The sequence below is a fragment of the Tasmannia lanceolata genome, unplaced genomic scaffold, assembly GCF_043159265.1.
Source record: "Tasmannia lanceolata isolate RefF3 unplaced genomic scaffold, GAP_Taslan_0.1 ptg000002l, whole genome shotgun sequence".
NCBI lineage: Eukaryota > Viridiplantae > Streptophyta > Magnoliopsida > Canellales > Winteraceae > Tasmannia > Tasmannia lanceolata.
In genome coordinates this window covers 57,310,744-57,442,860 of record NW_027518679.1, presented here as the reverse complement: position 1 = coordinate 57,442,860, position 132,117 = coordinate 57,310,744, and the positions used below count along the sequence as shown (strand labels likewise).

Sequence of the window (132,117 nt, the reverse complement as noted above, 5' to 3'; positions counted from 1 at the left end):
GATATATTTTGGGGAGTGATAAATCGACCCCATATATCTTAAACATGGTTTTAAATTTTGACCGAAATCTGAAATTTCGGATTTCAGTGGAGACCGAGACTGAAATCACACTTAACCGAAACGGTATTTTATTTCGGCCGAAATTTCACCCAAAAAACCTGTTTTTTTTTTTAATTATTTTAATATTTAACTGAAATTTCGGCCGAAATTTTATATCAAATAAAATATTATTTTCCTTGTTTTGCCGAATTTTGGCCCAAATTTCGAAATTTCAATTTCCGAGAGGTCCGAAACCGATATCGAAACCGAAATTTAAAACCTTGATCTTAAATCGATCCCCTATGTGCCTCTCTCTGACCCAAAGGAGAGAGAAAGAGACATCTCTGACCCGAAGGAGAGAGAAAGAGACATAGGGGGTCAATTTTTCACTGCCCTATATTTTCCACCTTTTCTTCCCTGGGTTAGTCTAGTAGTGTAAAAAGCGTTGCCATAATAAATATACTAGAGGCGATGGCCCGGGAAGAAAAGGGGAACAATATATCTCCATAGAATGCTGATATCGGCACTACAATATTTAAATATTTATACAAACTAAGCTATCTTTTCCCTTTTAATGAGCTTATGAGAGCGTTTTTGGGATCTGTAATAACCTTTGGCAGCTGTTTACATAGTAAAAAAACAGGGTGAGTTAGTGTAATTATCAAAACTTAGCCGTACCAACATCAATAGCTACACTAAATATCAAAACAAGGTTGTGAAAGCCTTATGCGATGGTCTCTATCAAATCCCTAGTGAAAATATCAAAACAAAGGTTGTGCTGATATCATTTCCTTTTAATTAAGGGATTTGAGAAAAGCATGAGGGCTGTTTCGTAATTTCGAGATACGGAATTTATTAAATTAAATGAGAAAGGAACGACGTGGCAATTTGGGGTGCATCATCGTTATAGATAAATATCCCCAACGAAGAGGAGACGCCGCGGGCAAAGAGAAATATAATATTTTTATATTGGAGCTAATATATTGCCTCCTTTTCTTCCCTAGACCACCCCCTTCTTCCCTCGGGAAGAAAAGGGACCGAATATGTCACTCCCCTTTTTACATCAATTGAAAGATGAGTCATGACTCATGAGTAGATATTTTTCTCAGAAGCTCTCACACAAAGAGATCGCCGGAGTCCGGCCGGAATCTGACGTCATGACAACGGCGGGAACAAATTTCCGGTCGGCGCTGGACAAACCGGTCGGAGAGCTTACAGAAGAAGACATATTGCAACTCACACGAGAAGATTGCAGGAGATATCTCAAAGAAAAAGGTACGAGTTTTTTGGTCTAGACTCTAGACCTGAATAAAAAAGAGTTATAATCACTGACACGTGGCGTTTCTTACATCACCCGTACAGGTATGCGTCGTCCTTCTTGGAACAAATCCCAGGCAATACAGCAGGTTATCTCGCTCAAAACCCTCCTTGAAAGGCAGCCGGTTTCCGGCGACTCCGGTGCTGGAATCCGGCAGCGAGTTTCTATTCCCGTGCCGGAAAATCCACCGCACGTGAGTAAAATCTGGTTTATTTATTTTTATTAATTTATGCTGAGGATTTTCTGGAAAGCTTACGAAATTGCCTTTTTTTTTGTTCATTTATTATTATTTTTTGTAGATTGCTTTTTCTTCTCCTCATTTGCAAGTATCGACGAGCGAAAACGGTTCGGATCGGGGCCGAGATTCCGTTTTATTGTCTTTTTCTGGCGATGCCACGTGTCGTATTCCGGCGACCGGTGGCGAGAATATCTGCACCATTTCTCCCAGGTTTGGTAACATACGCCTCTCTCTGTATATTGCTAGCATGCGCCTCTCTCTGATTTTGCTAACATGCGCACTGTTGAGCGAGGTTCGATCTGGGGCAAACGATGAAATCCTTGCTCTCCCGGTGCATGTTAGATTTTCCGGATATCTTTTTAGGTCTCCCGTAAAATTGGATGTTTACAAATCAGCCAGGCATTAGCGGGTTTGTTCTATCGTGCGCTGGTCTCTGTGGGAAGATACCAAGTTGGGGAAATTAGAGTCCAGAGTGTAGACGTGCCTCGCTGACGCTTCCGGCGTAAGTTAGATTTTTCCTGACTATGGTGCGCCGTTGTGCTAATTTGAACCGTGACGATGGACCACTATGGCTCATCAATCCGTGCAAATGGATTGGGCTTCTATAGAAATATTAATTACTTATATATCTTTAAGCATTTAAGTGTAAAAATTATAATAACCTATGTTGCATCGGCATTGGCATCGGTTATGATGTTGGATTAGTACCTGGATTAGTATCGGATTCGGCAAACCCCGAAAAGAAAGATTTGTGGATTTGTCAAAGTATTTAATTTGTTCTTAAATTTTAATTCTTAACATAATAATATAATTAAAACATGAGTAAAGGGATTCTGCGCTCAGCGCAGATAGCTTATCTTGGCTCGAGTGCAGGAAACAAGACGGCCGCATTGTTGGGGTGATCCTAAGCATTCATTTGAAAGGCCCCATCATGGATAAGGTGTCCACCAAAAATCAGCTTCGTTGGATCATCATAGGGTTTTGGGGGTGAAAATGGACAGATACTATTTGTCCACTAATCTCCCCATTTTTCACCCCACAAATGGACACCTTAAGATGATCCAATGGAGCTGATTTTTGGTGGACACCCTAACCATGAAAGGGTCTTCCAAATGAATGCTTTGGATCCCCCCAACAATGTGGGCCCACCCCTGTTTTTGCACTCGAGCGCAGATAGGCCTTTACTCTTAAAACATATAATATATTGGGGAAGTGATATATCCTTCCCTTTTAATTACTTGGGACACCCAGAAGCAGTGGATCAATGACTGCAGACTGGCTTATGTACTTCACGTTAGAAGGATTCAATGGGGCTGATTGCCACGTTTACTGCCCCTGGGCTTGGGTGTCCCAAGTAATCAAAAGGGGCGGATATATCACTTCCCTTATATTGAAAATTTTAATTCGTTATGTAAATGTAATGTTTTATTTGTACATAAAAAGCTTACTATGAGCACATATAAAACTCAAGACATGCTGTAATTGAAAAGTTGTTGTAGTTGTATTAAAAAATAGATAGAAGATACCTAAGGGTATGGTTCTAAATTTCGGTTTCGGCATAAATTTTGGCCGAAATTACCGAAATTTCAACCCAAATTTTGGTAATTTCGACTTAAATTTTGTAACTAAATTAAAAAAATATATTTTTTTTGAAAATTTCAACAAAATAGCTGAAATTTCTGAAATTTTGATAATGAAATTTCGGTTTCGGTCTCTACGGAAATCCAAAATTTCGGTCCAATCCGAAATTTTGGATTTCGGTCGAACTAAAAGTGTCTCAAGGAATCATGAAGTATTGGAATCTGACACATGTCCAACATGGGTACTTCACCCGTTCGGAAGAATCCTTGTAACATGGAGAACAACACTTTCTATGTTAGAATTACGGATTTCCTATATAATAATTAGTAAGTAGCTTTATTTTTCTTTTAAGTGTTTCGTTTTTTTTTTTAATTTTAGTTTTTTTTTAAAATTTAAAATCAAGTTATAAATGGCTTTATTTTTCCATTCAAAAACAAAATTAATTGATTTATTTTTATTTGAAATATTTCCTTTTTTAAATTTAAAATCAATTTATTAATGGATTCAGGTTAATCCATGGTTGGATCGGTTTGGACCTAATTATGGCCTTTTCCAATTCGATTACAAATATGATTCATGCTACATTTTGATTGTCAAAATTAGGAATTGGAATTGGCATCCTGTTCTGATTCCCTTGTAAATGAAATGGAAAAATTAAAATAAAAACGTTGACTTAAAATTTTCCAATAAAAATTATATTCTGACAAGGTTGGAATCAAAATGCTGTGCTCCTACTGCTTGATGCAGGAAATATGTTCTCGCATTTTTCATTTAATTCTGTATAGGTGTCATTTTTGCCCCTGATTTTGTTCCTTTTTTTGAACCAAACATTGGAATCAGGTGGAATAAGAATAGGATGTCTACTCCAGGGCTTGATTCTGGTAATCCAAGTACACCATCACTGAAAGTCCATAAAAGGATGTGGGTTGGACCTAGCATTAACGAAAATTCATTGGACTGGAGCATTTGATTTCCATGCTTTCTAGCTATATCATACATGCGGCTATATCACATGCATCTTGGATGAATTTTATTCATTGCTTCTAATTTAGTGGGTTTTCTCTTCTTACAAAATGGAGTTTATCACAATAGTTTATATATGTATGTATGTATGTATGGTTGGTAAATAAGATAGAAAAACTAGTCAGAGAGCATTAGGGACGATGTGGACAAAAGTGTGTAGTGAGATGCCAACGGTAAGAGTTGTTTTGGTGTGAGAGGATCATTCAGTTACTTTGTTATTTTGTTGTACTTAATTTAAGGCGTCGTGGCTGGTATTGAAAAAATATTTAATGTCGTAAGATCAAAGGCGAAGAGGTTGCAAGCATAGTTTTAAATTTCTACCGAAACTGACATGAAATGTTTCCATTTCCATCCCCCACCAAAAAATGATTCCGAAACTGAAACGCATCTTAAAACCAAAAACTGTAAGTTCATAAGTGACATACTATATACGCACATGTTACACAATTATACTTATATGAATTGCATGTCAAATGTGGTGTATGTACTATGTATACATATTTATATGAATTACATGTAAAATGTGGTATGTACTGAATTATCAAACATGTGCGATAGCATATGCCACTAAGTGTTTGATGTTGTTAGCTAGACCATTATGGATGGTTGTCTTGCTTATGTGATGGCTTTTTTTTTTAATGGTAGCTTATGTGATGGTTTCTAAGTGTTTGTTTATGTTTATCCTAGCATTTTCTGAAGTTACATCTTAAAATTCTATCATTTGTCGTTTCCTTGATTCTACAAGATTTCCACCAAAATTTTCAATCGAAATGTTTTCGTTTCCATGGCGACCGAAACTGGAATTGAAATTTAAAACCTTGGTTGCAAGCAATATTTTCCTCCCAAGTCTTCTTGAAAGAAAAAGAAAGTGACCGTGTAAGAAGATGTGATGATGCATGGGGAGGAGAAATAAGCTCAATTTGAGACCTTGTTCTTATGCATATATAGGGATGCCGCGTAGATAACAATGCTAATGGAGATTGCAGTTTTTTTAAAAAAGGATGTCAATGGAGATTGCAGTTGTTTGGGAATTTCACACCCTTAAAATGGGATATTTTTCTCATTTTTCAATATTTATGTTATTTAAACTGTTGCATGTGTAGTTTTCAAAAACCTGAGGTTGTTGCACCTCCTTTGCTACTAAGTGTGTCTCCAATAACCCAGCCTATCACGTTTTTGTGAAAGGCTGAGATTAAAAAATCTGTTCTGGTGAGATTAATCTTAAACCTTCACAAAAACGTTAATGCCAGGCGACACTTTTAGTCTCAAATGAGGTGAAACAATATCTTTTAACTGTCCATGTTTATGGAAAAATACATTTTTTGGATGCTAAGACCGACAATTAGCATTATATATAGGCCATTGGAGATCCAAATCCAGGCTTATCAAGTGAACGATTCGTATCAACCAGAGGTGGGACCCATAATGCTGTAGCCATGGCTTTAAATTTCTACCAAAACCGACACGAAACAACCGGAATGCTTTCCGTTTCCATCCCCACCTAAATCGAAACTGAAACGACTGAAATGCTTAAACCAAAATTGTAAGTGTAATAATGGTATACTGTGTCAGTAAGTATTACATAATTATATTTATATGAATTGTATGTGAAATATGGTGCATGTGTTATGTATTTATATTTATATGAATTACATATGAAATTTGGTATGTACTAAATATTCAGACATGTGCAACAGTGCATTCACTAGGTGTTCGATGTTTTTAAACTATTATAGATGGTTGTCTTGCTTATGTGATGGTTTTTAATGTGCATTTGTAATTATTGTAGCGAATTCTATCATTTGCAACCATTAAAAAAAATTCTATCATTTGCATATGTTTCCGTGATTTTAGAGGATTTCCACTGAAATTTAATACCAAAACCAAACATTTCCATTTCCGTGGCGGCCAAAATCGAAATTTAAAACCTTAGCCATAGCGTCACAACTCACTGTATTAATCATTCCTTAAGGGTCCGTTCACTTGTTTTCTCGGGAAAGGAAAGGAAAGGAAAGGAAAGGAATCTGACGTGGCAGAAGGGAAAGGAAAGGAAAGGAAACTGTGCAGGAAAAGGAATCCTGTGCCTGTTCACTTGCGCAGGAAAATCTGAGAAATCCAGAGAAAAGGTTTCTTAAGCCTGTTCACTTGCCAAGTAAACTGTATTGGAAAAACTAAACAGAAAAGTCATACTAGTGCTTCTAACCATGGACCCACCTATGGATGATCTTAACTCTACATTAGTAGGCCCTACTTTGGGTCCACGAAATGTTGTTTGCGATTGCCCCTGGCAAATCCCATGTTAGAAATAACTTTTTGTTAATTTTCAGAAATGTGTAACTCATCAGAGGTACTGGGAGTCAATAAAAAATGATGTAACGGTTGATAAAGCTTAGTTCATGGCATGTATAAAATCCTAGCCGAGGTACTACCAAGAGCAAGAAGATTTATTAAAATAAAAACAAAGGATTACAAACGAATATATGGGACTCCCAAGGAGTCTTGGGTTACAATAGAGATGAGCTCAGCAGGGAGGTTTTCACAAGAATATTCTGAACCTTGACTGGACAATCAATTTTGGATAAGAAATCGGCAGCAGCATTAGCTTCTCTCCAAACATGAGAAATTTTCCATTTTTCCATCTTAGCGAGGAGATCTCTGATCATAGAAAGCATTGGAATTTGTCTCCAGTGGGTTCTGAATTTACCAGTTATAGCATTGACTGTGAGGAGCGAATCCGATTCAATCCCTAGATGCTGGCATTTCCGATCAATGGCCTTGGAGATTCCTTGCAGGATTGCATCCATCTCGAGTTCCAGGATGGATTTTGGAACAAGAAGTGCCAAGGAGGTGATGGAGAAGATTATATCAAAGTTTCAAATGGTTTTGTTAGTGGTATAAAATTCCTGAAGGAATTCTCATCATCAACATGTGATGCTAGCTTCATATAGACCTTGCATCCATCCTGTCATTTGACCCTTGAATGGATGATTAAATGACAAACAATCAATACATCCGGCAAGAGTTTGCCATCCATCCTGTTAAAATAAACCCTACTGGTAGCACTTTATACTGTAAACAAGAACAGAGAAAATGTCAGAAAACAAAATTCTGAGCAGAGTTAATGTCAGTAAACAAATTACATATGCATGATTTCCTGGAAAAAGAAAAGAAGCCTTTTTTCATTGTATTACAATACCCAAGTTCTGTATTGAACTTACAACATCAAATTATATATGTATGATTCCTTTACAGCATATACACCCAAAATTACAATTTTCTGCACTCAAAACATGGACAAGCCTGTACAAAATCGTCGCCCCACGGGCAAATGGTTTTAACTAATTCACAACAGCCAATGACCCCAGCACATTTCAGGTTGTAACTAATTCACTAGCAGTTGATCTCTAAAAAAGTAAAGAGAAAACCAAGTTGAATTTGTTCAAATAGAAATGACAGAGCTGAAAAGAACATCAACTAAAATCTATGCTGTATGAAAAGTCCCAGTTCCATCAGGACATGACCCACAATTCTTGGCAAAAGCCTCTTATGAGACCCATATTTGCAGTACAATCGGGACTGTTGATTTGGCAAGCCATCAAAGCAATGCACAATCAGTCGAATATGGGGAGTTACCATTTTCTGAGCAATATTTTCTTAACTGTCCATTCAGATGATAAATATGAACCTACATTACACAGCCTCTTAAACCTGCACAGATGAATCGAATGAAAGTGGCAACACAGAGCAATAAAATTTGAATTATTTTTCATGCACAATTGAACTCCATAACTCAGCATAAAAGCTCTGGACTTACAAGAGAACAAGATTATGATTGTTTTTACACATATGTCCAGCAATGTAAGTGACCCATCCAGGACCTCCTCTACACATTTATGATACCCATAGGAAAAGAAAAAAAAAAGGGACACCAAAGATAGGAAACAAAGTCAAACTTCTTTAGTACGATGGAAGAGGAACTACAATAAAACCTAATTGGAACCATAACTCGTCACAGAAGAGCTTGTTGAAGCTTGGGACGTAGGAATGTTGGTCTCTTCTTTCCTATCTTTGTTGGGCCCACTAATGGCATGTAAAAACACAGTAAGTTCAGCTTCTGCCTCCTCCCTACTCCCATACGAACGGAAGCACGCTCCACTAAACCCGTTAACTTGAAGATGACAGTATTGCCAACTGTCATATACGCCCACCTGCCTTCCCTTAAAAACCACATAAAACTTGTTTTTTGCCATTAACCTATAGAAATGCAAAAAAATAACAACATTAAATATTAAAAAGAAACAACATATACAAGTCCAAGAAAATAATTCCAAGACCCAAGAACTATAAACCAAGAACAATAAGTGGTTCAACAAAGTAAACAACATTACTATAAAGCCCAACAAATAAAACACATCAAAACAATTCCAACAACAACATAACAAGTCCAACAACAAAATAACAAGTCCAAACTAAAGATGCAGAAAACTAGCAAAGTCATAGTACGATCATATAATACGATCGTATGATTTCCAAAAAAGGTCCCCAAACCATAGCAACCTACGCCAAACGCGCCACAATATCGGCCATCACAGCCACTCGCTCTTCCTCGGAAAGGGAAAGGAAGACTTCAGCATCCTTGTGATTTTTGTGCAGGTACGTATAGGCCCTAAGCAGCTCCAACATGGTGAAACCAGAGCTACTCATCACAGCGGCTTTCAATTCAGCAAGGCTATGGACCTCACCAGTCGTAATGATGGCCTCAGCAACCATCCTAACACTATCTGACAAGTAAGTCATATCAGATGAAAGTTGTCCACCACTTGTTTGCCTCTTCCTCTTCCCCTTACTACCTGATGCTGGGGTTTTCAATGGCGATGAGTCACTAAAGCCCATGCTGGTGTCTCTAACTGGGGATGAATGACGTGATCTGGAAGCACGAGGAGCTGGGGGAGGAGTAAAAGCAGGGGTCGTACCGTCGAACATATCATCTAGCCCTACTGCCTGACTGGATGAGAAAAGCCCCTCCACATCCTGTGTGTCCTGAGAAGGGGCATGTCTGTCCCTAGCGAACTCTCCAGTGGCATAATCTTCCCCGAACACTTCTTTCATCTCCTCATATAGCTCCCAACGGTTATTAAAGAAGCGTAAATGTTCAGGATTCCTCTGAAAACAAAATGAGGCATTGTAAGGAATATGACCAAATTGTGTCTTCAAGTAATGAAGGAATTATGACGACTTATACTTACCGCCAAATAGTCATTCTTCACTTGGTCTTCAACAGATATTTTCTTTAGCTGTGGATCCCAGCCAAATCCGCTCAGGTTGACGATAGTGTTAACAAACCTATAGTTGGTTTTCATCGTCTTCAAACGGTTCTTGACGTGCTCCTTTGTGATCTGCCTTTTTAGGGCAGTAGTAAGCTCCTGCGCTGCGCCACTGTACGCAGCATCTTTAAACCCATTGGGGGCCTTCTGGCCCTCGGCAATCTGATACTGCATGGCTACTATGAGATGCCTATCCATATCGTCGTTCCATGAGTTATTTTTCTTCCTCTTCTCTATTGAAGTTGATTCCATTATATCTACAACATTGTGAAACAATATATCATCAAATAGAGTATCATTGAACATAGTAGAAAAATATCCAAATAATCACTCACAACAATATATCATCAAATAGAGTACGATGAAACAGATTACAACACAAAAAAATTCCAAATCCTAATAGAATCAAACAAAATATGATGAAACACAGTTGCAGAAGTCTAATCGAAATACTCATAAAATTATTACAACCCAAAAACATGTCATCCTAATGACGACCACTTCGTTGTGCTTGAAAATCATTCCACATATGATTCTTTATTCTTGTTCGAAGTAGACCGCCCGCTCTCACATCTTCAGCCCTAGTAAGAAAACGATCTTCTTCTTCTTCATCCTCCTCCTCCGCTACAGTTAGCCCCAACTCATTGTCTACAATTGGAATGTATGTATCGTTCGGCATCTCCCTCCTTATGTGATTGTGGACGCAACAACATGCTAACACTATGTCGACCTGTCGTTTGAATGGGTACATGGGTGGCGTATTAATTATGTTGAATCGCTTCTTCAACACACCGAAAGTCCGCTCGATTACATTCCTTGCTGATGAATGCCTTTGATTGTACAACTCATCTGCAGTTCGAGGTCTGCGCCCTCTAATGTCGTTTAGGTGGTAACCAATGCCTCGGATAGGAGTTATAAAATTTCTCAGACATGGGTACCCACCATCAGCAAGGTAAAACTTTCCTACAGACACACGAAGGGATATATATAAGTTTCATAACCGAGAACAACAACAGTGGTACGGAGTAAAAGACAAACTCAGTAGTACCTGGTAAACAAGGAATCCCATTCGGCTTTGATAAAGCAAATGCTAGGACCCTAGAGTCTGATGCCGACCCTTCCCACCCAGCTAAGACGTAAGTAAACTTCAGGTCGAAGTCACATACAGCTAGCACATTTTGAGAGGGCTATCCCTTACGACAAATAAATCTAGGTTTCATATCCTCGGTTACTGTTGCTTGAATGTGTGTCCCGTCAATTGCACCAATGCAATCCTACAATATGGACATTTAACATGTCACCCGTCAGTGCTGACATATGAGTAACTTGTTATGCAACTTACATGCTACTACAAGGTAATAAACGATACCTTAAAGTACGGCATAAAATTCGGGTTGTCAGCAATGTGCTGTGGTGTGTCCCTTGATGGAGGTAATATGAACAACTCTTGCAATTTGAGCACAGCACATAGAACCTTGTTAAAATACTTCGAAACAGTAGCCCCTGACCGTCTAATGGATGCTCTAATAGTACGGTTCCTCTGGCTGTGGGCAATTACTTGTAAGAAAATTGCCACTTGTTCCTCAACACAACAGTGTATTGTGTCTTCAAGTAGGACCGTGTTTCTAAATATCGCGACGAAGCTGCGGAAGCACCGAACATCCATTCGCAGAAGCGCAATACAATGATTCTCTGCATTCGTAACACGTGTAACAAATGTCCTACGAGTTTCGTACCCACTTTCGTAAGGGCCCCTTGTCATATTTTCTTCAACGTAACGTCTAACCCTAACCGTCGCTGTAGCTACAGCAGCCATTACTAGAGCTACAGCTCGAATAATCAGTGTCCTCCTATTTGGTAGTTCTCGAGGCATGATAATCAATGGTAGCCCTATATGACCAACACCAAACCACCAAGACATTATAACCGACCACACAAGAAAAGCAGAAAAAAACTAAAAAGCTCTACAAAACAACCTGGGGATTTTTATGAAAACGAAAACAAAATGTACAACACCCATCCACCCACATATCACCAACACCCATCCACCCACAGCCAAGTCATTATATCAGAACCCAACAACCAAGCCACCCATAGAAATGTACAACACCCATCCACCCACATATCACCAACACCCATCCACCCACAAGCAAGCCATTATATCATAACCCAACAACCAAGCCACCCAAAAAAATGTACAACACCCATCCACCCACATATCACCAACACCCATCCACCCACAAGCAAGCTATTATATCATAACCCAACAACCAAGCCACCAAAAAAAATGTACAACACCCATCCAAGAAATGAATCCAAAATCAGAGAATTAACCCCAAAATCTGCAACCCCATTGCAAATACCTCAAAAAATCCGAACCCAAATGTAGAAAAAAGACCAAAAAAAACTTCAAAATCAGTTAAATAAGATCAACACCCACAACTACCAATGGAACAAAACACCCACACCCACAACCACCTGAAAGAGGGTTTTTGCAAACAAGATCGAAAAGGGTTTTTGAAAAAAAAAAAAATCCGAAGATGGAGACCCATTTCAACAGTAATGGAGGCCCAACCACATATCATAAACACCCACAACCACATAGAAAAGATGAAATAGAAACCCAAAAACAGGAAAAAATGGAAAACCCACAGTCTCTTCAAATCCGACCAAATGAAAGGGAAAAACCCAAATCGGATTTTTTCGATATGAGATCTGAACCAAAAATGGTTCAAACCCAAACCCAAAACCCTACATTTTCAGATCTGCTAATTTTGAGATGAAAAAGAGTAAAAAAAAATACAGAGAGACAGAGAGAGGGAGAAGGGAGAGAGGGTTACCTAGCCGGAAAATGACACCTTTCCGTTCACAGACTTCGTCGGAGGCGAGACACAGATGGATCTAAAACCTAAAACAAAGCTACGAGTGTGTGTGTGTGTGAGAGAGAGAGAGAGAGAGAGAGAGAGAGAGAGAGAGGAGGGAGAGAGAGGTACCTTGCCGGACGGGAAGGAGGTTGCCGGAGTCTCTCTTCTCACCGGAGAAGATGAGAATGGCAGAGGGTTGGGTTTCTGCTTGTGAAAACGTTCTGCCCGATGTATTTTCCTCCGCGAGAAAGGAAATGAAATTGCGCCTATTTGGGAGGAAACGAAGTCTCGTGTTAGCGAGAAAATTGAAATTCCACGTATTTTTTTTCACATTACCACCTAGATAAATATGCTTTCTTGAGAGACCAAGTGAACATCCAATTGTAGGTTTCTCGAGAAAAATAACGCTATATTCCTTTCCTTTCTCACCGCGGGAGCGCAAGTGAACAGAGCCTAAGAGAGTGTGGTTACTAAAACATTGGAGTTTGAATATCTCTGTTTCTTCCTTCATCATATATCTATCATAACTTGAAAAACTTTACAGGAAAGCATATAGTGTAGCTAAGTTAGCTACACGAGTGTGAAGCTACACTTCTCTCTCTCTCTCTCTCTCTCTCTCTCTCTCTCTCTATATATATATATATATATATATATATATATAGAGAGAGAGAGAGAGAGAGAGAGAAGTGTAGCTTCACACTCGTGTAGCTAACTTAGCTACACCGCCGGCTTAAAATACAGTGGGCCCCACATTGTTTGCGTGATGCAAGCCATTCATTTGATGGGCCCTCACATAGATAGGGTGTGCCCAAAAAATCAGCTCCATAGGATCATCCCAACCCTACGATTTGTGGAGGCAAAAATGGACGTGTAAAAACCTTTACAAATTTGTCCATTTTTGCCTCCACAGTTTGAAGGGTTAGGATGATCCTATGGAGCTGATTTTTTTGGCACACCCTATCAATGTGAGGGCCTATCAAATGAATGGTTTGGATCACCCACACAATGTGGGCCCACTGTATTTTAAGCCGGTGGAGTGTGTAGCTTCACTTTCCTCATATATATATATATATATATATATATATATATATATATATATATATATATATATGAGAACGGTTTCTACACACAAGTGTAGATAAGTTATCTACACACTAGCTTAAAATACTGTGGGGGCCCACATTGTTTGGGTGATCCAAAGCATTCTTTTGATGGGCCCTCATGTAGATAGGGTGTGCCCAAAAAATCAGCTTCATAGAATCATCCTAACCCTTCGAACCATCGAGGCAAAAAATGGACAGATTTGTGAAGGTTTATACACGGCCATTTTACCTCCTCAAATCGTTTGGTTGGGATGATCCTATGGAGCTGATTTTTTGTGGACACCCTATCTATGTGAGGGCCAATCAAATGAATGGTTTGGATCAGTGTTTCAAAACTCGTTGACTCGGCTCGGAACTCGGCCGAGTCGACTCGGAATAGCGGCAGCCGCATTTTGGAGTCACAGACTCGGCGAGTCCGGGCCGAGTGAGCCGACTCTGGCGGGCGTAACAAGCTTTTTTTCCCATATTTAAAGATTAAAATAGATAAAAAGCAAGATCTGTTCAACTACCAAATACCTATAAATTTGGGTTGAGTTGTGGTTCTCCTTCATCGCCGTGAAAAGCTTGGTTGCTCGCACAAAGCCCTTCTGCAGCTGGATGCATCGCAGAAAATCCGTCGGCCAGGAAAAACGTCTTCTTATTTACCCAAAAGTAACTAAGTGTTGGTGATGGAAGATAATATATTTGCCCTTCTTTTACTTGGGACAGCACCCAGTAGTGTAAAAGAGTAGTCAAAGATATACAAGAGGTTGTCCCAAGTAAAAACAAGGAGTGAAGACATCACTTCCCTGTTTCCTTCCTCTATACGCTATTTATTCCTCAATAAATGTGATCCTTGTCTTCCTCTGTAAGCCTCAGTAGAGTAGGAAGAATAGGGTGAGCACACTTGGCATGTTTTGTCTCATCATATCCCTTACCTGCTATTTTTAACATCCATTAAATATTAAATAATGGGATGTGTGTATTTGTCCCCTTTTCTTTCCTGAGCCAGCCACTTTTAGAGTATTTATGACTATCCTTTTACACTACAAGGAGGTGGCCCGGAGAAGGAAAAGGGGAGAATATATCATTTCCCTAAAATTTTTATTAATTGTTTATTATTTTTGGCTTATGATATTTATAGCACAAGCTCACACATAATATTTTGTGGTTCAATGTACATCATTTCCAACATATGTTCATTGATAGAGGTAGGAAAGTGATATACTGGCCTCCTTTTCTTCCTTGGGACAGCGTTTTTAAACACCGGTTTGGATCACCCAAACAATATGCCCTCCCCTGTATTTTAAGCTAGTGTGTAGATAACTTATCTACACTTGTGTGTAGAAACCATTCTCTCTCTCTCTCTCTCTCTCTCTCTCTCTATATATATATATATATATATATATATATATATATATTTTTATTTATTTATTTATTTATTATTATTTTATTTTTTTTGCATATATTTATTTGTATTTTTTGTTCATTTGGTGCTTATAGTCAGCGAGACAAAGCTGGCACGAACGGACCGGTGGGTCAGATGACAATCTTCTATTGTGGAAATGTGAACGTCTATGAAGGCGTGTCGGCAGATAAGGTAACAAAGCATTCCTTTTTTTCGTCAGTTCCACCGCGAATGATGGATCCATTTTCTGATGTGTTTGCTTCTATAATTTGCAGGCGCGAGCTATTATGCAACTTGCTGGGAATCCCAACTCTTTGCCCAACGACCCGCCATGCATCGATTCTTTGGTTATCCCTCCCTTCCTTGCCTGCTCACCGATTGACTGCGTGAGACCCAACCCAGCATCTCCTCCTTTGACAGCGGTGATTTCTGCAACGGCACAAACCGGTGAGGCACAAATTATAGAGATGCAAATTACTTTATCTGGAAAGTTAAGGAAGTGTCCCACCTCTGTCCCCAGCCATTTTATTTTGATTATTTTTACTGCAGGGAAAATGCCTCAATATTCCAGGGAGAACTCCGAGGATTGGAAAATCTCGCGGGAAATTGAGTCAGGTGAGTCATGACTTGACTCCACTTACTGATTTGCAACTATCTTTGCTCTTTAATGTTTCAAAAAAAAACTATCTTTGCTCTTTAATGTTTCAATGCCCATTGGGGTATTTTGGTGTTTTTGGATATATTTGGTTTCTCTCATTCTCTTTATTCGGAGCAGAGGGTCCTACAAGCAGAAAAGCATCGCTGCAACGATACCTAGAGAAACGAAAAGACAGGTATAAATTGGTTTGTCTCTTAGTCAAGGCCCAACAGGCTGAGTGATAACTCATTACTATTACTTCAAAATCATAAAAATTGGGGATTGATATCTGCACTACCATATTTTGATAATGAGCTAATAGCTTGTTTTGTGCTTTTGTTAGAATTTAATATACTGTTACAATATAGATGATGCTATCAACATCCAATCGGAAGATTGTAAATGACATTATCAAATTAGATTGTGCTGATATCAGCTGTCTAAAAATTACCAAAATGTTGTAGGGAAAATTACTAAAGCATTCCCTTGGCTAAAGCTTCTCATCCAAAGTTTGCTTTAAAATTTTCCTCATTACTAAAATCACGTATTATGAATAGAAATTTGACTAATTAAATTCAAAAAGTTGCTGATATTATCGGTCATGTTCGCTTTTCAAATTATTGACGATTGAGGTTTGTTGTACGGGAAAAAAACACAAATATCTGTCCACCACTTCTCAAAAACTTTGACTTTTCACTTTTTCCAATACGATAGAGGGTTGTCATTCTCTCTCTCTCTCTCTCTCTCCCTTTTCCCCTTCCCTCTTCTCCCTCTTCTTCGTCTCTCCATTGTCTCCTTCCTCTTATTCTTCTTCCTCTTCATCCTCTTGCTTTTATTATTTCTTGTCTTCCTCCTCTTCCTCCTCTTCTTCTTCCTTTTATTCTTATTCTTCGTCCTTTTATCCTTCCTCCTCCTCATCGTCTTTCTTCCTCCTTGTCGCCTTTCTTTTTCTTATTCTTCTTCCTCCTCATCGTCTTTTTTCCTCCTCATCGTCTTCCTTCCTCCTCGTTGTCTTCCTTCTTCTTCCTCCCATTTGTCTGTCTTCCTCCTCTTCTATCTTTACTTTTCCAAAGCACAATGGCTGAATCATCATAGAGAAGATGTCTCTTAGTTCGTTAAAAAGGAAGTAACTATAAAATATCATCGATGATAGAGCATGTAGAAAAACAGAAACAAAACAGGAAAAACTTACATAGAATTATGTGAAAGAAGATGAAACATAAGAACAAAGAAGACCAGGAAGAGGACGAAGATACACTAAATAACAGATTTACCGCTCCTTTTAGTGCTCTTAAAAACTATAAATGTGTGCATCCGCTAAAGCGAATAAATTTATTGCTATGAATTGCATCTTTACTGCGCTAAACTTTTTACCGCTATTAAAAACCATGAATACGTATGTATGCTAAAAGAACAAATTTACCGCTTTTAATTGCCTTTTCACCGCTCTAACTTTTCTAGCGCTCTTTTTGCTCTTTTACCATGGAAGAAGAAGAAAAATATGAAAAATAGAAAAAATATATAACAAAAGAGAAATTCAAAGACAAAAAATGACAGAAAAATGGGAGTCTCCAAGGAATCGTTGGCGCCTTTTGACTCTCTTCCCCCTTGATTATCTTCTCCATTGTATTTTTATTTTGAGTTTTTGGTTTTGGTTTCTTCTTTGTATTGACCATCTCGGTCTCTTTTCCTTTAATAAATTTGGCTCCCCTTTTCAAAAAAAAGAAAGAAAGATTTGTGGGACTGTAATTTTTGTGGCGTTTGACCTATAGAGCAATTTATGCATTGTTTGGTGTTCTTGGGAGGTGACTGGACTACTCTTAAAAATATAATGTTTCTATCTAACCAAAGACCTCTCTTAACGGTGTACTATTTCTATCTAACCAGAGACACCAGATCATAGTTATAAATTCCGTTCCATTCCGGCCGGAATGGGCCGAAATTCCAGTTCCGGTTTCGGGCCGGAATCCAGAACGGAACGGCCATATATGCCGTTCTGGTCGGAATTCCGGTCGTTTCAGCCAGAATTCCGGACGAAACAGGCGAAATGTGCTGTTTTGTCCGAAATTCCACAATTCCTGTTTTTTTTTTTCTTCATCTCTTCCTGTTTCTTCTTCTCCCTATTTCTGCTTCTTGGTTCTATTTACATAAATGTCTTTACTCTTTTATTGTCCATTTACTTAAGATTTACATGTAAATAAGGGAATACCCCCCATTTAGATCTATTAAAAATACTTTTAAGACCCAAATCTAAAAGGATAAAAAGTCAACTTTCCAGTTTTAGTACAAAATGTGAAAAAATGGGTTGGGTCAAATCCGAACTTCCAAACGACGGGGTATTTTTCTAATTTTAAAAATTCATAAAATCTATCATGTCCAAACATTATTAAATCCCAAAAGTCTGGTAAAAAAAGTCTCATAATTTGGTCTCTAAATTTTTTTCATCTTATCAGGCACTGGTCAACGCACTGGTCAACACACTGGTCAACATGCTGGTCAACACAGGCATTTCAGCTGATAGTGATTTTCCTTTAAGTAAATGTTGGATCTTCTACATATTTTGTTCAATTAATTGTTTCTTCTATTTCTCTCACAATTTCTGTTTTTTTTTTTTGGATTTTTTTTCATATTTTTAACTATTAAAAAAAAATTCCCTCGTCGTAGCGGACTGAAAAGTTTCAAGCAAAACGCCGAATGAAATGGACGAAACACCGAAATGTTCTATTCCGGTAGCAAAAATGAAACGGCGAACGAAACAGAATTTGTAACTTAGCACTAGATGCTTGATACTTTACTCCATGAACTGTTTAATGCTCAATATATTAGATCTGTTTATAAACTGGGATGATAAATAGTTAAATGCTGAGTTCCAAACCTGGTGACAAGGGGACATCACTTGCCATTTTTGTTGCAACTCTTCTGTACTTTATCTTTAGTTTTAACTTCTCATTGGGTTGTTATAGTTCACAAGGGGCTTTAACAGCCCATTAATAGGCTCTAAAATAAAGAGATAAATATATTTAATGAATAAATTACCATTATCATGACACAAGCTTCATTGCCCTCTTTTGTTTTTTTATATATTTTTTTTGTCTCAGAGGAAGGTTCAAGGGAAAGAAAAAGATAGGGGGGTCATCCTCTAGCTTGGAGATGTACTTACCCCATCAGGTTAGTGGTCAGACCCCCAACGGGCATTCAAGCAGGAGTGGCACATGCTCACCAACCCAACCTAGACCCCCTCACACACCCACGCGATGCAGCTCTGTCGAAAACCAAGTCAAGAACCTCCATCTGTCTGTCGATCTCAATGATAGCGGTAAGATGTAGAATTCTCTTTCATCTTTCTCGTCCCCTTTTATTTGGACAATTATTACGACGTCCCTAATTATTGAAAATATTAGAAGTGAACTAACTTGGGAAAGTTATGGTGCCATTGCAAATGACACTTTTTTGGAGACTTATTCTCTTCTGGCTTAGATCTGTATGCTAGGTTTCAACTCCTGACCCGTGATTTTGTTGGCATTAAAAACACCTTGCAACCCCAGTTTTGGCGACATTCATCACCAAAAGCTTTTGAAATGAAGACATATGGCCACTGACCCCTTTGATTTCCTTATCCTTTAACATCGTAAAATATTTGCATCTTCTTTGACGGGACATAATCTTTTATATTTATTTATTGGAAAGGATACTATTGCAACCCCATCCTCTGACACAGCTGTTATTGGAGTCATTTGTGATCTAGTCCCATGTTTTGGACTGTTCTAGTCAGACCAACCTTGAAGATATCAGAACCCCAAAAAATTGCACGAATCAAATGGTTTTATACATTTGTTGGATGACTTTGAATGGGATCATTGTTCTTCACAATTTCCCTACTCCATTTGCAGGCTACTGGCCATTATGATCATCATACCACTGATTAACGGGAACAACATCTTTGCAGTTTAGGGCCTATTAAATGAATGTGGATAGTTATCAGAAGATTTCTAGTTGGGTGGAAAGCTGCTCATAAGTTGCACCCCACTGCAGGTTCTAAAAAATGAGCAGGACTTTACAGACACACCATATAAAATCAGTCAATCAAAAAAAAAAAAAAAAAAGCTCGCTGTATAAGTTAAAATTACATTGGCAAAAGAATCTGTGTAAATATTAGATTCCGACATGGGTGAAACCTGTTCAGAAGAATCTGTGTATCATGGCAAAATACCATTCCCAACAACACGAGAATTGAAAAGAAAAAAAAAATCAAATCTGCTTTTATTAAAAACATATGAACATCTAGTTGCAACAAGTCTAAATATTGGAACTAATTTCCTTCTCGTGGAAGGTACAAAAGTAACATTCAGCTAAAGATCTAACTTCAACTGAATCCTGAACTCTTATGGACTCCACAGCTACTTCTATGCCATTTCCTACATAGATGTTGACTTCATCTCTAGTTGGAACTCTCCAGCTTATGAATCCCTGTAAGGAATGAGACACGGGAATTGACGAACCAGTTTCAACCACCTAGAATACGAGGGGGCATCAAAAGGACTGGATTCAAAACACATTAGAACTAAGGGATTGCCAGTGGTTTTCTCTTTCTTTTCTAGCTAGGCCAGTTTCTTGCGGCATTCTTTCTTTTTGTGTCCTTTCATCTTGTTGAAGAAACACTTGAAGACATCTACCCTTCAATCTTAGGGCATTGATGTGTTGAACTTAGGCTTCTTTTTATGGATAAAATCCTTCCTGCCTTGCCCTTGGTACCCAATATTTGCACCCTCACCTCTTTCTCATTATATGTTTCCCCCTTACGCAGATGGAGATAAGTTCATTTAGCTCTTCTCCCTAGAGGCATTATATGCTACCTTTAATTGTCCAAACTAACGGGAGTGACTTGAGAGCTATATGAATGAGGAAAGTATTCAAGATAGCAACCTTCAGTATTCTAAGTTTAGAAACCATATTATCATTTGCAAGATGTTCTCATGTACGTTCCTGATTCCATCATATTTTGTATTGGTTAAAATATTCATCTGGGTTTCAGTTTTAGGCTTTTCGGACTCTATAGACCTCTATCCTACGGTATCTAGGAATTCTTTAGCACTGTCACACTTTGGAATGCCATTACAGATAGCCTCAGATATGGATATCTGCATGATTAATAAGCACATATGGTTATCTCTCATCCATGTGTCATGTTTGGATTTCTCTTCCTGAGAGCTGTCTTGGTTATGCTTATTAGGCTCATCTCTCTCTTAGTGCATTGTCAAAATCCATGATCCCAAGGACCATGAGGTTCAATCCCAGCTTACCTACCAAAAAAAGGTCTCCATGGACTAAAGCAGACTAATGACTGATGATGCATTCATAGCTATGGATTTCGTAAAAAATAAAATGACATGCTCAATATCATTATGGTCAATAGAATAAATCCTGCATATAATTAAACTTTTTTTTTTTGAAATGTTTGGATGTAGAGAATTAAACTTAGTTAGTAATATTCTATTTGGGAGTACTATTCACATCTTTGTAATATTTCCTTTGGGTAAAGAATAAAATGTGCAATGGTCCTCTACAAACTTTCTCACAATGCCAATCGATGAAAATATAATATGTAATGATCCTCGATTTACGGTGCAAATACTTTTTAAATATAGTTATGTTGTTTGTTCTCTCTTTTTCGGAGTGGAGGATCCCTTGTAGGGAACTCCCAAGCCCTATGTACCTCACACATTACCCAATGTTCCTGGGTATAGCCCTATGTAACTCCCATGCCCTGTGTCCACTTTAACGCGAGAGTCCCTATCACTTCCCCATGCCCATGTTGCTGGAATTATGCTCCTTCGTGCTCAAAATCCCAATCATTTCCATCAAGTGGCTCATCATGCGTGTCATGCGGTTTGACGGGTGGTGTACAAATTCTAGGGTCTCTAATGGTATCATTGGTCCCATTGATTCATGTGTGCGCCAATGGTTGAAAAAGTTGGCAACTAATTGTTGCAACATTTTCAACCCCTCTCAGTCTATGATTTTGGTGGAGTATTTCCTCCCACCATGACCCACGAAAACCACCATCCAAATAGGCTCTAATACCAACTAATGGAAAGAAGTATCAAAGAAGAAAAAGTACATAAAACAATAGATCCAAGATGATCAAGTAGAAGATAAATAGGGTAAACACTGTTATTATCAATAGAGATCAAACCAGTAGTCAAAAAGTCCCCCTTTCAATAGTCTCCCATTGCTTTTGCTTCCCATCAGCAATGCTTCTTAAAGCATTCCCCAAGAACTGATCCACTACCTCTATGTAGCCCATTTGTTTGTTGCTGGTAGGCAGCCAAGTCATAATTCCTTTACCTAATTTGTAATGCAATCGAGGGAGCGGAAAAAATGGTTGGACGTATGAAAGAGTTGCATGAGGAAGTCGTAAAAAAAATTGTAGGCATGAATGCAACATATAAAACCAAAGAGGATGTTCATCATCGCCGGTAGGTATTTGAAGAACGAAACATGATTATGTTGAAGGAATCCTCGGAGCACACACATCCTAGGTTGGGAGATCATCTCATGGGTCCATGTATGTTGTTGGACCGAATCAATGACAATACTTATTAGCTCCAACTACTTGAGCACTTGGATATTAACAACACATAAAAGACCTCTTTCTTTATCGAGATACTGTAAGGGGAGAAGATACCGGTGGTTTTCTATTTGCACTAATATTCATGTGCAGGGGTTTTTTGGCTATTGCTATGTTTTCCATTCAGAGTATTAGGGTTTAACCTATTTCCCTTCCACTTGAACTTATTCTTGGATCCATTGTTTGCTCGACACTAGTTCACACCAGTTTGGCAACTAGCCGATATGTCAACTTATATCGATAGTTCTACCTTATATAGCAGGGAAAAGACAAATTATCCTAAATTTTTTTCTTTTTCCCATCTGCCTCTGCCCTAACCGCAACAGTATCACATTTCTGAAACAATAAATTTTCCTTTCGACATTTAGTACAGAAATATCAGCTGTAGAAATTCTTTTGATTCTTCGAGGAATGGATGGTAGAAATTTAAATATACACCAAATCAAGTGATTGCTCGCTTATACAATTGATCATCTCCCTTCGCAGCATCTCTTTTTACGGTGTTTTTTCAAGGTCGTGTACTGTTGATCATAGCCAATCAAAACGTGCCGGGACCACCCTTTCAATAATCCAATGTGTCCATCTATTTGTTACCATGGGGGAGGGGTCATGAACTATAATCTCTTTTGTGTCTTAGAAGTGGACCATTGGCCTTTACTTTGTAGCCAATGATCCAGAGTCTTGGGAAAAACATCGATTTCGAAGTGTATTTTAATCATTTGATGCGTGAGATTTCTTGGAGCTGACAGTAACGAAAATTTTCATATTCGATGCTTTTTTTGCCATTTTCTTATAGAAATTTGTTTGGGAATTCATGTCATCATATTGGTGATTCAATTTATCCTGCATTGTCAAGAAAAAGTTAAAAATGTTTCTGTTCATTGATGTCTCTGTGTTTCAGATGTTCAAGAAGTTTGATTTTGGGCCAACTGTGAAGTACTGCCTCTGTGCTAGGTGAGTCATCTAAATCATCATCCTTGCTACCTTATCTGAAGGCCTGAAGGGATATCTGTGGCTTTGTGAAGGTCAATATCATTCATGGAAAAGACCCACAACTGAAAATTACAAGCAAAAGAGACCCAATTCCTGAAAAATGGCTGCCATTGATCCCCCCACCGTTTTTTCTTCACACCTTATTGTCTGCTCAGGGAGACCATCAGGGTGGCCTGATCCAAGATGTATAAGAAAACCCACTTGTTTTCTTCTTAGATATATTGGAAACAATGGCAGAAGAATCATTTTACTGTTTGCTGTAAAATGAATCGGAGGTCGAGAAAGGTGTAGGGAGGTCGGAGGAGATACCTCTGAGAGGACACGAATGAGTAGAGGGTGAGAAAGTGCTGAAGATGATGAAAATAAAAAATCAGTCATATTCTGCCTAGTTTTTTCTTTCCTTGTTTTTCAAGCATTTCTTAACCCCACAAGCTCTAACTCTGCCTACGCCTTTCTCAACACTTGGTAAGCTAATATTCCATGAAAAGAAATTCATGATTGCCAAACATGGCCTTGGTTAATCTAAAACATTCAACATCGAAGTAGATAAGCAGTACATCAAAAATCTTGTGCATCAGACAATTCTATTCTCTTGCTCACCCCGATTTTTAACCTATTCATTGTAAACTATTGATACCTGCACGACCATGTTTTGATAATGGGATGAACTCACCTTGTCTTACATGTTTTAACCAGCTTCTAAGCATCTTTTGGGAATTATAATAGAGGAGATTTTTGTCCGTGGTTTATCCAGGGTGAAAACCAGCACAATAGTCCCTCTCTTTCACCACCAAATGAAATCGTTTGGTTCATTACACAATAGTCCCCCTCGTAATCCGCTGTTTTTGCAAAAAGAAGTCTCCTAGTTAGCAAAAAGGGATTTGATCGTAATACCTGTAAACCCATCGCTCGGACATCCGATCGACGAAGATCCAGGGGCAGCAAATCGCAGGAGTAATGCAGACAAACTGATGTTGGAGATGTTGAGAGATAACGAACACGGTTAGGGTAGGGCTGAGAGCCCCTTCTCTTTTGGATAAGTCAGTAGAGGGGTACCACCGTTAGGGTAGGGCTGAGAGCCCCTTCTCCGGCCACATTTCCGGCCGGATTCCGGCCGTGCCGCCTCTTCCACCGCCCGTCCAATCGGATCTTGGCATCCCACCACCATCTTCTCCACCCTTTCCTCCATAAACCCATCGCAAACCCTCTTCTACACCTTTACCTCCATTAAACCCATCTCAAACCCTCTTCTCCACCCTTTCCTCCATTAAACCCATCTCAAAACCCTAACCCACCCACCCAGATCCGACCTCACCCCATCTTCTTCTCAGCCAAAAATCTGAGCAGAGAGGGTGGGTGGTATTTTCTGAGTGTGAAAGAGAGCTTGGAGGAGGAGGGAAATCCCATTTTCTTTAAGATCTAGTGAAGGAGTGGAGTTTGTTGACGAACTCGGTAAGGCTCACAAGCGTTCTTCTTCTAAAGTTGGGTCTCACCATGAGAAAAGAACATGAAGCATCAGTTCTGGGACCCCTTGAGGATTCGGATGATGAACCTGCACAAAAGAATTTTGGTAACTTGAAGATAAACTGGTCCCCGGGCATTCTGAGAAACCCCAAAGAATTTCTCGTTCAGGCATCTTCTGGATTGTTGGAAACTCTGGATTCCAGCTTACCTGAGCTGCTGGACGAAGAGCAACAGCCATTGACCTTCACTCAGTTCATCCAATACAAGCTAAGTAAAGTAGAATCCCTAAGTGAAAGACTTCTCAAAATCAAAGCCCTTGTTGACAATGAAAATATAGATAACTCCTTGACCTTGAAAGCCAAATTGGACATCCTAAAAGAGATTGATGCCGAGATTTTTCACTCTCCAGCACATTCTATCCTTTCTACTGAGTCCAGTTCCTCATCAAAAAAGAAGAGTAAGAACAAGAAGAGTAGAAAGAAGGCCAAAGCTCTTTTTCAGCAGCAAATTGAAGATGAGGAAGAAATCTTCTCTAGCTATGAAGATAGATTGAAAATCAGTCTGGCTGCTTCTCAAACTGGAAACCCTCCATTTGTTGAGGATTCTGCCATTGCTGTGGAAAAAACCTCCAGTCCAAACCAGGAATCCAACTTCACAATCCACTCCAATGGTTTGGACAAAACCAAATCCAGTTTCGTGCATTACCCTTTGGTTATTGCCCAAGATCCTGTTGGTGTTCTTCTTCAATCAGAGCTCCATCAGTCAAAGAATGACCCAACAATAATTGAGAAGCTTCAGGCATTAAATGGCAAAGACAGCTCTTGTACTACCCTCTTAAATGAAAAGGACTCTCCTAGCTCTTCTTCTTGGCTTTGTCCTGTGGATCCAACTTCAAACTTCGTTTTGGGTGATGAGAAGACACTTTTGTTGACAGCTAGTACTCTCCCCTTACACCCTTGCACTGATCCTAAGGCTGCTAGCTTACAACCTAGTACTGGAGCATTAAATTCAGCAGGAGGTACTGATGTAGCCATAACTGCCATGTCTGCTGGTCAAATGAAATCCTACACAGTGCAGAGTACTAGTGCGGTCATTACTGGTTCAGCTTTGAATTCAAAGACTTGCTTGTTAGGTGGACCCTTGGTGAAATCCACCAAAGCTAGTCTAGCTCATGATTCTCAAGGCTGTGCTGGAAAGGGAGGGGAATCAACCCATCTTTCTTCCAGTTTTGAAATCAGTGATAGCACTGCCGCTCTTTACCCGCATTCTTCATATCCCATTGAAAAGGACCTCCATGGTCTTCCTACCATTGCTAATCATGGATCTCCTGTGGATGGCTTTGTTCCCAATCCAGCCACTACCATCCTCGCCCCTGGTAATGATTATCCAGTGATCTCTTCCAACTTCGGTTCAAGCAGAGACCCTCTAGTTTCTCCTGTTATTTGCATTACTGCTCCAAATTCAGCTGGTGTTGGCCCTCTCAAGAACAATGGTGGTCTTTCTGATGCAAAGGCAATAGGGAAGGAGATTTCTTCAGCAAATATAGTTGATCTACTACCAGCTGTAAATCTCCCTTGGAAAAATCTGTTCAATGATCAGAATTCCACTCCTTGCACTGCAAGGCATCCTATCCCAACTAAACTCACAGAAATTTCACCAGCTGAGGAAGAAAAATCAAATCTGGAAATTCTTTTTCAAGATGAAGAGATCCAAAGGTATGAAAATCAGTGGGCAAATTGTCTGGTGGGGTATTTCCTTGGGAGACGGCCATTCTTCTCCACTCTTAAAGATACCCTTTCTAGGAAATGGAACCTTACTGGCCCTCTCCAAGTTGTTTCTCTGCAAAATGGATTCCTTTTGCTAAAGTTCTCTTGCTCTGAAGAATGTACTAGAGTCCTGGAAGGCAACAACCTCCATTATGGAGGAAAACCTCTTATATTGCAGAGGTGGGATTCTGATTCCTTACTTGAAAAGAAAAAATTGCCAGAAATCCCAATTTGGGTTCGTCTTCCTGGGCTTCACCTCAAATTCTGGAACCCTCACTGCTTGAGTAGAATTGGAAGCATGATCGGAAAGCCACTTTACATGGATACCCACACAGCTGAAACTTCAAGACTCCACTATGCAAGAATTTGCATCCAAATTTCAGCTGAGCAAGACCTCCCTGATTCTATAAAGCTTAAAACTTCCTCTGGGGAGATCATTCAAGAAATTGTTTATGATTGGAAGCCCAAGGCATGTTCTAGGTGCAAAGATTTCAGCCATTCTTTGGAGAATTGTACCTTAATTTCTTCTCATGTGGTCCCCAAAAAGGTTTGGAAACCTGTCCAAAAGAGTGTAGTCCCTGAGCAAGCTAAGTCTTCTCCCGAAAATCTTCTTCCTACCTGTAGGAGCTTGCCTCCTAATCAGAAACTTCTCTATAACAGATTTGATGCCCTCTGTGATCAAGGAAATATGGTATCCAAGGGAGAAACCATCACCCCGATTCCCCCTGACGCAATTGACAAAGGCAAAGCAACTGTGATAACAAATGTGATTAATAGTAGTAAGCCCCCATTAGATAGCCCATTATCTAATTCAGCTTCTATTCCCTCTTCTTCCAATGGAGAACCCTGGAATTTAGTCTCAAAAAAGAAAGGGAAGGTTTTACCTTTTGTTCCTCCCCTACCTGGGTTTCGAACTCCACCAGCTTTCAAAGGCCTTATCCCTGGAAGGTTCTGATCCTCAGTGGGCTGTAGCTACTTTTCTCCGGTCCTTGCTTGGTGGGTTGCTATTGTCCCCCCTGCAGTGTGGGAGCTTTGCCCATGTTTCGGGCTTGTCTTGTATCTTGGGGTTTCGCCCTGTTTTGTTGCTTTTGTTTGGCTTGTTGCTTCTTTGTTTTCCCCTTTATGTTAGGGATTGCTCTCTTGCTCCTTGTATATCTTTCGATTTCAATTAATATATCTGGTAGGGGTCCTGCCTAACCCCAGCTTACCCATCAAAAAAAAAAAAAAAAAAAAAATAGTCCCCCTCGTAGTAATTTATCAGCACTACTGTATTTTGATGAGGGCACTCCTCACTTTATTAAAAGTATGGTATGGCCCGCACCATAGGATGATCCAAACCGTCCATTAGATGGGCCACTGCCTAAATAGGTTGTGCCGCAAAACTTATTTCCATAGGTTGATCCCAACCCTCCGATCTATAGTGGGTTAGGATCAACCCTCTAACCCTCTAACATTCAGAGTTTCGAACCCACTCAACTCAAAACCCACACATTGGAGGGCCCAACATTTGACCTCATGTTTTGATTGGGTCCGGCCCGTTTTTTACACCCATGGATAGCATGGGCCAAGAAAGAATGCTAGAATATATAGAGATGATATTACACACCCTTGATTATAAACATATCATTGAGCAACTTTAGTATTTTTGTCTTTTTACAAGGTAATATTCAACGATTAGGATTGCTCGATCTTCAATCTTTTGCAATTATAGTGGGGCCTATTGGATGGATAGACTATGGGGGAAAACCCACACAAATTAATGATCCTATCCACTCGATCTGTATCCTGCAACTAGATGATTTAAAAGAATGGAGGGCTCACCTCACACCTGCAAGATGGCCAAGATTGAGTTTCTCACCATCCATTCAAGGTATTAATTAGAAGAAAAAGGGTAATTCAGTCATTTGCGCATAGATTATTCCAAAGAATTTAACGGCTAGAAAATTGACCATTTGAAAGGAGCATGTGCCTTTTTCAAGCACCATACCATGTCGGAACTGTCCTAATAAATAAATAAATAAAGGGAAGTGACATACTCCCCCTTTTTTCCCTGGACACCCCATTCGCTAGATTTATGACAACTCTTTTTACACTAAAGGGGTGTCAAGGGAAGAAACAGGTAAACAAATAAATAGAAATGATATACTCCCCCTTTTCTTCATTGGCCACCCATCTACTAATTTTTACTACTTTTTTTAAGGTTGCAACTTGGGCTGAAAATAACCTGAGTTGGGTTTAGAAATTATGGGTCTTGTGTTGGGGAGGGTTTTAGGTTGAAAAACCCGACACAATCTTGAGTCGGTTTTGGTTTAAAGGAAAAAAATCAGTTGGGGTCGGCTAATGAATCATTTAGAAAATTTTCATGGAGAAGGTGAAAAGATGTCCCGGCTCAAATTGATTAAGTCTACTCTTGACACTAGTTGGGTTCGTCTACATGGATTATTTTCTTCCATTCTATCCTATCTAAGGTCATGTTTGCTGTTATGTTCCTAGCCTTCAAGTCTTTCCTCACCGTTTCTACCAAAAACAACTTGGGTAGAAATAGTGAGGAAAGACTTGAGTACATTGATATAATTGTTTTCATTTGAATGATTATGTTTGTGATGTGAAAAAATAGTTTCCTTCTTTAATTTATCCACTTGTATGATATAACTTTAGAGATTTTGGGTGTGAAAATTTGTCGTTTTCCACAATCTTTGAAATTAGTCGTTAATCTACACTAAATAATAAAAACTCGACCCAACGAAACCAGCTCGAGAAACTATTTTGCGTAGGGTCCGCTTTACCAATCTAGAGTCTTCCCAAATAAAACCCGCGCCCGACCCGAGTGTCAACCCTACCCCTTTTTACATTACAAGGGGTGGGAACGGAAGAAAAGGGTGCAAATATCATTTCCCAATTCCCATAAATAAATTTATGGGAAATGATATATATATATATATATATATATATATATATATATATATATATATATATATATATAGAGGAAAGTTTTTCTAGTCGGCCGACTAGAGAAGCTTTTCTAGTCCGCCAACCAAAAAACACAGTATGTCCACATTATTTGGATAATCCAAAACATTCATTTGATAGGCCCTGGCATAGATCGGGTGTGCCCAAAAAATCAGCTACATAGGATCATCCTAAACCTTTGATTTGTGGAGGTGAAAAATAGACAGATTTGTGGAGTTTATACGCGTCCATTTTAACCTCCATAAATCAAAGGGTTAGGATGATCCTATGGAGATGATTTTTTAGGCACATCCTATCTATGTCAGGGTCCATCAAATTAATGCTTTGGATCATTAAAACAACGTGGGGTCACTGTATTTTTAATCTCCACTGTCCTTTTTTAACATCCACAAATCGAAAGGCTAGGATGATCCTATAGAGCAAATTTTTTGGGCACACCTTATCTATGATAGGGCCCATCAAATGAATGCTTTGGATCATCCAAACAACATGGGCCCACTGTGTTTTTGGTCGGCGGACTAGAGAAGCTTCTCTAATCGGCCGACTAGAAAATCTTTCCTCATATATATATATATATATATATATATATATATATATATATATATATATATATATATATATATATATATCCCCCCTTTTTTCACTAGGACATTCCCTTCAAGTGTAAAGGAGTAGTCATAAGTACAATAGAGGGGGCGGTCCCAAGTAAAATGGGGGCGCTGTATCACTTCTCATGTGTTTACTGAGATACAGCAGGGAGAAGACCTGTTTTATCTCTCTCTCCTCTCTTTTTTTTGAATCTTTGTTTTTTTGTTTTTGGAAAAATTGCTAATAGGGGACATCAAAATACGAGAATTGCAAACGGGGGACACACTTTTGAAAAACTGTTAGAGAGGGACGAAATGGGGTTATCAAGTCTCTAAAAGGGGGTTACCAACCCTCTAAATGGGGTTATCAAACTCTCAAAAGGGGGTTATCGACCCTCTGTAACAATTTTTCAAAAGTATGTCCCCCGTTGGCAATTCTCGTATTTTAATGTACTCCATTGGCAATTTTTCCTTTGTTTTTTCAGCACCAACAGTAGCTGAAACCTCACCTCTCGCTTTCTCTCACCAAAAGAGAAAGAAGAAAAAAAAGGTAATAAAGAAAAGAAAGAAAACTCCTCCTTTTTATGAGCAAAAGAAATCAGGCTCTGTAGATTTTACTGGAATCCTTCTCTTGGATCCTATCATTGACTGTTCTCTATGTGATTTGGGTTTCTTTAAAATTGATTGTTTTAGTGGATCCTACAAGGTTGGTGGGTCTCTCCTTCTCTTAATTTCTATCTTTGTTTTGGAAATTTCTTTAGATTTCTCTAGATTTCATGATTTTTCCAGTAGAGCTGTTGCTTAATTTTATTTTGGAGGCTGAGGATTTAGTTGATTTTGTAAAGATTTAGAGAGGGAAAAAGGGGATCTTTCTAGGGTTTTTTTAGAGAACTTTGATTTTAGGTATTTGGAGAGTCTTTTTTCCCTTTTTGGTTGAGATTCTACATACTAGGGAGGAATAGATTTTGTGACTGATTAGATTAGTATCTTTATTTTTCTCCTCCATTCCTCCAGCTATTTTCCCCCTCAATTTGTTGTTTTGAGTGTTCAAGTGAGACCCTTAAACATAGGTTGTGACTTGTGAGTGAAAAATCTTTTTTTTTTTTTTTTTTTTCTTGTACCCATTTTGTTGTGGTGATTGCTGGAAAGAAGCCCATTTAGAGATTGTGGAGATCTGGGATACTTGAAAACCTTAAAGGGTTAAGTTTGTGATGTGTGATTGAAAAAGTTTTTTTTTTTTCTATTTTTCTTGTACCCATTTTGTTGTGGTGATTGTTGGAAAGAAACCCTTTTAGAGATTGTGGAGATCTGGGATTTGTTCCATCTGTTATGCCCCATGAGAAATCTCTTCCTTTCTGACTCCTACAAAGAAACCCAACTCCATACTCTCAATCCACAGTCATGGCTTCAAGTTGAAAGAGACAAACTCCACAAATTCCCCTCACACTCCCCTTCATCCATGTAAGTCTCTCTCTCGAATTCTTCATATCTTACTCCTTCAGAATTTGAGATAAGGGCCTGGTCTTTTTTAATGATAATAAGGGTCTTGTCTGTTTTCTATATTTTCATGTAGTGAATCCCTCATCAAGTTTGCCGAGCCGCCTGTTCTCCCATTCCTTAAGCCTGTTGATTATGTAGAAGTTCTGGCTCAGATTCACGAAGAACTCGAGTTATGTTCTCCTTGTGAAAAGTCAGACCTTTACTTAGTACAATTTCAGGTTTTTATGGGTCTTGGAGAACTCAAATTGATGCGGCGGAGCCTCCATTCTGCTTGGCAAAAGGCAAGCACCGTTCACGAAAAACTCATATTTGGGGCATGGCTCCAGTACGAGAAGCAAGGAGAGGAACTCATCTCTGATTTACTCGCGTCCTGCGGGAAATGCACGCAGGAATTTGGTATATTGGACATTGCATCCGACCTCCCAATGAATTTTAATGAGACTGTTGAAACGGTCGACATGATCGAGACCCAAGATTCAAATTTAGGGTGTGTTTCTAATACCGTCTTATTCCGAGTTGGAGAAGAGAAGATATCTTGCGATAGGCAAAATATTGCAACTTTATCTACTCCATTCCACGCCATGCTTAACGGCTGTTTTGCAGAGTCATATCAAGAGGAGATAGATTTGTCTGAGAATGGTATATCGCCTTCAAGTATGAGGGCTATCAATGAGTTTAGTCAGACAAGTCATTTGGGTGATTTGGATTCAGATATTTTGTTGGAGATTCTAATATTTGCGAACAAGTTCTGCTGCGAAAAGCTTAAAGACGCTTGTGATCGGAAACTTGCAACTTCGGTTTGCTCAAGACAAGATGCAATTGTCCTCATGCAATATGCTCTCGAAGAAAATTCACCCGTCCTTGGGACTTCGTGCTTGCAGGTGTTTTTACATGGACTTCCTGGGTGCTTGAATGATGAGGAAGTTGTGAAAATCTTTTGCAATGCTAATAAACAGCAAAGATTAGTTATGGTTGGTCATGCCTCATTCTCACTATACTCTTTATTAAGTGAGGTTGCCATGAATAGTGATCCGTGCTCGGATGTAACGGCTTGTTTCTTGGAACATTTAGTAGAGTCCGCAACAAATAGTAGGCAAAAACAATTGGCCTTTCATCAGTTGGCATGTGTGAGACTTTTGAGAGAAGAGTATGATGAGGCAGAAGGCCTCTTTAAAGAGGCCTTTGCCGCAGGGCATGTCTATTCTGTGGCTGGTTTGGCGAGAGTGGGATTTATTAAAGGCGATAAGCTTTCATCATACAAAATGCTCACGTCTGTGATATCCTCATACAACCCACTTGGATGGATGTATCAAGAGAGATCACTCTACTGTGAAGGCGACAAGAAAATGGACGATCTTGAAAAGGCGACAGAATTGGACCCCACCTTGAATTACCCTTACATGTATCGGGCCGCATCTTTAATGAGGAAACAAGATGTACAAGCTGCCCTTGCGGAAATAAATCGGATTCTTGGTTTTAAGCTAGCCCTCGAATGCTTGGAACTCCGGTTTTGTTTCTATCTCGCACTTGAGGATTACAGAGCTGCATTATGTGATGTTCAGGCGATTCTTACGCTCTCCCCCGAGTACAGAATGCTTCAGGGGCGAGTAGCTGCGTCCCAACTGCGTACTCTTGTGAGGGAGCATGTTGAGCTTTGGACAACTCAAGATTGTTGGCTACAACTTTATGACAGGTGGTCTTCAGTTGACGACATTGGTTCACTTTCTGTTATTTACCAGATGCTTGAGGCCTCAGATGCAGCTAAAGGTGTGCTATACTTCAGACAGTCTTTGCTTCTCCTTAGGTAATATCACTATATCTTGTCTTTTTTATGATAGTAGTCAGTGTATTATAGTCTAATAGTCTATGTCACAAATATCGTTCTCGGGAATTTCTTGGCAAGGGAAATCTCAGGTTATATTAAAAAAATTTATTTTTTCGGGTTTATATCGGGAAAAATGATAAAAATAAAATTATTTAAAAATAAAAATAAATACAAATATAAAATTTAAGAAAAAATATAAAATAAAAATATCGGGCTAATATCGCGATATTTTTTGATAAAAGTGAAAATATTTCTATATTTTTAAAATCTCGGGATTATTTTGGGATTTTATCTTTTTATCAAATGTCGCGATAAAAACACGATATTTTGAAAATATTAGAGATATCTGTGACATAGATTATAGTTGGTTCATTTATGTTTTTGCCCGAATAAAACATTGTTGGTTTCGCACGATCAGGTTGAACTGTCCTGAAGCAGCAATGCACAGCTTACAGCTGGCACGGCAGCATGCAGCGACTGTACATGAAAGTCTGGTTTACGAGGGGTGGATTTTGTATGATACTGGTCATTATGAGGAAGGGCTTAGGAAAGCAGAGGAGTCAATTAGCCTTCAAAGATCTTTCGAGGCTTTCTTTCTTAAAGCCTATGCTTTGGCAGATTCTAGCCATGACCCTCCTTGCTCTATGGCTGTTGTGTCACTTCTCGAAGATGCCTTGAAGTGCCCTTCAGATAGGCTTCGCAAGGGCCAGGTATTTCTTGTTCTTTTCATCGCCTTCCTGGTATATCTTTTGGAACATGAGCACTGATCTTCCCTTGCTAATATTGATTTTAGAATTAAGTAGTTTTGGATTTCTATTTCCTTGTTTTGCTACTTCCTAAGCTTCACAGATTCATCTGCCGAAAAAGGTTTTTAATGTTACTGTCATCCCACTTTACATTTTACACTAGTTCTAGCATATAGTTAGGGGCTGTTTATCAAGTAATGTGTGCACTATAAGATATCTATACTGAAAATAGCTATTGTCTTGATAACTATAGCTTTGCTGGTATATCTGTCCCTGTTTTGAGTCATTAAGACTCCTGATGAGATTAAGATATCTTTAGGTCTGCCTTGATCAGTGTTGGAAGATTTGTTGATATTTTGAGTCATAAAATAAGAATTATTATGTAAGGATATTTTGAGGTCTGCCTTGGTTACTGTTCGGAGTTTTGTTTCTTTTTTGAGTCATAATAAGAATCCTGATGTGATTAGGATACGTTGTGGTCTCCCTTGATTGGTAAAGAGTTCTAAAAATAATTATTAGATGTAAGTAAGGGGCTGGATAATGTTTATATTTTATGAAAAAAGAGGGGGCAACCAGTTCCTTTTTTCTCAGTGGCTCGCTCTTTGAGAAGGCACATTAATGAAGAGCAGTTCTCTGCTATTTTCTCTTCAAAACAGCACAATATCCTGTTCTCTACGTTGTCTTCCATTATGTATGTGCTTTGGTTTTATTTTGGGCTTGAAATTAAGATTTGGGACTGCAGATTTTATTTTATTTTTAATTGGATTTCTGCATCAATTTGTGGGATTGTTAGACAGGGAGGGCTAAAAGGGCGATCCTTCTCCCAAACTGCCTTAAAAGGAGTTCTCACACCAAAAGGTATACCGAGATAATTGATCAATAAAGTCTCCACCTTGCACCCAAAAACCATTCTGACTTGGCCAACCTTCCATTTGAAACATTTAACACCCAGTAAGATGCTCTTCCCCGTGTCTATCTTCAATCCCAAGATTACTTTAAATGACAAAAATGTCCCTTAAATTCCTTACTGGAGAATCCGAATCACCAAACAAAAGGCCAACCGTCCCTACATGTCCGCTAAAAGTTTCTCCATCCAAAGTAAATAAAAAGAGCGAGTTTATCACCTTGCCTTAGACTCTAAAGCTCTAACAAACTGAGCAACCATACACCATGATGAAAAAATAGGGAGAGTTCATGCACTTCTTTAGTCATTTCTTTCAATACTTCAATGCCATTCTACCCATGGTACACAAAACTCCAATGGTCATAATCTTTCTACAAATCATTCTCACAAATGGTGCTGGCTTCACTAACCTTCTATGTGCACACCCTTATGATGTCTACATTTTCCTTCTTTTTATGTTTGAAATATTGAAGAGAAATATTTCATGTACTTATTTCATATCATGTAAGAGATATGATCTTTAGAATAGGATTTGCTTTCTTTTCAAAATTTAAATTGCGAATCTATAATAATTACAAAGGTTCCTCTCATCTCTATAGAAGGGAGAAGTGTGATGCTCAAGTGATAGCCTGGTTTGTACTTCAAGTTTCAAAGTTAGTTTTGGTGTAAAGTTTCTTATGGGATTTGTTTGGTCTGGCAGGAAAGGGCTTTTTGGACTTTCCTCAGAAAGCCTTAACCTTTCCTGAAAAGTATTGATTGTTTGGTTCAACAAATCTGAAAAGTACAACTTTCCTGAAAAGTATTTCTCCTATTTGGACGCTTGTTATGAGGAAAGGAAAATAAACACTTCACTTACACCCCGTGCTATAATATGGTCCACATCTAGACTAATGACATGAGTTGTATATTAATGGGGCCCACATAGAGGTCATAATAGCAAAACAATAATGCAACCCACCTTTATAAGAATCAGTGATCTACTAGTGGGACTAAGATGGAGGGCCAATGCCTTAAAACTGATGGGGCCCATCCCACATATAAATTAATGAGTTGTATACTGCTGGGGCCCACATAGAGGGCCTAATGACCGAAAAGACAATCGACCTCTCATGTATGCTAATCAATGATCTACTAGTGGGGCTAAAATGGAGACCAGCTGACTAGAAACTAATGGGGCCTACATTATAGTAATTAGTTATATACTGGTGGAGCCTAGAGAGGGCATAATAAACTCATTTTCGATGGAAATTTTTATCGAAAATAAAAAATTTACACTCTTTCAAGGAAAATTGCAAACCTACTAGACCCTGGAATTTTTCCCATAGAGTATTATTTTCCATGAATGCTTTTCTCATAATTTTTCCCTAGATCCAAACACACAAAGTATTCTCAGTGGAGTTGGAATGAAGAGGCCTTTCATTTCAAAGTCATACATTTCTGTTATTACTTTCATTTCTAGTTTATGCATGCGGGCTTTCTTTTATCATGCTTTATCTTAACCATCCAGAGCCTTTATTTCATGTACCTTTGCCTCAGTTTTTGTATGTTCCTGAAAGGCAGTTAGTCTCCTCTTAAGAAGAAGGGCTGCATAGAGGAGTTCAAATCCTAGGGTTATACACACCCTTCTGATGTCTACTTGCTGTAAATCTTTCTGTTCAAGTCCTAGGGGTACATACGCTTCTGATGTCTACGTCTTCCTTTTTCCAATGTTAAGTAATGAATATAAATATTTCCACCACTTTTCATGCTATCAAACATAATCAATGACCTCAAGGCGTGAGGAACAGATATTGTGTGAAACTCTTAACTTTGTAATATAAACTTTTTTAAACATCAGTTTTGTTGGATGGGTTATATGAACTTCAGAATTGGACAGTACTCTCCACTTCAGTCATATTTGATAAGTAATTTATTAATTGAGCAGAGCTACAATTGGTTAGTTATTGGTGCATGCAAATTCTGTGATGCATATTGTGTCTTGTTGCTATTTCACAAGTTCTTTTATCTTTCTGTAATTCTTTTGACTGGTATCATTTCTTTTTTATTTATTACTGATTAGATCTAGGCTTACTCGAACTGGGCGCAATTAGTTTGTTTTCGAGTATTCAAATGATCTTTAAAAGAGAATTCAGTGTGGCCATTTCATATGTCATTGACTCATTGTTATACCCCAATTTCTTTGTTTATTCTTTTTCGTTGCGATTGAAGCATATGATGTTTTATTATTACTAATCGGTATCTAGATTTGGTCAAATATTTCCAATTTTGGTAGCTTTTTTCTTTAAGTTCTTTTATCGTCAGTCCACTGCCCTCTACTGGTTTCCCAGGTATACTAACACTGTATTCCGTGATTTGGCTTGAGTGTTAGCTGAGTTTAGTAGATCTTACTGAGTCTCAATCCAACCCCATGACCATTTTACTACCCATTGCAATCTGTGAAACTATTCTCAGTAAATTTCTGTTTTGAAGGATGAAAATACTAGCAATATTTCCATATGCATTATACATCAAAAAGAAAGCAGACCAAATAAATCCGTGTACATGTACATTTTTTGTCATTTATTTTGCTAATGAAATTGGATTTTTTAACTCTTTACACCTTATATTCCCATCTCTCTCAGGCTTGGAACAATCTTGGCAGTGTTTATGTGGACTGCGGGAAGCTAGACTTGGCAGCCGATTGCTACATAAACGCCCTTAAGATCCAGCACACCCGGGCTCATCAGGGCCTTGCCCGTGTCCATTTCCTCAAGAACGATAAGAATGCTGCATATAAGGAAATGACAAAGCTGATTGAGAATGCCAGGAATAATGCATCAGCGTACGAGAAGAGGTCTGAGTATTGCGACCGTGATCTTACAAAGGCAGATCTGAAGATGGTCACTCAATTAGATCCACTTCGAGTTTATCCTTACAGATATCGGGCTGCAGGTCAGAATCTTCTCTATCTGTTTCAATTTAAATTGGAGAATGTTTCAAACTTTTTGGGGCTGTTTGGATACATGGATTTTAGAATCCAGGTTTTAGTTTGAAAGTGGTGTAAAATTCTGGATTTTACAATCCATTATCCTGGATTTGAAGTAAGAAATCCAGGTTTTAGAAATCTCTCCCCCACCTTTAGATTTCTAAAGCCTGAATTTAGGACGATCTTCTACTCTCTTGCTCAACGGAAAGAGGGGTGAGAAATCAGAAAACGACGGGACGGTCTCTTTCTTCCCTTGTCTGCCATCCAGGATTTTGAGGAAATCCAAGAATCTAAAATCTGCGTATCCAAACGGCCCCTTTATGTGCAGAGCAATGTCCAGTCTAAAAGACGTGAGTATGATATAATGAGATGCACCATTATTGGCATGTCTTAGTGGGTTGCCAACATGGCATCAGTTCTCTTTTTGGCCGGATCCACCGAAAAGTGCCAACCAAAGGGCATCTTTGAGACATCTTTCTTATTTATGGATCCGTTTCTTTCGACGTAAAATGGGTGTAGAATTTGTTTTACGCCCATTTTACATCGAAAGTAACAGAGCTCATAGGAGCAAAATTCCATGACAGTTTGGTTGTGATGTGTTTGGCCATTAAACAAAAAAAAAGGCGATAAAAATAAAATCTGCTATTCTTCACAGGCAATCTTTGCTGTAAAACTAAAATTTTAATTCTTCACAGATAATCTTTGTTGTAATCCTGGTTACAAATTCTCTGAATTATTGAAAAATTCTTGAAAAATCCTCAATTTATGCTCCTTTTTAAGCTTTCAAAAACCCCAAATTAACTAAGAAAACGCTGCATTTTCTAAATTAAATGTAAATTTCCAAAATAAACCCAAAATTTCAAAGTTAAAGACCAAGTTTATGAATAGTTTGTTGCTTTCTAATGCATAATTTGTACATCTTGATGCTTTTAGTTGTGTATCAACCTGAACCCAATCCGATTTTAAGGTAAAAGCTCAACCCAAATTCCTATAAATCGACTCGAGTTGCACCCCTAATATTATTTTCCCAAACTATTCCAACTTATTCTGCAAATTTGCCTCGCCAAATTATTACTAAATCCGAACTTTATGGATGGTTGTAATCTGAAAAATTGCTTTTTTTTCCCTGGTATCTTCCGGGGAACCTTCGTCCAGTTGTCCTTCTGTTGATTACTTGGTTGTTTGATTGGGGCAGTGTTGATGGACAGCCACAAGGAGAGAGAAGCAATAGCGGAGCTCTCGCAGGCGATAGCATTCAAAGCTGATCTTCATCTTCTACACTTGCGAGCAGCATTCCATGAACATATTGGAGATGTATCGGGCGCTCTTCGCGATTGCCGTGCTGCGCTCTCTGTTGATCCCAATCACCCGGAAATGTTGGAACTTCACAGCCGTGTAAACAGCCAGGAACCATGAAAATATGTACACTACTCTCTACTTGTCTGGTATATGCATCGTGCCTCCATTATTGTTCTGTATCATGTTTCCTCATCTCTATATCATTTTTTTGTGTAAAATATTTATGAAAAAACAGAATTGTTCATCTACTTGTTTTCTTTCTTTCTTTTTTTGTTACCCCTCCAGAGAAAGAAAAGATTTGAAACTGAGTGGTATTATCACATTGATTAGATTTTATAGGAAAGCAAAATGGGTGAATGATAATTGGGGCTGGCGGTGCACCCGCCCCAGAGGTGGCGGGCCCATCTACTGATTTTCAATTATGAAATCAAGGGTCTTCTGCTAACATGCGCCCTTGGCGTTTTATTCTGCCACAGTTCACCCCACTCAAAAAAATAAAAATAAAAATAGAGCAGTTATGGATTTGTTTTTTGTTTTAATCTGAGTCAACCAGTGTAAATTGTTGGGTTTTTTTTTTATTGAAATTCATATCAGACACTGTTTGTTTTGGGATTTAAGAATTGATTGAGTCGAAAACTGCTCTAAGACATGACATTGTAGGAAAGTAATCATGCAATGCATTATATGATTAAATTAAATACATGGTTTACAAAGTACTTAGTAGGAAGTTATGCCAAGGATTTTCACATATCTAGAAAGATAAGATATTCCTAAGATATGACATTCCAAATCCCCACCTAGAACAGTTCATAGTTGGGGTGAAGACCCTAAGGTGGAAAATGTGGGTTATGAAGGAGGTTGCACACTGAACAGGACCGCATTAACTTCAAATAACCTATGGACAAGTTTTATAGGTGTTAAAGGTTATTCTAACTCAACTCAACAAAGCCTTTGTCGCAAACTAGTTGGTGTTGGCTAAATGAATCCTTTAGAAAAAATTCATGAAGAAGGTAAAAGAAATCCACCCGGCTCTAATCCTAGTTCTAGTTAGGTTCTTCTACGTGGATCATTTTCTTCCATTCTATCCTATCCGAGGACATGTTCTCTGTTATGTTCCTAGCTATCAAGTCTTTCCTCACTATTTCTACCCAAGTTATTTTCGGTCTGGTCCTACCTCTTTTTACTCCATCAATTTGGCACGAGTCTCCTCTTCTCACCGGACCATCCAAAGGCCTACGTTAGATGTGTCCAACCATCTTAAGAGGTGCTCTCTCATCTTCTCCTCAATTGGAGCCACCCCCACCTTTTCATGAATGTTTTCATTTTTAACTCTATCTAGCCTTGTGTGGCCGCACATCCATCTGAGCATTCGCATTTCAGCTACACTCATCTTATGCACATGCTGCTTTTTGGTGGCCCAACATTCTGAGCCGTACAGCATGGCTGTCCTCGCACCTATCTTATAAAACTTTTCCTTCAACTTGGTAGGGATTTTATAGTCGCACAGAACTCCTGAGGCAAGCTTCTACTTAAAGCAACCTGCTCTTATTCTATGGTTATTCTAACTATAGGGTGTAATATACGCCTAGACCTTACGTATCATATCACCTTGTCCGTCCCCTCTGAAATCTTGATATACATTGGATCGTATAAATAACCATGTGTTGGTTATTAATTTTACAACTTGACATGTCCCACTTATTTTATTTTGTTTCTTGCCTTACTATTTCCTGATCCAGGGTATGCCCGGATCAATCTTTTGATATTTTGTAATATAGGATGGGACTCCTGGTCCCAATGTAATTCTAATATCAATGAAAATATGTCAACTTTAAAAAATAAAAAAAAAAGGGAAGTGATAAATCGACTCCCCATGTGTCTTTCTCTCTCTTCTAGGTTAGAGAGAGAAAGAGGAGAGAGATAGACTCATGGGGAGTCGATTTATGACTGCCCAAAAAAAAACCATGAGTTGGTGTGAATACCCAACATGGAATCCACCACCTCATTAGAGATAGATATTTAAGAATCTATTACAACTAGGACTCTGAAACTTGCCAGTTGATCTGATAAAATTGTTTTATCCAATATTTTTGAACTTATAAACCTTTTTGCAAGTGCATTGAGATAGGCTGGCAAGAGCATTTATCAAATTCATCGGATAACCATGAGCTAATTCCAAGACCACACCCATGATGACATCCTCGGTAAATATGGACTAGTAGATGGATAATTAAATATTTAAGTTCTAGCATTAATAAGCAATCCCCTGTGTGGGTGTGTGGTCACTTATCGAAGGTACAAGTCCATTTTCATTAAACTGAGGGGCCATTTGGATACATGGATTTTAGAATCCAGGATTGTAGAATCTTGGATTTTACAGCTTAAAACCTCAATTTTCCAAATTCGTAAAAAGACTGTTTTGACCTTGAAGAGGGTCAATTAGGATTTAGGAGCCATATTTCCAAAGTTGCCCTCCTAATTTCTCTGTTAGATCTATATTAAGCAATCCCCAAACCCGAGCCTCGGATCAAGGATGGTCAACTCTAACCTAACCCACCTCCAAATCATATAGAGATGATTTCCTGGAAAAACCTATTTACATTGAGCTCATCAAAATGAACGGTGTGGATATTGAAATAAGGGTCGTAATAAATTTAGGGAAATGTTATCAGCACTACTGTATTTCGATGAGGGCACTCCTCGCTTTATTAAAAGTACGGTATGGCCAGCACCAGAACATGATCCAAACCAGCCTAAATAGCTTGTGCCCCAAAAATCATTTCCATAGGTTGATCCTAACCCTCCGATCTAAATGTTAGAGGGTTGATCCTAATGCTCTATTTAGGCTGTGGACCATCTAATGGACGGTTTGGATCATCCTATGGTGCGGGCCATACCATACTTTTAATAAAGTGAGGAGTCTCATCATCAAAATACAGTAGTGCTGATAACATTTCCCTAAATTTATCACTATTTTTTGGTCAAATGGTGTGAACGGTGAAAAATTAAATATGATTTGATATCTGTGGGCGTCCTATTCAAGATCCAATCAACCCCAGGTGGGGTCTACTATTTAAGTGTTTGTGTCATTTTATTAGAGTGTGGCCAGTGGTCACTGTCCTAATGGAGCATTCACATTGGCTGTTGTACATGTGAAGCGTCCAATTACGTAGATAGTCAGTGATGTGGTAAACATTGATGGGCTGATACGGGGCGGCACTTGAATACTCAGGCAAAGGGTAATTTCACTACATGGCTTCCCATCAATAGATAAAACTTTGAAGGAGATATTCAGGAAAGATAAGATTCAAAGGCTTGGAATTCCGGTTTATAAAAAGGCTTATAATCACTCAACACTCTCATTCACTCTTCTATTCTCTTACTTGTACTGTTATTGCCGCGTAAGACTAAGGCTGAAACTTGGGTTGGGTTTAGATATCATGGGTCTTGGGTTGGGTCAGGTTTTAGGTTGAAAACCCTGACCCAATCTTTCGTAGGGTCAGGTTCGAAGAAAAAAGACCCGAAACCTGATTGGACTCAGATAGGCGTAAAAATAACTTTCTTAAATATCTCTTGAATGGGAATTGCTAGTGTTCATCGCAAAAGGCATTTCGTGGCTGGTCTGTCGCATGTCAGGCCAGCCACCTCATGAATGGAGACAACAGCTTCCCCTCTTGAATAGCTTGACAATTTATTTTGGGCGATGATAAATTCGCTCCCCTCTAAAGGAGGGTATGTGGCAGACTTTTAACACTTTTGAACGTCAACGTTAAGTTAAATGGGTGCTGATTATCCTACAGTGAGTGCAACTTTATCAGCTGAATGGTTTAGATCTTTGAACAAGGTGGGTCCTCTATTTTTACAAAAGTACGTGCTGCGGCTCACATTATTCCAATTCCAGACTGTTCATTTCGCGGGCCCCAGTGTAAATAGGCCTTTCTTGAAAAATCATCTCCATATGATGATCCTAACTCTGATTCGTAGAGATTGATGGTTTGGATCATCCTATAAAGATATTTTATGGGAAACGCCTCTTTATGTTGGGGTCCAACAAATGAGTGGTTTGGATCTTTGAACCAGGTAGGCCCATGTGATTATCTTTTAAAAATATAATTTTTATGGGGTCCACCTTCTCCAATGATCTAAACCATTTATTCTTTGTCCCATTGACGGTTTGCCCTCAAAAAAGAGAGGAGAGAAGAGAGAGTGCATACAAGTGGGGGTAGGCCCCACCAAAAGTTCACGTTCAGAGAATGAGAGAGAGAGATTACTTCTTCTTCTTCTTTTCATTCGATGGCGACAGTGGGAACATAACATCCGGTTCAGTTAGATTCAAGGTTTCAAGGCAGTGGGAACATATTTCTGTTGGTTTATCTTCTAGATGAAATTCACAAACTTTGGGATTCAAGCTGTACGCATTTGAAGCTAATCAGAATTATATAAGGTGAGGGTACTTTTCTTTGTGTATTTTTTCATTGGTTCGTTTATTTTCATTTTTTTGAAAATGGCAGCCAGATATATTAAAATAAAAGACCGACATGGTCAAGATATACAGCATGAGAAAAAGAATACAACAATACTAGAAACTAGGAATGGAGAAGATCCCAGGAAGAGAGCTAAAGAATCCTTGAATACTCCTTCTCTAGTTAGACTATCCGCCACACATGATGAAACACAACCTCCATGGAATTCACCCAATCAAACATTTCATCGAACAACCTATTAAATCTCCATGGGCTGGGTTTTTTTTATGTCCTCTGAGCCATCACATCTCCAAGGAGATTTTTTATGAAACACAGCCATCATGCTTAGTTTATGTACTTCTCCCTTTATTTTAATTTTTCTACCCTTTTCTCTGTGTAGTTGTTATTGTTGATGATGGTGTTAGTACTGTTGTGTGTTGGATTTTATTCCTTATTTTTTGTTACCATTTTCCATAGTCGTAAGTGAAGATTGCAACACCTTTGACTTTAAATTCTTAGATTATTTTAAGAATAATGAAGTATTTCATGTAATAAAATGGTTTTTAATGCATTTTTTTAACTAACCATTGAATTTTTATTTATTACCGGATGCATGAAGATGTCATTTACTTCTTTTTTTCAGTTGCTTTTGTCACCAATTTGCAACTCATCTTTTGATGGGGGTGGGATCCACCACCTTACACCCATGCAAAGCATTATCGACAAAAAAAAAAAAAAAAAAAAAGAGTGCAGAATTGAAAGTAAAAAAATAAATTCTGTGTCATGGTCAGTATAGAGCACGTTACAAAGACTAGACAAAAAAATCAACCAAGCCATGTAATTCCTTCTCAATGGAAGAAAATGCTTTTGGTCTTAGAGAAAATTCAGAATTTCCATATAGGCTATTTGACTATTATTTCCCCCTCCAGTTTAAATAAAGAAAAAAAATTATACTTGATAACAACCCCTCAGTACCCTACAAAAAGCCCAACCATGACTGATATCCTGATATAGATTTCTCCAAGGATCCTCTCCTCTGTTTCCCCCTTTTTATCTCTGTTTCTCTTTGTGCAATTTAGAGATCTCTCTCTTTGTTTCCAATTTTAAAACAATTTTCCTGCTTTAATAATACTTTCATGGGGGATATCTTGACTGAAGAACAGATCTCTGAGTTTCAAGAAGCCTTTTGTCTATTTGATAAGGATGGTGATGGTATGTTCTGCTCTAACACTTATGTCATCACTTCTTCTTGTTTCTCTATTTCCATCCTGTGCATTTGTCTGATTTATTTTGTTTAGATTAATGGGTCTTTGAATGTTTCCATGAATTTTTTAGAGAGTGGGTTCTGATATTTTGTGTTTTTTGAGGGTTTCAAAACTAAAGCTTATAAAAAGCTTTGGATGATTTTAATTTTGTTGTGAGTTTTCTAATATGGGTATTGTTAATTTTCTTTGGTAGGGTGTATTACAATAGAAGAATTGGCCACTTTTATTGGCTCATTAGGCCAAAATCCAACAGAAGAAGAACTCCAAGAAATGATTGGTGAAATGGATTTAGATGGCAATGGGACTATTGAGTTTGGGGAGTTTTTGAAACTTATGGCAAGAAAAATGAAGGTAAAATTAATCCAAAAAAAGGAAATCATATCAGCACAACCATGTTTTAATAATTGCACTAACTCAACGTGTCTTTTATTTTATAATTGGCTTGCGAGAGCTTTTGGGGACCTGTAATAATCTTTGACAGCTCTTTAAATAATAAAAGAAAAGATGAGTTAGTGCAATTATTAAAACACGGTTGTGCTGATATCATTTCCCAAAAAGGAAATTGCTTGGCTGGAAAGTCTTGTATATAAACATACACCAGAATTTGGTGTATAAGCCACCCTTACAAAAGATGCCCATTGGTTTGGCTTGTGTGAATTTTGATTGAAGGACACGCCTATCAAATGATCTCTTGCCTCTAAAACTGGCTTTTATAGAGGGACTCACTTGTTAAATTATTTGTTACTCTCTCTCTTGAAGGAGACTGATGCAGAGGAAGAGCTCAAAGAAGCTTTCAAAGTCTTCGACAAGGACCAAAATGGATTTATATCTGCTAACGAGGTGAATATAATTCAATATATGAATTGCCCATGTCTTCTTATGGAGAGGAATGGTTCTCTTTTGTCTATACACCAATTCTCTATGTATATACCATAGATTTCTTCTACCTTTGAAGTTTGAATGGGGGAATCAAGAAATTAAATTGCTTTTCTTGTCATCTCTTTATCCTAGAAGTTGTTTTATTGAGAGATGGTTACCATTTTTTTTTTTTTTGGCTAATGTGCAGCTGAGGCATGTAATGATCAATCTAGGGGAGAGATTGACTGATGAAGAGGTGCAACAGATGATTAGAGAGGCTGACCTGGATGGTGACGGGCAAGTTAATTATGAAGAATTTGTGAGGATGATGACGGCTGTTTGATAGAAACTCCTACCAAGAAGAGCTTGTAGAAGAAAAAAAATTCAATTTCAGTCCTTTTTTTCCCTTTCTAGAATGTATTATAGCTTTGTGCTGTTGTTGACTTCTTTTCTTGTAGATGGTTAAATCAAAGGACTAGAAACACTGCTATTGCTTCCAAGATCACCCATCTTGCTTTTCTTTTCAGTGTCATGTAGAGCACGAAAAATAAATTCTTTAAGAAACTGAACTACAGGAAAAGCTGTTCTTCTGTTCTTTCTCATTTAGTTTTATTTAGTGATGGTTAATTTTATTAACGAAAAGAAAGGGGAACACCCCGCCGCGCAGATGGTCAATACAAGCAAAGAGCACAAAGATAAATACATGACCTTGAAAGAAGGCCTGGATAATCTATCCGCCTTGCTATTCAATAACCTTCTTAAATGCATGTATGACTTGCTCGTTTATCTCATCAAATCAGTGTGTGAATCTCCATAGATGGGGTGACTCCCTTTCAACCATCTGATAACATTAATGGAGTCACCATCTATGATCAGCCTATCAAAGAAATTACTCTCCATAATCCTCATATCCTGAAGAACCCCTCTGCCTCATTAGAATTTGTGATTCCGATAGGACCTGAGAAAGCCCATCTCATTTAGTTATAGAATCAATTTTATTATCAATAATAGATATGTTTCGATAAGTAACGGCCTAAGTGTGTTTGGATTTACACCCAAATTGTGTAGGCTACAATCCGAAGAGGTACCGCAGCAGTTAGTAAAATCTCACTGAATTTATTAAGCACACCTTGGTTGTCCATCCAAACTAGAAGCAAAAGCAAACCATGGCTCTTTCTGCAACTTAATTTTCATGCCTGAACTCTGACAGTGTTGAGTAAAAATACTACAGATTACAAAAATGGTACATTGATTATTCTCTCCTTTTTCTTCTTATTCTTCTTAACAATCCAGCCACCGGTATTTGCCAATGATAGTGCGGGACTGGTCTCCCCGGCCAGGTAACATTGGTCCGCTGTCTGGTCGGTATTTTTTTTATTATGACTGATCTACCATATGGACCATTAGATGAAAACTATAGATCTACATACATGGGTGCCAGGTGTATGTTTTTTTGGTCTGCACATTTCAGCAAAATATAATAGCTCATATAGGAATATGATCGAGATTAATCCATTGTAATCACTTACACTAATAAATATAAGAAAACCATCCACTCTTGATCAGAAAGTCATCACATGAATGGACTGCACTTCAATTTTGATGTGGCATCCCATATATGACCACTGCACTGAAATTAGTTCCAATCCACATACACACACACATGAAGTCTGATGGTTGGGTCCAATTTATTAAATTATTGTATTGAATATCTAAGGCCGGGTCAAACAATTCACGTTATGCATTATAAACAGCTTTGACCGAGTTTTTGTGTGAAAAATAAGTTATTTTAAGGCTACACATTCTCATAGAAAATGTTTATTCTTCTGCTGTAATATGATTGACCATGAAAATAACCCTAGTACAGTAGGTGACTGTCGATGTGTAAACATGGGAATGTTGAAATCTTCAATGAAAAACATTCAATTCCTTTGTTCAACCACAATTAAAACCCTTCATTTAGCTTTTTCTAGTGGTTATTTGAAGTAGAAACACCATAAACATGAGCAACCGGAAACTAAGAAGCTGAAATCACTTGGTTGCAGGCAATGGAAATTGTCTGTGGAATCTCATATTCTCATTTATGTTGAGAGTAATATATTCAAGAGAAATTTATAAGAGGCTACTTAATTTGGAAAATCATTTGGGTAGAAGGTGATAGCTTCCCAAATGTCTTCTGAGTTTTGATTTTTAAAGGCTACTGATATTTGCACTACGAAGTTTTAATAATTGCACAAACTAAGCTTGTCGGTTCTTTTTTAATTTGCTTCTTGAGAGCTTTTTTGTGAAATGTAATAACCTTTGACAGCTGTTTAAATAATAAAAGACAAGATGAGTTAGTGCAATTATCAAAACATGGTAGTGCCAACATCAGTAGCCTTTTTAAAATGCATAAATAGGATCAGGAAAAGGAATGTATCTCATGCCTTCATATACTATTGCGTAGTGGAATCAATACACATACAACAAGAGAGTACTTGTGGAATTACAGCCATATCCAACAAGAAAGTAACATAAAATGAATTCTCCCATCCATGTCCATCTAGTGAATTATGGAGTGTCACCAAAAGATTAGTAAATTACTCTTATATCATATGATCACCTTCAAACATGATCCTCACATGCCATTTAAAAAAAAAATGGTCCTTACATGACATTTGTAAATGGAAAAGAATTACAAATTATGATCAACCAAAAAATTAAAGTAAACCACTCTTGAAATCTTCACCATGTTCTTTCAATCTACAAAACCCCATCAACATCTCACACCAAAAAATCCATCCTGAAATCCTCCCACAACACCCACATACCAGAACACTAAAAACACAAATAAATTAAATAGACATATAAATAGAAAAAACAGAAATCAACTCACTGTATCACCGCTGTACAACACATGCAGTTGCTGAATAAGGAAAATCTTGGCCTGTGCTTTTCTCTCTCCTTAGGTGAATTTGTCATAATCTTTCTACCTGGCGACACGCAAGGTTCATTCACTGCCTTCACAACAAGGATTTCTTGCTTTTGTAATGGCTCCAAAACATATGTTTCTTCCTTCAAATTTCTTGTGAGTGGTGTTTTCAACTTCTCAGAGTCACTTCCTTCTAGCGTAGAAACCTCATTTTCTACAGAACTTTTCTGATCCAATAAAGACTTTGCACCCATTTCTTTACTTATTACTAGTTCTGAATCTTTACTTTCTGCATTTGGGATTTCAAAATCAAAAGAGGAAATTTTGTTAGAGTCAACTTTTGGTGTGCATTCTTGAATTGTCTCAATAACGGATATTTCCCTTTCTTTTACTGTTTCATAAATATCAGCACTTTCGGTCCTTGTCTGATGAACCTGAGATTCATCGTTTCTTGGTTCAAGTGAAGCCTCAGTTTTTGTATGTGGCATTTCAAGATCAATGCTGACACTTTGCTCACCATCAACCCCTGTTATCGATATGTCTTGATCGGATTCACCTGTGGAATTTTTTCTCTTCTCTTTTGTTTCAAAACTGCATCCTTCGGTTGCAGAATTTTCACCTTCTGTAGTCTCTGTTTGAAGAAATAATGGGCTTTGCGTGAATTCTTCTTTCAGTGATTGGAGTGCTAAAACTTCATTTTCTTTAATTTGGTTTTCAAATTCAAATCTCTTTCTTTCACTGACAACAACCTCGCTGGTCTGGTTTTCTTGATTTGATGCAGCGTTTGATGTTCTATAATTTTCTAATTCCTCAGAAATCTTGACTGAATTGACACCTTCATATTCCACTAGACTGAATGTTGGTTCATCAATTTGCGCTTTTGTCTGGTCGAGTGAATTTTCTTGCACAGATATTTCATTCACTGACTCAACAGCTTGGACAACAATTTGAATAGATGGGTTTCCTGAATTAAATTTGAAGTCTTCAATAACATCAACCATTTTGTAATTTTCTTCATTTGGATTAGTGACAATTCTTTCCATCTTTTCCAATGTTTTAAAACATTCACTAACATCAACCATTTCACAATTTTCCCCATGTGAATCAGTGGGACTTTTTTCCTTTTGTTCCAATGTTTCAGATTCAATTACATTGGATTTTTGTTCTGGTTCTTGAGATTGGACAAGAGAAATAGGAAGAGGTTGGAGAAAAGTTGTCTCATTCTCAATCAAACCCAATTGAGATGAAACTTCCTCCTCTAATTCCCCATCGTCCATACGGCCATCTTGTTCCTCTGAAACTGAAATTGTAATGGGCTTGTGCTCAGTTAATTGATGGTCTGAACCTTCTATGTTTTCCTTCAAATCTTCACCGACGTTCTCACTTGTGCCCAAGAAAGACGGGAAACCAGTAACTTTCTCTCGTTCGACTGCAATTCCAACCATCTCAGTTTCTTCTTTTATATCTCCACTCTGCTCATCAGGATTTGAATTGACACCATGCGGGTCAATTTCATATCCATTTTGAGTTTCTTTTGCCTCATCAATATGGGATGCCCTTTCAATTCCAGAGTTGAACGATCCCTCACCCATGCATTCCTTTATCTCATCATGATCACTGCCTAAGACTGTGAACTCTGTTTGAGATATATCATTTTTGTCAGTCTTTGATTCCTCCCCTGACTCTATATGGCCATTCACAGAAATTAGGTTCTGGTCATTCCGTATAATTTCAGATTCATGACCAACCTTTTTGGTGTCATCTCCTAGATATACGTTTGTGACGTCAGATTCATTCAATGAGTCAGTCGACTTGCTCGATGGAAACATTGTTGGGTCATTGCTATCTAAATACAATTCAGTGGGCTGTTTCTTCTCATCTCCTTCATTTTCGACATCACTAGAATAAGATTTTGATTTCCTGCATAGCCCCTTTTGCCCTTCAACTTGGTCTAAAATTTCATTATCTTCTTCATGTGTATCAATTATATCAAATATTTTCCCTCCATGGAGTTCTGTTTCTTTTACTGCCACTTCTTTCTCAATCTCAATTGTAATGGCATCCTCCAACTTATTACCTTTATCCATGAAATCAGAAGATTCATTGGACTCTATGATGTCGTCATTTCCTCCCTGAAGTTCACTACTTTCTTTCACAGAAGATTCAGATGATACTATGACTGTGGATTCCTCTTCATTAGTCTTGGGTTCTACTGATTCGACCGATATTGGTTCACAGTTTGCGGGTGTAGCGTTTGGGTTTGAATTCCTTGCCTCTTCCTCCTCCTCTGTTGCAATTCTAAGTAATTAATTTGAATTTATGAAGATCTATGTGGAATATCTTCTTTCATATATTAAAACATATCCCCTTTGTATACATAGAGAAATATAAATAGACAGATAGATATGTAGGTAGTTTGTAATATTTTCTTTCATGAATTAAGATAAGTTAATCTTATTCGCTTTTGAATACATAGAGAAATGTAGAAAGACAGATAGTTAGGTACATGCATAGATATGTTCATTTAATTAGATTGATGTCTATCTTCCTATGGTTGGATCTTCATAAGACATGTCGATTTGTATAAAGGATTTAAGCTAATTAAACATATGTGTGTGTGTGCGCGCGCGCTCGCTCTTGTGTAAAGCTTCCTATGTATATTTGTACTAGGTTCAGGTGTTTTGTTTCCTACATAAGTAGGAAGAGGAGACCCTCCCTTTGATTCTTGGTTTCCTAATTGGACTAACGACCACAAAAGGGTGAGTGGGGAGGTGTGAGAAAAGCGAAGAGAGGGTTTCTCTTAGTTGTCTCATGGGATGGGAAATTGGGTTTCTCTCTTGGTAGAATATGGTCTTTGGTTGAGAGAGAAGGGAAAGGGACACTGTTTATAGGTTTTGGACTTCTCCTGTTTTAATCCTTGTATTATTTCTTTTTCTTACCCTGTGGACATATGCATCTTGCAGAAACCACATATAGACCACATATATCTCGACATCTCATGCTTGTGTGTCTTTGAATATTTATATTACTTTGTGTGTGATCGGATCGTTTTTTTCCCATTGGATTTCTTAGCAATTAGAACTTTTGAAGAACCCAACTAGTGAACAGAAATAAGATTCTCACATGGTAAGAAACCCAAAGGCAACAAAAATTAGTTCACTGACCTCTTCCCATGGATTTCTTTTCCTGAATCTGACCATCCACTATCACTGATTGATTCACATCCATAGCATCCAACGATGGAACTGTTTTGTTATCATCATCTCGTACGGCCTCCGCAACGTTTGATCCCTTGGAACCTTCTGAAGACTCATTGGGAGCTTGATTCTCATGCTTATCCTCTTCTGAATCAACACAATAATAGAAGAGAGACTAAATGAATCCATATTTGTATGTGAATTTAGAGCTATATGGTTAACAATCTACTGATAACATACCTTGCAGACCAGATGTATTCCCATTGCCCATCTCATTGCCCATATTGTGTATCAGAAACCTGCAATTTTAACTATGGGAGAAAACTTGACACAATTAGTTCAACTTGACACAATTAGTTCGATGGTTTGAATCTGCCCAGAAAGAAATTTCTGAAACATGGGTCTTAAAAGTTGCAAAATGGAGGGGTTCAAATTCCATACCATGATGATTGTTTGCACCTCCAATTCTCTATAAACATGGTAAGACAGCTAAATTCGGTGAGATTGCCAGAGTGTTATACTTGATTAAAGCAACTTCCTATTGCTTGCAGTATAAGTCTCAGCCAAGTCATGGCCCTGAAGCAATTAAAAAGGTTTGAAAGTAGGAAAAGGAAAGGAAAAGTTGACGGGCCGCCAACACTAAAAAAAATTTCTGACCAGATTTGGCATAAACCCACTAGTCTTTCTTCAGTTCTGATTCAATTTTCTGCAGTAAGACCGATCAATTGCCATGACATGGAAAAATAAATTAGATAAAAGGATACTTTTTTGCAACAAACAGAGAATCTATGGACATTTTATTGAACATTCCATTTCTTATGCAATGCTTCCAAGTGTAAAGGACATTTCATTAAGCATATTCTGTAGCTATTGATATTGGCACTACCATGTTTTAATAATCACACAAACTCAGCTTTCCTTTTCTTTTTTAATTGGCTTATGAGAGCTTTTTGGGAACTGAAATATCCTTTGACAGATGTTTAAAAAAGAAAAGACAAACTGAGTTAGTGCACTTATCAAAACATGGTAGTACCAATATCAATAGCCGTTTTAAAATATACAATGCAGATATGATTATGTCTTGCTGTAAAAGTTATTCTAGGTGCATTGGGGTGGCCATGAACATAATTTTCTTAAAGCTAATCTCATCATGGCACCCATTTATATCCCTAATTCAACATAGCTGTTTGCTTGAAAGTAATACTTAAGGGCCCTTGTCTTCTCTTTTCTTTTTTCTTTGAAAAGAGCTAGTGGTTATCCACAATTCCAACTTTGAAAAAGACTAGCCGTTGGAAATTATTTCTAACACTTTACATCTCTTTTTGGGTTGGCTTCTTTTCATTTCTCTAATGAGCAATTCATCCACCGACTCTCAAAGGTTGTTAAAGGCAATGGTATTTGGATTTTTTTAATTTTCTATGAAGACTAGGCAAAAGATTGTGTATGAAGTATACACCAAAGAAGGCACTCAGTCCATAACAAAAAAACCTACAAAAAAAAGAAGCAATGGTTCAGCTTTTCTCAATTGGATCCTAAACTAGGCTTGATAGACATCTAAGGCCAAGTTGAAGGGAACATGTCCACTTTCAACATGTTAGAAGGTCGGCCAATAAACCATATCATGTCCACTTTCAACATGTTAGAAGGTCGGCCAATAGACCATATCGGTCTCACAGGGTTCTTCCCCTCTTTTTTCGGTAATAAAGATATCAATCATTAAACATAAAAAAATAAGGCTCGATGGATCAAACGAGATTTCAACCCTCTACCCCACCTTAAAAATCTGAGCTTATATGTTCGGGGCCTGTATTAAGTCCAGTATTTTTCAAAGAGTACGGTAAGACCCACTTCATAGAATGATCCAAACCGCTCATTTGAGGCCCACTTCATAGGATGATCCAAACCGCTCATTTGTCGGGCCGTATCCCGTAAATCATCTACATAGGATGATCCTAACCCTCCTATCGGTAGAGGTACTGCAAATTGTACTTTTTGAAAAATACTGGACTTCAAGCACACAGCATTTAAATTCTCTCAAAAACACTTTCATTTCGAAAACATTTTTTTTTTCAACAACTGTAACAATTATTTCCTTCTGCTGTTTAGTGCAATAATCAGTTTTGTACTCAATATCCTAAGCAAAAATGTATCAGAAATGCTCAAATTGTTTCAGGCCCATGAAAATACAAATGTGATATCAAACTGCTGGGGAAAACCCACATAAATGATGCATACACAGAAGAAAGCTTCCCTCTCTATATTTCTTCTCTCAATCCTCCAACAAACACTTTTAGAAAAAGAAGAGAAAAACAACCCCACGGTTACAAATCATTCAAATTCTCTTCAAGTCGTTGCCTTCCCAGTGACTCGCCCGGCAATCCAACCCAAACCATCATACAAACCATCGCCGGTAAGAGCACAACAGGCTTGGATATGCCAATCGTGGTTTTTTATGCTGTGAAGAGAGAGGGCATCAGTGATCTCGGCCGGGGACATTGCATCCTTAAGATCTTGTTTGTTTGCAAAGACTAGGATGACTGAATGCTCTAGATCTTCATGTTGAAGTAGCCTGAAGAGTTCATCTTTCATTATGTTGATTCTCGCTCGGTCAGTGCTGTCTATCACTGCGATCACAGCGTGTGTTCCACGATAGTATGTTGCCCATGAAGTTCTTAGTCGTTCTTGCCCTCCCAGATCCCAAACCTACACACAGAGATTGGACATGCATGTGTAAAGCAAATATTTTCTAGACATAAAACCACAAGAAAAAACAGCGGAGAAACTAATCAGTTGAGCTCATACTGCCCGATTTATGAAACTAGGAAGCTGAACTCATACAATTAGAGAATGTAAGTTACACATAATCAAACAAACCAGTGCCACTATGTAACTAGACTTACAATTAGAATGTAAGTTTGTGCATAATCAAAAATGGCTCTCACACTGGGACAGGAAAGGGAAATCAAGTAGCGATCTCATTGAAATTTTACCTTTTTCCCCACAATTTTTTTTTGAATGGTAAATCAAGTTTAATTTCCTTTACTATCTGGCAAATAATCTTTACTTCTTTCTTGAAAGATCTGATTATTACGTTCATTCAGTCATCGTAGAACTTTGCCAATGCGGCCAAAATGGATGGATTCCCATCCGAAAATTATGGGATTAATGAAAACTGACAGACCCACTTCACATCAAATAAAGAAAGGCTTCCCAAATATGGAACGGGAAAGGGAAATGAACCATTAGGTAGTCTAAAGATTCCTTCACCTTTCTGCAAAGAACGCATCTACTCACAACACAAATTTATCCTTTTGAGCCTTCCAAATTTATTTATCTTTCCAGTTGCCACTATCTAAGCCCATGGTATTGGAAGAGTTTCTGTCACCCACCAAGCATTTGAATAGTGTGCGCGCCAAGAAAGCACTTCCTGGATCTCTGGGATCCAAATCCTTACATTGGGCTCTTGATGGGAAATGTAGAACATATCTAGCAACCCAAGAGATAAGCTATCTATTACACATTGCTTTAGGTTTCTTTTAAAATTAGTGGCCCATACAATTTGTCACATCCCCCTCCTCTCAAAGACAACTTTGATCCTCTCCCTTCTATGACTAGGCTAAGAGATACAAGTCTGGGAAAGCATGGGACAACGTGGACTGAACTAACCAAATGTCCTCTCGAACTCTAATGCCACCACCACCCTATATCAAACCTTTCACCGACATTTACGAATTAATTGCACCCCCCCCCCCCCCCTCTCTCCCAGCCCCCAATTCACGACCACCACCACAAATAAATAAATATATAAATACACACACACACACACACACACACACACACACATATATATATATATATATAGTAGCCCATATTTTGCTCCAATGATATGGGAAGGTATCTTTTACCTCCCTGAATCTCCATACTCATTTCCTTTTTGTTCTCTCTTTGAATCATCACGAGTCTTTCCATTCTTTCATTTTCAATTTTATAGCCTAATATTTACTACAAATTTTGAATTTTTTTTTTTTTTTTCAAATTGACAAATATATTCATACAAGCAAATTTACAATGGAGACCACTAGTACCACTAGATTTACATAGTATGAATTGCCCAGGAGCATTCTCCTTGGCCCAAAAGATAAAACCCAGTACCCCTTACATTACCCAATAGCCTCAATTTAATCGAATCAAGCAAAAAAAGTGCCAAATTTGTGGGACTCCCAAGGCAAGATCGTGACCTGCCACGTCACACCGATTTCTCCACTGCAGTCTGCTGGCAAATTCGATTTTCAAAAATCCCGCTCGAAGGCCCAGAGCTATTGTGCGCCCCTAACCGTGCACGATAGCCAACCACCCAACATCATCATCCGATTTCCAACGGCATCCACCTCGAACCACCACCGAACACCGACGGCTCCCCATTAAAAATATATCAAATTCTTCCACCATCTTCTCCAAAACCTACTTCCACTAACCCAAAAATCATCCCATCTAAAAGTATACTCCTAGCCCTAACCCTAAACCGTAACCCTAAAGACTATACTACTCCCCCACCTCCTTCCCCAATCAACCCTAACCCTAACAACCCTAAAACTCCCGTCATCTTCCTCCTCCTTCAAACCTTAACCTTACAAGGTTCATTGCCGCTATCCACAACCTCTCTCACATCCATATCCAACCTCCTCCTTTTCCCTTGAATCCAAACACCTTTTTCCTTACATCGGCCCCTTCCACAGCCTCCAACAACTCCCCATCCATTTTCTCCATCAACCCTAACTAGATCCGGCCCTTTCACCATTAAATCTGGCATTCTCGAGCCCAGCTCCGGCCATTCCGCCCTATATATGGCTCCCGGCTTTCCATGACCTCCGGATCCGATAATCCACCGCCGCTACGGCCTCGCACCACCTATAGCTGGCCTTCCACGGCTCCAGGTCTAGCACCCCACGGCCTTTCACGGCCACCGGCAACCTTCACGGTTTTCCCCGGCTCCAGATCCAACTGCACGGCCTCCATAGCTTCAGATCCGGCCTCCACGGCTCTCAATCCAGCCTCCACGGCCCCAGATCCTGCCTCCACAGCCATAGATCTAGCCACCACGGAAAAGCCATGTTCCAGATCTGGCCTTCACAATTCCTGATTCGGCCTCCGCGGCTATCTTTTGCCAACCATGGGAGAGACGGTAAAAAGAGGGTTAGCAATGGGGAGAGAGGGTAACGAGCGAGAGAGAGAGAGAGAGAGAGAGAGAGAGAGAGAGAGAGAGAGAGACCGCCTCTCTCCCTAGGCCGACACCCTAGGGAGGGAGCTTTTTTTATCGCCCTTTTTTTGTCTCTTCTACTTCCAATCCAATTGAGTGTGTTATGATATCATCGAAAATTTAGTTACATAACTGAATTCTTAAATTTTGAAATATTTTCATTCTTCTACTTGTGATTGCCCGCAACATTTCCTCACTTTTATAAACTCTGGTATTTCAAACCATGCTAGATCCATTTTAAATGGATGAGGATCCCTTCCCATCATTTCAAATCCAAAAGAAGTGGCTTGTAATCGGAGATAGGTTTTGGAAATGTTATCTATGAGAATCGGGGGAAGATTTCCTCCCAATCCTTTGAGATCAAAATACCGTAGGGGTTGGGCTTTTAGCTCAGGGGTTGAGGCTTTGTATCTCAACCTTGAGGTGGCAGATTCCCAGCTGACCTAACCAAAAATAAAAGGAAAAAAAGAGATCAGAATACCATCTAGTTTGCTTGCAATGAGATCTGGTTGGATGTTTGACCACTATGAGCATGGAGAGGTCGATCCACCTATTCATTTGCAGTATGAAATCAGAAAATCTCCTCATGCTAATTTTTAATCCTATTTTTTTATGAGGAAATCTTACTGTATATAAGTTGTTGATCACCATCCAACGTCCTTACAAATGCTCTCTGATTCATTTTAGCTCAGTCAATAACCATCTTCAAAATCTCAGGTTTGTTGGACCATAAACAACCAAGAATAGACCTCCTTTGGCTTTCTATAAATAGTGAGAATTCACAATTTCCAACACATACCTTTAAATGTTAGTGACTTTTCAGCTTAGAATTATTCCCCTTGCAATGCCTATTGCAAGGTAGGAAAACCCAAGATGGCAATCAAATTTGGAATCCTTATAACCACCAAGTCATGAACAGCCCTTAACTAATTCACTGATCCCAATCACCTAATATTCCATAATCCATATAATTAATTTAAACATGGCTAACTTATTGCATTTCCCACCACTGAGCGCCCTTCCCATTCATCTGCATTTCCTTCCTAATTTATGGAAAAAGATCTTTTAGCAGAGCAATCAATTTTTGTTTTCCTTTCCCTGCAGATTTTACTTATTATTACAATGCTCGACTCTTTTAGGGGTTGACCCCTTAGTTTGATCTCCTTGATCATAAGCCATGTTTGATTCTCGTTTCCCAATTCTTTACCAAAATGAACCATTTCATATTTGTCCTTTTCTTTCCCTGCTCTTGAATAGGGTCTTGATTTCGTTCGATGAGGGCTGCCATGTCCTCAAGAATGTTTCTAGTTAGATTTCCAACGAATCCCCCTCCTGAGGCGCTAGGGGTGTTTCATCTTTCTTGTTGTAGAGGCCATCCAAAGGATATTCAAAATTATCCTTTGAAGGTGAGTTGCCCAAGTTGTGCACATGTTCGTTGAGCAAAGAACTCAGCACTCAATTAAGGGAAGACATCTGAAGTCTTTCATTCGAGGCACTCCCCATAGATTCGATACTCCCTTCATTTGATCTTGGAGAACTACTTTCAAGTTTCAACCCTCTATTCTTGAGATCTCACCATGTTCCCCTTCGCCACTTTACTGGTTCTCCTTGGTTATCCCATTTTCAAATTCTTTTATCTTAAGGAGAAACACTCATTAGGAAATAAAGTTCCTCGAACCAACTGAATAGAATCATGATCTTATTTGCATATGGTTTTGAAATTACCAACTGAATAGGATCATGATCTTATTTGCATATGGTTTTGAAAATATGGGAAGCCAAAACCCGTTAGTAACATAATGTGAAAACCAACAAACCCAATGTCGGGGCCAATGACAGACCATACAATCTAGAATTATCAGGTTAGCAGAACAGGGTGGATTTGACATTGAAGAGTACGGCACTTACGTAGCAGGAAATCATGGATAGTATACCACAAGAAAAGTAGGACCGGTATAAAAGGAAGAGAAGCGAGCCAACTGGCCTAGGAGAAGAGACTGTACAGCACATCTAAAGAAATGCTGGCTGACTGCTGGAGAGCCATCCATCATTACGTCTCCAGCAAGGTGACATACACGTACACATACACATACAGAAGGATTCTAGACCAGCATCAAATGGAGCAATATGAGATATAAAAGGTAAATCGATCCACTATTTGGAAAGCTCTGGAGGGGATGAAGGTCCCCTAAAGGTAAAAATGTCACATAAAAGGAAAGTTAGTTGGAATGGATGGCAACTGCATGAATGGGTAAGCTGTGTACAATACTAGCAATCAGGGACAGGATGCCCTTGAATCCAACCCTCAACAAATGCATTGAAGTTGCGGAGCATTGGATCTCTGTAATTGACTAATTTCAAAAAGGCACCGTATGTACCACCAATAATGGGAAACAATATCTCTTGAGAAAAGAAGGTTTTTTCTTTCCAAAAAAAAAAAACAAAAAAACAGTAAGGACAGACACTTGAATTCATCATCATTTAAACTATAATTATAGGAACTAAAAAAGCGTTGTATCAGTTTGATTACGTTCTGAAATATCAATTTGCTGAATAAAACTAGAGAGATCCTCCCTATACATCTAAATGAAAAATAGAAAAGTGCACTCTGAGAAAGATGGCAAGAAACTGTTATTCTGTAAACAATTTATTCATAAGCTTAAAAACAGACTTACACTGATTAGATAAACATAATTTCTCATCAACTTAGCACAGCACTTAATTAAGCACGTTGGTGATCGTACTAGTAACCCAGGTTTTAAATTTCAATTTCGGGGGTAATTTCGATCCTCACCGACACCAAAATTTTAGCCGAAATCCTCGGTAAAGGCGCTCGAAATGTCATTTTTGGGCCGAAATTTCTGCTGAAATTCTGTAAAGGAATAAAAAATTAATATTTTATCAAAAATTTCGCCAAAATTTCGGTTTCGGAACGTTTTGGTTTCGGTCCTCACAGAAATCCGAAACGAAATTTAAAACCTTGCTAGTAACATGAATGGATTTGAGAAACAACGATTCATTTGGATCACTTTTCAGTTGAAAAATCCCCTAATATTTTATGTCCATATCCCAATGTAAATGGGAATCTGAAATTTTCTTCACATCCATAGATGTTTTCTACACAAGCAGCTTTTTTATGGAAAACTTATATCTGAAATCTCAATTCTGCACTTCATTTTCAGCCTCAATAAATGACCCAAGTCAGCATTCGACCGACGTAATACTATATTTTTTCAGAAATGAGATTTCCACCCCCTTTTTTCTCAGTTCCATCCCCTTTCTTACAGAAATGAAATCACCACCCTTTTTTCCCAGTTCCACCCTTCTTTATTTCTCGTGTAAAGTGCCACTTGGTGGGGAAAAAAGGAACGGAATCAGTCGAGCAGCTAATTTCTGAGATACGGACAAAAGTGAGGTCCTGGACACAGTGTGTCATTCTTCGGAAAGATGTGGAAGGGCAAAACCATGGGTAGGTCTCTCTCTCTCTCTCTCTCTCTCTCTCTCTCTCTCTCTCTCTCTCTCTCTCTCTCTCTCTCTCTCTCTCTCTCTCTCGTGAGCTGGAAAGAGGGTAGGCGAAGCTCAAGCACAAAGAGGGGGAGGGGGGCTACGTCTAGAAGAGAGAAAAGAACGGCACACAAGTGCATCCTAGAATCAACCTCCACAAGGGACCTAATGTATTGACAACTTGGTAGAATGTAGGGTAGAACTCAATCCTAGTTAATCCATGCCCTAAATGGCTATCATTGGAGAGAGGGAGATAAATTAATAAGCCATTTTTTAATGGCAAATGAGGTATTGATAATATTATTAATGATGCAGATTGTAGGCCGCTGACCCCAACTAGTTTGGGACAAAGGCTTAGTTGAGTTGAGTATGCGGATTGTAGGCCCCACAAGAGGCATATTTGCCCATTAGGACAGTTTAGGAATTTCTTTCCATATTATTTAGTCTTTCTCTAGGATTTTTATTTTCATGTTTTAGTTTTTAGGACTTTTATTTTTCATGTTATTTTATTTCTAGGTTATTTCAATTGTTTACATAAGGCCCTCATGTATTAGGAATTTTAGAATTTTTGGATGAATTAATGAATTGAGAATACAGACTATCCCTATTTCTCTTTTTTTCTCCATGTCTCTCTTTCTTTCTCCCTTTCATCAAACCCCATTCCCTTTCTCTTCTTCTTTCTTCCCTTCGCATCCCCTTATCATAAGTCACGTTTCCACCGCAGCCACCACCAGCCAACTTCATCTTCGGCCTCTCCATCTCCCACCCAAACCAGTCCCATGCAAACTCTAAAACCAGCACCCAACATCCTTCCTTCGAGTCCTAGGGTTTTTTCGGATTTACTATAAATAGTAAGTTCACGCTTACTAAATATAACAAGTCCGCACTTACTAAAAAATAGTAAGTTTGGGCTCTCTCTCTCTCTCTCTCTCTCTCTCTCTCTCTCTCTCCTCTTCACTTGGGTCATTTCCGCTCGCAATTTGCCTCGCTGTCAAGACAAGAGTTGATCTGGACATCTAAAAGGGTCTATCCAGCCTATTCTCAGCATCCCACAACGAGCACAGCTACTACTTCGTGCAATCTTCCTCATCTGTCGCTTTTTGGCCCGACCACCGATCCAGGCCATCCGGGAGTCCGATCCGAGATCCGCATAAGGCATCTTGTTCCTTTTGACATCACAGTTAAGTCTGGAGGCTAATTTTCATAGATTCCATTTGGGGGCCATGTGACATTGATTCGCCCCAAAATGACTGCACCATGGGTTCCATATTTCTATGGTTCTAATGCATACTACTATCCCTATGGAGATTAAAGTTGTGTATCTACAATGGATCAAGGCTATTGATGCATACCATAAGTACTATGGTTATGATCATTCGTCGAGTCAAGGATACAGTATGCAGAGATGCTAAGGTGAAATGGAAACACTTCTTGCGAGAGCGCAGTGACTTAAGCATGCCTTGTTTTAGTCGATGGCAAGATGTCCGGATGAGTTCGCGAAAGTATATGTTCCAAAGGCTTATTATCGATATCATCAGAGGTAAAGACAGCCGAGGAGACTTGGAACAACACACTCAAGCTACTTTGGATCAGCACTCAGGCATCATAGCCGATATGAAAGAAGCCTTGAATCCCATTAACAAGCATCTTGGGCTTAAGGCTCCCAAGGATGACACGACTACCAACAATTCAAGCCCAGCCTATCTGTCTCCTTCTTTCCCTGTTGATGAGACTACATCTCAAGAAGGGGAGGAAGATGCCACGACTGATATTGCCGACTCCCACAACATGCGAGACGCAGATGGTGTAAGTGATGGGCCAGATGTTCTTGGTGATGAGTCGACACTGATGATCCAGTTGCCAAGCGTACTGAGTCTGAGCCTATTGCAAACACAGTGTTCATGATGAGCATTGTGCCTAGGGATGCAGGTGATGACTTGACACATAGATGCAGGTGATGCCTTGAGGATACCGATGTTGCAGATGGTCCCACTGTTATAGTGAGGTATTGGCTGATATTATTCATGCGGATATGGTACTGCCTATGGATGTTACACCCAATACGGGTCGGACCACTGGTATGTTTCAGCAGATGTTTGGACTTATCAGGATCACTATTTCTACATTCCGCCGCACTTTTCAAAGTTGATTGCTTATGACGATCTCTATTAGGCAGATGGATACCATTTATGGCCTTCTACTTCTACTACTGGAGTGGGTCATCTACATATTTGATCCAGGCGGACTAGAACTCGAGGGCGAGTTCTTGTCAATAAGATTAAGGAGAGAATGATGTAGATTGTAAACCCTATAAGAGGCATATTTACCTATTAGGGCAGTTTAGGAATTTCTTTCCATATTATTTAGTTTCTAGGATTTTTATTTTCATGTTTTAGTTTTTAGGGATTTTATTTTCCATGTAATTTTATTTCTACATTATTTCAATTGCCTATATATGACCCCCCTCATGTATTAGGGATTTGAGAATTTTTCAATGAATTAATGACTTGAGACTACAGATTCTCCCCTATATCTCCTTCTTTCCCTTCTTCCCCTCTTATTCTTCTTCTTCTTCTTCTTCTCTCATTCTTCTTATTTTCCCCCTTCTTGTTCACTTTTTTACTCTTATCTTCTATTTCTTCCTCCCTGGATCACATCAATTAAGAACATAGATCAATCCCATTTTTGCAACCAGGCATGTACCAGAAAAGGTTCTAAATGCCGGTTTCAGTATGCATGTCGGTCGTTACGGAAATGGAAAGAAGTCAATTTCGGTCATAGATTCCAGTTGGAATCTTATAAAATCATGGAAGTTTTATAAAAATGTATAACAATTATTAATCTTTTTTATGGCTGCAAATTATGAAAATGTAAGATAAAACTTTGCGAAATGACATAATAAACACAAATACATACTTAGAAACTATCATAAAATACAACAATCCATAATGGTTTAACAAGACAAAAAATTTAATAAGTAATAACATACTGTGCACATGCCTGGAATAGTAAGTCATTCTAAACCAAAAATGCATACAATTACAAATACATATACTTCAATTAAACACACAACGTAAGAAAACGACCACTCCATTAATAAATTTCATAAAGAAAGTACAATATAATGCCGTGGGATATAATTATGATAATTTAAAGGAATTTCTAAAATATAGTAAACTGATTTTTTTTTAAATGAAAAAAAGTATTTGACTTCTTTAATCAGTAGATCAAGCAAGAATAAGTCACATATAAGAAAAAATCAAAGCTGAAATGGATATATGAAAAAAAATTCTAACTCACACACCTAGTACATCAGGCAAGAAGAGCTCACATATAATAAAATTACAAGCTAACATGAATATATGTTTAGTTTTTATTCAAAAATATACCAAAATATGACCAAAATCTATACATGTGGACTTAAGGCTTTCGGTGGGGATGGAAAGTGGAAACGGAAACATGTTGGCGGTTTTGTGTTAGTTTCAGACAGCATTTAGAAGTGCGCCGCAAAAAATCTTGTTCATATTTTTTTTGGAATACCAAGCCATTTTGTTGATGAAATTTACAAACGGTCATCTCCTTCATTTTTTTTGGGAGGGGGATGGGGACAGGGATAGGTCAAATGGACTCGTCTGGGTCAAATATCAGAGGTTAGGTATTTTCATTTTTACAATCCAGGTGGGGAGATTGGAGGTCGAGGGTGATTCATCGAATGCTATATCCTAGGTAAGGGAGAGAGGATAGGGCTGTGGAGTCTTGCGAGATACATTAACAATATCCGCAACAGGATCAGGGGTAGGGGGATTTTTTTAATATATCCCGAGGAGTACAAATGATTTAGCTGATCGGTCAAATGGACTCGTCTGGGTCAAATATCAGAAGTTAGGTATTTTCATTTTTACAATCCAGGTAGGGAGATTGGAGGTCGAGGGTGATTCTTCGAATGCTATATCCTGGGTAAGGGGGAGAGGATAGGGCTGTGGTGTCTTGCGAGATACATTAATAATATCCGCAAGAGGATCAGGGGTAGGGGGTTTTTTTAACATACCCCGAGGAGTACAAATGATTTAGCCGATAGGTTAGCTAAGTCTGGAGTATCTTGACCTCTTTTTGTATTGTGGGCAACCTTTGCCTGCTGATGTGCACATATAATCGTGTTTTTTTAATAAAAAATTTGTTGATATCTACGTCAAAAAAATAAAATAATGTGCATAATGAACAATGCAATCAAAATCTAATCATGCTTTGTTATTCCATTTAAAATTTCTAACTTTTGAAATCCTAAGCCCTGGATGCTTTCATTATCGGTGAAATTTTCCTCCAACGGTTGTGTTGTATATGGCGTCTTTTATTATATATACTTTTTTGAAAAAAAATACTTTCCTCCAAAGTCCAATCCCCCACTCTGGTCACCTCCCATGTCTAATTGTGAGAAAGGCGCTCTGATGCAAATCTTCAAGAAGACAGGCGCTTTGATGTAAATATTCAAGAAGACAGAAGAAAGAAGAAAAAGAGGTATGGCCATCTAAAGATCATAGAGTAGGAATTGACATACAACCCAACTGGTGGTTAGCTATTTAAAGGCTCACCCCCCCATCTAAAGGAATCAGAACAGAAGAAAAGAAAACCATGACTAATTCCAAATTTACCCCATATCATTGCAGCAAGTCACAAGTGCAACCTATATATCTTTGAGTTTGCGACAAAATATAACTATAAAGGAACAGATCACATTCATGGCCAAACAATATCATAAGATTCACCATTGCAAATTAAAATTCAACAGCTCTCACCTCAAACCGAATGTTCTTATAAACAAGCTCTTCGACATTGCCCCCGACAGTTGGATGGGTCGTGATAACCTCCCCAAGGTGCAATTTATAAAGCGTAGTTGTCTTCCCAGCATTATCCAATCCGACGACCACGATCTTATATTCCTTCGCAGGGAACAACATAAACCAGAATTTTGATATAAAGGCCCCCATCTCTACCAGATCGAGCTACAGAACTTCAATCTAGATCAGAATCATCCATTAAAAAATAATCAGAAACATTGAAACAAAAATAACAGAAATTCAAACCGCGGACAAACCCTCGTTCACGAAAGACCGGTCATGGAAACGTACCAAATCAAGGAAAAAACACGAAAGGGTTGTTGTTTGGATACATGGATTTTATAATCCAGGTTTGTAAAATCCGATTTTACAAGGTAAGACCTGGATTTTATATGCTAAAACCCGGATTGTACATTTTCAGTATTGTAAAATCTAGATTTTAACCATTCAAAAAAAAATCTAGATTTTAGCCTATAAAAAAAAAACCTCAGTCCATGAAAAACAGGTCATGGAAACCTACCAAATCAAGGAAAAACATGCAAGGGCAGTTTAGATACATGGATTTTATAATCTAGGATTTTACAAGCTAAGACCTGGATTTTATAAGCTAAAACGTGGATTGTACATTTTCAGACTAATAAAATCAACGTTTTAGCATATAAAATCTAGGTTTTAGCTTGTAAAGTCAAAGATTGTAGATTATAGGATTTTACAATCCTGGTATCCAGAAATGTTCGAAAAATCCTTCGTGATCAAGAAAATAACGGCAATATCATTTAAAATAACGCAGATCCGAATGAAAAAAGAAAAAAAAAAATCGGCAAAGAAAATCGCCCTATTCGTGCAAGAAAATAAAATAAATCCGAATAGTGAGAAATCGAAGAGGAAAACGAAGAATTAGGTCAGAATGATCTCACCTGGTAGCGAGGCGATGGGAGAGGAAAGATTTGGAGGTCTCTTTAATGGCAGAGAAAAGAGAGATCGATGGTTTTCTCTGGTCTGAGGAATAGAAAACAAAAACCAGAGAATCCCTAACTTGGCGCAAAAAGGAGAAAACCCTAAAATCAATCTAGAAGATAATAAATTAAAAATAAAAAAAAAGGAGGGGCGAATGGGTGGAAAACAGTGCGACTTTTATGTCGGTGTCACCGTGGCATGCTGACGTGGATCAAGTGGCTGTAGTGGATCCCACGTCATGGCCATTTTCTCATTCAGCCTTTCGAGTTTCGAAGAGTCAAGGAAGGAATGACTAGGAAAATCATATATTCACCCCCTTTGTTCCCCGGCCACCCTCTTGCACTGTGATAAGCGGGGTGGCTGGAGTAAAGAAATAGGGTGAATATACTTGCTTCGGGGAGAATGACTGTTTTTCCTACACCAGGGGTAACGTTTTTACCAGTTTTTATATGGTGTAAGGAAGTATGATCCAATATTTTTCAAAAGTCTTGTACTGCTTTCAGCATAGGATAATCCAACCGGCCATTTGATGAGCCAGAACCTATTTTGGGTGTACAAAAGAAAAAAATCATTTCCATAAGATACTCCTAGTCCTTCAATATATAGATGAACTTCATATTATGGAAACCTCTATATATTGGAGGGTTCATATAATCATATGGAAACGATTTTTTGGGGCACAAACTATTTACATTGTGACCCATCAGAGGACGGTTTGGATCATCCTATGGTGTATGCGGTACAATACTTTTTTCAAAAAAATTGGACAATACTGCCTTACACCATATAAAAACTCTTGTTCCCGGCCTGTCTCCAGTGTTGCAGAAAGTGGAGTTATGATTCATAAATACACTAGAGTGGGTGGCCGGAGGAAAGAATGGGGTCGAATATATCACTTGCTTCTAGGAGAGGGATAGGGGTAACGTTTTTTAAATTTCAAATGACCAATTCTCAGTTGGCAAACTTTGACATGTTTGGAAATATGGAATCAATTTCTTTAAAAAAATCCCTCGAAAAATATGTTTTTTAACTGTGTTGGTTAGGTAAAATGTTAGAAAACAAAAAAAACAGATTTGCTAGGTGGGTTTGCTAGCGTCCACCGCAAAAGGCATTTCGCAGATGGTCTGTTCCATCTAACAGCAACATCGAACTGGTAGTGACATCAACAAGAAATCATCAGTTGGCTGAAAAATAAGCCGAGGTGGAGATTGTTGGAAAAGCTGCCTTATTTCCTAAGTTTGTGGGAAGGAAAAATCCAAATAGGAAAGTCAGTTTTTTTTTGGGTTTTTTGGTTACCTAAATATTATAGTTGCTATCTATGAATCTAAGGGGCTTCTTCAAAACAAGCAAGAGGCTCGGGGTGTGTACAACTACCTTAAGGGAGAGAGAGAGAGAGAGAGAGAGAGAGAGAGAGAGAGAGAGAGAGATAGATGGTTTCTTCTTGTGGGTTTTCTTCTCGGGTCTTCTTCTTGGGGTGTGTCGCTCGGGTTTTCTTTCAGGGTTTTCTCGGGATACTCTCTTGTTTAGTCCTAGGTGAGAGAAGAAAGGAAATGGTTGCGGGTTGTGGGTTTAAATCCATTGTAATCCTTGTATATTGTTTTCTCATAGTTGAAGATTGTGTTTCTTGCCCGTGGACATAAGCTTTGCCGAACCATGTAAAATCTTGATGTTCATCTTCAGGCATATGTTTACTTTTATATTTTCCATTTAATTTGTGCACGATCGCAATGATTTGCTCGACGGATTTTCTCAACAAATTCTATGTATAAAATGTTGGCTTTTAGATCTCCCCTGATCATGGGATTATTTCCTTGTAATGTATGTGTAATGTACTCATGTGTATGAAATGATATGGAATACAGAAACAAAGGCTTCTCTTCTTTCCTCTATTTTCATTTTGGTTTATTTACATAAGGTACTATCAGGAGAGGCATTTCATTTCTATCCCAAAGAGACTTTTTATCCCCGGCATGGCTTAGCAGTTAGCACATCAATGCCCCTTCCTCCACCAATCACACAAACCCAACTAAAACAACTATTGTGTGACACTAGATGGGATATTCTCAACCACTTGATTAGTTACCCACATTGAGTTGATTCATCAAAGGATGCGGCAGGCCATCTTCTCCCTAAGTCCCAATGCACATGCCATGGAATTGATAAAGAGGCCCACTTTGAAAATTTGGTTTTATATAAAAATAATGATTGTCAATATAATCTAGAAATCAATGCATAGGGGTGTGTGCAATATATGTTTCGGGTTTATGAACAAGATGATCCTCATCATCACAGATCTACTATCCAGGGCTAGTGGCCACATGATCAAATGTGAAAACTCTCTGATGTCCTTGCAAGATCCTTTGTTTGGATTGTTGTACTCACTAATAGGAATCTGCATAATATTCGGATTCCATAGGATAGAAAAAATAAAATAAAAAATTTAATAAAAAAACTCTAAAAAATTCATTCAAAAGAATCAAAATGCCACCTCTTTGGGCGGGAAATAGATTCCGACATCACGCTGCTTTAATTCCACCCCGGTTTCAATTCTGCACTCGATTCCGTTTCCTACACCTGATTGCACTCGGCTCCATTTCCCACGCTTGATTGCACTCGACTCCATTACCTGATGGACGGTTCAGAGTCTTCATACAGGAAGTACACCATCCAAGTGTCAGCTTTAATCATCCGTCCTACATTGGATTTTTTTTCAAAGGGAAATGAAATATTTGGCCCCTTTTCTTCCCATATCTACCACCTCATGAATACACTGGGGCGTGTTTGGATCCCTGGAATCGGCAAATAGAATCGGTATTTGATTCCAAGTTTGATGATTCCAGCTTTTAGCTAGCCTTAATCGGTGTAATGGGTATGACTCGGCGGAATTTTGGGTGGAATATCAGGCGGATTATGTTACCGCCCGATGTAGGTGGTATTCCGATTCCCACGGGTAAAATACTTTATTTGGCGGAGAAAATTTCGCGCCATTTGAGAGAGATGATTTACTCTCTCTCTCTCTCTTAAATACCCAATGGCAGACTCCTGCCATCATCATCTCCCCCATCCAAGCCCTCATAGAAACCCTAGATTGTGGCTGTCTCTGCAAAACCCTAGAGTTTGGAAAGAATTCTAACCACCATCAAGCCCTCAATTCTTGATTCTTGATATTACATCGGCAAGGAGATGAGAAATGGGCAAATAATTCCAGAGGGTTTCTTTTCTGCTTCTTTTCACTTGGTTGGATTCAGAAAAATGGGTCATTGCATGTATGGGTTTTTTAATATTTTTTTGGCAACGATGATTTACTACTCTGAAGTTGATGACAGAAAAACCTAGGTGAGCTCGGCAACCATGGCGGGTGCTGATGCCGATTTGGGGTTTTCGTCTCAGCCTATTTTCTATAAAAGAAATAAGACGGAGAGGCGGGGGATTCAAACCAGAGGAAGTAACAGCAGTAAGAATTAGCTGCAAGGCCGCCTTCGCTGGGGTGTGACGAATCTAACTTCTCATTCCATACCCATGACTGTTGATAAACCCAAACATGAGCCTTGGAACTGGGATTCCGAGTTTACAGAGTGAATCGGTATTGGAATGGCTTATGAATTATGATTCCGATTCCGATTCCGATTCCGATTCCGATTCTTGATTCCAGCAATCCAAACACACCCCAGAGGGCACCCGTGGAAGAAAGGGTAGAAATACATCACTCCCCTTTTCAAATAGACCAAAACACCCTGATCAACACTACTATTTTGGGAAAGATACGAGGGCGTTTCCGTTAAATTTTCTTACAAGATAACGTTGATAAATTAGTCCTTGCGTTGTCCCGCCAGAGCCGATGTGCTAGATTTTATTGGGCGATGATATTTCACCCCCTGTATTACGTATTCACCCCCTTAAAACGTCAACAGTGGGCTACTTTAACGCTTTTAACGTCAAAATCACGTTACAAAGGGGGCGAATGCGTACTGGAGGGGGTGAAAATATCATCTCTCATTCTATTTCTTCTTCCAAAACAAAGGGCAAAACCTTGCGGGATATATTTTTTCACCCTCCCTGTAGGATAATGCGCCTCATTGTAACGTGATTTGACGTCAAAAAGCGTTAAAAGTCTGACCACAATGCACGTTACCAGGGGCGCGCATTATCCTACAGGGGTGGCGAAAAAATCATCTCCCTTTAACGTTTAAACGTTTAACCCACGCTGCTCCGCTCTACAATTCGGTCAAAATTTCTTATTAAATTACATGAAAGCCCTCTCCTTCGAATAAATAAGACCATGAGAAAAAGGTCATCAAAGTAAATCCATCCATAAATTCCCTCCCACGCTCCCTATCTTCTTCTTGGCAAAATCTAGGGTTTTTCCTTTTCGTTTACTTCTCAGACCAGCTTTTTCTTAGCATATTCTCCCTCTCTGCAACTCTTATCTTCTCTTTTCCCCCAATCTTTTTCTCTATTCTCCTCGCGTTTTTCCTTCTTTTTCGCCTTATCACCCGAATAAAACCCTAATTTTTCATCCCTGACCAAAAACCCTAATTTTTCATCCCTGAGAGAAAAACCTCTCCCTTCCTCCTACGAACCTTTGATTCGTTTGAAGAACTCATAAATTTCATCCTCTGAATCTTTATGCATTCTCTGTGTATTTCAAATCAAACGGTTTTAGGGTTTTATTCCATTATATTGCCTCATGGATATCTCCGAATCACGAGAAATAGTCCCTGTCGAGAACAGAACGTCAGACGAAGATAAAGAAGCAGAAATCGATTCGAAGAGAGACTCAAAATGTGAAATTTCGGATGGCGAATCCGTCATTGATGTCTCAGGGAAGAACTGTGAGATTTCTTTATTGGATCGTATGGACGATTCCGCTAGGGTTTTGTATATGTACAAAAACTCCTTTAGTTTGATTCCTCGATCGATTGGTAGGTGCGGGCGATTGAAGACTCTGAAATTTTTTGCCAATGAGATTGAGGTATTCCCTTCAGAGGTTGGGAATTTGGTTGAGCTTGAATGCTTGCAAGTGAAGGTTTCTTCGCCGGGGCTTTCGGGTTTACCGTTGCAGAAATTGAGGGCTTTGAAGGAATTGGAGCTTTGTAAGGTGCCTGCTCGGCCGTCGGCATTTTCGGTGTTGAGCCAGATTGCTAGTCTGAAGTGCTTGACTAAGCTCTCTGTTTGCCATTTCTCTATCAGGTAAGTTTTGGTTACTCTTGCATTGTTTAGTGTATATGATGAGTTCAGTGTTTATTAGATTTCTTGTTTTATGTAAATGTTGAGACAATTAACAAGATGAAAAGAAAGACTAGGCAGACAGTCACTGTTGAGATCAATGTTAACTGAGAATTTTTTGCGTCCCATGGGAGGATGTGTATTTTAAATCAAGACCTTGATCTTGTAGAACATCATGAAAAGACCATGTGGTATGTTTCCGTAGTTTGTCATCGTGGACTCCTTCGTGTGGAACGACGAACTCAATACTTTAGGCTGTAGAGGGAGAACAAGAAGTAAAATTCTTGCCAATATATTAGAAACCTTTTCTTCTTCAAAAAATTTCCTTTTACAGATGGTTGCTACACTTTTTAATGGAGAATTACATGAGAAAAAATGTTCAAGCTACCCCACTAACTAGTTTAGGGACTCACAAACTCATAAATAACTTAGTAACTCACAACACACATTAATTAGCCTAGGAACTTATCGACACCGTCCACTAAAACAGTCATATCTCTCTAACCACTTGACCAAATTATGAGTGCCTATTCTAGGAGAACATCTAATGAATAGTATGAGAAATGCATGATTATTCCTGGGACAATCCTAAAGGTTGTCTTTCTGCTAGTGGAAATATCAGTTATGGAATTAATGCAGTTCTTCTGCCGGTACTTTCCTCCAGAAATTGGCTTTAGCTGTTACTTTATTTGAGTGCCATCTATTCTAGGAAAACATCTAATGAATGTCGTGAAAAATGCATGATTATTCCTGGGAAAATGTTATCTGTTGTTTTTCCTACTACATGGTTGTAGAAAATACAGTTATGGAATTAATGTGGTTCTTCTGCAGGTATCTTCCTCCAGAAATTGGCTGCCTTAAGAAACTAGAGGATCTTGATCTTTCATTCAACAAGCTGAAGAGTCTTCCTAATGATATAGCTTCTATGAGTGCCTTGAGATCACTGAGAGTTGCTAATAATAAGTTGGTGGATCTGCCTTCGGGTCTTTCCTGTTTACAAAGGCTGGAAGACTTGGACTTGTCGAACAATAGGCTGACATCATTGAACTCTCTAAAACTTTCTTCCATGCATGCCCTTCAAAACTTGAATCTTCAGGTATCTCGGAACACTCAAATCTGATTAATTTGATGGTCCCTTTTTTTACTTTCTTATTTGTTGAATTTGAATTGACCAACAACATTGACTAAGAGGTTCTGAGATGCTTCACTAAATACAGATTGCTCTTTTTATCATTTGAGCTTTATTTTGAATTCTATACATTTTAATTGTAGAGAGATCATAAACCTTCAGCTTCCTCATTCAATAAAATTTACCATATTCTAAACTGAAGGGCGCCCCCATTGGCTGCAAGGGGCCGATATGCATTTGATGCACTTTGACTTTCAACCATTATTAAATGCATAACCGCCCTTGCAGCCATTATTAAATGCATATCGGCTCCATTGGCTGCAAGGGGCCAATATGCATTTGATGCACTTTGACTTTCAACCATTATTAAATGCATAACCGCCCTTGCAGCCAATGGGGGGCGCTCTGTCACCCCATTTCTACAAGGGCGCCCTTCAGTTTAGAATACCTCTCTTTTAAAGCATTAGTTTGAGTAAATCGCCTACCAAATCAGTATCAAAGTTCACAGAACAGTTTTGTGGCACCTTTTTTTTGTTGTCAAACTAGTTCTTTAGCTGATATCGAAATGTTGTCTGAAAAATGCCAGTATGTGCATGTACTTTGTAGTATCAGAGAACTTCTACTGGATAAATTACTCATTTTGTAGTCATGTTTTGATCTTTCTTCTTCATCTTTTTTTTTTTTCCATAACATTTTGTGACTTTTATGAATCTAACTTGTTTATTGGTTCCCTTAACTTGTTTAAGCACAATAAACTTCTCAGTTTTAGTCAAATTCCTTCATGGATATGCTGCAATATGGAAGGAAATGGAAATGATGAAGTCAGCAGTTGCTTAGTAAAGTTGGATGCTTTTGATGCTACCGTCCACAAGATTGATGAAAGCCATTCTTGTAATGGTGAGGAATTGAGGCCTATTTACTGCCCTACATTTGATTTGCCAAATCATTGTGAACATTATTATGGAACTAACTCCAGATTATTATAAATTAATGTCAGGTTACTCTAGTTCCTCTTCAACTTTATTGTCTGAGAACTCATCAAGCAGTAGATGTTCCTCAGCCCAGAGGTTGAGAAGGGGATGGAAGCGACGCGATTATCTGCAACGAAAAGCACGTCAAGAGCGTTTAAACAACAGTAGGAGGTGGAGATGTGACAATCACAATGACAGAATGACCTTAAAGATGGCTTCAATATGTCACCAATGCAAGCAACCTTTGCTGGGTAAGGCCTGTGAATTGCAATGCCATTTAAACAAAGAACAATCACATTGTCCATCTGAATCAAGTTCTCTTGCTGAAATTGTATTGGACACTGTTAAAGATCTTGATGGCAATGGGCATGAAAATAGCGGAGAAAATAGTTCTCAGATTTTGCTTAATCCTGCTGAAGATTCAAAGAATCGTTTAGATAAGGGATATTACGGAGATAATTGCTCATGCATTTTCTCTGATCCGGTTGTCTTGAACAAAGCTTATGATAATGAATCCAATAGGGATTCTGATGAGGACTCTTCTTTAGAGGTATCTAAGAACAATCTGAAACCTAAAAGGCATTCTGATAGGGATCTTAATAACCCTAAACCCAGCAAGTGTCGTAAGCCCATTGACGAAGGCTTGATTTTATCTTGCAAATATAGCAGAGAATCATTTTGTAGCATTAACGACCATCTACCCGATGGTTTCTATGACGCGGGACGTGATCGCCCATTCAAGTCACTGCAGAACTATGAACATAGTCTCTGTTTTGATTCACGTGAAGTTATTCTTGTTGACAGGTTAGTAAATCATTTTGCTAAATTCACAAATGCAATTTTCTAGTATAACACTATAGTAGCATGTTCTTTTGACCTAAATTAGGATGCACTGATTTTGAGTTTTGATCATGGTTTTAATCTCGGTTTTGGACTCAGCCGAAACTGAAATTTCGATCATGGTTTTAAATCTCGGTTTCGGACTCAGTCGAAACCGAAATCGACCGCGGAAATTTTGGTTCCGGCTGATTTTGGCTTCGGTCTTGAACGAAATCAGTCGAAATTTAAAACCTTGGTTTTGATGAATATCCTGGCAAGTTAAATTACTGACATACTTTTGTTCATTCAGAGAAAGGGATGAAGAGTTAGATGCAATTGCATTGTCTGCACAAGTGTTGATGTCTAGTTTAAAGCAACAGAGAAGTTCAACTAAAGAAAAAGAGGAGTCTTCTGTTGATGACTCGCAGAGGGCATTAGTGCTTGCCCTCTTTGTTTCGAACTGTTTTGGAGGTAGTGATAGAAGTCAAACTGTTGCGAGGATGCGAAAAGCTGTTGCCGGTTCTAATTGTCAGAAACCTTTTGTCTGTACATGCCCTACTGGAAACAATTATGATATCAGAGCAACTCGTGAACAGAGTAATGGCACTGTCGAAAATTTTAAGTTCATCGATATATGTGAGAGATCTCTGCGGTTTATTAAGGAACAACGAAATTCCAATGTTGTTCCTATTGGAACACTGCGCTTTGGTGTGTGTAGACACAGAGCTGTGCTAATGAAGGTGAGTCTTCTGCTGGGCTGGTATTTTACTCTGGTTGTTTTTTTATTAGACCCTTTTGTTTCAGGTTATGACAACCGATTGTAAGCCTGAGACCTATAATTGGACTCAAAATTACTTTTAAATTTGAGTCCAATAGGTTTAGGGCTGACAATCAGTTGTCATATTCTGAAAAGAACGGGACCTTAGGAAGCTGTTTTTCGCTAATTGCTTAATTGTTCTGACAAAACATTCAAATCGTAGTACCTATGTGACCGAGCAGATCCTCCGATTCCCTGTGAGCTTGTAAGGGGCTACCTGGAGTACATGCCACATGCTTGGAATGCCATTATTGTCAGAAGAGATGAGTCGTGGGTGCGAATGGTGGTTGATGCATGCAATCCAACTGATATAAGAGAAGAGACGGACCCAGAATATTTTTGCAGGTCAATTGCTGTTTATTGGTTTCAGAAATCTATGCAATTTTTTTTCTGCTCTATTATGTGGCTCAATAAAATGAATTCCAAGTGGGATTCCTGTTGGGGATTGTCCAGTCGGATGTCAGTATCTGACACTCAAAAAGCAGAAAAGGAAAAATTCTCTCTGACTCTTGGATGTTGTAATATTTTTGCATTTATATGATTTGTCTCCAATTCTGGTCATTTAAGTGGTGTATTGTCCACTTCATATTTTAATCAAATCACAGTGGTTTATCAGTGTCTTTTCTGATGGGTAAAGCTTGGTTGATTCAGGTATATTCCATTGACTCGGATTCTTGCTCCTATGCCAACTGAAAATTTTGTCAGCTCGGAATGCTCTTTTCCTTCCCTACCACTGGATAATAAAGCCGAGAAATCAGCTTCGGGGTTTGTCATCCAGTGCAATTTTGGTGCACGTGTGGCTGCTGCTAAGGTGCGAATTTCTGTCTATGCCTACAACTTATCCTGATTTGGTTATTCTTTGTTTTTTCTTTCTGGCCTTGCATACTTCTAAAGCTATTAAACTTATGATATGACAGGCCCACTTGAGTCATGTTTTATTTCTGTTATGACTTACGAGAGACACCCTAGATTAGGTTTAATTTTCTTTTCTAGCTAGGTTTTAGTTTATTTCTTTGTCATTTTATCATCGTGGACTCCCTCGAGTCGACTCCTTTTTCCCTTGTCCGCGTTCCACGTTTTGTCCTACAAAGTCAATAAAAACCCTTTTGCTTCTCGTGAGTTATGACCGTGTCAACCGAATACTCAGCCGCGTCTGAGTACTTGACTGTATCGAGTCGACTAGGATTTTCTTCGGTCACGTTTTGATCTGCATCCGCATTTTGAAGCACTGTTTTTATCATCGTAGATGTGGGACTGTGGGAGCTGTCTAAATCACCCAGGACCCACAGATCCTTTTATTTCCTTTTTCCCTTTACCTTTACCATGGTCCACATGATCTCTCTTAAGTCACTTAAGTGACTTAAACCTTTTAAATGACTTCAGAGAAAGCTTATAACCTGAGTGGTAAAATATACTCTTCCTGCCGTTTTGGCTTACGACTCTTGAACTTGAAGGTGAGCGAGCCGGTTGAGTGCTTGCTGGCTAGCGCGAGCGCCCTAAACATAAGGCGCCTTACGTTTAGAGGGCTTAAAAGCCGTAGAAGTCCCCTCAACCCCATATAAGGAGGCCAAGTGAGGACGCCCTAACCTGATTCGGATGTGAGATTCCCTCCTAAGAGCAGCCACCCCTTTCCTTCTCCCATGATTTCCTCCTCCCCTTCGGCTCTCCTCCCCTTCTTCTCTCTTCCCCACTTCTCTCCTTCCTCCTTCATTCTCCTTTTCTTACCTTACCCCTTCCTTTTTCCCCTTCTCCTTTACTTCTGTTCTGTAGGTTACAGATTCCTGTACCTTGTGCAGTCAACAGCAGCTTCCCCATCGTCCCATCTCCTTCCCTCTTTCCCCTCTTTGTTGACCTCTCCTGCACTTCCGTACACCCGACAGCCCCCCCTCACTACTTTCCCCCATTATCGTTACATCAGTCCAGTGGCTGGTTCGGGCTTCTTGGACAGACTAAGAACCTCAGGATTGCCACCGACTTAGGAGGTCAATATCCCTCTGCACCAGAAAGTTACTGGTATCTCAAATCATTTATTTTATTTCCAGCTGCATTCTCTTCTCCTCACTCCAGTTTGCTCTTTTTCGGCATTTTTGGGCGGATGATTGTCTTAAATCTTATATTCTACATTATGCAGGATGTTTCTTCTGACTTTGTACATGTTGCAGGTGCGTACTTTAGAAGCATATGGGTCTTCAGAGGAAGAAATAAAGACTTTTGAATACACTTGTCTCGGCGAAGTAAGAATCTTAGGTGTTTTGAGGAAGCATAACTGTATTGTCGAAATTTATGGACATCAGATGTCTTCTAAGTGGGTCCTTCCAGTGGATGGGAATAAAGAGCATAGGTCATTGCAGTCTACAATTATGATGGAGTACATAAAAGGGGGTTCCTTAAAGGTAATTTGTCTTTTGAAATGTTTTGCATTTTTATCTCTGGCTCTAAACCTTCATTTTTTTTAGAATCTGGCTTTATTCTTCTTCACTACCGACAGAGTTATGTGGACAAATTATCAAAAGGAGGAGAGAAGCATGTCCCAGTTAAGTTGGGACTTTTTATTGCTAGAGATGTTGCATGCGCATTGGCTGAAGTGCATTCGAAGCTTATTATTCATCGGGACATAAAAAGTGAAAACATTTTAATCGATCTGGACACCAAAAGAAGTGATGAAAGTCCAGTTGTCAAGCTCTGTGATTTTGACAGGGCAGTTCCTCTTCAGTCATATTTGCATACATGCTGTATTGGTCACCTCGGCATACATCCGCCTGATGTTTGTGTCGGAACGCCTCGTTGGATGGCTCCAGAAATGCTGCAGGCAATGCATAGGCCGAATCGATATGGGCTGGTAAGTTTTTTCATTTTTCAAGTAAATTTTGACTAGAGGTGTAAAAAAGGTTTATTTTTGGGATTTGGGGTTGAGCTTCTACTTTTAAATTCAGTCGAGTTTGGGTCAAAGCCGGTTTAACTTTTGGCAAAACATCAACCTGACCTGACTGAAATTGCATGTCTAGTTATGACTTATGAGCATATTTTTACATGGATTGTTGACATTCTCAATGTTAAAATGGCTTTGATGTGGATATTCAAATACAACCTGTAACCATCACATGTGTAAGCTCTTTGGCAAGGTAACTTCTAGGGATAGTAGGATGACTAACTGATATGTGGTTACATATCAATCATCTTCCTTTGTCAGTTGGCAAAAATGGCTTTGCCTCTGTAACCTTACCAAAAAGGTTCTTCTCCTTGCTGGATGAGTTGTTCATTTCTCATCATTCTTCCAACTTCTGTTTAGCATGTTTGGGCTTGATCGATCCACATGGTTCCTCTATTAGACTGCACTTTGTCTCAAATCCCCAGGGTGTTCAGCTAATTTATCTTCAAAATTTATATTTTGTATTGAATATTTGACTGCAAAATATGCACTGGGTTTGTGAACCTCAAAAGTAGCTTATCATTTCTTCTGTTTAATCTTTGATTATTCTTTCAAGAAGGGGACCACAAAATGGAAACATCATGTTCATTGGAGATCCAGTGATGCAGCAAAAGCACAAGGAATAGATTTGGTACCTCACAGAGAGGTTTTGGGGTCTATAAGGGTTAGGTTTTTGGAATTTTCTGTTAGTTTCTAACTGAGTAAGAAATAAAAGTACACAGCATAGAAAAATTGGGCGAAAGAAGACAGCTATGATCAGAATAGGAAGGAACCATGACCTCGTCAAAGAAAAAGAATAACCTCCTTGGGGATTCTTGATCTCTTGAAAACCAGCACAGAAAGATTAGGTTTATAACATAACCTGCTCTGATACCATTAGAACTCTTATAGTCCGGGGAACATAGGTTTCACATTTTTATAGTGTTTTTTCTTCAATACTGTGGGGCATCCTTATTTCTCTCCATCTCTTATGCACTAAGGTATGAGCTGATCTTGAATAGGGAAATTAATTTGAAACTTGAATTATTATTATTTTTGCTGGAGCACCATGGTTAGGGGGCTTACCACAACTTCAGTGCTTGAACCACCTTCTTGATGTCAATGGCTTTGTAGGTCTTTAACCATGGGAAAACAAGCTTTTCCTGTTATGTGTTCCAGAAGTTGGATTTCATGGGTTGCTTTGAGCTTCTTCCTTGAGATAGCTACATCATTTCATTGTGTTTTTCAGGATTTACAGCTGCACATTTTGTGATGGCAGCAGTGTCTGGTTTAATTCTTTATTGTCTTTCTGATATATTAAATATGTTTTCCAGTTTGGAAATGCTGTACGTTTTTTTCTCATAAGTTGAATAACAGCGTTATTCAATGTTTAACCAACACATTGTTTGAGTGTTATGTGAAAAGATTTTTTGTTCAACCTCATCTTTGTAAATTTGGCTTCCTTTTTGGTAGATTTGAAATTTAGGCACCGGTTAAGTATGGTCCTTTTGTCTCACTTTCTAATATTTGATAGAAAGACTGGTGTTATTCGCTTATGACTCATGGCTCAGGTGTTTTTGCTGTATATATGTCCTTTTTCTCTGTAAATATTACCAATTTCCGTGTGCCAAGTTGTCTATTTAGGATATATCTTCCATGTTTCTTTATGTGAGCAAGCAATGTGGTATTTATGAAGACAGCAATGGAATGACGTCTATCTATTTCTCAGTTAAAACTTAATATTTTCAATGCCTATGCTATCTTGTTTCTTTGAATGCGATCAGGGATTTGATACTTGTTTAAGATATTAGACACTATTTCCTTCCGTTAATGACTGTTTGCTTGGGTATACCTGAATTGTAATTGTTTTCTGTGGTTGCAGGAAGTGGATATTTGGTCATATGGGTGTCTTCTCTTGGAGTTACTAACACTGCAAGTCCCATATGAAGGCTTATCTGGCTCTGAAATCCACCAACTCCTTCAGGTATAGTTGAATTTGTGAGGGGAAATGTTATCAGCACAACCATATGTTGATATTTTCACAAACCCAGCTATCTTTTCTTCTTTAATTGGCTTGTGAGAGCTTTTTGGGAAATGTAATAACCTTTTGACAGCTCTTTAAACGCTAAAAGACAAGATGGGTTTGCCAAAATATCAAAATATGGTTGTGCTGATATCATTTCCCTTTATGAGTAACGAAGTTGAAGCTTGTTATTCCCTATTAGATTGAAGCATGGCTGGAGCACACCCATTACTAGGGATGTTCCATAGAGTTGTGGCAGCCCTCTGCTATTTTAGATACCTTTACGGACAAAAACAACTGTCATCCATTTTTTTCCAGCTTGTCTAGAAGTTACTCTAAATACCAGTATTTCCTTTGAATCAATATCCAATAGTATTAATGTCTCTAAACCATTGCACGGGAAATACTGCGATAACTTCCAGCTTAATTTTTGAACTCTTGGTTCTTTACCTCTATGCAATGAGTTTAGGACCAGTGCAGTCCCTGAATTGTTCAAAGATGACCCCAAACATATGCATGCAATGAGTTTAGCACTAGTGTAGGGCCTGAACTGTTCAAAGATGACCCCAAACATCTCTTTTGTTTTTGTATGCAGTTATGAGCATGGTTTTAAATTTCGGCCCAAATCTGAAATTTCTGATTTCGGCTGGGACCAAAACCAAAATTTATCAAAATCCGAAATTTCGGACTTACCATATTTCGGTTGAAATTTCGTAAATAATAAAATAACAATATATATTTTTTGCTTTACCGGATTTTGGCCGAAATTTCGAAAATTTAAAACCATGGTGACGACTTACGAGGCATGGGCTTTTTTAATGCATTGCCATTCTGCCAAAGTATCTAGATAATGCTTTGGTATTATTTGATTTATTTGTTTTCTAATTTGTGGGGGTATTATGATCGACAGATGGGTCAGCGGCCACAACTCACAGATGACCTGGAGGCATTGGCATTGCCAGGTGAGCCGATAATGGCTGGTTCAGGTTCAGCTTTGGTTGCATCAGAGGATGAAGTTGAATCACTGAAATTTTTAGTTGATTTGTTCTACCAATGTACCCGAGGAAATCCAGCCGACCGCCCAACTGCCGGGCATATTTATGACATGTTGTGCACCATTTCTCCGCAGGATCTAACACACTGAATAAAAGCAGGTCTGCCATTTATCGAAATTAATTGCCGTTGTTTTCTTTTCTGGTACAACAAAATTTTGTAGCTTGCTAGGTGCTGATTTTTATTGGTCCAAGTGCGCGGACTTGAGGTAGTGATGGCTTTCACTTTCTCGGTGCATGCTACCTAATTGCACCAAAGGAGAATTTCTGGCCTCATCGAATAGTGTATGACGAACTTTCGCAAGTTCCGAATTATTGGATGATTTATTTTAATTTAGACTCGAGATATGTTCACAAATTTCCTGTCAGTGTAGTTCAGTCTTGATTTGTTCTACAATTTCGTGTATCAGTATCCATGAATTTCCTTGTAACCAGAGCAGCGGCCCATAGGAGGGCTCTCCTGATCTTTATGAAAATGATGACAGATCTATATGAGATGATAAGAAAGTCCCTACTTTTTTGTTTCTTTTCCTTTTCTTCTCCCCCGGGCATGGTTTTCCGTCTCTGCCGAGCACAGAGCTTGTTGTGTCATTGGTGTTGGAGCATCCAGATCCATCAGAAATCAAAGTTTCTGTCATTTATTTATTTTTATTTTAATCTTTTCTCAACGTGCTTTGCTTGCATATTAATAAACATTCTTAGTCTTGCAACGAATTGTCTTCATCGTTTGATTGATCAGTGTTACTATGTTGCTATAAGGACCTTTCAAATGAATGCTTTAGATCATCCTAACAATGTGGGCCCACATGTGTTTGGGCCCTCAAGCTCATATAAGCAATATGAGCTTCAAGCTGACAATCATTTTCCTCTTCATATAAATATAATTCTGTAGTATATACTGGTATAGTATATCACTAATACATGCCATGCGTTTAAGTTTCAGTATGTGTTTTGGTAGGGATGAAAATGAAAACATTTCAGTTGTTTCTTGTCGTCTTTGGTGGAAATTTAAATCTATAGAGATCATGAAACAAAACCAAAAAGCTTTATTGCTGTTACTAGCTAAATAGGTTTGATTTCTATTTCTTCAGCAATTTTTCTGTTTGCGTGTAATGGAATTCTTGTATTTTACAAGCAATAAGGCCCATTTGGATACCTCATCGATTTGTATTTTGATTTGGATACAAAATATATCAATCATCTTCATGATCATGTTTTAAGAGAGAGATAGAGAGAGAGAGAGATATGGAGGGAGGGAGGGATGTCTCGCTGCTGCCAGAGCAGCGTTGAGGAGTAGCGGCAGTGAAGGAAGTTGCCACAAATATTGATTTCCAAATAATGTCTCCTAGAACAGATTTGAAAAATGGAATTTTTTGCACTGTTGTAGCTGATTTGGAATTCTGAGGATCTGATCTAGTTCAAAATATCAACTAAATCCAAATCTAAATATTCTTTCAGGGGATGGAACTTTATTCTTACCTAGCAAGTAAACAATTGGTTTGAATCATTGAGCTAGCGCTCCCCTTTGATTAGAGTTTTTTTGTTGAGGCCATCAAATCCTTCGTTTTCTTTTGTTGAGATTAGTTATTTGAAACTCAAATGAGAAGTTTCAAGCATGTCATCATACAAAATACTTGAAATCTGGAGTTCCTTTCTACTGAATCTATACATGTTCTTGCTCAGTTCCATGTGGCCTCTGATAAAATCACGCTCTCTTGCTTAGCATGTTTATAGAAAAGGGAAGTGACATATTCGCCCCTAATAGATCAAGTGGTTAGGTTCATCTCATCAATGCGGGGTCCAATGCAATGGTTTCTTGACATACCCTATCTATATCAGGGCCCAACAAATGAATGGTTTGGATCACCCAAATAACGTGGACCCCTGTTTTCTTGGGACTGCATGTGCAATTGTACATGCACACTATAATTTCTCCTTTTTAACATTGTAGAACCCTCTACATATCCGAAAAGTTAGGATCATCCTATGGAGATAATTTTTTGGGCAGGCCTATTTGAGTCGGTCCCAACATGCTCTGGCTCATCGAATAATGTGGTCCCCACTATATATTTTGTTTAAGAGGAATGCCAGACTCATAGTCGCCCTTGCAAAGAAGGAGGCAAAGGGTGCCCTCATTGGTCAAATTCCATTTAAGATGGCACAGAAAATTAAGATCATAACTGCCTTTAATGAAATTTGACCAATATGGGTGCCCTTTGCCCCCATTTTTACAAGGGCGCCTGTGACTCTAGCATTCTTCTTTGTTTAATTGTATGCATATATTTGTGGCCACCATATAAAAACTCTACCAACATGACTAAAGTTACATGGTGTTTCACAAGTTGATGCACCTAATTGGGGTACGAAATCAGTGATATTTGATCCAATGACACCCTCCTAAAAAATACACTGTTTACACGAAGCTAGTAACATACAAGTTTTAGCATTTTTTTGCAGGGTGCTCGCTCTTGCATATCACAACCATCACGTTATATTGACCAATCTTTTTTAGGTGATGTGGTGGTTGCAAAAGTGGATGGACTCTCCTAATATGTATAATAATAAAAATATGAGAATAATGTTCCTGCGCAGCTGCTTCAAAAACTCATGTGGCCCACATTTTTGGGGTGATCCAAAGCATTCATTTGGAAGGCCCTTCCATGGATAGGGTGTGTATAAAAAATCAGCCCTTTAGATCTTCATAACCCTGTCATTTGTGGAGGGAAAAATGGTCAGAAACAGTGTCTATCCATTTTCCCCTCCACATTTGATTGGGTTAGGATGATCTTATAGGCTGATTTTTTGTACACACCTTATCCATGGAAGGGCCTTTCAAATGAATGCTTTGGATCACCCCAAAAATGTGGGCCACATGAGTTTTTGAAGCAGCTGCTCAGGAACACTATTCTCTAAAAATATACATTATTAATATTTTCCATTTTACAAAAAAATATGCTAATATGAGATTGAAAAATGTTCATGAAATCACATTTCATGGATTGCATATTATTCCTCGACTTTTTTTCTTCCAAGTTAAGTAAGCTAGGGTTTAATTGGGACCCATTAGTGTACATGAAAACAAAGGATTATTAGTTTATTACATTGGGTAGATATTCTTTTCAGTAATATTTTTTTTGTAGCCCTATTTTTTTGTGAGGTTGAGATCATAAAGCTTATATGAGCTAGAGTGCCATAAAAACATGAGTCCCACATTTTTTGGAGTGATCCAAAGCATGCATTTGGAAGGACTTTACATAGATAGGGTGTGTACCAAAAATCAGGTCCACAGGATCATCCTAACCCATCCAAAAGTGAGGGGAAAATGGACAGACACTGTTTGTCGACAAATCTACTCATTGTTGCCTTCCACTTTTGGCGTGGTTAGGATGATCCAATGGACTTGATTTTTGGTACACCCTATCTATGATGGCCTGATGGGGCCTTGCAAATGAATGGTTTGGATCACCACAAAAAATGTGAGACCAATGTTTTTGGGCACTCAAGCTCTTATAAGCTTATACGAGCTCAAGCTCACAGACAGTTTTCCCTTCCAATTTACCATTGTAGGTCAAAACGCAAAGAAAAATCACTTCTTTAAGTTGTTTAAACAAATTTAGCTATGTTATACTACGAATGACTTAAAAATAGTGTCAAAGAGTTTCTAAATGTGTAAAATCAGGAGCGTAATTAAGAGGGTTAAATTTTCAATAACTTCTGATCCCACTATTGGATATTTGGATTGATCCGAAAAATCATGAGTCTTATAGCACGTTACTTTCATTTCAACGAGCCCTATGATGGCTCGATCCGAACTCTGGATGATCCGAAAAACATCCCATAAGATGGAAATATCTCACTATTTTTTGGGAATTTGAGCCTGTTCTTTTCAATGAAGTCTTCTTTTAGTATTTATATTCAAAAGAAGTATTTTGATCGTTTACAAATTACAACCCAACAAACATCCCAGAAGAAGGCAATAGCACAACCCTCCTCTAAATCTCTCAACCCTAACCCTACCCAGCCCGTTAAACCTGGTTTTCCAAATTGGGTTGGGCTGGGTTCGAGTTGCCCTGGGCAAAAACTGAAAAAAAAAAAAAAAAAACCCTAAGATTTTGAATTACAGTAAAATTAGGGGACATCGTTGGTTTGGGTCCAGATCGGGTTGCCCAAGGGCTCAATCCTAACGAACCCAAATTAAATCGGGTTGGCTTTTCATAACCCTACCCCAACCACAGCCGAAATCAGATTGAACCCGTTAGGATCAGGTTGAACCCGTCGAGTATGGGTTGAGCCCTTCCCAAGCTGCACCCTTCAACATTTTCAAACTGCCAAGATGAGTCGGCTGTATGTCAATGAACTAATGCTAGAATTCTCTATTCATCACAACCACTTTGTATCGTAAAACGAACTCCATAGAAACTTTTAAGTGTTACCAAATGCCACAATAAAAAGTGTAAATTAAAAAGTGTAAATTATATAATCAAAAGAAAAATCTTACTTCTCTAGAATATATTGATTCCATCAACCCTAGCAATTATCCATCTAAACAAAAGAAGTAAAAACAAATCAACAAAGAAGTAACTTCAAGATATTTAGTATCTACATTTCATCTCCTCATTCCAAATCTTAACTAAACAGAAAACAAGCTAGAAATCCATAAACAGTCTGATAGAAAGTATGAAATCCTAAAATATAAATTGGGTTGGAGATTATTGAAGAAAGTAGAAAATACCCATCTTGTTTCTCTTCACTGAATGGATAAAACCCGGCTAGAACTACAATAACTTCAGATCAGGGAAGGGTATGTGATATTTGCCTGTTCCTTTCTGTTCAATGAAATCAATCTCTTCCACAGAATCATAGAGATCTTCTCTATCGTAATCTTTTTCGAAATAATATTCGGGTATGAGAGCATTCAATTCTTCCTCCCATTCGTCCTCTTCGCTCAAACAAACATAAAGGTTTGATGAAAAAATAAGACTGATGAGGAGCACATAGATGATCAATCTCGAAAACGCCATTTTTTTCGTGGGTCAATGGAAATTGCAATGAAAATTAAGTTATTTTATAGAATTTGACTGTGGTTTTGGAGCTTGAGTTCTAATAGAGCTTCAACTTTGTGTTGCCGGACTTAACATGTGATGGAGATGTAAAATAAGGAAAAAAATGAACTGACGAACCACCCACTCAAATCTCTCTGCTTTGCCCCCTCTTGCACATGGTAAACAAATCTTCCATGATTTTTTATTTTCATAGTCACCGAACATGCGCTAAATGAGTTAATCAAACAGTTGAAAACTCATTTTTCAGGAAATTATTTTTTGAGAAAATAGAATCCACACATCCAAACATGTCCCAGGCAAAACTAAAGATGGTGACAGTGAAAATCAGCTAAATTAAACGATTAACCAAAAAGAAGCTATGAAAGCTGCCACTTACGAAATATGGATCCAAACCATATGAATCTCTTGTTTCCAGCAATTTGGGATCCCTTATGATGAACCAAGAAACTAAAGTTTTAGCAATATATTTTCTCAGGGTGCTCGCTCTTGCTTGTCATAATCAACACATTATACTGGCCTAACAAGTCACTTCTTTTTTAGGTGAAGTGGTGCTTGTGAAAGTGGCTACACTCTCCTTAATATATATAATAAAAGTATAATATGCCAATAGGAGATTAAAAAATGCTCATGAAAATCACATTTCATGGCTTGCATATTATTCCTTGATTTTTTTCCAAGCTAAGTAAGCTAGTGTTTAGTGTACTGATGATAACGAAGGATTATCACATTGGATAGATATTCTTCATCTTTTTCTTTTTTTTTTTGAAATGTTGAAATCTATATTACAAAGAGAGAGAGAGAGAAAACCCCAAGACGACCAAAAAGGTGAAGAGATAAATACAAAGAAAAAAACCAAAACCAAGCTCACGGGGAAAGAAAATAAAAAATAGTTTTAATACATCTTTATTTTACACTTTTTCTGTTTCTCTCTGTTTTTCTTTAATCTAAAAAACCAGGAAAAAGTCGATTTATCCCTCTCTCAGCCTCCATCAACATTGGGTAAGCTAATTTTCTAGGGGAAAAAAAAAAACACAATTCATCGTAGCCAAACATGCCCTAAAAGTAAAATGTTTAGTGGAATTGTTTTAGGGAGAATATATTTTCACTCCCCCTGTATTACGCGCACGCTCCCTTATAACCTGATTTGACGTGAAAAGTAGGCAACTTTAATGCTTTTTGACGTCAATTCACGTTATAAGGGGGGCGCATGCGTAATGCAGGGGGTGAAAATATCATCGCCCTTTTCTTATAGTGGATTTTGAATACAAGGCCATGTCTGGGTGCTAGGAATTTTATTTTTCATGATAAATTAGTGTCTCCAAGTGGTGAAGTGGTGAGAGATAGGTAGGGCAGTGGGAGGGGAGAGATTTGAGAAGTCACGGTTGAGATGAGCATGAGATGTGGCTAAAAATTGGGACACTAGCTTCTTGTTTTTTAGCCACTTCACCCTCATCCCAACTTGGAGACACCGATTTATCATTATATATATATATATAATAAAAAACTCTTGGTAGCCAAACGTGCCCTAAAAGAAAAATGTTTACTGGATTTTTTTTATATAATGGATTTTTTTACACATCATGAATCGCATGGGTGAGGCCCATCATTTTACAATACATGTTTCGATAAGATGATGGCCATCATTTTACACCCATGCATAGCATGGGCACCATTTTGCATTTCATGTTTTGATATGGTAGCGAATTCCGTCTCTACCCAAACCCATGCAAATGGTGAGGCCCGCTATTTTACACCCATGATCTCCAGCCGAATCTCTCCTCTTTTCCCACTAGTGGTTGGTAAACAAATATTCCATGACTTTTCTTCATGGTCTCCATCCTAAATGAGTTAACCAAACAGTGAAAAACTCATTTTTTAGAGAAATTTTTTCTAAGAAAATAGAATCCATACATCCAAACATGCTCCCAAGTATAACAAAAGAGTGACAAACGGATTTTGTACAAAAGCTTCTCCATTGTGAATTCTAGATCCTAACCAAGCGGATTGATGTACCAAGTAACATATATAAAACTTTAACAACTTTCTCACCTAGCATTTTTTGCAAGTCGCTCTCGCTTATCACCACATTATGCTGGCGAAATAAGTCACTTCTTTTTTAGGTGATGTGGTGGTTGCATAGGTGGCTAGAAATATGAGGAAAGTGTTCTTGTGCTGCAGCGCAGGGAGCTCCCTGCGCTTTAGTGGCTTATAAAGCCTCCCATTGGTTCGTATAGCGGGTCCACAAAAAGTGACGAGTGGTCCACAAAAAGTGACGAGTGGGAGGCTTTATAAGCCACTAAAGCGCAGGGAAGCTCCCTGCACTGCAGCGCATAAACACTTTTATCTAGAAATATAATATATTATTAATTTTCTCAAATTTATGAAAAATATACCAATACTAGATTGAAAAATGCTCATGAAAATCATATTTCATGGCATGCATATTCATAGGGCAGATATTCTTTTCCAACACACAAAAGAATAATTTTTTGGAGCCCTATTTCACATTTGCCATTGTAGGTCAAAAGTCTCCCTCCATGTTTAGCCAAAGAAAAATCACCTCTTTAAGTTGTTTAAACAAAAGAGTAACTTAAAATAGTGTGCCAAAGAGTTTCTATACCCAATCAAAAGAGGGTCCAGACTTCAAGCAACCATAACTTTTGATCTGACTATTGGATTGGGTCTTATAGTATGTTGTTACATTCATCTCAGCTCGATCCGAAACTCTAGATCATCCGAAAAATACCCTAGAAGATGGAAGTATATCTCACTTTTCTATTCATTTAGGGGCCGTTTGGATACGCGGATTTTAGAATCCAAGTTTTTAGCTTGAAAATAGTGTAAAAGAGGGTTCATGACCAAGCTGCCGTATGCTGTCCTGATAGCGTTTCTTGGATCTTAAGTGAGAAATTCAGGTTTTAAAAATCTTTCCTGCATCATGAGATTTCTAAAACCTGGAAATATGGGAGGATCTGCTACTCTCTTGCTGATGGAAAGAAGGGAGAGAAGTCAAAAACGACGGCTGGTCTGCTTCTTCTCGTCTCTTAGCTACAATTTTGAAGAAATCCCGAATTCTAAAATCTGCGTATCCAAACGGCCCCTTATTGATTTTTTAATAAATTCCTTTCTCAGTCGATTTTGGGAATTTTGAGCCTATTATTTTCAATAAAGTATTCTTTTGGTATTTAGATTCAAAAGAAGCATTATGATCGTTTATAGATTTTTACTTTCTCTTTTTTCTTTTTCTTTTGCAAGATTGACTGTTAAATCGGGGTTTACAAGATGTTTGCTCTAGTCTCTGTAGATTAAATGTTTTTATCTAAGAAAGAATACATGATTTCCTTTCCTCAGTTCCTTTACTATGGATGCCACAAAAGATTGGTCCTTCTTTGAATATAAGAATACTTTAATTTTTTTTATCTTACTTACTAATGGGAAATTAAGGTATCTTTGGAAGCCATAAACTATTACAACCATTATTTACATCCATCTGCAGAGGCCCTAAATGTTCTGGTCCATTCCATTTCAAATCACAATTTTGAAATATTCATAGCTATATTGAATGTATGCTAATAATCTACTATTTTTTACGAATTATCGTAATCAAGTTCGTGGCCTACTGGTTCAGAATCAGTTTCTCAAAATGCGGATCCAGGCCAAAATGCGGCCAAAGCAAATCCTAGTCAACCAGGCACAATGCAATCAAACACCCAATTGACGTGGTCATAAATTGAGAGAGTCAAAAAGAGTTTTGGTTGACTTTGTAAGTTCGTAGCACAACACATGACTCGGACAAAAATGCGGCCAAAGTAAAAGGGAATCGACTTAGGATAGTCGACAATGAGACGGGGAAGTTTTGAAGCCATGGCTTAAAATATTGCGTTGTATTAAGCAAACCAGTTAGCCCTAGATTTGAATATGTGGTTCTTGTGAATGAAAACTCAATATTTATCTCCCCCCATCTAATGTATTCTAAATGTTCTGCAGTGTCATTGAAAGAATTTTGCTTCAAGTGTGACGCAATTTACTCTGCTTCAAAAGATCGCGATTACGATAAAGAGAAATCAAAGTTTGAAATTGAATGCCAACTCCATATTTCTGATCTATGAACAAATTGATGAGTTCTTGGATGAACTTTTTTTTTTTTTAACTTCTAATTGACATTATACACTCTTTGATTTTGACACTGCTGGATCAATCTATCCCTTGTTCATTGTGATCACAATGGGTGCAACTCGGGCAGAGTTGCTTCAGGGTTTAGGCCAATCCTAGCCCAACCCTAGGTAGCATTCCCTCAGCCTGACCCAACCTGAGCCTCAGGTCGAGGAGGGCCAACCTTAATTGGTCTAAAAACTCTTCTTTTAATTGGTCTAAAAAGTGGTTATAATTATGGCATGTGAGATTTTACATGGTGTAAGCTCGTATAGTCTAGTATTTTTTTAAAACGAAAAGTATTGTACCGCCCACACCATAGGACGATCCAAACCGTCCATTTGATGGGCACAACGTAAATAGGTTGTGCTCCAAAAAATCACTTTCATAGGTTGATCCCAACACTCCGATCTCTAGAGGCTTTCTTAATATGCACTTCCTTTATAGATCGGAGGGCTAGGAACATCCTATGGAAATAATTCTTGGAGCACAACCTATTTACGTTGCGGCCCATCAACTGGACGATTTGGATCATCCTATGGTGTGGGCAGTACAATACTTCTTTTTAAAACATACTGGACTATACACCAAAAACTCCATTTGAGAACTGGTTGAAACTATAAGAGCTTCAGATCAGGTAAGGCCGTAAGGGTATGTAATATTTACCGGTTGATGTCCCTCTTCTCAGAACATCATAACAGTCATCCTCTACATAGTAATCCTCGGGCAAACAAAAGCCTTTTATAACTCATTCCATTCTTTAAAAAAAAACTATAAACCAAGATAAAAATCTGTGAAACAACCAATTACTCTAGGGGCCGTTTGGATATGCGGATTTTAGAATCTGGGATTTCTTCAAAATTGTAGCTAAGAGACAAGAAGAAGAGGACCAGCCGTCATTTTTTACTTGTTTTTTACTTCTCGCCTTTCTTTCCATCACTAAGAGAGTAGCAGATTCTCCCATATTGAAATCTCAAGCTGCGGGAGAGATTTTTAAAAACCTGAATTTCTCACTTAAAATCCAAGAAACGCTGCCAGGACAGCATGCAACAGCCTGAACCCTCTTTTACACTGTTTTCAAACTAAAAACTTGGATTCTAAAATCCACGTTCCAAACGCCCCCTAAAGTTGGTGTTATTTAATCATTTATACTTCAACACTCCCCATCACGTGTGGCCCCCTTTTTTCAGGTTGGCCTTACAGGTGAAATTTTAATATCAAGGAGCTGTTGGGTTTTGAACTCAAGACGGGTCGTGAGGCAATAGCTATGGTACCATGTGAAACAACCAATTACTCTAAGGCCATGTTCGTTTCATATTGAGGCAACCAATGGTGAGGGCCCCAACCGATACATAAGGGGGTCAAGTTATATATAAGGCTGGGCCCAGTTGAGTTGAGCCTATTCAGAAGTTTGGCCCAACTCAATAGCCTTATGCTACATGTAGCTACGCCCCTGGCCCTCACCGTCAGTTGTCACAATCTAAAACGAAAGGGGCCAAAAAATTTAAGCTGTTAGAATTGGTGTTATTTAATCATTTATACTTCAACACTCCTTAATGTGTGGCTTCTCTTTTTAAGGTTGGTTGTACACATGGATTTTTAATATCAAAGAGTTGTTGGGTTCTGACCGCAGGACTTACTCTGATACCATGTGAAACAAAATCCAAAAAAAAAAATACTCTGAAGTCCAACCCAATAAAAAGAGGGGTCACACGTGGTTGTTTCACAAACTTAAAAAGGAATAAATAACCTATAAAGTATCAAATTCTACACACTACCGGAATCTGTATAATGGAATACTTCTTCCAATTCATCCTCTTCGCTCAAAGAGATAGAAATTTTTGATGAAATAATAAGAGTGATGAGAAGGATAGAGCTGTTGGTTTTTTTCATATGGGTTTTGAAGAAAGTGAATTCTAAAAATTACGTCTATTTATAGAATTCGAGTAAGGGGATTCTCTTTTGTATGGAATTCCCATAGTACTATGTAACTCTTTGGAGGCGGACTCACCTACATCATTCCCAACGCATGACAAGTTCGCCAACTCCGCAACCGTACGATTATGTGAACGTGGAGATTAAAAGCCTTAAAATAAGCTTCTTTTTCTTCTCTATTTCAGATGTTGTTGTTGGATTTGATCCATCTTTTTCTTTCTTTTCTCTGACGTATTAAATCTCCTTCCTTTCACTTTGATAATTGATTTTTCCAGCTTTATTTTCAGCTGATTATTTTAGTTCTATGAGAAGATGTGATCTGCTTGCCCATCTTTCATCTGATTCTTTTTATTTCTACAAATCGGAGGGTTAGGATCATCCTATGCAGAAGATTTTTTGGGCACACTATCTATGCCAAGGCCCATCTAATGAATGGTTTGGATCACCCAAACAATGTGGTCCCCATTGTATTTGGGGGCTGCTTGTGATGCACGTTAATATTTCCAAAAGATTGAAATGTGGACCCAGGCTCAAAATAATAGAATGATCAAGACCCCTCTATTGGTATAGATCCTACGGTGGGGATGATATGGTCAAAAAATCGGTTTATTGTCTTCAAGATCTATGATTGAATTGTTAGAAATACTTGTCTAAGAAGAAAATCACTTTCACGCTCCTTCCTAAAAGACACTAAATGGGCACTACTTAGAATGATCAGAGCCGTTGATTCGAAGAGCAACCATAAGTACAACCAACTGCCGTTGAGAATACCTTGATCAGATGATCATAGACCCTTGATTATCATCTTAATAACTGTCACTAGAGATACTTAAAAACAAAATTAGGAGAAACGGATTGAAAGTGAGAAAAATCAATAGAGAAAGTGGGGATTTTTATTTGGAAGAACAACTGAAAGACGACATCCTGAAATCCAGGCAAGAAAAAGTGTGGAAAGGAAAATTATTTCTTAAAATATCCTACAATGAAAAAAAAAACATAACTTGAACCAACCCTATTCAATTTCTATGTGGAGGGAGTAGGGACCTTCATTTATTATTATATCCCTCTAAATTAATAAAGATCACATTACTTCCCTCTAAATTGAGGAAATAAAAAAAAAATTCCCAGGAAAAAGTTTTTCATGAGAAATGTTTTCTTGCAATCCAAACATGGCCTAAATGAACAAAGTCACCAGCTCCATGGGAAGATAAGTCACAGAAGAAGACCATTTCCTGTAGACTCTATCAATGACTGAAAGATTCCAATATTCGAAAAGTCTCAACCTGTTGAAGGCTGTAACAACTTCAAAAATGCTATTAAAAGTGTTTCACAATGTGATTAGTTCCATCACCAAAATAAGATTGCAGATATCATTTCCGTATTCACCGCTATATTCACCATTAATATTTATTTATTTTTTGGCCTTCATTGAGCACCTCTAAAAACCTGGGTCTCCCAAGTAATGAAAAGGGGCGCATTTATCATTTCCCCTAAAAAATTATGATTTATTTGCAATCATGGTTACAATAGTTCCACAATTTTTTTCTACAGGCAGTAAGAACTTCTGAGCAAGACAGTGCAGTTTCTTCAAAAGAATCAAAATGTATGGAGCAGGTGAAGAATGGGGATGAATCAGCTTTTGTTAAGTTAAAAAGTTTCAGAAGTTGAATGTTACGTGCTTATCTGAGCCCCACTTGGAATAAAATAAATTAGTTTTAATTATGAAACTTTTAGTGATTGGTTTCTTAGTTGTTTGGTTTAGGTAGGACTCTTTGAGATAAGGGTTATCCAGATTAGGGATTCTCTACAAATAACTTGTACGTAACCTTTCTTTAGAAATTAATGAAGAAAATTGTTTCAGAAATTGTGTCTAGTGCAAAAAGGAGGATCGATCCTTCCCTTGAAGTGGATCAAGAGGCTGATCTTCCCTCTAAGAAGATCAAATCTGTTGCGGACCGATTTAGGTACGTAACATTGAAACAGTTAGCTTTCTGATGCAGAGTGGCATTTGTTGGTTATCAAACCTCTCATTTGGCCTTACCTTCATTCCGCGACAAAAGTGAAAACAAAAGAGCAAGAATGAGGTTTCTACAACCTTCTGGATCACCATCTCAAAAGAACTGATTCTCGTACTTGCAATTGTCATTTTTTGCTCCCAGAAATAACCTACAAATCAATTCCATCCCTTCAGTTAGAGCATGTATTCCCGCATTAGTAAGTGCAAATGTATGCGAGTGTTTGTGGGTGTTTGACCCTTTCAGGCGATGCACATATCCAACCATAAACCAGAAGGCATAGCCATTTTCAGTCCTTTTTATTTTTGGTGAAAGATTCAGTAACTAAAGCAAACGAAAACTACATTGTCATGTACATCCTCCCAAAGATCTTGAGTGATAATATATGGTGGAATACTAATCTATGAAACAGAAAGCTTGGTCTTGGTGGCCTCCGTCGACAAGATGTCTGCAACTGAATTCGCCTCCTGATAGATACAAGAAGCTGACCAGTGTGTGATTATGCAGTGTTGTTGTGGAGTCTTAACAAAATGTGCAGCGATTTCCATGATTGATCTTTGGTGTTTTTGATAGATTGAATAACAATAAACGAATCGTCGAATCCCCATTCACTCCAACATATACTTAGCAATTTATCGAGTAAACATATATTTCACAAACTTCTCTTTCTAAAATAAACATAATTAGATAATTAAATGCACTTAGAAATAAGTTCGTAAATCTTTGATAAAACACTCTGACATTGTCGGTGGATAAGAAAACATAAGTGTATGACATGACCCCCACCACCACAAACGCAGAAAAAAAAAAAAAACAATAACTCAAAACGTGTGCTAATTGTAAATTTGTGTTAGTAGTTTTCAAAAACAATAGAAAAGGAAATCCAGAATTGTCGCAACAAGCCCACCAAGTAGGAATCCAACACGTGTGTAACACGGGTACTTCACCATTCAGAAGAATAAATGTAACATAGAGATTTATCATGTTAAGGTAGTAACAAAGGATAGTTTTATTTATTTTGTTGTAATATCGAGTGTCGTAGACGAAAGTATAATCAAAGAATGGGAAGTAATACAGTAGAAAAACAGCCCATGTAAGTGAGAAGAATATGTGTTGTGCTCAAGTTTAACTTCTACGGATGTCATTGGAGAAGCAATTAAGAATCATATGGGAGTTGTGGAATGGGTATTCTAAGATCCCATAGGCATACAACAAACAAATGATGAAAGATTTCAGCTTTTCTAGAAGTTTTAAGATGGGGAGATGGGATCTGTATAGTGTAACAGAGATGTTCTTCATAAATGAGTTAGCCGTATCTTTATTTAGGTAAACTGTTCGGTTTTATGTATTTGACAAGTTATGAACCTGACATGATTTCCTCGTTTTTTGCTTTACTAAAAATTTTCGCATTCAGAAACAGAAAGTAATCATTTTCATGAGAGAGAGAGAGAGAGAGAGAGAGAGAGAGAGAGAGAGAGAGAGAGAGAGAGAGAGAGGAACTAACCTCATCTATAAGTGGCATGGCATGCTGCTCCCACTCAGAAGCCCACCTGGCACAAGACCCTGTTTCCAAGGCACCATCCCTAAGAGACTTCAGAGCATCAGATTTATCTGGGAAACCTTTAAAAAGCATCTGCAAGGGTTTCCACAGGTAACAAATTAAAAGGAGCAGGAGTAAGCAATTGACTTGGTTTCTTAGAATAATCTCACAAAAGTATAAAAGAAGAGTGGAAAATAATGGGGATGCAACATCAAATACAGACCTGGTACATATGCTGAAGTAAGAAATGCATGCATAGCAACTGAACTAAAAGTACGAATCGTGTTAAGATAAAAATGAACTACTTTACTTATTTTAACATCTGCATTATTTTGCCAGTATTAGATAGTTGATGGGGACTACCCTTCATTGGAATCAAGAAAGAGTCAAATAGGATGATAGGGCCCATCATTAGTATCAAATTGTCTTTTCATCTTAACATACTGTTTTAATTGAGTCATTTATAAGGTTTTAAGTCATAGCTATAGAAGTATCTTTTTTCTTTTAAAACACTTATGACACAAGTGAAGTGGGGTCGAGCCTCTAGCTCAATTGGATAAGGCTTTGGTCCTCAACCTTGAGGTCAGAGGCTCAAACCCAGCTTACTCATCAAAAAAAAAAAAGACAAGTATGAATAAAAGAGAAGGCCCACATGTTTCACACGACAGGTTTAAGTGGGGAGAGAGTTAAGTTGCAGTATTTACGACCCTTTCTTCTATTCACTTGTTTCACTAGTGAGTTCGAGTAAAAGATGGAGCCCGTCTTTTTTTAAGATTTTAAAAAGGAAGATAGAGTTTTTAAGTTGTAGGGTTAGGGTTGGGTTGGGATTGAGCCTCTAGCTCAATTGGTAAAGGCTTTGTTCCTCGACCGTGAGGTCGGATGTTCAATCCCAGCTTAATTACCATAAAAAGCGTGAGGGTTGGGTTTTCTATTCCCGTAGGGGTAGGGCTTTGTGACGGGAACTTTCTAGAGTTGGGTTTTGTGTCCAAAAGGGCACACAGGTTAGATTTAGCCATTTAGGTGATCTTAAGAGAAGTTCCTAAAATCTTTGAAAAGATCTATAAATATGATGTTAAGGCCTTGGTTCCATCCTTATGTTATGAATATGACAAATAAAGCTTTTTGCTTCTGCGAGTCACGTCTGTGTGATTCTCCCACATACTATGTTGCATTAGTGTGGATATGAGTGTCAAATTCCAACACGGGTATCTGAGTGTTGGATTCAGCAAATGTCAAAAAGAAAGATTTATGGATTCACCAAAATATTTTAATCAATTCTCAAATTTTAATTTCTCAACATAATAATATGGTTATGACAAATAATATTATTGATGATTTTTATAAGTTAAGTAAATGTAATGTTTTTTTATACAAAAACTTATTGTTAAAACTAACTTGGAATATACATTTGAGAACTTGTAAAGCTTGGAAGCTTGAAGTGAAGTGAAGAGAAGTGAAGAAGTTGGCGGATTCCTTTCTTCTACTTCAACCATTTAGGTAATATTATTTCTGATTTCATAAGTAATACTGTTCACCCATTGATCCCTTTCTCCTCCTCTTTTCTTTTGGTTTTGATAGCAACCAATCTTAGTGTCCCAATAGTTGGATCTCCTTTGTTTGCACCATTATTGATCCAGCGCATGTAGGTGTGCTTCATATCCATGATATTATGAAAGGCTCTATTTGGAGATGAGATAAGTCATCTCACCTTTGGCACAATAGTACAACCGATATCCTTAGATTCTCTCCAACAAGGATAGGAAGAACAGCCTGGATGGTGGAGACGAGAGTAGAAAGAAAGTAGTATAAATACATATATAACAATTTTAACAAAAATACATGTTCACATAGTGACAATGATTTTATATGGTGATAAAAATACATGTTCTCACATGCAAGAATAAAATAAAAGAAAAAAGAAAATTTCAAACACACACACACACACACACACGGATATGTGTGTGTATGTGTGAGTGTGTGTGTGTGTGTGTGTGTGTGTGTGTGTGTGTGTCAGAGTGTACATTCAAGCTTTTGTGACATAATTTATTCTTATTTATGTACATGTGAAACTTGATGCCCTTAGCAAAAAAAGCCGATGAAATAATAGAAATTGAGAAATTCCAAAAACATATCAAGTTATATGGAATTCTAGAAATTGTGAAATGCCAAACACTAAGCCCAACTATGCAAAGAAACTTACTAGGAGTTCATCAGCTAGCTCAGAAGATGACGAAAAGAGGAGGCCATTTTTTTCAACTTTTACAAGTTCCTCAATGCTACCATACAAATCAAGCAATAAGCATCATTACTATTAGAGGCAAAATGATATCCAGATGAGAACTTATGTAATTATGCATTGGAGATCCAAGGTTAGGCGCTAACATAAATATAAAATGAGAAATTACCATGAGAATGAAACAGCACAAACAGGCAGTCCACATCCAAACATATCCACAACCTGGTGCCACCCATTTTCAAAGACGTCAAATTATGATTAATTTTGCATGAAGAGACAAAGTAATTATATTAATTAAACATGTGAGTTCCTGATCATAGTGAAGAGCATACATACCTTCATGGGAAGGTCCAAGCCAGACGAGGATGTATGTAGGCATACACCTAAGTCTGCTGCTCCTAAAATAATCGAAAACATAGAGTGCAGTACATCAATAAAAGGAAAACATGATCCAAATGCAGAATAAGAAACCTACCGAGCAATAATGGGTAGTCCTCAGCTGATAGCCACATTGTACGGAAGGCCACACGTTTTAGATGTAACTTCTTTATTTTTTCCTCATATTTTTCCCTTTCTGGACCTTTACCTAACAATATCAAGTAAAAAGTGCTACTGCATTATGTTTTTTTATTTATTATTTGAATGGGACTAATGCATTATGTTTTGCACAAGAACTCCAAAATTTACACAAATAAATCATAGACTAGTGCGTACCAGTAATGACGAACAATAATCTTGGGTATAAATATTGTTTCCCATTACATATGTCCGTCCAAAGCAATTCTTCCTCAATTGAGTCATCCTCATTTAGAACTGCAGAAGCACGCCTATCATACATAACAGCTGCTTCCAAAAGCATGCTGAAATCTTCATCTCGAGTCCTGAGATAACACAGTCAATTGCTGAGATGCTTAACGTGTGCATACCCTAGGAATTCTTGGCTAGTAATTTCATCCTAAGGAACATCGCTTTTTCTGGTAAAATTCATTTGCATGAAAGTCCAGACAATCTATATGTACACAAAAACAAATTGGAGACAATGACTAAAAGAGAAAAATATGAACTTCTAAAATTGGAGGGAACATATTTTTTCTCAGGTTTTAGATTTTCGTCTTGATTCCCATCACATATCTCCATTTATAGTGTGAAACTTGTAAGGTTTGTTTAAGTTTAACCGCTTAAGTAGTACTACTATTAAAGTTAGTCCTAGAAAAAAAGGGATTTAATAAAAAAAATTTGGAGATAGCAAGAAAATATTAGGCCTTTCTGAATCAATAACAGGATACCCAATTTTTTTGAAGAGATATGTTTCATTATCTGATAAAAAAGGCTTCCTGTCGTAGTTACATCTATCCTTACTTTAACACCCATTGCATGCTGCCATTATAAATAAATATTTAACAGGTACAATGCAATGAACTATTCAAAAAAAGGTACAATGCAATGAATAAACTAAATTACTCTAATTTTCTCTCGTAAATGTTATTTTGAGGAAGTGAAGACGCAAGACAAACTTGGTTTGAGTTGAGAGAGAAAGGAATTAACGGGACCCAGGCAATCATTCAAACTGGAGGCAATCATTCAAACTTTCACAAAACATTTAAGGTGAGACCTGCCTCATACTCTACAGGAAAAATAGCAGCAGTTTTTGCAAATTTCTGCAAGCTGCTACTAGATCACAATGTACAGTCATATGAAACAGAGAAAAATATTCAGTTTCTGTAAAAGCCGTCTGTCTTTGTCTCGATCGCAGAGGCAGAAATTATGATTACCACTCATAGTGTCAAGCACTCACAGTCCCCTCAACATCTTTTTTGTTTTTGTAGTTTAAAAGTAATTCTTTGAAACTCCAGCGTGTAGAATATAGGTAAACATATATGCGTGCGTGCGTGCGTGCAGGAGGGCGAGCGGGCGTGTGTAGGTGTATATATATAATATTTTCCATGAGAAATAAAACCCCATCAAGAATAGCTCACCAGCTAGTGCTGCTAACAATGAGGGCTGGCCTGTCTTGCTTCAAGAATATGTCATGGTCAACCTGGGTGGTAAAGAGAGTACTATTTGCATATGGCTCCTCTCCATGGATCGCAGCACTACTAACTCGGCCTGCAGTTTAGAATATATCATTCACGACATTCATATTTCACTGAATAAAACCTAAATACTGATTTTTTTGTTGGATTACAAACATTACCAAAGCTGACACAATCACGAATGCCACAAGGATGACTGAGATCTTCTTTTAATCGACAAAACAACTACAAGATATCAGAATGTCAGATTTTAAATGCTTCCAAAAGGACACTCTTTAAGAGAAGGTAAAATGGAAATAAACAGCTCACCGCATGCTTCTCCTGGAGTGATGCAGGATGGAAAAACTCAGGAGGCTGGTCATATAGAACTGTAGCTCTAATCATTTGAAAGAGACAGATAAAAGAAGTATCAATTTAAGAACTCTTGGTAACAATTTAATGTGAACATCAATGTAATACAATCTAAATTTTAGCAAACTCACTTACTTGATTCCCCAATTTTGAGCGAGTTCATGCTGCATTGCCTTTGTAACACATAAGGAACCATCGGCCTTCTTCCCATAATGGTTCTCAAGCCTATGAAATAGTAATAAATTCACTTCATATTTTCTCGTTTTCTTTATCCAGCAATAGTTATTCACAAACAATGAGTTAGATCAACAAATACCAGTGGTAGGTCTTCACCAATAAATGACTTCTCCCAAGAGACAAACCGAGCAAGGTATATCCAAAATTGTGCCAATCAACAACAAATGTGGACTTTCGCCACCAGCTGGCCAGGTTAACAGCTATCAGTGTTGGAACAGAAGGTGGATTCTGCAGAATCCAAAACAAGGAGCATTGGATCAACTTAAGTTGAGAAATAATGCTGAACTTGTCAAATCCAGGTTAGTAGTCAAAAAATTGAATTACATTTGTTGAAACTACAAGTTTTACCTATGAAAATCATAGGCCCACTAAGTTGGAAAAGAATGTAGGAGGTTACCAAAGCAACCATGATTAGAGACTGAAGGACAAAAAAAACCCAAGAATGAACCCATAAATTTATTGGTTAAACTTGAACCAGAACCACTTAAATAAATTGCATACATGATCACAACAGTCCACTTCAATAAACTCATACATGATCACAGTGATATGGGTTACTAACACATGCTTGATGAGGAAATGCAGAACAGGACAAGAGAACAGCTTTGTTGGATTGTATTTATAAATAAATCATAAGAGGAAGTACAGTTCTGATTTCTAGCCCGAAGGCCAAGAACTTTTACGCATAAATTTCTTAACCATTCGCAGGTTTATGTGAAATTTGTGAATATGATGCAAAAGGCAAAAACATCAGATTATCTTCATGGTGGCAAATTTCGATCTAAAACATGACATTCCAGCTGAAATGTTTTGGTTTCCATGAGAACCCAAACAAAAATGCACCAGATTTGGAAATTATAAAAATTTCAGTCAAATTTTGGCCTTTTCAATGCCGTTTAGGGCTCGCCTTGTTCATGTGTACTGACGTTAAATCATAAGTGTATATATTACATTATTTTGGTCAAAACTTGGACACGTGTCAGTTTAAGATGGAAATTTTAGTGAAAATCCTGTAAAATCATAGCAACACATCAAAACATAAAGCAAATAATGGAAATTTAAGTTGAAACTTCAGGAAATGCTTAAAAATTATTTTTTATTTAAAATAATGGAAAATAATTAATTTATAACTTTTATATTTTTATTAAAAAAATCATTAGACTTTCAAAAGGATTTATTAGCCTACCCCAACTAGTCTGGGACAAAGGCTAAGTTGAGTTGAGTTGGGTTGAGTTGAGACTTTCGAAGAAATTAACAAAGGCAAGGCACGCATAGATTCTGACATACCTGTTATACATAAAATTTAATTTATGTTGTATTTTCACATTATTTGAAATTTTTAATTTAATTTTTCATAAAACCTTAAAAATAATTTTAAAACAAAAAAATCTTTCTTTGCCATTTAGTGTATTATTTGTATAGCCTATACTAGTATGTGTTACATAATTATATGTACATTTGAAATTTTTAATTTAATTTTTCGTAAAACCTTAAAAATAATTTTAAAAGGAAAAAAATCTTTCTTTGCCATTTAGTGTATTATTTGTATAGCCTATACTAGTATGTGTTACATAATTATATGTAAATGCATTCAAGGTTTTAAATTTCGACCGAAATTTCGGGTTTCGGTCGATGATACCGAAATCGAAATTGGCTAAACCCGAAACGTTACTTTATTCCGACTGAAATTTCGAAATTTCGGTGAAATTGTAGGAAAATTACGTAAAACCCTAAATTTTATTAATTATTTAATATTGCCCTGAAATTTAGGGCGAAATTACCAAAATTTCAGGCGGGATAAAATATTACTTTTTTTATTTCGTGGGATTTCGAACAAAATTTCGAAATTTTGGAAAGAAATTTGGTTTCGGTGAGTACCGAAACGCATTCCGAAACCGAAATTTAAAACCTTGCATGCATTACATGTGAAGTGTGGTGTGTGTATTTTGCATAAGTATTTTTATAAATTACATGGGAAATTGTGGTGTGTACAAATTATTAGACATACTCGACAGCACGTCTCTAGGTATTCAATGTTGTTAAATCATAATGAATGGTTGTCTTGCTTATGCGATAGTTTTCAAGAGTGTTTGTGCTTATTCTAGCAGTTCCTATAGTTTCATCTTAAATGTACATCATTTGTATAAGTTTCTACACATTTTCTTGATTTTAAAAAGTTTTCTATTACGCAAGAACAATAGTTAGTCATTTGTGCATACTATCACATTGATAAGAGAAAGCTTATAGGGGAGGATTTGTTGGAATTTTTTAGTAGTTTGTTAATTCTTAGAGCCACCTCTGATGTTACCCTCTTAAAAGTTAGTCTTTATTTCTTTGATTAACCAAAGACTGGATATAAAAGTCTTATTTTGCAAATGTGAATTCATGGACTCGACTCTGTGTGCCAAAGTTGCTCACCTACAGAGATTATTCAAGTTTCAGAAGTTCACTGATTTATATGTTTCTCCTTCCCAATATCGTTCCTTCACTTTCTTTCATCCCAATTTCTCCTTCCCAATAGATCTGCGATTTGGCGCTCCTTAGGAAGGAAACTGCTCCCATGGCGCTCCCGAAGAGACAGGAACCGCTCCTATGACGCTCCCAAACTATTTCTATTACTCCATCAGTCTTACCCAAATAACTTGCATCAAACTCCTCAAAACTCTTCAAAGTACTTCATTAGAGCAAGCACAAAAGCGTTTTCAAAAGGCATGAGGAAAGAGGGCATAAAATGAAGATGGTTAGAAATTACTACTTTTTTATGTAATTAGATTATAAAAGATATATATGAAGATGGTTAGAAATTACTATTTTTGATGTACTTGAAATTTTTTTTTTTTGAATGATGATGTACTTGAACTTTGAAAAACATATAAAAAATGATTACCTTAATGCTCCCATGGCGCTCCCAGCCTCAGGTTCTTGTAGACCCTCTCGCTTCCCCGCTCTCGCCTTTGCCCCCACACCCAGGAGTGGAGGCACATATAGCATGAGGGGGGCCATGGCCCCCCCAATGACTTGCAAAATCCCTTTTATATTGCATGGATGTACATGAATGCTAAGCTAGTTTAGTGGTCATGGCCCCCCAATGACCAATGCAGGCAATTAGAATGCCCCCCCCCCCCCCCCCCCCCCCCCCCCAAGTGTAAAGTCCTGCCTGTACCCGCACCGTGCTTCTAAGGGAATACCATATTCTTGTGGGCTTGTGATAAAAGGTATATTCTATGAATCCAAAAGGATTGGGGAAAACCTTGTGTTGCAATTATCAACAACCTTGCTGCTATGTTTATTAGCAAGGTTTCAGGCTTCGGTTTGGTACGCGTTTTCGGATGTGACGAAAATGGAAACATGTCAATTTCGGATGAAAACCTCGGTGAAAATTCTATAGAATTACGGAAACGTAAGGAAACATATGCAAATGCTGGACACTTTTTATAAGTGGACCACGAAAGAATCTTTCATTCAAGATATTTCCTGCCAAGACCAAGAAATGTCCACCTAACAATATTGCTTGAAAGTTGCTTTTAGCAATAGGAAACATTTTCCATTTGGTTTTCTCCATTTTAGCCAAGTTTTCACTTGAAAGGGATAACTTGGACATATAAGAATATGGTTGGCAGTAAAAGACTTGAGATACATGAGAATAAAGCTAAACAAGTTTGTGCAAAGGAATGAAAAATATACAGTATAGAGGTTTCCAGGGACAACAACTGCCCCGTAACAGCTGGTGGCTGTGATGAAACATGTAGACATCAATCATGGAATTGCATGGTCGTGTAGGTCAATCAAGCAAACTCGTCACACTGAGAAAATTATTAACAACAAGCAGAAAACAAATAAAAAGGAATATGCAAAAATTATCATTTTAAGGCCTTAAGTGGAAGCATCAAATCATGCAGACATCAATTTTACTACATGTAACAACACAATTGAGATAACATTGACATTTACACAAAGGAAAATGTGAGCTCACCTGCACAATGAAAACATCTGGAGCAGTTATCTTAATACACAGATACCAAAGAAGCATAAAAAACTGACTCAGGGCCTTAAATGGAAGCATAAAAAAATGCAATAGCTTTGGAAATCCCTCGAGGACTATCGGCCTCTGCATTAAAGAACAAAAATTGAAATATATTACTTAGCTGTGATAAATGTACTCAGTGACAAAAAATGATATGCAATCAGTACCATTTTATGAAGATGAATAGATTGGTTCTCTAAAACAGCACCATGGGGATCGGTACCTGTCCAGAGATTAACAAAAAGAGAAGTGTATAGTGAAGCACATGATACCAAGAGTGGCACAGTAAGACTATAAACTGTTTTGAATTATTATGTATAGCTTTTCTAAAGAGGAACCAAAATTCAAAGCTGAAAATGAATTAGAATGAGAAGTCCTATCCCAACATAAAGTGAGGAAATCAAATGGTCTTTGAGGAAAAAAAAAGTGAACGCAAACAGGATAACAAGTGCACGCGCCATTGGGATAGGAATAAACATGCAATGAGAAAGAAATTGCATTAAAATTGAGCACAATATGGTACTCAATTTATTAAATGGATATGCTTTAATAAATAGTAAATCATATAAAGTGCAGGACAAAGTGAAGCAATCTCTGGAATTTAAGGAATTGAAAGCAGGAGCACAGAACATGATAATGGATGCGGTTTATGAATCATCTAAAGTCATGGTCATTATCAAGTGCCACTGGAGATTAAAAATCATAGGCTAGAAAGATATAACAAGACTAATCAAATCAATCAAACCTGTACCATGAAGTGATAAAGACCCCATGCACAATTGAGCATGCAATCATTCCAATATAATTTTATTTTATTTTTTAAATTAATCGTTCCAATATAATAATTGTATGGTATATTCCCCCTCACCAAATGAATTCCTCTACTTCTCTTCATCACTTTTCATATCATAGCATTCATCATGGTGTAAGGATTCTTTACATGTTACGTCATGCAATTAATAATAGTAATATAATTTCATCACCTAAGTAATAGACGAAAGAAACACAATAACATGAAAAGTAACATAAATCAAGAGAGGGCAGTAGGTCCAACCAATACAGGTAGAAGATAAGTATTTCAAAAAAAAAAAAAAGAATAATGTGTTGGCAACTCATACTCCATGAAGAAAACATACCACCATATGCAATTACGTCCACCTCTAGAAAAGCCTGCAATATGAATAACACGAAGAGTCTTTATAGCCTCATAAAAATAGATCAAAAAATCTAAGAATTGATGACAATAACCAAATAGAATAACCAGGAGCACATAAACAAAACAAGTAGCAAGTCAAGCATAACAAAGAGTATAGATCATGGGATGGAACATGGAATAAAAGGTAGTGTAAAAGAGACATATGCTAAAGGAGAATGATTTGTATTAGGTAAACTTAATTAATCCTATAAAATAGTAATATAATACGAGAAAAACTTAATGCTGTAGATGGCCTTACAAGATACACATTTCACAAAATAAACAAAATGAATAGTTAAAGGTAGTGTTTCAAAGCGCGGACGCAGGCCAAAACGCAGCCATGCCAATCCTATTCGACTCGGTGTGGCGCAGCCAAGCTTTCCGGTGAGACGGACGAGAACTTTATTGGTGCGGTCATAACTCGGGAGAGTCAAATGAATTTTGATTGACTTGGTATGGCAAAACAAGGACTCGGTCAAGAACCCAATGAGTGATGGAAATCGTTCATCTCTCTTCTCTCTACTTCAAAATCTTCATTTTCATCTAACAAGCTTGATGGGAGACGGAAGAGTACTAAATACAGTTAATGATCACTAAATTTCAAACCAAACAAGAAGATCTTTGCCTCGGTACACTACGGGAGGTTCTGAAATGGTCCTACAGCCATTTCTACAAGGGATTGCCACATACCATGTCAGGTAGGAGACACTTTACATTTTCCCAAACAAGAAACTTAAATATCAATATCCAAATTATAAAAAGAACTAATCACTCCAAAAGCATAAGCTGTTAGAGATGGTGTTATTTAATCCTTTACACTTCAACACTCTCCCTCACGTGCGGCCCCTCTTTTTTTGGGTTGGCCTTACACATGGACATTTTCATATCAAGGAATTGTGAGTTTTGAACCCAGGACATGCTGTGAGGCAATAGCTCTAATACCATGTGAAAACAACCAATTACTCCAAAAGCTTAAGCTGATAGAGATGGTGTTATTTAATCATTTACACTTGGACACAAATAAATCATCACGCAACCTAATTCTATTTTCTATTATCCATTTAAATCTAGCAAACTTTATAAGTACATGGGATCATTGAAAATAAAGAATTTTTTTTTATTTTTTTATTTTTAAATTACCTGGCGCGCAAGAGAAAGAGCGTGATATTGCATTCGAGGACTGCGCCCAAAATCACCAAGAACCACCACAGCTGCTCTACCTCTCCTCCCCATTTATTCCCTTTTTGTCTACCTTGTCTCTTTCTTTTTCTTTTTCTTTTCACCCTAATCACGAGCTAAACTTATTAATGTCTGAATTACAAATTTTGAAGCCACAGTAAAAAGAAAGTCATTACAAATCAAAATATTAAGACATTAAACGAATAGAAATAATCTAGCTATTGAGAAAACAAAGAAAGAGAGGATCAGCAGTAATTTAAACGAAGAATCGGAATTCTGAGTTTAGGGTTCCTCTCTTTCCTCTTGCCTGTCAGAGTGAGTCTAACTAATCTGTTGCAATTCGTTTTGAGGAATCACGGCAGAATTCAACCCTAGATAGACATGCAAGAATGTAATTTTTTGAATTTGAAACCCTAATTCCAAAACCCTAGCAAGGGCTACGTAATAAGTAAGGTTGACTACAACAATTTCAAACCTTACCTCTCGATCTAAAACCAAGAGAGTGAGGGGAGAGTTTATTGATATTTGAACAAGGTGGGTTTCATTGTATTTTTCGAAATATATACTAACCTACAAACATATACAATACTGGGCCCACCTCACATACATGCATATCCAAACCGTTCAATTCTTGGGCTTCAACGTAATCAGGCTTTGTCCCAAAAATCATCTCAATCATCCTAACCCTCCGATCAATACGAAGACACTATGTATGAATCTCCACTGATCGAAGAGTTAGAATCATGGGCAAATGATGAAAAAAATGCAATGTTTATTCGAAATTCTGAAAAAAGGGTAGCAATTTGTAAATTATAAAAAAAGGGTGTGAGGTGAGAGAAGATTTGCATGAAGACAAATATACCCTTATATTTGGTTTTTACCATTTACACTGTTTTTTCTTACTTTCGTTTTTAACATTTGACACTTTGTTTTTTTTACGTTTGTCTTCTCCGACGAGAGTTGTCACTGCCGGTGGAGAGACGACCTTTGTCACCGTCGTACGTGGGCGTGAATGTCGGTGACGCACGAGGTACTCGCCGGAAAGCTTCCTCTCATGGCGGAAATCTGTTTCGTGCACTATTCGAAGGTAATTTTTCAACATTTTCATCTAGGGTTTTGTTAATTTGGGGTTTTTTTCGTCATGGGTTGGATCTCACATAGAAAGCTTCCCTTCTTGCCGGAAATCTGTTTCGTGCACTATTCCAAGGTAATTTTTAAACATTTTCATCTACGGTTTAGTTAATTTGGGGTTTGTTTCGTCATGGGTTGGATCTCACATACCAGGAACTAAGTTTGTTGGTATTTGAAGCTCTTTTAAGTACCTCTTTGGTAGTTTGTGAGAGGAATTTGCATGAGTATGTAGTTTTGAAGCCTTTGAAATGCTTTGCAAGGGGTTTCATTTGTATGGATTTAGAGAATTTTGGGTTTTAATGGGCTGGAACCATTAATTGTTAGAAAGAAAATATTTTGATATAGGGTTTATAGGTTTTCATGTATTTGTCACAAATTCATGTTTTTCTTTAGCTATCATTGGACTGCATTATGAGAGTGGGGTCTTGAGTTCATTGGTGGAAGAGATTTTAATCTCTTTTCTTTTTCTTTATTTTTTTGAAACTAAGCCTTTTCTTTTTAAAAAATTCTTTTTTCTGTGTTTCAGGATTTAGAGGAGGAAATAACTGTCATGTCTTATTGGCCCAAAAGAATTATGATATTCCTTCGTTTGATAGCTTTAGCAGTGATTTTATTAGATGTTTCATAGTTAGTACTAATATAATTGATAGTTGTGTGCTTGAGTATATGATCCAGGTCTCTTTGATTCGGTAGAGCATCAAAGAATGGAATGATTCAACAGTTACCCTTATCACGTATAGATCCCATCATATCAATGCTGATATACTTGATAGTTGTGTGCTGAAGTCATGTGTGCCAATTTGTTTGGTTGTTGCCGTCATTCCTTGAAGGTGTTTATTGTAATTTGTTAGAGAAATCCATCCATCTATTGTGTTAGCAAATGTGGGGATGCTTTCGTCATATTAAGTATTGTGAATGAGGTGGGATCCACAATTGGATGATCAGGATCAGATCAGGATCAAAGATCATATCATCCATACAGTTGTTATACTAAGAATAGGGGAAGAAGAGATATAGAATGCCTTACCATTCATTTAGATAGTATTGGAAGGAAAGATGAAGAGGTGGGTCTGTTCTGCAGCTTCTCGTAGCATTGTTTTCGAATTTCTGTTCATAGTGCTTATTGAATATGGGATTATACATATTAATTGAACAGGGAGTTTGGACTTTAATCTGATTTTTTTGCAAATAACAGTTATTATAGTTTTAGAAACAATATAGTTATTGCCTTCCAAAAAGTATTTATTGTCCCATTTACATATAAGAACTAATTTTGGTGGCAGCCAAAGAGGTCCATGGAGTATGTTCATCATCTTCTTGTGCCTGATTGGATGATCTTAACCATCCAATCAATTGCCTACGAATGAACAGTAATAGAAATTTGATAAGTTTTGATCCATATTCAACAACTCAAATGCATTTAATCAAATAGTTTGAATTTTCCATTATATGTGATTTTGGGGCCTTGGAGGATCAGAGACGTACTCTGGCCGATGGGTGGTATGAAATGATCTACAGTAGAGCTCGATATGCACTACATATGCACACCATTGTAACTTAATGAGGTTGCTGCTCAATCGATCTTTCCTCTTTAACCTTTAAACCTAGAAAAACTCTTCTTTCATATTAGTAAATGCATAGGAAAGGTCATGTTATTTAATATTCAAAAAAAAGAAGGAAAAGAATAGGTTGATTGAAGGAAACGATTATGGATCACTATCACCGGCTTGAATTTTAGATCCAATAATATTTTCCCCATAATTCCATTTTTTATGATTATTTATGCGTGGTTATTTTCTTATTGTTCTATTAGGCTCAACATACAAAATTTCACATATGGCAGTGAAAAGTAGTTGAAGCTGTGTGATCTTTTGTATAAGATTTTGAGGATGTTGCCCATTGACCCAACAAAGAGGAACTCTTTCGAGCGCTGCATATGCAATGGGGACCTGGTTCTCGTGTATGAGAGGCATGACATCATGAAGGCCATCAAAGTATGTGAAGGTTCAGAGCTCCAGAATTGATTTGGTGTCTTTAGGCATTCTGATTGGGTTGGGAGGCCTTTTGGATCCAAGGTGCTGAGCAATAAGGGGGGATTTGTTTATATGTTTCCTCCTACTCCTAGTTGTGGACTCTGGTTCTAAGCCATAGGACCCAGATTTTATATATTGCGGATTTTAGCTTTGTGATTTCATACTTGGAAGTTATCCCTGGCTGTCTGGTTCTTGAGTCGGGCACTGGAAGTGGTTCTCTAACAACCTCTCTTGCAAGGGCTGTTGCTCCTGTTGGCCATATCTATACATTTGACTTTCACGAACAGAGGGCTGCCTTAGCCAGGTAATCCATTGACTCACTGGATGACATTGATAGAATAATGTTGCTGTCTTGTGAGACATTCGATATGCCAGTTTGTAATATGTATGTTTGTTTTTCTTATTCCCTGTTGGAAATATAAAGGATAGTCTTTGTTATTTATAGATCTTTGTTTTTCAGTAAGAGTTGAGGATAAAATGGAGGGAAAGAAGAGGGAATTTGTGGTTCATTTGGCGGGAATTGGAGGCGAGAAGACAGGAGCTGCGAGAGCCATTGAAAACTTTGCCTTTTCCCTTTTTTCCTGCTTCGGAGAAGACGAATGAATTGGGTAGTAAATGGAAGCGAATCTTTTCAAAGGAGATTATGTTTGGACCCCGTTGTTTTATGCAGGGCACCCCCCTCCTTCCTGTATTTGACTACTTTGTAAGGTAAATAAATGAGAAAATCATACATGTGCATAAGTTGGTGCTTGGTGGTTGTCAGCTATCCCTGCTCACTGTGACATTCTGTTTTTGGAATCTATAAGCGCTATTGAAGAGTGAACAACTCACTGGCCGAGTCATCGAGTCAATGAGCATTTGGACCTTTTAATTACTAGCATGTTTCATTGGATTTAGTATTGCCCAAAAAAGCCTATCGGTTCTTATATTTAGCTGTTTATGAATGCTAACCCAGTCATGATGTGAGTTTGGACCGTTTGGTAATTGGTTGAATAGTGCCCCAAGTTAATCGTTAACTTGAACGACTCGACTAGGTTTTACTTTGGCCATGTTTTTTCACTACAAAATCAATCAACTTTTTTTTCCTTTTGGGTGGCCTAAATTAGTAAAAGGTTGGCAATGTCAGTTCATAAACTCGTACAATTAGACTCTTTTCACCTGTACCGAGTTCTCATTAGGAGGAATGATAGATAGAAGGGAGCATACAATCATGTTTGGTTACATGTTAGAATGTAGTGGAAACGGGGTATAAAATGTGGTTCGAAAGGGGTTCCGGAGTAGAAAAGCCCAATTGTTTTGTGTTGAAAAAAACAGAGAAATTACCGAAGTTGTTGTAGGTTGTATAGTTGTTTTCATTCTTTTCTTGCGTTTTAAAAGAAAGTCAGAACCACCATTTTCTCTGTTGGAGAAAGACCATTACTTGTTTCTACCCAATTTGGTTCGTACTGGTTTTGGGGTAGAAAATGTCGCTCCGTACTGGTTCCGGCGTATAAAATGTGGTTCCCAAGTGGTTCCGAGTTATAAAATTTGGTTTCGTACTAGGTTCAAGGGTAAAAAATGTGGTTCCCTTCTGGTTCTGGGGTATGAAATGTGGTTCCCTAGTGGTTCCAGCATATAAAATGTGGTCCCGAAGTTGTTCAAGGGTTGAAAATGTGGTTCCCTAGTGGTTCCAGGGTATAAAATGTCGTTCCCTAGTGGTTACGAGGTATAAAATGTGGTTCCATAATGGTTCTGGAGTATAACATGTGGTTCCGTAGTGGTTCCGGGGTATAAAATGTGGTTCCCTAGTGGTTCCGGGGTATAAAATGTGGTTACCTAGTGGTTCGGAGGTGTAAAATGTAGTTCCGTAGTGCTTCAGGGGTATAAAATATGATTTCGTAGTGGTTCCAGGGTATGAAATGTGGTTCCGTACTGGTGCCCGAGAATAAAATGTAGTTCCCAAGTGGTTCCGGAGTATAAAATGTTGTTCTATACTAGGTTCAGGGGTATAAAATGTGGTTCCGTGGTGGTTCTACGGTATGAAATGTGGTTCCCTACTGGGTCTGGCATATAAAATGTGGTTCCCAAGTGGATCTGGGGTATAAAATGTGGTTCCGAGGTATTAAATGTGGTTCCATAGAGGTTGCAAGGTAGAAAATATGGTTCCGTAGTGGTTCCGAGATATAAAATGTGGTTCCGTACTGGTTACGTGGTATAAAATGTGGTTCCATTGTGGTTGTGGGGTATAAAATGTGGTTCCGTAGTGGTTCCATGGTATAAAATGTGGTTCCGTAGAGGTTCCGGGGTAGAAAATGTGGTTCCGTAGTGGTTCCCGGGTATAAAATGTGGTTCCGGGGTAGAAAATGTGGTTCGGTATTTCTTCGGAGGTAGAAAATGTGGTTCCGGGGTAGAAAATGTGGTTCGGTATTTCTTCGGAGGTAGAAAATGTGGTTCCCTAGTGGTTCCGAGGTATGAAATGTGGTTCCCGAGTGGTCCCGGGGTAATAAATGTGGTTCCGTAGTGGTTCCGGGGTAGAAAATGTGGTTCCCTACTGGTTCGGAGGTATAAAATGTGGTTCCGTACTGGTTGTGGGGTAGAAAATGTGGTTCCCTAGTGGTTCTGGGGTATGAAATGTGGTTCCCTAGTGGTTCCAGCGTATAAAATGTGGTCCCGAAGTGGTTCCAGGGTTCAAAATGTGGTTCCCTAGTGGTTTGAGGATATAAAATGTCGTTCCGTAGTGGTTACAAGGTATAAAATGTGGTTTCGTAGTGGTCCCGGGGTATAAAATGCGGTTCCCTAGTGGTTCCGGGGTATGAAATGTGGTTCCGTAGTGGTTCCGGGCTATGAAGTGTGGTTCTCTAGTGGTTCCGAGGTTGAAAATGTGGTTCCTTAGTGGTTCGGAGGTATAAAATGTGGTTCCGTAGTAGTTATGTCGTATAAAATGTGGTTCCGTACTAGTTGTGGGGTAGAAAATGTGGTTCCCTAGTGCTTCCGAGGTAGAAAATGTGGTTCGAAAGTGGTTCCGAGGTATAAAATGTGGTTCCGTAGAGGTTACTTGGAATAAAATGTGGTTCCATAGTGGTTGTGGGGTATAAAATGTGGTTCCCTAGAGGTTCCGGGGTAGAAAATGTGGTTCCCTAGAGGTTCCGGGGTAGAAAATGTGGTTCCGTAGTGGTTGTGGGGTATAAAATATGGTTCCGTAGTGGTTCCGGGGGTATAAAATGTGGTTCCCTAGAGGTTCTGGGGTAGAAAATGTGGTTCCGAGGTATAAAATGTGGTTCCATAGTGGTTCCGAGATATAAAATGTGGTTCCGAGATATAAAATGTGGTTCCGTACGTGGTATAAAATGTGGTTCCATTGTGGTTGTGGGGTATAAAATGTGGTTCCGTAGTGGTTCCATGGTATAAAATGTGGTTCCGTAGAGGTTCCGGGGTAGAAAATGTGGTTCCATAGTCGTTCCGAGATATGAAATGTGGTTCCCTAGTGGTTCTAGCGTATAAAATGTGGTCCCGAAGTGGTTCGAGGGTTGAAAATGTGGTTCCCTAGTGGGGTATAAAATGTGGTTCCCTAGTGGATAAGTGGTTATAAAATGTGGTTCCGAGGTATAAAATGTGGTTCCGTAGTGGTTCCGAGATATAAAATGTGGTTCCGTAGTGGTTACGTGGTATAAAATGTGGTTCCATTGTGGTTGGGTATAAAATGTGGTTCCGTAGTGGTTCCGAGATATAAAATGTGGTTCCGTAGTGGTTACGTGGTATAAAATGTGGTTCCATTGTGGTTGGGTATAAAATGTGGTTCCGTAGTGGTTCCGAGATATAAAATGTGGTTCCGTAGTGGTTACGTGGTATAAAATGTGGTTCCATTGTGGTTGGGTATAAAATGTGGTTCCGTAGTGGTTCCGAGATATAAAATGTGGTTCCGTAGTGGTTACGTGGTATAAAATGTGGTTCCATTGTGGTTGGGTATAAAATGTGGTTCCGTAGTGGTTCCGAGATATAAAATGTGGTTCCGTAGTGGTTACGTGGTATAAAATGTGGTTCCATTGTGGTTGGGTATAAAATGTGGTTCCGTAGAGGTTCCAGGGTAGAAAATGTGGTTCCATAGTGGTTCCGAGATATGAAATGTGGTTCCCTAGTGGTTCTAGCGTATAAAATGTGGTCCCGAAGTGGTTCGAGGGTTGAAAATGTGGTTCCCTAGTGGTTCGGAGGTATAAAATGTGGTTCCGTAGTAGTTATGTCGTATAAAATGTGGTTCCGTACTAGTTGTGGGGTAGAAAATGTGGTTCCCTAGTGCTTCCGAGGTAGAAAATGTGGTTCGAAAGTGGTTCCGAGGTATAAAATGTGGTTCCGTAGAGGTTACTTGGAATAAAATGTGGTTCCATAGTGGTTGTGGGGTATAAAATGTGGTTCCGTAGTGGTTCCGGGGGTATAAAATGTGGTTCCCTAGAGGTTCCGGGGTAGAAAATGTGGTTCCATAGTGGTTGTGCGGTATAAAATGTGGTTCCGTAGTGGTTTCGGGGGTATAAAATGTGGTTCCCTAGAGGTTCGAGGGTAGAAAATGTGGTTCCGTACTGGCTGTGGGGTAGAAAATGTGGTTCCGTAGTGGTTCCGTAGTGGTTCCGAGGTATAAAATGTGGTTCTGTAGTGGTTCCGGGGTAGAAAATGTGGTTCCGTAGTAGTTCCGAGATATAAAATGTGGTTCCGTACTGGTTACGTGGTATAAAATGTGGTTCCGTAGTGTTCCATGGTATAAAATGTGGTTCCGTAGTGGTTGTGGGCTAGAAAATGTGGTTCCCTAGTGCTTCCGGGGTAGAAAATGTGGTTCCCTAGTGGTTCGGAGGTATAAAATGTGGTTCCGTAGTAGTTATGTCGTATAAAATGTGGTTCCGTACTAGTTGTGGGGTAGAAAATGTGGTTCCCTAGTGCTTCCGAGGTAGAAAATGTGGTTCGAAAGTGGTTCCGAGGTATAAAATGTGGTTCCGTAGAGGTTACTTGGAATAAAATGTGGTTCCATAGTGGTTGTGGGGTATAAAATGTGGTTCCGTAGTGGTTCCGGGGGTATAAAATGTGGTTCCCTAGAGGTTCCGGGGTAGAAAATGTGGTTCCATAGTGGTTGTGCGGTATAAAATGTGGTTCCGTAGTGGTTCCGGGGGTATAAAATGTGGTTCCCTAGAGGTTCGAGGGTAGAAAATGTGGTTCCGTACTGGCTGTGGGGTAGAAAATGTGGTTCCGTAGTGGTTCCGTACTGGTTCCGAGGTATAAAATGTGGTTCTGTAGTGGTTCCGGGGTAGAAAATGTGGTTCCGTAGTAGTTCCGAGATATAAAATGTGGTTCCGTACTGGTTACGTGGTATAAAATGTGGTTCCGTAGTGTTCCATGGTATAAAATGTGGTTCCGTAGTGGTTGTGGGCTAGAAAATGTGGTTCCCTAGTGCTTCCGGGGTAGAAAATGTGGTTCCATAGTGGTTGTGGGCTTAGAAATGTGGTTCCCTAGTGCTTCCGGGGTAGAAAATGTGGTTCCGTAGAGGTGACTTGGTATAAAATGTGGTTCCATAGTGGTTGTGGGGTATAAAATGTGGTTCCGTAGTGGTTCCGGGGGTATAAAATGTGGTTCCCTAGAGGTTCCGGGGTAGAAAATGTGGTTCCATAGTGGTTGTGCGGTATAAAATGTGGTTCCGTAGTGGTTCCGGGGGTATAAAATGTGGTTCCCTAGAGGTTCGAGGGTAGAAAATGTGGTTCCGTACTGGCTGTGGGGTAGAAAATGTGGTTCCGTAGTGGTTCCGAGGTATAAAATGTGGTTCCGTAGTGGTTCCGGGGTAGAAAATGTGGTTCCGTAGTAGTTCCGAGATATAAAATGTGGTTCCGTACTGGTTACGTGGTATAAAATGTGGTTCCGTAGTGTTCGAGGGTAGAAAATGTGGTTCCGTAGTGGTTCCGAGATATCAAATGTGGTTCCGTAGTGGTTCTGGGGTATGAAATGTGGTTCCCTAGTGGTTCTAGCGTATGAAATGTCGTTCCGTAGTGGTTCTAGCGTATAAAATGTGGTCCCGAAGTGGTTCGAGGGTTGAAAATGTGGTTCCCTAGTGGTTCGAGGGTATAAAATGTGGTTCCATAGTGGTTGTGGGGTATAAAATGTGGTTCCGTAGTGGTTCCGGGGTATAAAATGTGCTTCTCTAGAGGTTCCGGGGTAGGAAATGTGGTTCCGTAGTGGTTCAGAGGTATAAAATGTGGTTCCGTAGTGGTTCCGGGGTATAAAATGTGGTTCCGTAGTGGTTCCGAGGTATAAAATGTGGTTCCGGAGTGGTTGCGGAGTAGGAAATGTGATCCCGTTGTGGTTACGTGGTATAAAATGTGGTTCCCTAGAGGTTCCAGGGTAGAAAATGTGGTTCCATATTGGTTGTGGGGTATAATATGTGGTTCCGTAGTGGTTCGGAGGTATAGAATGTGAATCCGTAATGGTTCCCGGGGTATAAAATGTTGTTCCGAGGTATAAATTGTGGACCCGCTGTGGTTCGAAGGAATTAAAGTGTGCTTCCATGAGTGTAACTTATTGTTCCAATTGTGGTTGTATCATTGTAAATGGTTGTTCATATATTACTTTCTATTCTAATTTTATGGGGGTTTAATATTGGTTCTTATCCTACTAGGGTTTGCGAAAATGGTGGAAAGAATGGCTTCTTTTATGTTACACGTTGATGGGTACTTGAAGGATAAAGTATCATTTGAGTATATTGGCGGGACGAAGATGTCTTTAATTGTGAATCGGAATATAAAATTTGCAGAATTTGAGTCTCTAGTTCACCAAAAAATCCATACCACAGCAACCGGTATCTCACAATCTATACAATGTCGATATGTCGTGGATCCATATCAAATCGTGTTGTACGACATTCGAAATGACGATGACGTAGCTATGGTGATGATGCTTTTTGAGAATAGCCTCTTCAATTGTATGAGCCTGTACATAACCAAAGAGTACAGAGTAGGAGGAATTAGTTCTTCACCGATCCCCATCCAGAGGTAAAATATTCAGTAAGGTGGAAATTTTCATTCTTTCAACTCTCATTCCATTACACTATTAGGTGATGTGAAATTTGTCATTGCTCAGGAATATGAGGGATCGAATTCAACATTATGAATATCCTATTTTATATGGAAATATTTGTGAACCTTCTTCTCGTCCTCTTGAACCGCCATTGAACCTCATAAATAAATCCATCCGTGCAGCGTCAGCAACACCTAATCGAAATGACGTTGGTGCTCCGAAGAACATACAAATATTGGGCAGAAACCAAGAAGATACCAATATTCCTCGGAATCCGAACAGATATTCCGTGGACTTGAACGAAGACTATGAGGACCCTATTTTTAATGTGGCAGACGAAAATACATGGTAACATATGAGCACTGCCATGTAATCTTGTAATTACTAATTACATTTACTTCGCCAGTTCTATGTTTCTCTCATACAATATTCATTCTAACGTAGTCCCTACTGTGCAGGCACGATGCAGAGTTCAGCAGGGATTTCCATAGTGATATGCATGTTAGTAATGGCATTGAATGCGAGGATGGTAATAGTATAAAGGGTGATGATTCATTTGGTGATGATGACTTCGTTGAGGACAGTGTGCGCGAAGGTGACTTTGGTAAGGAAGATGAGTGCGAAGCTGTACGCCCCCTCGTTGGTCTACAGAACGTTGTGGGCGACCCGTTGTGTAATACATATAGAAGGGAGCTGTTGGAAGTAGATGAGATGGTTGTAGATGAATTAAATGAGGGACGTATAGGACTTGAGGAGATGAAGGTGGGGGGAATCTTCCCGAATTTGAAAGTATTTAAGAACAAAGTGAAAGAGTACGCAATTGAACGGAAGTTTGTATTCGTCCCAGTAGATTCAAAGCCTACAAAATATGCTGTTAGATGCAAGGATAAAAGTTGCCCCTTCAGAATCAGTGGGAGAATTTGTTTGGATCATGTTATGGTAAAACGGTTTGTGCCAGAGCATACATGCTCAGGTACTATGAGGGGTAATGACCATCCCCTTGTCACAGCAGCTTGGGCAGCAGACACCTGTCTTGGGTTATTTCCCTGCCCAGGAGACGTGAGGCCTACTCTGATAAGAGCATACATCAAGGATAAGTGGGGTATAACCATAAGCTATGTGAAGGCTTTCAATGCGAAAGTCATTATACACGAAAAAATGTGTGGAAATGCCGAAGCGTCTTACCGCATCCTTCCTGCATATGCTGAAGAGATGGAGAGATGCAATCCTGGCACCATTATGTGTGTATATCGAAGTCGTCAGCTATGGACCGGTGGAGATAATACATTTGCTCGTTTATTTTGGTCATTCGGCCCTAGCATTCGCGCATTCAGTCGAACAATTAGACCACTGATACTAATTGATGGGACACATTTGCGAGGCAAGTATAAAGGAATTTTATTAGCTGCCACTGCAGTAGATGGTGACGGTGGATTATTTCCGTTAGCATATGCAGTGGTTGAGAATGAGATGTATGAGAGCTGGCTATGGTTTCTTCGTTTACTCCGCCAAAGGGTGATACCAGCCAAAAAAAACAACAACGAATTCACTATTTCCTCTGATAGGATGAAGGGTTTGCCTAGAGCTATAGACGAAGCATTGCCGGGATCATACCATAGCTACTGTATTCGTCACCTCAATGCTAATTTTCTGAAGACCTTTAAGAGTCAAATACTTTGTAAACTATTTTCGAGAGCCGCATATGCTTTAAGGGAGAGAGAATATAAGGAGACGATGGAATGTATTAAAGAGAAGAATGCAAAAGCAGAGAAATGGATATCTGAGATTCCTAAAGAAAAGTGGGCTAATGTATACTTTAAAGGGTCTAGGTGGAATATGTTGACAACTAATGCAGCGGAGTCCTTCAACAACGTATTAAAGGGCGCACGGGAGTTACCCATCGCGGCTCTAGTCGATCACACTAGATGGAAAGTACAAGAGTACTTCCACCTTCGCCGCAAGGCTGCTTCTGAATGGAAAATGCATTTGACCCATAATGCAGAAAAATGGTTAGCCAGATCATGTCTGTATGGCAGTAAGTTCACACCCCGGCCGTGTAGTTGGAATGAATATGAAGTTATATCGTCAACTAATACGGATCGTGTGGACTTAGAGCAGAGAACGTGTACGTGTGGTCTGTTCCAAATTATGGGATTGCCGTGTGGGCATGCCATAGCAGCCATGGGAGTCAACAAGCTGGACAAATATAGGTACTGTCAGGATTGGTTTTTGGCTTCAACTTATCGGACTACATATGACGACGTGATTCACCCTACTTTAGATCGCACACAATGGCCGGAGCCATCCCATGTTTTAGAAGTAGTGTTGCCACCACGAGTAAGAAGACAGCCTGGACGACCCAAAAAAGTACGAATGGAAAGAGGGCTACAATTTGGACAACATCACAACTGCAAATCATGTGGGGAACCTGGACACAACAAAAGAACGTGCAAAAATCCCCCCCTTGTAAATCTTCAGTTAAATATGACGCCCATCGGTCCATCCGCACCTACAGAAAATACGTATGTTCCATTATGACTCACTTGATATGATTTCTCTATCAAACCCATCATTTTATTGATTGTTGCATGTTTTTCTTGTAGGTCCGGTGTCTCATTCGCACCTCCTTTCTTTGCTTAGGGATGGAGTTGTTGGTTTGTTTGTACAAAGTGGCATTGATTTTGGGACTCTTCATACTGCACATAAATATTTACTCACACAGAATTTGTATAAATTAAACGTTATTATAGACTTATAGTATTACATTGGTTGTACAGCTGACCGTGACTGTTGTAAAACTTATCATTAATGTATCATTGGTGTTGGCAATATCATTGGTTTTTACTCACTACCGAAAAGTCAGTCGGCCCACATTGTTTGGATCATCTAAATCGTTCATTTGATACGACATCACATATATTGGGTGTGCTCAAATAATCAGGTCCATCGAATGGAGGTAATCCTTCCATCTGTGGACGAACAAAGTGTACATACGATTACTCGAAAGTCTGAACCTAGCGTTGGACTTCCCAATGACGAGAGCGGAAGCGCAATATCACTTCTTTCCCGTCCGGACGAACAGTAGAGTTGCAAAGTCTACTGGCCGTCCGACGGAAGTCCAGTAGACTTTGCATCTCTAATTGGGATAATTCGGAATTCCGAACCAATTTCCGGACTTCCGACGGAAGCCCAGTAGGTTGGCAACTCTACTGGACATCATTCGAAAGTCCGGACGTTGGGTCGGAGTTCCGAGGCGGAATTCCGAAGGAGCACTCGGATTTCCGACGGAGGTCCAGTAGACTTTGCATCTCTACTGGGCATCATTCGGAAGTCCGAGTGTTGTTTAGGCACTCCGAGCCCTTCGGACTACCGATTGAACTTCGGTTTTCCGAATCGGAATTCCGAACCAACAGCCGGACTTCCGAATGATGTCCAGTAGGTTGGCAAGTCTACTGGACTCCCGTCGGACGTCCGGCTGTTGGTTCGGATTTCCGACGTCCGACGGGAGTCCAGTAGATTGGCAACTCTACTGGACATCATTCGGAAGTCCGGCTGTTGGTTCGGATTTCCGAGTCGGAAATCCGAAACAACTTCCGGACTTCCGACGGAAGTCCAGTAGACTTGCCAACCTACTGGACATCATTCGGAAGTCCGGACGTTGGTTTGGATTTCCGACTCGGAATTCCGAAAAAACTTCCGGACTTCCGAATGATGTCCAGTAGACTTGCCAACCTACTGGACTCCCGTCGGATGTCCGGAAATTGGTTCGGAATTCCGACGCGGATTTCCGAAGTTCAATCGGTAGTCCGAAGGAGTCCAGTACAACAGCATATATGGTTCCGGACCGGGTTCATGTACGTTACTACACGAGGATCTACCAATTCAATGGGCTTGATCACATGTATACATCATTTCTGGCGCAAGATCATTCAGATTATATATTAATGATGATCATTTGGGTGATGAACTCGTAATGTTAAGAACTTGATGTTTAAAGCACATATCTTTTGTGTCGGATGGAGAAAAGAGTGGAATTGTGGAACATGTCAGTTTACCGGTCCCCACTACATTTTTCATCTTTACCCCAGTACAAAGAGCTTTTTCCCGATCCTGGTCACTCAGAAGCTTTTTTGTGTTTGTTGTTTTTTAAAATATGTTTTATGAGTAAGCTGGGGTTAGGCAGGACCCCGACCAGATATATTTATGGAAACCAAAGATATACATGAAGGAAGAAAACAACCTCCTTACATAAAAGGGGGGAACAAAAAGAGGCAAGAAGCCCAAACAACAACATCTAAACACAGGACAGAACCTGCAAAAACAGCCCAAAACAAAAAAACAAAGCTCGAAGTGATTTCTTTGCGTTTGGTAGGGGCAGAATAGCTTGGAGATGAAGGGGTGGATTTCTGATCATTGAAAAGATTTGCCCAAGGGAGACTTGCAGACCATATAGATCAATCCTCATCCAGAAGGTTGCTATTCAAGGACCAGATGTTGAAGCCATTCCTCATCCACGACTTCTTCAAGTTGCCAGAAACGCTGAAGAGAGCCCGGATTTGGAACAAGCCTTACCTGCAAACAACCACAATTATCATAATGAATAAGTAGAACATTTTGGTGTTTCCCAATTGTGTGCAAAATATCCACTCACCCTAGCAGGTTGATTTCTGCCACCTACTTCAGGAACGAGGAGAGCAAGTATCGGATCACCCGCGAAGCAATTGAACTCTAATGCATGTACAACCAACAACAATGACTCCCAGGTAAGAATGTGAACAACTTATAGGGATACTTTCCCATAGACCCCATTCAACATTTCCGAAAGTAGGGAAGCTCGCATAGCTGTAATATCTTTCTGGGTGAAATCGAGGCTAGCGTCACGGGTAATGTATTCCATCTCTTTCAAAACGAACAGCCCACAGTCGTGGCTGCAAAACATCAAGCAAAACCGAGAAGAAGAATTAATCGTTTACGGAGGTATCGTAAACTGAAGTAATTGCACGTAACATACCTGTTACCTTGTAGGGGCCGATCGACCACTACATCAATGGGGAATGCACTTATATCAATGTCTTTGACCATTCTGAACCATTTAACAAAGTAATCGACCTACAAATCAAGAATTCCGTACGTTAGGGCAGTAGTAAGAAAAAATTAATTACTAATTGCCATACGAATCAAGAGTAGTACTCACAAGGGGTTGCACCTTCCTACAATCTGTGTGACTGTAAAGAGAATCGTAAAGAAGGAAGGTACGATGCCCCATATCCAACACGAGAAGTACCCAATGAACCATATCAATGTTAATTGGAATGAGTACTTTTCGTATCTCTTGAAGAGGGGTGTTCTCTACACGAGTTACGAATCTGGAACATGCATCGGGACGTTCACATCTTTCGTCAAGAATAACTTGCTGCAACCAAAAAAAGAAATGTTAGAATTGCCCGCAGCTTGGGAAACAAAAATCACTACTTATAAGTTAATTTAATCTCACAGGTAGATGGGTAGCAAGGCAAATGCATGATCCCTTTTTTTTTGTTCGCCAACATTCGTCCCGCAAGTTCAAGTAATCCGTATATACATTAACAATCTACATAACAGACCATAGGTCAACGAGAAGGAATTCTAAGAAGATATGTGTACCAACGCATTATTCACGCTTTACGTTACTAACTGAACCATATAACATCTTACCGGAGATGATATCCACCCTCTACGATCGGTTAGTATAAGCAAGTCTTCTTTACACATGTGGTACCCATCACTGTGAATGACTCTCTCACTGCAAATCGAGTAAAAAGTCAGCTACCTCTATGGTCCTTTGGTCATATAATTGTACTTAAACAACCTATGTATGCAATTAATCGGAGATATTAGAATTAAAAAACAATGTAGGTTGTACGAAAATTTACGTAGGTGGTAGCGCTGCCAATGCATCCACCTTCATCGCTGCAGGCCCGGTGATATTGCGAAGAGCATACATGCTTTTCCGGTTGCTTATGACATACGGTGAACTGACTGCTCTACTAGGTTGTAACTTCCTTCGACGTTGCTTCACATTTTTTTCAATGCTCCCAATAACTTTTTCATCTTCTTTCTTATTTGATTTCTTACTCTTACTGAGGTTCAAATCAGGAGTGTCAACCAAGATAACCATTTTAGCTGCAGCATCCCTGACATCCCTAGTAATTAGGCTATCAATAGAGATATGTTCTACGCTATCATCAACTATGTGTTTCCCCATATCATCTACAAAAACACCATCCCCTACTTCCCCCTTCGCAGTCACTATCTCGGGTTCCCCATCCATATTGTCGGCCTCTCGTTCCCTCTTTCTCGTTATCTTCGTTGGGATATTATTCCCTGACTCCAAACCTTCCCTCTTTCTGGAACCTCTCCCGAACAAATGAATTTTTACCTCCCTCATTTCACGTTCAACTCTGGTTAACCTCTCCAACAATGAACTATTTGTAACAGATTCATCTACTTCGGACTTCCCATGTTCCCCTCTTCCTCTCGTACTTCTCCTCCTTCGTTCCCTCCTCTGATATGTCGCAATTGGCCTCATTGGATCCCTCAGTACAGGCAGAGTTTGACCCCTGCAATCCCCCACTGGGACCACAATTGAACCGACTGAATCGCAAGGAATACTACCATCGTCGTGTTGATCATCGAGTCGAAGTAGAGATTCTTCCCTTGCCGTAGCTTCGACCCTCCTAACCACCTGGAATACATTCCATATTACTAATTACAAATACGACTGTAAAAATAACACGAAAGACATACAACGACCAACATGCATTATACTCTCACCTCTACGGCTTTCACCGTCCCATGAATAATAGAGTTAATCAACTGTTGATGCTCCATCTTCTTCGTATTCATCTGAGCGGTCCACTTAAATAGACGCGGATACGCATCAGGAGAATTAGGTGCCCATAACGTGGTATGCTCAAATAGCCATACCTGATATCAAAGTAGATTAGATCCGCATAAGATAGAAAGAAAAAAACTATATGCAATGAATGGAAAATTACCTGTAAAATGATAGAGCAACCCAATATATGTCCCTTTCCACCGAGTGCAGCATGTGAATCTAATGATCTGACCAAGAACTCATGAACGGGAAAAGCCCATGCAACATTTCCTATAGTCTGCAGATCAATATACGGGAAGAGGCAAGAACATGCCTTCTGGTCCCTCTGCGCAAACAAGACAGTGCTGCAGAATAACAATATCAAATGCTTCACAGTCGACTTCACCAAGTCTTCTTCGTCTGAATCCATATCGGCATGAATAACCTTCACCACCTCGTCATAGGTGGCGGTTGGACCCCCAAACCTCCAACCATCCACAGTATCACTGCTAGACCAATCAAATTGCGGCCTTTCCCCAATCATACTTAAACCTAATATTTTAGCTACATCACTAACTAGAAATGGGAGTACGATGCCGCCCAAACAAAAACCTTTCCGTTTGGGATCCCATTTATTTACCATTGTCGTCAAAATCTTCTTCCGCAACTCGACATCTTCGAGGCCCTCATGCAGAACCAAATCTGTAAATGGGGTATCCTTTATGAAATCCCTATGCACATCCCGTAACCGAATATTTTGTAGGGACTCGTGAAAGCGTGATGGACAGCATCTAGATAAGACATATTTCGCCTGCAAAAATGGCACTATTAAACAGTTGAGCGAGAAACAGCAGGAGATGCAGACGGAAAATATAACAGTTACTCACCATCACGAAAAAGGAAACAATTGTTGGGAAAGATCAACAATTTTGTTTACTTCGTATGTATCTGTCGAAACCACCAACAATCACTTGAAACACAATATTAGTCTATTCAAACACAGTATTACTCCATTGAAACAACAAGGATAAAGAAACCATATGTAATCACTTTAAACAACACAGGGCTCCCCAAATAACTGGAAACAACCAGACGTAAAGATCATGAACACCATATATGACAACCGTAGCTAACCCCTTCAAATTTAAACAATCAAACATCGGTTCAAACAACATATGGCTCCCCAAGTAATAGCAACCATAACAAACCGTACGAGAGTCAAGCAAAACCATTCAAACTTAAACCACCAAAAATCACTTAAAACAACCATAGCTATATAGATACTTGAATCAAATTCATAAGAACCATCATAAACATACCATGCAAGCAAGACACACAATATAACGATAATAACATATAATCCATCCATCCATAATAACATATCAAACCCGTATATAACATAACATCCATGAACCATTAAAAAAAAAAAAATTTAAAAGAAACATAACATCCATCTATCCATAAATCAACCACAGCAACGCTCTAATGATCTGGGGGCAACAGATGGTGGACCAAGTTGGTCAATGAAGAAAGCTGCTCCGTGAGTGAGGTGACCGCTGTGCCCAAGTCCTGGCGGAGGGTGGAGATCTCGGTGCGTACCCCAGTCAAAGCTTGCTGAGTCGCCAATTGCTCTTGATGATGGGATTGTAAAAGCTGATTAACCGCGGTAAAGTGCCCGTCAAGGTGCTGACGATGTGCACGAAGCTCCTGCGCAACAAACTCCTGTGATGCAAAACGCTGAGCCGGCTGACGACGAGGGGGAGCAGGGCCCTGTATATCAAGCCGCATGGCCTTTATAGTTTTAGCATTGAACACAGTTGCGGGACTAAGGCGTTCTTCACCACCTTGTATCAACTTCTCATGGTTGAAGACATGCGTGAGAAGCATCCCGAATGGTAGACTAGCCAAGGCCTTTGTCCTCGTGTCCTCCATGAACCTAAGGAGGATATAGCCAAGGTGAAGGGGCGTGCCACGAAGAAGTCGGTGCATAATAAAAGCCTCAAAAGGCCGGACCATGTCAGCATTGCCTCCGCGAGGCGTGATATTGCTCGTCAGAATCTTGTGTAGGACTTTGCACATAGGGGTCAGGGAATTGTAGGATACGTTGGTTGACCCGTCAGTAGGTGGGCCTTCGCAACCAAGCTCCCCATAGGCGGCGACCGGATCATCTATACAGGCACTAATGTCATCCATGGTTCCGGGCCAAAAGTAGATTTCGTCGCCTGTGGTGGGAAGAGAGACAACTTCACAAAACTTTTGAACTGTCATATGGATGGTTTTGTTGTTTACTCTGGATTGGAAGACCTTCAAATCTCTGTCGAATCTGTAATTGGCATAGAATTGCTTGACGAGAGTCGGGTACGAGTCACAGTGAATTTCGAGAAAATTGACCCATCGAAAGGCCAGAAATAAGGGTTTCACATTATAAACTTCGACATCTTTAAAAATGACTTTCCTACCTCGGAGTATGCCCTTCCTTTCTATACGACCGAGGGACCCAACCTCTACATCTGCATCCTCATTGCCCATATCCTCATCGGAGGCAGGAGGACTAGGGGAGGGCTCACGGATAGCCTTCCCACGCCGTTTGCGGGTAGAAGACCCTGCATCTACATTCACATTCTTCTTTCTTTGCTTCGCGCGCTGCATGACTATAGGGGTTTTGGGTTAGGTGGTTAGTGGGGTTCACAACGTAAAAGGGGAGCCGCTTCCGGTCCTTATCTGCACAAAGCAGGAGAATAACTTGGAGGGGAAGATACTTTAAGTAGGAGATAGTTGAAAAGTTGAAATTAAAGATACTTCAAAGAAAACCATGTTTCAGAAAGTTTGTACAAACACACTATTTAGAGACTTCGAACCACTTGAAACCAATGTTAGGATAGACGAACTACGGAACCACATATTAGAAAGTTCACAAATATGATTAGTGGAACCACATATTAGAAAGTTCAAACCACAATAACTGGATAGATGAAGTACAGAACCACAAATTACACAGTTTGAACCAGTAATACTGGATACAGGGTCCATGGAATACTGGTTCCAACTTCGGCAGAATAAGTGGTTTCATGGATGCAACTTCCATGGAATAACGGTTCTAACTTTCAAACCCCTAATTGAAACCCTTCAAACAAATTCAAAACAATGCAACCATTGAAAAGCATTGAAAACCATGGAAACCCCAAATGATACCCTTGAAACCATTGGAAACCTATATGCAACCATTTAAACCCTAAATGAAACCAGCCAAACCATTGAAACCATAAATGCGAGCCTAAACCATTGAAACCCTTTCAAACAAAAATTTTACTATTGAAACCCTTTGGAACTAAAATTGGTTCGAACTATATACAAAAAGAGAAACCAGATGAACCTATTGAAAAATGCCAAAATAGAGGATCCTTGTTACGTGCAGAATCTGTACCACTTATTTAGTTATTTTCCTTTATGTTAATTTTCCCGTAGGGTCACTCCCATCTATGTAATGGAGTTGGTTTTGAGTGATTGTGGTGTCAGTTATGGAGAGTAAGTTAAATTTTGGTCCCATCCCATGTTTGGTTGCCTTTTAGCACTAGGTATTTTTTAATCCCACTCTTCTAATCATTACTTCTGGGGTGAAATTTTTAATCCCACTTTTGTAATGATTGAAATGTCATCCCATCCCAAGATAACCCCAGGAACAAAAATAAACTCAGGAACCAAAAATAAGCTTCAGCAAATATTTTTTCTACCCAACAGTGCAAACAACCAAACAAAGGTTTTTTTTTTCCCAACATATCTCCCAGGGTATTTTTTTCTCCCACATAACCAAACATGGGATTTTTATTTTACCGGGATACTTCTACGACTTTTTTTTTGCCACCTATCTCCCAGGGTATTTTTTTCTCTCACATAACTCCCAGGAACAAAAAAAACCTGGCAACCATACAGAGCACAAAGAGTTCTTATTTTGGTGTTACATTTCTTGTTTTTGGTGGAGTTAAGACAGAAGCCTCTGGTTTGGCCATTTCCCACTTTTAACCTCGTGGTTTGGAAGTTACCAACGACACCACCAGGTATGTGGCATGCAACAAAAGCGAAGAATCCTAAGATCATCTCCTGCTGACTTACCAATTCTCCTATCAACTGTGGATGCACGTTATCAAGAGTTTTGGCATAGGTAGGGTATCTCAAGGATCAATCAAGAAAGTCATTCTTAATTGGAGTATACGCCCTTTCGGCGAAGCTGGTTGAATCACATGGAAGAATGTCCCATTTGTTTTGATATGTCAACTTTCGAAATAAGGAACAACTGAATAGTGAAGGAGCGCGAGAGAGAAATAGGAAGAATACTGCTAGATATCAACATTGTTATACTATGGGGAAGAGGGAACAAGCTCAAACCCACAAACACGGTGACTGATATTCTAAGGGGTCGGACAACGAATCTCATGGAGAAGAGTGGAAAACCTAAAACCTCACTAAAGTGGTACACCCCACCCCTTGGATCAATCAAATTCAATTTTGACAGAAGCTAAAAAGGAAGCCCGGGCTGGGTAAGGATTGGGGTAATCTTCCGTAACTACGATGGGTAAACAATCCCATGCCATTAAAAAAATATCTTTAAAAATCTTTTCTTTTTCTGTATCACTGGGCATATGTGATGCAAATGAAGTAGAAGCCCATGCCTTAATTCTTCTTCTTTTTTGAATGTTGAAGCTTTCATTAAAAGGAAGAAGACCAAGATGGTCGAAACTCCAAAGATTACAAGGACAGAAAAACAAGAGAAGCCCGTGCCTTACTATGGGGGCTGAAATGGTATTCGAATGCTAGACTAGAGGCACTGATCATCGAAGGGGACTCCTCTAACCCCATCGCTTGGACTGCTACTAAATCGTCAGGACCTTGGAAGCAAGATGACGTAATAGCAGAGATTAGATATTTGTGCTTATTCTAGCAGTTCCTAAATCTCATCTTACATGTCCAGCATTTCCATAGGTTTTCATGATTTTATCAGGATTTCCAGCAAAATTCCGAACCAAAACATTTATGTTTCTCTCACAACTGAAACCGAATTCAAAACTGAAGTGGGGTATAACCATAACCTTGGTTGAGCCTCGTTTAGGCCTATAAAATGATATGAAGGGAGACCAATTGTCATCGCAGGACAATCCTCCCCTACCAAATCTCGTTGACGTCCTTTTCTTTCCTTCAGCATACCACCTCCTTCAACGATTCCTCCATCAATTCTTCCGATGAGGAGCTCGATCCTCCCATCGACTCTTCAACCGACTGGGACACTCCAAGCGCCCATTCCTTGTTGCCCATATTGCTCTTTCCATCATAGGGCCTTCAACTAATTGTAAGGTTGAGACTCTCCCATCCTTGCCATTCTTCGTATGTACAATGGGGAACATGTATGGGAACCACTCGCCCATGGTACTTACCACTACAAGATGAGGTATGGGAACTACCTACCTTTGCTGCACATGAGAACTCCATCCCTTGTATCACCTGGTAGTCGTACAAGGGCATTGTCGTGAGGTTGATGGAACTCTACGAACTTTACTTCCACACCTTTTCCACCCTAGGGTGGGCCTCCAAGTTTACGACCTTCACGGGTGTAAAGTCATTCGCAAATTGTAGGCCTAACGGCATACCATCCTCCAACACGAAGTTGCGAGTTATGCATATGTACACTGAAGCCTCGTGGTCTTCCCGTTAATGAGCACGTCCAAATATCATGATTTTCACAAAAACCCTAATATTTTAGGGCTTTTTTTGTTTTTATCAATGTTCTCTTTCTTAAAATGTGGGTTTAATGTACCCATGGGGTGGGGTTTCATTGTCTGTGGTGGAGGTGACGGCGGTGGCCGGAGATGGCGAAGGTGGCGGTGGAAGGAGGTGGCGGTGGCAAATGGCTTCAAACCACTGATAAGGGTATTTCTGTCCTCAATATATTAACCATGTTTAGTTTTACTCATTCCGTCAGGTTAAACTAACGGACCGTCAACAGCGGGGGTCTACTAAAAAATGTCATAAAGTTGAGGGGGTGTCATTGCTAACTTCCAAACCACGGGGTTAAAAGTGGAAAATGGCCAAACCACAAGGGGTGTATCTGTATTTTTCCCTTTTAAAAAAAAAATACATTAACTACATGAAAGTTTCATTATAGATGTTGAAGAACAAAAGGGACAACAAATATTCATCACAATGCCAATTAGAACTTCAAATCATCAACTTTGTTCGAGGCTACCATTACCTTAACCAACAAAAAGAAATTCAAGAACAGGAGGGAATCTTAAAAGGGAAAAAATACAGCCAAAGTTGCTCCATGATTACCAGGTTGTTCTGTAACTCAGTATGGATCAGTTTTTCAAAATGCCGATGGGGTGAAAATGCAGCGAAAGTGAATCCTAGTCGACTTGGTTGATGCGGCTGAGTACTTGGTTGATGAGACTGAGTAATCGGTTGACTCCCCCACATAAATCAGGACAATCAGAGGAGCTTTGATGGACTTTGTAGGACAAAACGCGGACTCGGCCAAGAACACAGCCAAGTTAAAAAGAGTTCACTTGGGTGAGTCCATGATGATGTGGGGGAGTTTTGAAACTATGGCATGGATTAAACATTTAATGGAATTGAAGGGGGTAATACAGAACAAGTTTGAGAGGGGGTAATATAGAACAACTTTGACATGGTTCTTGTCTACTTCAGTTTCCATTTGCTAGAGTGCTAAATTGTTGCATAGGTTGTCATAAGTTTGAGATGGAAAATATTCCTTTTTTTCTTATATTTACTTGAAGCGTAAGCTAATCTTGGAACTGATATTAAGTGAAGACATCTCTCTCAAGAAAGTTTTGGTAAATGCTTCTAAAAGTAAGTAGGTCTGGGAAAGTTGTATTGACTTATAAATCCCTATCGTCGAGTTCTGAACCGTGGGAATCGAACCATGACTGAAGTGGTAGTGAAATGGCAAGGAGCTGAAGTTGAAGATGCAACATGGGAGCGCTACCATGATCTATTGAAGAGGTTTCCAGATTCAAACCTTCAGGACAAGGTTGCTTGAAGTGGAGGGGAATGTTACGTGCACAATCTGTACCAGTTATTTAGTTATTTTCTGTAGGGTCAGACCCATGTATGTAATGGAGTTTGTTTTGAGTCATTGTGGTGTCAGTTATGGTGTCCTGTTACTAGTACGTGGAGTCAGTTGTCGTACTTGTCATTTGGAGAATTGTATTCTACTTAAACTCTTCTCTCATGAATGAAAGATATACAACTTTCTTCTCTTAAAAAGTATACTCTTTCATGGAGGTTGGCTCCCTCCAAGTAGCCATTTTTCACCATAGGAAAATCCAAGAGAAAGACATAACAATCCTTGCAACCACAAATATGAGGGTTCGAACCAGAAATAGTTACAACCACAATTGAACCAAAATTGACAATTGAGATAATTATTTCCACAGAAGGAATAATAGGAACCACTATTTTCAGACTTCGAACCACTTCAAACACACTATTAGACAGTTCGAATGAAAATCATTGCTTACAAGGATCCTTGGAACCATACTTACTGGTTTCAAGGGTTCGAAAGTCTCAAAAATCCCAAAATAAATGCTTATGCCTCTTTCCCTTCTGTCAAAAGAGTGCAAAACAAAATCGATAACGGTCCTTCTCCCAATAAAATCAAATGAAACCCTTTGCAAACATAAATAAAACCCTTCACTACCAAAATGAAACCCTTCAAAACCTACAAATCCTGAATCAAATCCTAACAAACCA

The 132,117-nt window shown here is 38.7% G+C and overlaps 8 protein-coding genes across 16 annotated transcripts; 4 read left to right on the top strand and 4 right to left on the bottom strand.

Annotated features, from left to right (window-relative positions):
• Positions 1–998: 998 nt before the first annotated feature.
• On the top strand, positions 999–23,386 carry LOC143880738 (protein TIFY 4B-like). Of its 4 annotated transcripts, XM_077383713.1 has the most exons (10): positions 1,004–1,314; positions 1,402–1,550; positions 1,657–1,805; positions 14,973–15,069; positions 15,153–15,324; positions 15,427–15,492; positions 15,653–15,710; positions 18,613–18,830; positions 23,044–23,096; positions 23,168–23,386. In XM_077383713.1, the coding sequence occupies exons 1-9, from the start codon at positions 1,128–1,130 to the stop codon at positions 23,058–23,060; spliced, it is 1,113 nt and encodes a 370-aa protein (XP_077239828.1). In that variant the 5' UTR covers positions 1,004–1,127; the 3' UTR covers positions 23,061–23,096; positions 23,168–23,386. The 4 variants fall into 4 exon arrangements, with proteins under 4 accessions (XP_077239840.1, XP_077239832.1, XP_077239828.1 ...); XM_077383725.1 differs by lacking the exon at positions 18,613–18,830 and having other exon boundaries at positions 999–1,314; XM_077383710.1 differs by having other exon boundaries at positions 1,006–1,314; positions 23,044–23,386.
• A 7,621-nt stretch (positions 23,387–31,007) lies between these two features.
• Positions 31,008–39,409, top strand: EOL1 (ETO1-like 1). The gene is made up of 5 exons (XM_077383703.1): positions 31,008–31,383; positions 31,496–33,226; positions 33,666–33,957; positions 37,519–37,828; positions 39,058–39,409. Exons 1-5 carry the CDS (start codon positions 31,259–31,261, stop codon positions 39,276–39,278), a joined length of 2,679 nt encoding a protein of 892 aa, XP_077239818.1. The 5' UTR covers positions 31,008–31,258; the 3' UTR covers positions 39,279–39,409.
• Positions 39,410–44,442: 5,033 nt separating this feature from the next.
• On the top strand, positions 44,443–46,249 carry LOC143887503 (calmodulin-like). Its single transcript, XM_077391577.1, has 4 exons — positions 44,443–44,836; positions 45,083–45,240; positions 45,649–45,729; positions 45,956–46,249. Exons 1-4 carry the CDS (start codon positions 44,761–44,763, stop codon positions 46,088–46,090), a joined length of 450 nt encoding a protein of 149 aa, XP_077247692.1. The 5' UTR covers positions 44,443–44,760; the 3' UTR covers positions 46,091–46,249.
• Positions 46,250–48,305: 2,056 nt separating this feature from the next.
• On the bottom strand, positions 48,306–52,607 carry LOC143887482 (uncharacterized). 2 transcript variants are annotated; one of them, XM_077391563.1, is made up of 4 exons: positions 52,297–52,607; positions 52,096–52,166; positions 51,823–52,002; positions 48,306–50,945 (listed from the first exon to the last, which is right to left on the bottom strand). In XM_077391563.1, the coding sequence occupies exons 2-4, from the start codon at positions 52,136–52,138 to the stop codon at positions 48,619–48,621; spliced, it is 2,550 nt and encodes an 849-aa protein (XP_077247678.1). In that variant the 5' UTR covers positions 52,139–52,166; positions 52,297–52,607; the 3' UTR covers positions 48,306–48,618. The 2 variants fall into 2 exon arrangements, with proteins under 2 accessions (XP_077247678.1, XP_077247681.1); XM_077391566.1 differs by having other exon boundaries at positions 51,823–51,999.
• Positions 52,608–53,990: 1,383 nt separating this feature from the next.
• On the bottom strand, positions 53,991–66,549 carry LOC143880725 (uncharacterized). Its single transcript, XM_077383698.1, has 3 exons — positions 66,369–66,549; positions 65,410–65,631; positions 53,991–54,558 (listed from the first exon to the last, which is right to left on the bottom strand). Exons 2-3 carry the CDS (start codon positions 65,599–65,601, stop codon positions 54,199–54,201), a joined length of 552 nt encoding a protein of 183 aa, XP_077239813.1. The 5' UTR covers positions 65,602–65,631; positions 66,369–66,549; the 3' UTR covers positions 53,991–54,198.
• A 4,147-nt stretch (positions 66,550–70,696) lies between these two features.
• Positions 70,697–81,879, top strand: LOC143880720 (Leucine-rich repeat protein kinase family protein). The gene is made up of 11 exons (XM_077383696.1): positions 70,697–71,598; positions 72,466–72,730; positions 73,510–73,660; positions 73,761–74,538; positions 74,864–75,293; positions 75,534–75,715; positions 76,022–76,181; positions 77,533–77,763; positions 77,859–78,209; positions 80,161–80,262; positions 81,212–81,879. The coding sequence occupies exons 1-11, from the start codon at positions 71,096–71,098 to the stop codon at positions 81,443–81,445; spliced, it is 3,387 nt and encodes a 1,128-aa protein (XP_077239811.1). The 5' UTR covers positions 70,697–71,095; the 3' UTR covers positions 81,446–81,879.
• A 12,424-nt stretch (positions 81,880–94,303) lies between these two features.
• On the bottom strand, positions 94,304–107,898 carry LOC143880701 (UDP-Glycosyltransferase superfamily protein). 4 transcript variants are annotated; one of them, XM_077383676.1, is made up of 17 exons: positions 107,794–107,898; positions 107,275–107,418; positions 106,076–106,109; positions 105,107–105,162; positions 104,889–105,023; positions 100,995–101,143; positions 100,814–100,903; positions 100,637–100,703; positions 100,489–100,552; positions 100,271–100,400; positions 99,009–99,175; positions 98,770–98,880; positions 98,631–98,692; positions 98,464–98,516; positions 98,259–98,334; positions 96,023–96,151; positions 94,304–94,669 (listed from the first exon to the last, which is right to left on the bottom strand). In XM_077383676.1, the coding sequence occupies exons 2-17, from the start codon at positions 107,365–107,367 to the stop codon at positions 94,646–94,648; spliced, it is 1,440 nt and encodes a 479-aa protein (XP_077239791.1). In that variant the 5' UTR covers positions 107,368–107,418; positions 107,794–107,898; the 3' UTR covers positions 94,304–94,645. The 4 variants fall into 4 exon arrangements, with proteins under 4 accessions (XP_077239791.1, XP_077239805.1, XP_077239796.1 ...); XM_077383690.1 differs by having other exon boundaries at positions 96,023–96,101; XM_077383681.1 differs by lacking the exon at positions 107,794–107,898 and adding an exon at positions 107,621–107,787.
• Positions 107,899–122,195: 14,297 nt separating this feature from the next.
• LOC143887468 (uncharacterized) lies at positions 122,196–126,312 on the bottom strand. Of its 2 annotated transcripts, none has more exons than XM_077391548.1 (9): positions 125,244–126,312; positions 124,538–125,167; positions 124,314–124,466; positions 123,413–124,224; positions 123,195–123,282; positions 122,995–123,090; positions 122,695–122,913; positions 122,512–122,609; positions 122,196–122,428 (listed from the first exon to the last, which is right to left on the bottom strand). In XM_077391548.1, exons 1-9 carry the CDS (start codon positions 125,244–125,246, stop codon positions 122,281–122,283), a joined length of 2,247 nt encoding a protein of 748 aa, XP_077247663.1. In that variant the 5' UTR covers positions 125,247–126,312; the 3' UTR covers positions 122,196–122,280. The 2 variants fall into 2 exon arrangements, with proteins under 2 accessions (XP_077247663.1, XP_077247670.1); XM_077391555.1 differs by having other exon boundaries at positions 122,272–122,428; positions 122,519–122,609.
• Between the last annotated feature and the right edge of the window lie 5,805 nt (positions 126,313–132,117).

Coding starts and splice junctions, on each gene's coding strand:
- EOL1 (XM_077383703.1), top strand. CDS start 31,259: ATGAGAAATCTCTTCCTTTCTGACTCCTACAAAGAAACCCAACTCCAT. Junction 33,227..33,665: donor CAGTCTTTGCTTCTCCTTAG/GTAATATCACTA, acceptor TCGCACGATCAG/GTTGAACTGTCCTGAAGCAG. Junction 37,829..39,057: donor TTACAGATATCGGGCTGCAG/GTCAGAATCTTC, acceptor TGATTGGGGCAG/TGTTGATGGACAGCCACAAG.
- LOC143887503 (XM_077391577.1), top strand. CDS start 44,761: ATGGGGGATATCTTGACTGAAGAACAGATCTCTGAGTTTCAAGAAGCC. Junction 44,837..45,082: donor ATTTGATAAGGATGGTGATG/GTATGTTCTGCT, acceptor TTTCTTTGGTAG/GGTGTATTACAATAGAAGAA. Junction 45,730..45,955: donor GATTTATATCTGCTAACGAG/GTGAATATAATT, acceptor GCTAATGTGCAG/CTGAGGCATGTAATGATCAA.
- LOC143887468 (XM_077391548.1), bottom strand. Junction 124,467..124,537: donor GTTGCTCTATCATTTTACAG/GTAATTTTCCAT, acceptor CTTTGATATCAG/GTATGGCTATTTGAGCATAC. Junction 122,610..122,694: donor GTAGGAAGGTGCAACCCCTT/GTGAGTACTACT, acceptor CTTGATTTGTAG/GTCGATTACTTTGTTAAATG.
- LOC143880738 (XM_077383713.1), top strand. CDS start 1,128: ATGAGTAGATATTTTTCTCAGAAGCTCTCACACAAAGAGATCGCCGGA. Junction 15,493..15,652: donor CTCGCGGGAAATTGAGTCAG/GTGAGTCATGAC, acceptor TATTCGGAGCAG/AGGGTCCTACAAGCAGAAAA. Junction 15,711..18,612: donor CTAGAGAAACGAAAAGACAG/GTATAAATTGGT, acceptor TTTTTGTCTCAG/AGGAAGGTTCAAGGGAAAGA.
- LOC143880701 (XM_077383676.1), bottom strand. CDS start 107,367: ATGGGGAGGAGAGGTAGAGCAGCTGTGGTGGTTCTTGGTGATTTTGGG. Junction 106,110..107,274: donor CTCTTTCTCTTGCGCGCCAG/GTAATTTAAAAA, acceptor TTCATATTGCAG/GCTTTTCTAGAGGTGGACGT. Junction 98,517..98,630: donor GCTTGGACCTTCCCATGAAG/GTATGTATGCTC, acceptor GGGTGGCACCAG/GTTGTGGATATGTTTGGATG.
- LOC143887482 (XM_077391563.1), bottom strand. CDS start 52,138: ATGGGCAATGAGATGGGCAATGGGAATACATCTGGTCTGCAAG. Junction 52,003..52,095: donor GAATACATCTGGTCTGCAAG/GTATGTTATCAG, acceptor GTGTTGATTCAG/AAGAGGATAAGCATGAGAAT. Junction 50,946..51,822: donor AAAGAAATCCATGGGAAGAG/GTCAGTGAACTA, acceptor GAATTGCAACAG/AGGAGGAGGAAGAGGCAAGG.
- LOC143880720 (XM_077383696.1), top strand. CDS start 71,096: ATGGATATCTCCGAATCACGAGAAATAGTCCCTGTCGAGAACAGAACG. Junction 71,599..72,465: donor GTTTGCCATTTCTCTATCAG/GTAAGTTTTGGT, acceptor GTTCTTCTGCAG/GTATCTTCCTCCAGAAATTG. Junction 74,539..74,863: donor GAAGTTATTCTTGTTGACAG/GTTAGTAAATCA, acceptor TTGTTCATTCAG/AGAAAGGGATGAAGAGTTAG.
- LOC143880725 (XM_077383698.1), bottom strand. CDS start 65,601: ATGGGGGCCTTTATATCAAAATTCTGGTTTATGTTGTTCCCTGCGAAG. Junction 54,559..65,409: donor ATAAGAACATTCGGTTTGAG/GTGAGAGCTGTT, acceptor CTCTGTGTGTAG/GTTTGGGATCTGGGAGGGCA.